Here is a 144,179-nt window from a genome sequence, read left to right as displayed (position 1 = left end):
GGACACCTCATCCCACCAGCATCTCTCAACACAATCTTTGGGTATTAAAACTCTTGCATGTCTGAAAACACCTGTCACACAGATGTCCCTGAGCTTTGTAGCGGTTGAGTTTGCCCTTCCCCAGTAATGTTCAAATTGCTGTAATCTGAGTGTCCTTCCTGCGGAATTCCAAGAATATACTTTCTCGGGCATTTCTGCAAATAGCAGCTCTCCCACTCTCCCCCAGCCCTCTCGTCACCACCTTGCTGCTCCAAGATGTCACTCTGTCCAACCGCAGGGCCCGGGTCTTCTCTAAGCCATAATGGAAGGAGATGGTCATGCTTAATGATCTTAACCAGTAACCTGGAGGAATTACAAGGTGACAAGAGGAAGAGGCATTAGATGTTAGTCCTCGAAGCTCTCAAGCACCAGTGGCCATTTCTTTGCATGGAACAACCTCCCCCCCACCCCCACACTGCCCATGGTCTCTCTTAAAACCACCAGCCTAGTGCCTTCTTCCCTGCCTCTGCCACTGCCCACTCCAGGATGCAACAGAACCCAGGTTCAGCTGCTCACCACTCATAAGCCAATAATTCAAGAGGCAAGTGTCAGTAGAAAGGAAGTGTGCTTGAATGAGAAAAGCTAGCAAGGGAGTTCCCATTGTGGTGCCGTGAAAATGAATCCAGCTAGTATCCATGTGGATGTAGGTTTAATCCCTGGCCTTGCTCAATGGGTCAGGGATCCAGCGTTGCTGTGAGCTGGGGTGTAGGTTGCAGATGTGGCTTGGATCCTCTGGCTGCTCCTCTAGCCTGGGAACTTCCGTGTGCCACAGGCGCGGATCTTCAAAAAATAAATAAAGAATGTTCATCAGACAGTGTATCGGTGATTCTTGTCGTTAATGGTTCAGTTTTGTACTCAGAGTGGTGGGGGAGGGGAGGGGACTTCAAAGTTCTCTTTGTTTGCAAGGAAAGTCCATAAGCCCTGCAGAGAAGCACCCCTCCCCAGTGAAGGCTAGACTTTGCCCTTGGTTAATAGAATACTAACCATTCTGATGTGTGAACCAATCCCATTTGGGCACCTTCTTGGGCGGGATGAAGCAAAGTGAGCAGGTGTTTCAGAGGCAACTTCCTGACCAGAGACAGTTTCATGAGCTGCACAAACCAGTTGTTACAAAGCCATTCCACTCTCCTCCGTCAATCAGGTTCCTTCAGCATCACACTGGCCACCAGAATCAAAGTTAACCCAGCCTTCAAACATGACTTTCCATTTTAATTATTTCAATGCAGTGGGGCTAGAAGCCAGGAAATTTCCAGTTTTGATCTTTGTTCCATAGAGCCACCCTAGGGGGGACACCAGTCATTAGAATAGCAGTTACTCATCACCATTCCAGGAACATCCCTACTCTGCCCCTTGCAAAGAGCCAAGTTAGAGCTAGAGGATGGCCAGTGGTGGTTTGCACACTTTTCTCCTCATCAAGACCTTTTCATCACAAGAGTCTGGTTGGGACCTCAAGCAGAGCCATGCTGGCCGATGCAGGCTGGACCCGGAGACACCGAAAGAACCAATGACCTGAAGTATGATCAGAATAATGACGGGGAGTTCCTGCTGTGGCTCAGAGGAAACGAATCCGCCTAGTATCCACAAGGATTCGGGTTCCATCCCTGACCTCACTCAGTGGGTTAAGGATCTGGTGTTGCCATGAGCTGTGGTGTAGGTCACAGATGCTGCTCAGATCCCGTGTTGCCGTGGCTGTGGTGTAGGCTGCAACTGCAGCTCCAATTGACCCCTAGCCTGGGAACTCCATATGCCTCAGGTGCAGCCCTAAAAAGCAAAAAAAAAAAAAAAAAAAAAAAAAGAATAGTGATGATTTTGGAATTCAGTATCCAGAAATCTGTTCTCCAAAGCTAGAGAGATGTGAGGCCATGTCCCCATGTGCATAAGTCAGGTCAGATTTTATTGTTACACACAAGGGAGAAGGAATGATGTGTCTGGCCCCAGAGGAGGAGCCATGCTGGCTGGTGGACAAGGGGGAGAGATCCCCACAGTTGTGCTGGGCTGTTGTAGCTCCTCTGGTTTAGCAGGCACTGGCTTGTTAGGAGGACACTGCTATGGGGAGAACCCAAAGTGTCTCCCTAGGCCAAAGCACTATTGCCATTGGGGCTAAGTGATTCTGTGTTGGGCGGGGGGCGTCCTGTGCACTGGTAGGAAGTGAGCCGCTTCCCGGACCTCCACCCACTAGGTGTCAGTAGCACCTTGCTCCTGCGTCCTGCAAGTTTTGTAATAACCAAAAATGTCTCCAGAGGTCTCTGTGCGTCTCCTGGGAGCAACATGGCCCCAGATGGAACCATCAGTGTGTACAAAGCCCACTGAGCTAAGAAGTACAAGAAGGAAAAAGCACAGAAGATGTTCTTATCCTCCAGAAACTGGACAGCCAGCTAGAAAGACAAGAAGTAATCCTGCTAAACCAGTGAAATAGATAATAATAGATCAAGATAACAAGACATGTCCCAAGATGGTATGTAATTAAAAGGATCTGAACTAGCACTTTCCTAGAGTTCCTCTTGCTGCTCAGCAGGCTAAGAACCTGACTAGTATCCGTGAGGATGTGGGTTCAGTTCCTGGCCTCACTCAGTGGGCTCTAAGATCCAGCATTGCTGTGAGCTGTGGTGTAGGTTGCAGACACGGTTCAGATCTGGCATGGCTGTTGCTGCAGAGTAGGCCAATGGCTGCGGCTCTGATTCAACCCCTAGCTTGGGAATCTCCATGTGCCTCAGCTTCAGCCTTTAAAAGAAAAAAAAAAACAAAACTTTCTAACATTTTCACAAAATCTGGAGTTCAGGGTTGCTTGAAGAGCTGTCCTTGGGCTGCCAAGTACAGCCTCAGCTAGACTCTTGTTAGGAATCCAGTTCTCAGGCCTGCTAAGTCAAAAACTCTGGGAAATCATTTTATTGAAATGATTTAATTATTGGTCTTCCTTAATGTGAAGTGGAAGTGCCACGAGCACAGACTCTCACTTGTTTTTGTTGGTCACAGACACCCTTCCCCAGTATCTGACACATAGTAGATGTGCAGTACGTGTCAGGAGCAGCTTTCCTGGGACGAGACCTGGCAGCAGTACGAAGGCATCAAAAAGGACCCTGAACACCAGGTGGCTTCAGGCAGTGATAACCAGGTGAAGTGGACCAACCCGAATGCTGGATCTTTCGTGGTCAGGGACTTTTGCAGTACTTTGCACTAATTATCTATCTATCTATCTATCTATCTATCTATCTATCTATCTATCTATCTCCTGGCTTTGAGACAGAGTGTGAGAGAGGGAGGGAGCACACGTCTGTGTGTGTATAACCTCAGCTATAGGAGAGACACTTTTAGGGAGGGAAGATTTTCACAGTCCTGAAAGAGACATTTCTCTGTCCCACGACACCGCTCCACCCCCACCCCCCACGACCTTGTCTGCCTTTGATCCCCTCAAAAAGACAAGTGGATGGCAAAACCCAGTGACAAACTCTGGGCCCTTGGTTGGAATAGAGGGGTCAACATGGGGCAGGGGCAGAAAAGGGAAAAAAAGAAAAAAAGAAAACACCAATGCAAACGCGTTAGCTGGTGCTCCTCCATGCACCACCTGTTCATCCATAAAACACTCACTGAGCATCTGTTCAGGGCTGGACAACTTTCCGAGGGTCTGGGGACCCAGAGAGCCCAGAATAGATAGAAGCCCTGCTCTTGGGTCGCCAGCAGCCTGGCTTCACACGCTGGGGTATGCATGAAATCACCGGGCAACTTAGAAACGTCAGCTGTGTTGTGGTCTGTGCACATGCGTGGCTGGGAAGAAGAATTTCCTGACTCAAATTGGGGGGAGAAGAAACAAGAATTTATTGAGCATGGAGAAAGGAGAGTTTATTGCGATAAGAGACATTGCAAGCGCAGCGGGACAACTTCCTGATGATCAGGGAGAGCCAAAAGATGACTGTGTGGTTATGTCTGTTTTTATAACCCAGGTAGAGGAGCGGTCTAGCGATACACCTGCTGACCGGCTGATTGGTTGGGGGAAAGATAGGGTCCTTTGATACACTTGCTGGTTGGTTGGGGGTGTATAAGGCCCCCATAGGAGTGGGGTGAGAGGTGGGCCACAGACCTTTCCTAGGAGGGGCAGGAAGGAGCAGGCCAGGTTGCTCAAGGCAGGGGAGGGGGCATTACAATGAGAGGAGTGGGGCGATGATAAGAGTCCTTCTTGTCTTGGCCAGAGGCTTTGACTTCTATCTCCTTGAAGGGGCCTTGAAGCCCAACAGACTGGGAACCTCTTCCCAGAATTTCTGGTTCTGCAGGTCCAGAGCAGGGCCTGAGAACCGCCTTGCTCCCAAGTGTCCGGCACTGGCGGTGCTGCGGGCCCAGGACCACCCTTCGAGCCACGCCGCTCTCAGCCTCCAGAGCAGGAGATGCTAACAGGCCACTGGGAAGCCTCTAGGGCAGTTGGTGGGCCGGAGAGAACCGCAGAGACCATCTGAAAAAAAAAACAGATGAAGGGCCCCCGTGCCTCCCTGGGGCAGGGGACAAAGATAGAGCTTCTCTGTTTACCGGCAAGGCCAGGGAGGGACCGCGGTCCCGCCCGCGCCGTGGGTGGCGGCGGTGGCTCCCGCCGGTGGCCCTTCCCGGTCTGGGCCGCGGAGGGAGGGGGCCCAGCCGCCCGCCTCGGACCAGTTTATTTACTTAAACAACACCCAGCCCGCCTTCCGCGGGGCCAGGCCCCCGGGCAGTTCCTGAATGGGACGAGACGCTGTGTCTTCACAGCAGCCCACCCACGTCGCCCGGAGGCTTTCAGCGACCAGCCCCCGGTGGAGGAAATGACAGGCGGTGTCGGGGCGTCGCAGGCGGCCCAGGAATGTGGGTGACGAGCCGCCCGAGATGGCCCCGGGCAGGCTCCCTCCTCCGCAGCCGCCTTTTTCTCGGCCGGGTTTTAAGTCTCCCTTTATTTGGCCTTCGGAGTTTTCATTCTTCTCAATGGTGATAAAGAAAAGCAGATAAAAAAAAAATTTTTTTTTTAAGAAGAAGAAAAAAATGTTAAGCTTTCTCTCTCAGAAGGGAAAGAGGGGGTTGAATAAATAGCATGTCCCTGAAAAGAAAACAAACAAGACTATTTCTGAAAGAACCAGATGGACTTGGAAATAGCTTTCGAAGGCGGCCACCAGACTGCATTGAGAGCAGCAGGAGCTGGGTCTGGGGGAGGTTGGGGCGGGGGGTGGCCGTCAGTAATTTAGATCAGGAATTTAAATCCTACAGGTCTGCTTGCAGAAAAAAGTAGGCGATTTTGGAAACCTCAGACCTCACTGAAATGAAATAAAACAAACCCTTCATTATCGTCTTTTTTTTCTAGCATATTCTATATCATTACTTTCTTTCTGACAGATCACCAGCATCTTGAATAAGAAATTGCTGACCAGGTTGGGGTTTTTTGGCTTTTTGGTTTTTGTTGTTGTTGTTGTTGTTTTCCTATTGCTAAGTTGAGGGAGGGTTGGGTGTTTGTTTTTCATTTTTCTAAAGCTTTCTCTCAGCTTAACTAAATGGACTTGTGCATAGTTAGATGGGTCAGTTTAAGTGGCCTTGTCTCCTTATCTATTTAACTTGTCTTTTATGCACTGAATCAACTATGTTTTTTAAAATGGTATTTGACTGATATCCAAATTCCTCTAACAATTAATTTCTCCACTGAGGGGTGATGTGTGCTACATAGATTAAAGGAGAAAACATTTGTTGTAAAAATCATATTTCCGTTCTCTAAGGATAAATTTAAATTTTTAAATAGATTATTTTTAGAGCAGTTTCAGGTTCATGGCGAAGTTGAACAAAAGGTACAGAGATTTCTCATACACCTCTTGTCTCCACACATGCATAGCCTCACCCTCTAACAGCACCTCACACCAGAGTGGTCCATTGGTTACAGTGATGAGCCTGCATTGACACATGACCATCACCCAAAGCCCACAGATTACACTAGGGCTCATTCTGAATCTATTACATTCTGTAGATTTTGACAAATATATAATGACATATATCCATCATTATAGTAGCAAAAAAATAGTTTCACTTCCCTAAAAATCCTCTCTGTGGTCTACTTAGATGAATTCTGTTTTTCAAAGAGAATCAGTTCCACATAGGAAGTGTCTCCTATTGGGCATTTATATGCCACTCATCTATTGGGAGAGAAATTTCTTTTTTGTCAAATCTTGAGCTTTGAAAGATTTGAAAAAGAGCAGCAATTGGAGTTCCCGTCGTGGCACAGTGGAAACGAATCCGACTAGGAACCATGAGGTTGCAGGTTCGATCTCTGGCCTCACTCATTGGGTTAAGAATCCAGTGTTGCCGTGAGCTGTGGTGTAGGTCGAAGACGCGGCTCAGATCTGGCGTTGCTGTGGCTCTGACGTAGGCCAGCAGCTACAGCTCTGATTAGACCCTTCGCCTGGGAACCTCCATATGTCGCAGGTGAGGCCCTAAAAGCACAAAAGGCAAAAGACAAAAAGAAAAAAAGAGCAATAGCTATCCCAATTGCTAGAATAAGTTCTGTTGAAATTTCCCAGAAGGCACATGCTGCCATCATCACGTTGGGGTGGACATGGACATTCACATCCCAGGCACTGGTGGAAGCTCAGGCAGGATCCACCCAATTCTACGAAGGATGGCCCGGAGCTCCCCATGCCTCACCAGACTACTGACACACGAAATTCTACCACTGGAGCTTTTCTTCTGCCCTGGATATGTCAGGGTAGAACTTCAAAGCCTCCTCTGGAAGTATATTTAGATGGTGACTCCAAAGAGATGGAAGAGGAGACAGCCCTGCAAGGGTAACCAGATAAAGGTCAGCAATAAACTTGGCCGACCTCAGAGTAGTCTTCAGATCCAGTTCTCCTTGGGTACAGATGAAAACAGGTCAAGCAAAATGGGTGACTAGGGCATACAACATGTGCTACTTAGTGGATGTGCAAGAGGTTAGGAGGCAGAAATTCTTGAAAATATATTGGCTCTAATTCCACATCACTCCACCTCTTCAAACTTTGGCCCTACCTGCAAAGGGGAAGAGTCAGAAGGCATAACTTTTAGGGTGATTTATAAAGATTCCTTCATCACAATATGTGTTTTAATGTTGATAAAGCAAACGTGTTCCTTTATTATTTCTTTGTTTCTTTCTTTCTTTTCTTCTGTTTTCTTTTTTGGCTGCACCCGCAGCATGTGGAAGTTCCCGGGCCAGGAATCGAACCCATGTCACAGAAGTGTCCTGAGCCACAGCAGTGGCAACACCAGATCTTTAACCTGCTGTGCCAGGTATGTGAGATAAATTTAGATGAGTGCCTGAGGATAGAGACGACTCATACAGTTCATCAGATTTTAAAATAAGGAAGAAATGAAGGAAAGAAGGAGGAGGCAGTGGGGGTTGGGGGTGGGGGACAAACCTAAGGCCAAACTGGCCATGCTTTGTTGAAAGCACTGACAAAAGAGTTCTTCAGCTCTATCCTCAGGTTTTGGGTGGAGGTGACACCAAGGGGTATTATTTTCTAGAACCAAAACTCTATTACAGGCTATAATTAAGAACAAGGGCAAAGAGGAAAAATCTTCATCAAGGCTCTTATACTTGTTCACAGGAAAATTACAAATTACATCATGGTTAAACAATTCCAGAATTTCCTAATATGTGGCCTAGCTTCAGAGGCCATGGTGACATTTCACCAAAACATAAATTCTTCATTTCATCAATGTGGTCTCCTTTTCATTGGTTGGCAACCTTAAAGAATTTTTTTCTAAGCAACAGTTTGTCAGGCACATTTTATGACTTTTACCACACAGGAACAAAGCCACCGAAGCCATGTCCAACAGTGTTGTTTTCTTGGCCATGTCCCATGCCCAGAACAGTCATTCTCCATCTTTATAGTTGCTTTAGAATCACCTGGTGGGCTTGTTGGGATACAGACACTGGGCCCTGTTCCCAGGGCTTCTGGTCCAGCAGGTCGTGGGTGGGCCTAAGGGTTTGGGTTTCTCACAAGTTTCTGGGTGATGCTAATTCTGCTGATCTGGAGACCACACTTGTCATCCCCTGGCACAGAATAAGTTAGGTCCTCAATAAACATGTGCTGGTTGCATAAAAAGACCGTGTCTTGGATTATATTTCAGCCAGTGAAGGGCGGAGAAGGATGAGTGCTTTAGCTTGCATTATAGGGTTTCTAGAACTTAGGAAGAATCTTAAAGGTCATTGGTCCAATCATAGCCAAGGTAGTGATTCCCTTAAGGCCAGGGTTTTTGTTTGTTTGTTTTTCTGTTTTTCTGTTTTTTGGGGGTTTTTTGGTTTTTTATTTTTTATTTTTTTTTTACAGCCACACCTGCAGCATATGGAAGTTCCTAGGCTAGGGACTGAATTGGAGCTGCAGCGGCTAGCTTACACTACAGCCACAGAATGTGGGATCCAAGCTGCATCTGCAACCTGTGCTGCAGCCTGTGGCAACACTGGATACTTAACCTACTGAGCAAGGCCAGGGATTGCAGCCACAGCCTCATGGACACTGTGGCGGGTTCTTAACCCACTGAGCCACAAAGGGAACTCCAGGACCAGGCTTCATTAATCAGATCAACTCAATGCCAAAAAGAAGAGCAAGAGCATCCAAGATACAAGATTAATATACAGAAATTGGTCGCATTTCTTTTTTTTTTGTCTTTTTGTTGTTGTTATTGTCGTTGCTATTTCTTGGGCCGCTCCCGCGGCATATGGAGGTTCCCAGGCTAGGGGTTGAATCGGAGCTGTAGCCACCAGCCTACGCCAGAGCCACAGCAACGCGGGATCCGAGCCGCGTCTGCAACCTACACCACAGCTCACCCCAACGCCGGATCGTTAACCCACTGAGCAAGGGCAGGGACCGAACCCGCAACCTCATGGTTCCTAGTCGGATTCGTTAACCACTGCGCCACGACGGGAACGCCTCGCATTTCTTTACACTAACAATGAAATATCAGAAAGAGAAAGTAAAAAACAATCTTGTTCAAAATCACCTCAAAAAATAATAAAATACCTAGGAATAAATTTATTCAAGGAGGTGGAAAACCTATACTCTGAGAACCATAAAACATTGATAAAGAAAATTGAAGATGATTCAAAGAAGTGGAAAGATATCCCAGGCTCTTGGATAGGAAGAGTTAATATTGTTCAAATGGTCATGTGACTCAAAGCAATCTAGGATTTAACATGATCCTTTTCAAATCACTTATGACATTTTCTACCGAACTAGAAAAAATAATCCAAAAATTTATATGGAACCATGAAAGGCCCAGAATTGCCAAAACCATCCTGAGGAAAAAGTACAAACCTGGAGGCATAACTTTCTCAGACTTCAGACAATACTACAAAGCTATAGTAATCAAAACTGTATTGTATCAACACCAAAACAGACACACAGATCAATGGAACAGAACAGAGAGACAAATAAACCCACACCCTGCAGTCAATTAATCTTCAACAAGGTTGGCAAGCATATACAATGGAGAAAAGACAGTCTCTTCAGCAAGAAGTAGTGGGAAACCTGGACATGTAAATCAGTGAAATTAGGAGACTCCCTTATACCATATACAAAAATAAACTCAAAGTGTCTTAAAGACTCAAATATAAAACATGACACCATAATGCTCCTAGAAGAGAACATAAGTAAAATATTCTCTGACATAAGTCATAGCAATATTTTCTTAGATCAGTCTTCCAAGGCAAAAGAAACAAGAATAAAAATAAACAAATGGGCCTAATCAAACTAATAAGCTTTTGCATAGCAAAGGAAACCATAAATAAAATGAAAAGACAACCTATGGACTGGGAGAAGATATTTGCAAGGATGCAACCAACAAGAGGTTAATATCCAAAATATACAAAATATACAAACATATAACTCAATATCAAAAAGACAAACAACCAAGGAGTCCCTTTGTAGTATGGCAGGTTAAGGATCCAGCATTGTCACTGCAGCAGCTTGGGTCACTGCTGTGGTGCAAATTCAGTCCTTGGCCCAGGAACTTCCATATGCCATGAAGCATGGCCAAAAAATCTTTCAAACAACCCAATCAAAAAATGGGCAGAAGACCTAAACAGTCATTTCTCCCAAGAAGATATACAGATGGCCAAAAGGTACATGAAAGGATGCTCAACATAGCTAATCATTACTCAAATACAAACCAAAACTATAATGAAGTATCACCTCATACCAGTGAGAATGGCTATCATCAAAAAATGTATATATAATAAATGATGGAGAGGGTGTGGAGAAAAGGGAACCCTCCTACATTGTTGGTAGGAATATAAATTGGTGCAGCTGCTATGGGAAAACAGTATAGAGGTTTCTTTAAAAAAACTAAAAACAGAGCTACCATGTAATCCAACAATCCCACTCCTGGACATATATGCAGAAGAGATGAGAACTCGCATATGAAAAGATTCATGCACCCCCTTTTATAGCATCACTGTTTACAATAGCCAAGACACGAAAGCAACCTAAATGTCCATTGATAGATGAATGGATAAAGAAGATATGGTATACACATACAATGGAATATTACTTGGCCATAAAAAAGAGTGAAATATTGCCATTTGCAGCAACATGGATGGACCTAGAGATTATCATACTAAGTGAAGAAGTTAGAGAAAAAAAAACCTATGATATCACTTATATGTGAAATATAAAAAAAAAAATACAAATGAATGTATTCATTTATGACTCACACACATAGAAAACAAACTTATGATTACCAAAGTGAAAAGTGTGGAGGGGAGAAGGGCTAAATGAGAAGTATGGAACTAACAGACACATACCACTATATGTAAAATAGATAAGCAACAAGGTCTTACAATACAGCACAGGGAACTATATTCAATATCCTGTAATTACCTGTAATGGAAAAGAATCTGAAACAATTATACAAAAACAGAGTTATCATTGTGGTTCAGTGGAAACGAATCTGATTAGTATCCGTGAGGATGTGTATTCAATTCCTGGCCTCACTAGATCGGGGATCCGGTTTTGCCATGACCTGTGGTATAAGACTCAGCTGCAGCTCAGTTCCTGCATTGCCATGGCTATGGCGTAGGTCAGCAGCTGCAGCTCTGATTCAACCCCTAGTCTGGGAACTTCCATATGCCCTGGGTGTGGCCCTAAAAAGCAAACCAAAATGAACAACAATGACAACAAATATATGTGTATATATATATATATATAACCTAATCACATTGTTGTATACCTGAAACTAACAAAATGTTATAAATCAACAATACTTTAATTTTAAAAAAGGAAGAAAAGCAAGCATCCAATAACTTTTCAATTCATCCTGCCTTCCCCTTCCCCAATGCTAGTTGACCCTGATTACTTACCCAGAATTGTCATCCTATTGTTCTATTTCTACAACCAAGAACTAGTTCTATAACAAGGCCTTAAGGGTTTTCATGGACAACCTTGCATACATTTCTGATATTAGGCAAGTTTCCTTGGCTTCTCTATCTAAGGATAAAGGGACTGTCAGCTGAGAATTTGAGAATTGTCCTAAGAACTCGGTGACTATGGTAGGATTATTTGCCTCTCCACGGCCAATAGGCCTCCCAAGAGTTGGCTGCTGCTCATGGATCACACACAAGGTTGGTTATCTGATGAATGCAAAGGCAGCCTCTTTTTCCGATGAAAACCAAAGTGCTCCATTCAGGCTTATGGGCGGCAGAGGTCAAGGCACAATATTCTTCTGGGTGATAAGACAGAGGTGCCATGTCTCCACCTCAAGAGAGCAGTATCATCTATCTCTAGAGATATATTGATATGAAGCATATTGATCCCAGTCATTGGATTGAATCACTTCCAGTGAGGAATAGTGCTCAACTCTCGATTTTCTAACCAATCCAACCTAAGCTGAATCCAGTTAATGCCTTTCAAGAAGCAAATCTTTGACTCTGAGCCTGAAAGCCTTTAACGACAAGGGAGAGAGAATAAACTCAAACTGGGTGATATCAAATAACTGGTCCTATACCAAGCCAGGAAAAAATACTTGCAAGTGCTTAGAAGGATAAGAAGGGGAAAAGCAAAAGAAAAATTATATTAGATTTAGTTGTATTAGATGACCATTTTTGTAGGTTACAAGGGATGCAACAGTGACAATTTTATGTGGTACAACCTAATAGGTAAGAGAGGCACTGACGTATCTGGCATATGCAACTTTTCAAAGACTGAGCCGTTCTGTTTCCAGCCACTTCTTTCTGGCCAGGTAACCACATTTTCAAAAACAAGAGGTGCAAAGGCCCTAGATCAGCTAACTCTCAGAGCAGAGGGAAGAAGCAGCACGTGCTAACTCCAGCACCTTTTGGTTTCCCTTTTCTTTTGCTCTCTGCAAAATCAGCTGCTGTAAACAGAATACCTCTTTCGGTTAATGCTCAAGTGGCTAATGTTGTCCGTGAAGATGAGCCAGCTAAAACCCATCCTGAGCCGAGCAGAGTATCCTTCGTGAAAGAAAACTGAAAACTTACAGATTTGGTAAACAGATTGCCTTAGTGAAGTTAATATTCCACCACTATAACTGTACTAGCATAACAAGATAAGAAGCCATAAAACATGGGATTCGAATACTGAGAACATCATTCTTCTTGTGTAGACCAAGAAGTAGGATCCTGCTCCATGACCAGCTGTGTACTCTTGGGAATCCATGTCACCTCTCAGAGCCTCCGATCCCTTAGCAGTCAAAGAAGGGGTAGGATTCAGATCATCTAAGGCTGTCTCTCCCCCACTGCAGTCAATGACTTTCTGGCGTATAAATATACCCTTAGAACAGTCTATATATATATATGTGTCTATATATATACATGTAGAGAGATGATTGATTGATAGATAGATAGATAACTGTCCTGAAGGACAATATTAAGTAATCAGAAGGTATATGAGGGGGTGGACACTAACAATATAAATGACACAACAAAACTCGCCATTTAACTTACACTGTTTCAAAACAACTAGCTCCAGCCTTGATGAAGGAAACCTCCTAAACGTTTAAGTTCAAGGTGCTTATCTAAGAGGAGCAAAGGCAAAAGCTAATGATCCTCATTGGGGTGACAGGTGTGTCTCCATCACACACATCCAGTGACTGTCTATTTTAGGGATGATCAGTCTAATATGGTGCAGCAGAAGGTAATATATAAAGGGCAGAGATTGGGGACTTCAGCTGATCAAGTGAACTGACACTGATAATGAAGATATACGTTCTGCAAAGTTTCCTTTCAAACTTTAATAACTTAGGTCTTGGCTGTGATGGCAATCACCTCTTACTGGCAATTGAAAGCCAATGCTTTACATCTCAGAGCTGTTTAAGAATGGCATTCCCATCGTGGCTCAGTGGTTAGCAAACCCAACAAGGATCCACGAGGATGCTGGTTCGATCCCTGGCCTCGCCTGGGGGTTAAGGATCTGGCATTGCCGTGAGCTGTGGTGTACAGACGCAGCTAAGATCCCACATTGCTGTGGCTGTGGCTGTGGTGTAGGCCAGCAGCTGTAGCTCCAATTGGACCCCTAGCCTGGGAACCTCCATATGCCACGGGTGAGGACCTAAAAAAGGCAAAAAAAAAAAAAAAAAGAATTGAGGTTAGAATGTGATAGGGATGGTATCCAAATTATAGGTTTAATCCCTGTGTGGCTACACACTGTTGACAGCACAGGGTAAGACTTAGCCCTGTCTATTTTGTTCACCGCTGTATGGCTAGTACCTGCCCAGAACAGACCATCAACATGTATCTGTTGAATGAATGCTTTACCTGTTTTACAAGATTGTACACAATGCGCATGACTCTTCAAAGCATTAGAAATAGGAGGCTTGAGTGGCTAGCAGAGTCAAAATCTCTCTGCACCAAGAGAAAAAATTCAACCTATGTTTAAACAACACTTATAGAGTGTTTCTATTTTCAGATTAAATTTTTACAATTTAAAAAAGTGTGCCATAGGTGTTCCCATCATGGCTCAGCAGAAACGAATCTGACGAGGATGCAGGTTCAATCCCTGACATCGCTCAGTGGGTTAAGGATCTGGCATTGCTGTGAGCTGTGGTGTAGGTTGCAGACACGACTCAGATACCACATTGCTATGGCTACGGTGTAGCCTGGGAACCCCCATATGCAGCAGGTGCAGCCCTAAAAAGATGAAAAAAAAATTGTGCAATAGCTCAAAGTAGGTCCTCTGTTTAAAAAACACTTGTAAGTAGGTTTGGAAAGAAGGACCAGCCTACACTTTCATTTTTACCATCTTGTCCCAGAGGATGCAAATAATAGTTAATCATTCATGTGAGGAGAAATCTTGTGGCTCTGTGTTTAATTATGTGTTAATTCGTTTTGTTATTTTGTTTAAATCTATTTTTAATATAGAATGCTGATAAGGTTGGAGTTTTTCTAAGTTCTTTAACAGAAAACAGAAACCAGCGAAGAGCAGAAGTCTCTATTTGTCCTGCTTAGAAAAAAAAATGCTACTGAAGGAAAGAGAGGGCACGTAGCTAGCCCTCTCCACAGAAGGAAAGGAACCCTTATAATTCTCGGAATTTAGCGATAACTACTAATTCTTTTCTAAAATTAGCAGAAAGCAGCCAGAGAAAGATTATCCAAGGACATTTGAAGATCCCAAGGGAATTTTGAGAGATGCAAAGCTGCAAGCTTTATAAACCTATTGCTTTGGAACGTGAGAGAGAAAACTAAAAAGTGTTTCTTTAAAACAACATAGGAAAGTGAGGGGACGTAGTAACAGTTGAATTTTGAGATTTGCACCAAAGTGTTTGTACGTTTGTAAATTTTGCTCTACAATACAGTATGCTTTACAATTAAAAGACATTTAAAAATTATTTTAAGTACAACTATTAGTAATCATATGTTTTGGTCTTAGTAAGTTTCATTCTGGGTAAGAAAAAAGTTGAACTCAATAGGAAAATGCTATGAATTTCTACCATCTCGGTCAACCATGACTATGGGAAGTTCCCTCTTTGCACCACACAGCTTATTGCAGAGATACCTGTTCACATGCATCAACACACACAAGACAGCAAAAGTTTCCCTTGGGTGTTTTATCTCACAAAACTAGGAATGATGAGAAATTTCCTCAGGGCCCTCAACGTGGCCTCGAGACGTCCCATCGAAACTTCTAGTCTTTCTGCCTAAGTACAAAAGTCACAATTCTAAAGGCAAGGATAAAGTGTAATTCAACTTAACATCTACTGATTTTCCAGTTGTAAATTTTATCTCAATTGGATGTCTACTATGTACAAGAGGCTGGCTGAACATTTCCAGGGAGACAAAGATGACCGTGACGTAGATCTTGATCTTCAAGGAAGTTACAAGCTACCAGAGGAGAAAAATGTGTGCATAAATAATATCAAACCCATACGTATTGTCTTCAGGGGAAAATACTTATAACACATAAGATTGCCTTAAAGAAAATATTTACAGGAGCTCCCCTTGTGGCTTAGCAGTAACAAACCTGACTAGTATCCATGAGGATGCGGGTTCAATCCCTGGCCCCACTCAAAGGGTTAAGGATCTGGCATTGCTGTGAGCTGCAGTATAGGCTGCAGATGTGGCTCACATTTGGCTTTGCTGTGGCTGTGGTGTAGGCCCGCAGCTGCAGCTCTGATTTGATCACAAGCCTGGAAACATCCATATGCTGTGGGTGCAGCCCTAAAAATACAAATAATAATAATAAAGACAAAGAAATTAAATACTTATGTATTCAGAGCCATCTTCTTAGTGTTCAGAAGATGGCTTATGGATGGAAGGCTCAGGAATGAAACGTGGAGAAGCTGTCCTTCAAGCTGGATTTTATAAAGTAGGAGGGAATTCAGTGAAAGGAACAATGACATAAAGCAGTGGAGGTTTTTGGTTAAAAGTAGAAATCACAAACTGGCAGCCCTTGGCCCAACCAGCCAACAGATGAGAGTTTTGTTTTGTTTTGTTTTTTTGCCAGAGCAATGTTTTTAAAAAAAAGTTTGGATCCGTTGCCAGCATTTTAAAATTGAGATTTCACGTAAAATTCTGGATTTTTGCAGCTGCTCTGAAAGAAAGCAGAAGACGTTAACACTAGGTCCATAGCCCACATAATAACAAGAGCTTGTCGTAGTTGGTGGCTTTAGAAAGATCACACAGCCCACCAGTGCCCTGTGACAGCCTCACCCTTTATGTGTCCCATGAGTCCCCTGTGAGAGATTACCTTGGGACTCCTGATTTAAAGTATGAACACAGGTCAGGCCAGTGGTGTGCTGGTAAATGTTTAACAACAGACTCTCTAAGAAAAAAGCCCGATTGTAATACTTGTCAATTTCTGTGGTGTAATCAGCCACCATGGTCAATTTCAAGCGACTAAATTCATGCCCCTGAAAGTGGAATTGGGAAGAGATGCACACAAAAGACTCTCCCTCGAGATTCAAATCAGTCCCAACATTCTGCTGGGTAAGACAGAGCTGGGTTCAAAGAGAAAATTTTAGGGCCACACCCACGGCATGTGGAGGTTCCCAGGCTAGGGGGTCTAATCGAAGCTACAGCTGCCAGCCTACACCACAGCCACAGCAACATGGGATCCGAGCCATGTCTGTGACCTACACCACAGCTCACAGCAACGCTGGATCCTTAACCCACTGAGCAAGGCCAGGAATCGAACCCCACCCTCATGGTTCCTAGTGGGATTCGTTAACCACTGCGCCATGACATGAACTCCCCAACGCTGATTCTTATGCATAATCCTGTTTGTCTCCTTTTTACTCCTCTCAAGTCTTCCTAATGGGGGCCAGTCTGTAAGGCATTAGCCTGCTGTGGCTTCCTTTGCCTGGCAAAGCAATAAAAATCATGTTTTTCTCCTTCACCTAAAACTCTGTCTCTGTATTTCTATTCAGGCCTGGTGGACAGAGGCAGTTTTGGCAATAATACCAAAACCCTCTTTCCACAAAAAAGAAAGAAAAAAAAAGCACTGTGATCATTCATATGTATTAGGGTGCAGATGACTGATAGCAGTTTAAAATCCCTCAGGGAGACTTAAAATTTCCCGGGACCCCAGACCATTGAGGAATGGGGCTGCTAGAGTGGGATTTCAGCCATCACAGTCCATTGAAATGCAGGTAGGAGGCTCTCTTCAACACCCAGAAGTCCCAATATAGAAAGCTCTGCTGAGACTAAGCACTGGCTAGTAAAAATATAATGACAGTCACAGATATAATTTAACATCTTCTAGCAGCCACATTTAAAGAAAGAAAGAGCTGAAATTAATTTTAATAATATATTTTATCCCACCAAATATATCCAACTATTGGAGTTCCCTGGTGGCTTAGCAGTTAAGGAATCAGTGTTGTCATTACTGTGGCTCAGATTCCATCCCTGGTCCAGGAAATTCTGCATGCTACAGGTGCAGCCCCCCCCCCCATATTACTTTGACGTATAATCAATATAAAAAGAAATAGAAATAATATTGTAGATTCCTTTTTTCATCCTAAGCCTTCAAAATACAGTGTGTGTCTTACATTTGGAACACTTGTCAATTTGCGCCGGCCACGTTTCAAATGCTCTGTGGCCACCACACTGGACAACAGAGTGTAATGAATAACTGATGTAAGATGCCATTAACTCTGACAAACCGCATAATAAGTACCTGATAAAACTGCTCGATTCCCCTTCTTTCTCTGCATTCACCCACTCTGTTGCTCTTCCTAACACCTACTACTCAGTGAGCCTGATCCTGACAAGCTAGGTTCCCATGAGGAGGAAGTGAGGAACCAGCCATCGGTTCCCTGACTGAGAAGTGGAACAACTGGATGAAGCATAAGAAATGATCCCAAAGGAAGGCATCCAAAAGGACAGAGGCAGCCGGAATTATTCAAAGACAGGAATGTCTCACAAATGCATGGGTCCCAGGTTGGCAGACAGGGACTTAGAAGTGCAGCATTCCAAAGCCTGTCTCCCACAACCCCACCCATCGGATCTCTTCTCCCAAACAAAGCCATGCAAAGTGGGACACACACACACACACACACAAACACACACACACACACACACACACCAGCGCCCCCATTACACAGCCTGTGCAAGGCTCTGAGCTTGCAGCCCCTGGTCTGTTCAGACAATAATCATAGAACACAGAGAAATATGGCACCCAAGCCTGCTTTCCAAGGGCTGTTAATCTGGTTGGGTGGGTAAGGAAAATACACCATGTAACTCAGCTTTGGCAGTCAATAACAGAGAATTCAAGGGATGAGCCTTGAAGGAGGGCAGGAAACAGCCCTAAGAGGCTGTTCCAGGCAGAAGGAACTTCAGTGAAGGCATGGAGAAGAAGGAGGCAGGTTGCTGCTGATGGAGGCTTAGTTGTGCACATCTTGCCCAGGTTTTTCTTTTCTTTTCTTTTCTTTCTTTCTTTTTTTTTTTTTTTTTTTGGTCTTTTTAGGGTGAACCCCATGGCATATGGAAGTTTCCAGTCTAGGGCTCAAAATCAGAGCCGCAGCTGCCAGCCACAGCCATAGCCACAGCAACACAGGATCCAAGCCACATTTGCAACTTACGCCACAGCTTGTGGCAACATCAGACCCTTAACCCATTGAGAGAGGTCAGGGATCAAACCCAAATCCTCACGGATACTAGTTGGGTTCTTAACCTGCTGAGCCACAATGGGAACTCCCATCTTACCCAAGTTTTAAGGGAGACAGTATTGTGGGTTTGGTGTGGCTTCTGAAGCATTTTGTGCCTAAAGGTATGAGCTAACATTGCCATGAGTGATGATTAATGGGAGCTGTTTCATTGTCACCCTCCAGTTTCCTCTTTTCCCAATTATTCAGAACATATTACTCCCCATTAAACATAAATGGTACTGGAGTTCCCGTCGTGGCTCAGTGGTTAACGAATCCGACTAGGAACCATGAGGTTGCAGGTTTGATCCTTGGCCTTGCTCAGTGGGTTAAGGATCCAGTGTTGCCGTGAGCTGTGGTGTAGGTTGCAGACGTGGCTCAGATCCTAGCGTTGCTGTGTCTGTAGCATAGACCGGTGGCTAAAGCTCCAATTGGACCCCTAGCCTGGAACATCCATATGCCACGGGAGCGGCCCAAGAAATGGCAAAAAGACAAAAAATAAATAAATAAATGTTACAAAATAGAAGCATCTATCGCAGGCATTCCATACCTGGACACCGTGGACATTTGCAGCCAGATCATTCTTTGTCATGGAGGCTCTACAGGTGTGTAGGATGTCGAATGGCATCCTTGGGCAGTTGCAATAAAAAATGTCTCCAGATGTTGCAAAATGTTCCCTAGGGGTTCCCATCAAGAAACCCTGCTCTGTGGGAGCTCCTCTCTGGAGGCATCTATTGCCACCCAGCCAGGAGCAGTAAGTTCAGGGACAAATACTGCATGGGTCAGCTGGATCCCAACTGTGTGACCTTGAGCGAGTAGGTCCACCTCCTCTCATGTGTAGCGTGAGGATATTCAGTACTTGCCATGGGCGGTGGTTGTAAAATCACAGATCATATATATGTAGCCCTCATCCAGTGTAGTACTCGGTACCATTAGTATTTTCTGGGCACTGCAATAAAAACATATATATATATATATTTTAAGATTGTGTGTCCTGGAAGAATAATTGCAGGGTCAGGGGGAGTGCTTGTTTGTTTTTTTTATTTTTCTTTTAAAAATAAAAGCCCTGCTTTAGAAGAGCAGCAAAGAAAAACTCTCTGCAGGTACCACCTCACACCAGTCAGAATGGCCATCATTAATATGTCTACCAATAACAAATGCTGGAGAGGGTGTGGAGAAAAGGGAACCCTTCTGCAATTCGATGGGAATATAAATTGGCACAATCACTGTGGAAAACATTATGGAGATTCCTCAGAAAACTAAATTTAGAACTACCATATATCTGGACAAAATTATAATTCAAAAAGATACATGCACCCCTATGTTCATTGCAGCACTATTCACAATAGCCAAGACAGGGAAACAACATAAATGTCCATCAACAGCAGAATGGATTAAGAAGATGTGGTACATGTCTACAATGGAATACTACTCAGCCATAAAAAAGAACAAAATAATGTCATTCACAGCTACATGGATGCAGATAGAGATTATCATGCTAAGTGAAGTAAGTCAGAAAGAGAAAGACAAAAGAGAAATGCGTATGATATCACTTATATGTGAAATCTAAAATATGGTAAAAATTAAGCTATCTACAAAACAGAAACATAGTCACAGACATGGAGAATAGACTTGTGGTTGCCAAGGAAGAAGGGGGAGGGAGTGGGATGGACTGGGAGTTTGGAGTCAGTACATGCAAACTGTTACATTTAAAATGGATAAACAGGAGTTCCCCTTGTGGTGCAGCGGAAAGGAATCCAATTAGGAACCATGAGGTTGTGGGTTCGATCCCTGGCCTCGCTCAGTGGGTTAAGGATCCAGCATTGCCCTGAGCTGTGGTGTAGGTTGCAGACACAGCTCGGATCCCGAGTTGCTGTGGCTGTGGTGCAGGCCAGCGGCTACAGCTCTGATTAGACCCCTAGCATGGGAACCTCCATAGGCTGTGGGTGTGGCCCTAAAATGACAAAAGACAAAAAAATATAAATAAATAAATACATGGAATAAAATGGATAAACAGCAAGGCCCCACTATATAGTATTATATAGCACAAGGAACTCTATCCAATCTCCTGGGATAGACAATGACGGAAAATAATACTAAAAAAGAATATATACCTATGTACAATACATCATATATATATGATGAAGAAAAAAATCTTTCTACAGATAATTTTTGTGGTTAGACCTCCTTGAGTTTTCCAAACCTGCAGGTGAGCTGAAGGCTTAGGAAGGCCTGAGCGTCCCTCACATGTGCCCTCAGAGCGGCCACCAAGGCTGATGCTCCCCTGGGTTCTGGGGGGTGATGCCCAGGCTGGTTGCAGGCTCTGCCAGTGTGGACCCTGCTGCAGGTTCTCAGGGCTGCCTGCAGCTTACATGGTCCTCATGCAAGCAAAGGGCCTTCAGGGTGGCAAATTTGCCTTAAATAACTAAACTTTCTTTCATACAAAGCACACTGCTCCAAAAGGTCAACCTTAGACTTGCTCTCCTAATCCCAATATATATATATATATATTAAAAAAAATTATGCTCTGTCCATCTCCACCACCCTCAGCTAAGATAGGTGAAAATACCCAGTGGCATCCATCAGGAGCACTTGGGCTTCTTAACATGACATGGAACGTGGGGAAAACCGGAAGTGGCGACTGCACTCTAATTTTATAAGCCTGACTTTATTGCCAGCACAGAGGCAATAAAGAGAAACAATAACCAAAACAACAGGCGGGCCTAGAAGAACTGCAGCCTGGCCCAGACTGCCCGAGGCGCTTAACCTCACTGTGCAGCAGCTTCCTGCATCCAGGGAAGGGAATGCCACCCTTTCCTAAATCTTCGATTCCAGGTGGCTTCATAAAAAGACACATCACATGTGTCTTTTTCTAGCAAGTACAAGGTAGTGGCATCGTGATGGAGCATCAGGAATGTAGAGGCAAATGAAAACAGGATGGATTCTCACCACTGTATCCAGGGAACCAAAATATTAGAACAGATTAAAAAAAGGAAAAAGAAAAGAAAAGAAAATATCCTGCTTTCATCTGCAGACAAAAAGCTTTGAAAGGTGTGTGTGTGTGTGTGTATAAAATATTTAGGGAATGAGACAACTTATTCAAAAAGCAAGATTTAGGCAAAATGTTAAGGATACCTTTAGCTGTAAAATATATAGAGAATTCAATTACATTGTACTTTATAATGGCCTTAACTGTTCTCTCTATTAAATAAAAACCACACTGTTCCCTGTTCCTGTACAACAAAACATTCTATACATGTCAATAAATATGTAATTTTAAAAAAAAAGAACAGATGAAAATGAAAGTCACTTACTTGGGTTGGGGTATGTGCTAACTCACAGTACAATTGTTCTTAGTAAATTGATTCTTCAAATAGTCAGCAGATTTTAATTTAAAATTTTGTGTAATTAAGGTTCTGCAGGAAAGAGGAAAGATCTGTTATCTCCCCTGATAAATCCTTTGAGAAGAACATCTGGTGAGTTGGATTCCCATCTCTAGGTTTTGGTTTCTTTCTTTTTCTTTTCTTTTCCTTTTTTTTTTTTTTTTTGGTCTTTTTAGGGCCACATCTGAGGTTCCCAGGCTAAGGGTCGAATTGGAGCTGTAGCTTCCGGCCGCAGCCACAGCAACACAGGATCCAAACTAAGTCTGTGACCTATACCACAGCACACGGCAAGGCCAGATCCTTAACCCAATGAGCAAGGCCAGGGATTGAACTCGAGTTCTCATGGATACTAGTCGGGTTCATTAACCACTGAGCCACGACAGGAACTCCCCAAGGTTTTGGTTTCTTGATTCAGGGAATTATATGACTCACAAGAAGATTGACAATTTAAGGTCTGATTGCATAAGAACAATTAGCAGTCTGCTGATATTTCTGTTTTTCAGTTTCCAGAGTTACTCCTTTATTTTAACTAAGATGTTCTGCCTACATAAAACTATTTGCACCCATATGTTGATAATCATTGTGTAATCCCATTAAGCGATATGGTAAATTTGGATCCAATAAATGGGAAACCCATATTATTAGTTTCAACTTTTTTTTTTTGTCTTTTTAGGGCTGTAGCTGCAGCATGTGGCTTTGCTCAGTGGGTCAAGGACCCAGCGTTGCCGTGAGCTGTGGTATAGGTCACAGATGCAGCTTGGATCCTGTGCTGCTGTGGCTGTGGCGTAGACCAGCAGCTGCAGCTCTGATTTGACCCCTAGCCTGGGAACTTCATGTGCTGCAGGTGCAGCACACACAGACCCCAAAAAAGTGTTATATTTACAGTCTATTTCTTGACTCAAGGACTTGGCACTTATCTGATTTAAAAAAATGAATGCTAAAAGGGTTCACATGAATTGGTGAGGCAAGGCGTTCATACCACCCAACAGTCTGAGTCTATAAAAAGAAATATTGATGGTCCCCAAGGGGAAGATACAACAGCTGGACAGCCAGCTGACAGCCCAAGAAAGAAGTGTCAACTTGGGAATGACCACAGCCATGCAGAGGCTGCTCTGCTAAGGGAGTATCCCTCCCTCAAAGACAAAGAAGCTTAATAAGTAACAGGAGTGTGGTTGGAAGGGATATTCTGAGGCAAAATGTGGCCGGTGGAACTGGGGCAACTGCATTAGCAAATAACTGGTTTTATTTGGGTTTTTTCAGAAATGCTTTTCAAGTTTTAGAACTGCTGCTAAACTCAGTGCCTCTTCTTTTGAGCATCGCTTGCCCGGAAGCACACCAAATTATTCTAAGTCATCCCTGGAAGGTCCTTGGAGGTCTCCTCTTACAGTCTGGCTCCTCTCAAAATTAATCCGTGGTCAGAATTCCACTGTGTGGGCCGTGATCACAAGCTGGGAGCCCTGTCGTGTAGACACCCCGCACATCAAATTCATCAAAACTTACTGAACACCTGTGGATAATTAGAACCGTCTTCTGTCCTAAGACTGAAGAGCCTAGACTTTCTTCTCCAGCAAAATGTAATAAGGGACACAACCTTGCCACCAGGGTGTTGTCAGAGAAGGTCAAGGGGCGAGCCCAGACTTTCAACCTACTGGGTGGTAACGAGCCTATCCCCTACACCCCCCACCGTGTCAGTGGAAGCCATGTGGGGAGCCTGGACTTCACCCCCACCCCCAGTAACACCCCTCACTGGGGTGGTATCTGGAGGCCCAATGGAGAGTCAGGGCTTTTGCCACCACTCAGCAGTAAGAAGGTCACGGCCCCCACAGTCAGTGGAGGCCACGTGGGGAGCAGTAACAAGGCAACCAGCTAAGTGGTATCAGCAGAGTCCCAGTGAGGAGCCTAAATTTTGAAATTGCAATATTATTTATTATGGGAGAGGCTTCATGGCCTCAGCTGATGAGCACAGAGGCCTGATGATGGGAGGAGGTGGGGATATCCTGACTCCTATTTTCTCAGTGTGAGCCTGTCCCACTATCTTATAAGACCGCATTCTTGTAGCTGGAACAGCCTTAAACGAGAGCCACAACTAGAAAAATGCTTCCCATTGTAACCTGGGCTTTAAGACCCATCTGCCTTGGGAAGGTCATTGTCAGCATCTCAGCCTCCTACTTCTCCAGCTGGGTCATCCATTTACCAGATCCAACATTTACCAAGTCCCAAATCAATGCCTATTGATGCCATGGAGTTGGGATGTTATTTGAGCGTGATAGAAACCCCTGGAGGGTTTTAAGTGGAGGCTGTTAAATGTGACTTATACTTTTTAAATTTCTCTCCTTTCGAGCATGGTGGACAATGGATTTGAGGAAAGGGGGAGAGATAAGCAAGAGCAGTAATCAGGTAACACACAAGGGAGGCTTGAACAGGTTGACAGAAACAGTGGGAAGAGATCAGATGTGAGGCACATTTTTATGGCAGAGCCAGAAGGACCTACTGTTGGACTGAATGAGAATGGTGAGTGAGAGTGAAGAACCCTGTGTTTCTAGTCAAAGCAGCTGGGTGGGTGGAGAAACCATTAACTAAGCTGGGAAAGGCTGAGGGAGGAGAGGGATTGGAGGGGAGGAAGGAATTGTCGTAGACATATTAGGGCTGAAATGTCTGTTGAACATGCACATGTTCACAGAAATTAAACACCAGTTGGCAGTGCTCTCACCTTCTCACTGTCTAATCTAGAATCCAGAAGCATCTGTGCACACCTCCCTGTCACTTCCCACTGCCATGGGGGAAGCTCCAGATGACAAAGGCCAATCCTTCCATTTCCATTCTTTCCTCTACCTCTTTTCACCTACTTGGAACTTGCCTTGTGAAAAAGTTCTCCTCTCTCCATCTTTGGAACACTAGGCTCTGCTGGCTTTACTCTAACCCCCGGAGCCATCTTTCTAAGTTCCTTTTGTTGGCTTCCTCTCCTGGGTCTCCAAACTTCCTTCTCTTCTCCATCCACACCCCAACCTAGCAATATCATCCCGTTTTGTAACGTCAAATGTCACTAACACCCTGATGACACTCCAATTTTTATCTCTATCCCCAGCTTTCCACCCTGAACTGCAGATCCTAATTGACATCTCACCTCCAATGGTTTGGGGAAGAAGAAGGAAGTGGAAGAGAATTTGATGCAAGAGGGGATGTATGACTCTGATGACTCTGGGAGGGACAAGTTCACCAGAGCTGGGAAGCAAGGTTAGACATAATTTCCATTTGATGTTTCAAATGAAGCCAGTCTTTCCTACTTTGCAATTTTCTCCAGATTTTCAGGGCTAGGAACGAAGAAGGCATATGATTGGGTTTAACCAAGCTTGGGGTTTTCAAGTAGAGTATTGCTGTTATGATTACTGCATGACAAATCTTCCAAAATCTAGTGGCTTAAAAGAAGAATGATTTTTGTTATGTTTCACAGTCAGGAATTCAGGCAGGGCTCAGCTGGTTGGTTCTTCTTCTCTTCGGGGCATGACAGAGGTCACTCAGTGGTACTCAGCTAGCAAAGAGGCTGGTCTGGATCATCCAAGACCACTTCTTTTATATGGCTGGCAACTTGGTGGGGCATCTGGAAGGCTGAGTCCACAGGAACTGCCTATTCAAGAGCCTACACATGATCTTTCCAGCACGGAAGTTTCAGGGTCATTGGACTCCTTATTTGGTTGGCTTTCTCAGAGTAAGGATCCCAAAAGAAGCAAGGTGCAGCTGCAAGGCCATTTCTAAGCTACTTTTAGAATCCACTCAGTACTTCTACTGCATCCTTTTAGTTACAGTCAAGCCATGAGCCCATCCAGATTCAAGGGCAGGGAATGAGATGCCAGCTCTCAGTTGGCAATGACAAGGTCACATTGAAGAAGAGCAGGTGGAAGGGTTACATGGACTAGAAAATACAGTCTGCCTCACAGAGTATTCCAAAGGGATGCTCTCACAGAGCAAGGAAGGGAATGGCTATACATAAACCACGAAATCTAAGTAGGTAATGAGTTAAATAAACCCCTGAGCAGCCTTTAGGTAGAACGTATATAGGGTGTGATGGAAGTATGTTAACAGCAAGAAGCCTGGAATGCTTGTCAGAGAATGGGATGTTTGAAAATGAGATTTAGGAGTTCCCACTGTGGCTCAGCAGAGATGAAGCCAACTAGTATTCATGAAGATGCAAGTTCAATCTCTGGCCCTGCTCAGTGGGTTAAGGATCCGGCGTTGCTGTGAGCTGTGGTATAGATTGCAGGTAGGGCTCAGATCCCGCGTTGCCGTGGCTGTGGCATAGGCTGGTAGCTGAAGTTTTGATGCAACCGCCTATATGCCATGGATGCAGCCCTAAAAAGCAAAAAAAAAAAAGCATTTAAATAAAACAATTTCTACATAGGGCAAGATCCAGGGTGTGACCTTGGAAGGGGGATAAATGGGAGGAAAAAAGAGGGAGGGCAGTTAATGGTGAAATGTCAAGGTCGAATAGGCAAGGAGTCAGATGAGTCAGACGGGTCATCCACATGGATACTGAAGTCCCTAAGGAAGGGCAAGGGTTGAGGTGGAGGGGAAGGTTATGGGCCCCCATTTGTACCCAGGAGGAACTGGAAAGTCAGTCCCAGGAATCCCAACATCACTGTAGGGTCGAGCCAGAGGGGCACGGCTGTATGGCTTGATCTTGAAAGGAGCAGGGATCTTGGCAGGAAGGGAGACAGAGACATCAAGAGGCAGAAACAGTGGATAAGGAGGCCACGGACTCCACTTCTCCCGCTGAGGGCCCCGAAGGTAGCCGCACAGCACAGCGCTTTGTGGCAAGCCAGCCGCCCCAAAGTCCAGACACCAGGACAACTTTCTTTTTTTTTTTTTTTTGTCGTTGTAGTTGTTGTTGCTGTTGCTATTTTTTGGGCCGCTCCCGTGGCATATGGAGGTTCCCAGGCTAGGGGTTGAATCGGAGCTGTAGCCACCGGCCTACACCAGAGCCACAGCATCGCGGGATCCGAGCCTCGTCTGCAACCTACACCACAGCTCACGGCAACGCCAGATCGTTAACCCACTGAGCAAGGGCAGGGACCGAACCCGCAACCTCATGGTTCCTAGTCAGATTCGTTAACCACTGTGCCACGACGGGAACTCCTTTCTTTCTTTTTTTTTTTTTTTTTTTTTTAGGACAACTTTCAAAGGGAACTGGGGATGCAGCAGAATCCACTCATCCCAGACCAAGAGCTCCCCAGAGTGTGAGGGAGAGGAGCCTGGGAGCAGTGGAGGTGGAGGATGACTGAGGAGGCCAAGGTGCTCGAGGTAAACAGAGTTCGAGGCCTGCTAGGGGTCTGGAAGGAAGATGAGCAAATCAGACACGTGACCCTGAATGCTCTCCTCTGAGGAATTGTGCTTTGGGGAGAGCTTCTGTGCAAGGTCACATAGGGGCACACATGGTACAGTGGGGGTGATGGGGTTCGGGTCACCGCCCTAGGTTTCGCTCCAAGGAGCAAGGCAAAGCTGTTCCTCCCACTGAGAAGAGTCACCCCTCCCTCCAGGCGAGGAGACCCCAACCTTGAGGCTCCTCGGAGTCAGCTCCAGGTAGGGGAGCAAACCCAGGAGAACGACTAGGCGCTTCCACTCAGCTGTAGCTGGTTTGCTCTGAAAACATCCAAAAGCCAACATGTCATGCTTCAGCAAGGATTGATTTCATTCCTAAGATGCTCCTTTTTTATATCTGTACCAGAGATTCATGCTCCATCAAAGATGATGTTGGCCATATTTCTTATAAGAATTTTTGGCCATATTTCTTATAAAAATAAGCCTGGCATCATTTTGCGAAGCAAACATCCATGCCCTTTGGCTGCCCTGTTAGATCATAAAGTGTCTTTTTTTTTTTCCCCTAATTTCTCTTTCTGCTCTTTCATTGTTAGTGTATAGAAATGCCGTCGATTTCTGTGTATTAATTTTGTATCCTGCAACTTTGCCAAATTTGTGGATGAACTCTAATGGTTTTCTGGTAGAGTCTTTAGGATTCTCTAGGTATAGTATCATGTCATCTGCAAATAGTGATAGTTTTACTTTTTCCTTTCCAGCTTGGATTCCTTTTATTTCTTTTACTTCTCTAATTGCTGTGGCTAGGACTTCCAGAACTATGTTGAAGAGTAGTGGTGAGAGCGGACATCCTTGTCTTGTTCCTGATCTCAGTGGGAATTCTTTCAGCTTTTTACCATTGAGAATGATGTTTGCTGTGGGTTTGTCATATATGGCCTTTATTATGTTAAGGTAGGTTCCTGCTGTGCCCAGTTTCTGAAGGGTTTTTATCAGGAATGGGTGTTGGATTTTGTCAAAGGCTTTTTCCGCATAAAGTGTCTTCTTATAAACTGTCTGTTCATTCCTTCAACAAATGCTTGATAATGTGTACCTACTATGTGCAGGCTCTGTCCTGAGCCTTGGGGATACTGCAGTAAACAAAATGGGAAGAAGAAAAAAAAAAACTAAAATAGACTTTTAAGTTTTGCCCCAGTAGAGTTTATATCCTAATGGGAAAAGACAAAAAGTCCTACAAAATAAAATTTAAAAATAGCAGATAACAAGTGCAAAGGAGAAAAACAATGAGTCAGGAATACTGGTGCTGGTGCAGGCTGTTTGGGGAAGGCTTTAGTGAGGAGGAGGCTGCAGAGAGAAGCCTGAAGATTTGCCCAAACCACCTCTGTAGAGCCCCTAGGTTTCTGACCCGGCTCTGCCTGAGGGGAGAAGTGTCCACCTGCCCAGCCCCCCTTGCCTTCTGGAATTTCCTGGGTGGAGTAGCAAATGCCCTCTGGGTTATGGAATTACCACCTCAGCCTTCTCTCCTGCCCCAGGGTCCTGCTTCTCCCACCTACCCCACTTTCTACGTGTCCACAGCCCTTGTGACCCCTGGGGCCACCACACAGTTCTTGTACCTGATGTTTGAGCACAGAGTCTCTGCAAGGTGAGTGAGAGAGGAAATCCTTCTTCTTCCAGGCCTAAAGGTGCGTGCGCTGCATCATCTCTGCGACAGCGCCCTCCCCCGGCCTGCGGGACCTCCCTGCAGAAGCTTCCTTCTGTGACTAGCACCCATTCTCTCATATTTTTTCAGGGTCTCTCATCTTCCCTTCTTTTCACTCCTCTGATGATGCGCCTTGCCCTTCTCTCTGTCTCTCATAGACAACTGCTTGGTTTTGGCCAAAGGGGGTGATGACGAATACTGATTCTGCTTATTGGCTACCTTCCTTTCTGACATGTTGGGTAAGTCATTTCGACCCTATTCTGTTCCACCCAGCTGGAAAGCTGAAAGGATGAGCAACACTTCCCTACAGACCAGAAATAACATCAGTTCCAAGCAGAACCCTCCTGGACCAATATAGTTTACCAAGAAGAAAGCCCTTCAGTTGCCAAAAAGAGCATCTTGTGTCAATCACTGACGTGAAAGGGCTGCCTCATGCAGACTGGACTGCATGTTTAGGGAGAAGGAAAACCACCAGAAAGAAATGAGAACATGTCCGAGGGAGCAAGAAAAGCTCTTAGGGAGCCAAGCTGAAATAGAGAGTGTGTGTGAGAGAGAAAAGAGAGAGAAGCAGTATAGTCACGGAAGCAAAAAGAAGGAAAGATGAAAAGATGAAAGACTTTTTTTTTTTTTTTTTGCTTTTTAGGACCGTACCTGCAGCGTGTGGAGGTTCCCAGGCTAGGGGTCCAATCGGAGCTACAGCTACCAGCCTACACTACAGCCACAGCAACACTGGATCTGAACCATGTCTGCCACCTACACCACAGCTCATGACAACACCAGATCCTTAACCCACGGAGCAAGGCCAGGGATCGAACCCACGACCTCATTGTTCCTAGTCAGATTCATTTCCTATGCACCACGACAGGAACTCCCAGGATGAATGACCTTGAACCAACACAAGGAAATGGAAGGTAATAACCAAAGGAAACTGAAGAAAAAACTAAAAGGAAGTTGGGAAATACGTGCATAACAGTTCTTTGCCTTCAGCAATTGAACCACATAACATGTAGAGCAAATCTTACTAGTTGCTACTAACAACAGTTCACGAAGAGAGTTTCCTATTTGGGTTTATTTGTTTAATAGCTCAGTTTCAATCCCAAAGAAATATGTTTAGGTAAAGCATGAAAAGTGCCAAATAGTGGCTATAGCATGTGACCGGCTATGTTCTTTAGCCCATATATAGACATATGTATTTACACACACATGTGTGCACATGTGTCTGTGTGGGGATCCTCTCTGGGAAGAGAGAAAGGCAACTGATAACAGAGGTTGGTTAGGGACAAGATCAGGAGGGTAACTTACAATTCATTGTTTATCCTTATAAAGAGTGCATATGTGTCTTTTTGATATTATACATATTACCTATTAAATCAGCTATACTTAAAAAAAATAGAGACGCACAAAAAATAGAGATAAAATATTTTAAGCCCCTAAGCCCCTGAAAGAACTCATGGATAGTTTCTTTTTTTCTTTCTTTCTTTGTCTTTTTCCTTTCTTTCCATTTTTTTTTTTTTTTTTTTTTTTTTTTTTTTTTTTTTTTGCAGCCATACCTGTGACATATGGAAGTTCCCAGGCTAGGGGTGGAATCGGAGTTGCAGCTGCCGGCCTACACCACAGCCACACTGCTGTTGGCCACATCTGCCATGTACGCCACAGCTTGCAGCAATGCTGGATCCTTAACCCACTGAGCAAGGCCAGGGATCGAGGCCTGCATCCTCTCAGGGACTATGTTGGGTTCTTAACCTACTGAGCCACCATGGGAATTCTAATATTTTCTGAGCTTCTTACAAAGATAAAAATATGTGTGGATTGAGGGGGGTGTAATCGACAAAGTAAATCTCCTTCAAACCCCTACATCTCCCACCTTACCTCCAAATCTCCCAGAATGAGCCACGTGATGAGAGAGTAGGAGACCACAAGTGGATCAACCCCAGCCTTCCTCCTTTGCCCCCTCGGGGACAAACCTTGGCTTATAGATGTATTATATAAAATAAAGTGATCTGCTCAAATGTGAATTTACTCAGGGTTTGGGCATGTCCTCTGAAAGAAGAAAGCATTCACCATCTACAAAAAGCATCTGCACAAAGTACAATTGCACCTATTTTTTTTTTTTTTTTTTTTATGGCCATACCCACGGCGTCTGGAAGTTCCCAGGCTGGGGGTCTAATCGGATCTGCAACTGCCAGCCTACACCACAGCTCACGGCAACACGGGATCCTTAACCCACTGAGCAAGGCCAGGGATCGAACCCACAACCTCATGGTTCCTAGTCAGATTCATTTCCGCTGTACTACGACAGGAACTCCCTGTGCCTATTTTTTCCAATGTATCTAATTATGGTTTCTTCATGTCTCATCTCAAACATGATGAAAATTAAAATGCCCTAAACCCTATGATCCAGACAGCTACCAGGGACTCTTTGTCCATCCCTATCTTTATTTCTTGCTAGAGGCCACAGATCTAGTCCTCAAAATTGGCATTTTCTTTCTTCTCCACTAAACATGGCTCTGCACACACAAGAACGAGTGAAGAATTATAAGGTAGATTTCTCCCTAGCAGATTGATTCAAGCTAAGGGAGAAAATGAATAAGACCTTTGCTTCTGCACTAACCTGAATGTAACTTGTCACTCATCCTGGTCCCCTGGCTTGGACCACATCTGTCCTCTCACAGGCCCCACTAATACCTTACAAGATTGTGTTAGCCAGGCCACCCCCAAGAGGCAGCCTTTCTGCAAATCCCTGCCCAGCACTTAGCATCCAATCACCTCTTCCAAACTTGTCTCAACATCTCCCTTCCATAGTTTGCTGCTTGTAGACAAACCAAAGACACAAAAGGCTGAGTTGAGACAAGCAAATAACAAGGATGAAAATCACTAAATGTAAAATCGGTAACAATCAACAATGTGGCAACAAACTTTAAATACATGGTGTGCAGTAGCACACGGAGGGCTGATCCTTGTTTTGGGTTTTCTTACCACCGTTATTATTTTTGGTAAGCCTTGACTCCCATCATTTCTGGAAGGTTTTCTCTTGGCTGCACTGTCAGACAGATGGTCCCAGGATGTTCCCGCCAAGGGTGCCCCCGGGGGGACAGGCTCCCTGAACTGCCCAGTATTTCCACAGTGGGTGCCCTAAACAAGATTTATGGGAGGAGTTCCCACTGTGGCTCAGCAGGTTAAGAACCTGACTAGTATCCATGAGGATGTGGATTCGATCCCTGACCTTGCTCAGTGGGTTAAGGAGCCTGAGTCGCCGAGGCTGTGGCATAGGCCAGCAGCTGCAGCTCCTGTTCGATCCCTAGCCTGGGAACTCCAAAGGCTGCAGGTGCAGCCAAAAAAGAAAAAATACATATTTGTGGGAATCTTGAAGCTATACCTCTGAAGGAACTTGGCTACTTTCCACCCTTGAAGATTCCTTTTCTTCATGCCCATGTGCAAGACACCAGAGTGGCTTAACCAAAGCAATGGTAATTTAGCCCAAATCCCAGGCAAGGCAAGCTGGGCAGCCAACAGGAACCGTAAAATGATCCCTTAAAATTATCTAAATTGTGAATGGCAGCCGCTCCCCCACCCCCACCTGGGTGTCCTTGAGGGCTTCTGCAAAGAAAAGCCATTAGTACAAGAGTTTTCCTCCACCTCAGACCCAGGTTCCCAGATAACTTTGTGGCATCAATCACAGATGGACCAATATCCACCACCTACCTGCTACCTGCTATTAGTCCCCTGTTATACTATTGACGTTAGACCACCTCCCCAGTCAGGCCATTTTTAAACTTTCACCTGGATTATTACAACACATTTCTAATTGGTCCACTGGCCTGGGCCATGTCTGCACTCCAAGAGACTCCACTAATACCTTATAGGCCTGATTTAGCCAGGCCACCCCCAATAGGTAGCCTTTCTGTAAATCCCTGCCTGGTACTTACCCTCAAATCACTCCTTCCAGAGTCATCTCCCTCAAGCCACAGACTTTTTTTTTTTTTGAAACACCTTCTCTCCTCTTTGACCCCTGACTATTTATTTTATGTGCCATTTACCTGGTAACTAATCCAATATTACCTTGTGACAGCTTTTGGGTTATTTGTTTTGTTTTGTTTTGTTTTGTTTGTCTTTCTAAGGCTGCACCCGCAGCATATGGAGGTTCCCAGGCTAGGGGTCCAATCAGAGCTGTAGCCGCCAGCCTACACCACAGCCATAGCAACTCGGGATCCGAGCCGCATCTGTGACCTACACCACAGCTCATGGCAACGATGGATCCTTAACCCACTGAGCGAGGCCAGAGACTGAACTTGCATCCTCATGGATGCCAGTCGGGTTCGTTAACCACTAAGCCATGATTGGAACTTCTATTAACCATTTTTTTAAATTGAGGTATAGTTAACTTACAATGTGTTAGGTCCAGATATACAGCAAAGTAATTAGATAGATAGATAGATAGATATACATATATATACACACATACATATATATGTGTGTGTGTTTTATATATATATTCTTTTTCAGATTATTTTCTGAATAAAATATAGGTTATTACAAAATATTGAATATAGTTCCCAGTGGTATACAGTAGGTCCTTATTGTTTATCTATTTTATATACAGTCATATGTGTATATTAATCCCCAACTCCTAATTTATGTTCTCTTGCCCCACTGCTCTCCTCTTTGGTAACCACAACTTTTTTTTCCAGGTCTGTGAGTCTATTTTTTTTAACTTGTGTAAATAAAGTCATCTGTATCTTTTTCTAGATTCCATGTACCAAGTGCTATCACATGGTATTTGTCTTTCTGCATCTGACTCACTTCATTTAGTATGAAATTCTCTAATTCCATCCATGTTGCTGCAAATGGTATTACTTCATTCTATTTTATGGCTGAGTAATATTCCATTGTATATAAATACCACGTTTTTCTTCATTCATTGTTGATGGACATTTTGATTGCTTCCAGATCTTGGCTATTGGAAGTAGTCCTGCAATGAATATTGGAAGATTATACCTTCCTAAGAACTTGTCCATTTCTTCCAGGTTGCCTGTTTTATTGGAATATATTTACTTTTAGTAGTCACTTATGATCCTTTGTATTTCTGTGGCATCAGTTGTAACCTCCTGAGATTTGGGCCCTCTCCCTTTTTTTATGATGAGTCTGGCTAAAGGTTTATCAACTTTGTTTATCTTTTCAAAGAACCAGCTTTAGTTTCATTGACCTTTTCTATTGATATTTTTAGTCCATATCTCATTTGTTTATGCTCTGATCTTTATGATTTATTTCTTTCTACAAATTTTGGATTTTGTTTGATCTTCTTTCTCTAGTTGCTTTAGGCATAAGGCTAGGTTGTCTATTTGAAATCTTTCTTGTTGCCTGAGGTAAACTTGTATCGCTATAAACTCCTGTCTTAGAACAGCTTGTGCCGAGTCCCATAGGTTTTGGATCACAGTGTTTTTGTTTTCATTTGTCTCTAGGTATTTTTTTTTATTTCCTCTTTGATTTCTGCATTGGTTGTTTAGTAGTATATTGTTTAGCCTCCACATGTTTTCGGTTTTTTGTTATTTTTTCCTTATAGTTGGTTTCTAGCCTCATAACATTGTGTTAAGAGAAGATGTTTGATATGATTTCAGTGTTCTTAAACTTATCAAGGCTTGCTTTGTAGCCCAGCATATAGTCTATCCTAGAGACAGTTTCATGTGCATTTAAAGTGAATATATATTCTGCTTCTTTCTGATGCAATGTTCAATAATATTAATTAAGTCCATCTGGTCTGATGTGTCACCCAAGGGCCAGGGGCAGCTGGTCCCAGGGTAGTATCTGGCCTGCATTTGGTCTGCACTTGGTCTGCAGGCTGTGGGACTGTAGTTTTCCGGCTTCTGGGGCCTACCCCATGGTGGGTGAAGCTGGGTCTTGGCCCTCTGGTGGGCAGAGCCATGTCTAAAGGTAGATGTGGGCTCAGGAAGTCTTTAGGCAGCCTGTCTGCTGATGGGTGGGACTATGTCCCCACCCAGTTTGTTGTCTGACCTGAGGCGTCCAATCACTGGAGCTGACAGGCTGTTGGGTGGGGCCCAGTCTTGGTGTCAAGGCATCAGCCTCCAGGAGAGCACAAACTGATGAATGCTTCCTGAGTTCTTCTGCCACTAGGGTCTATGTCCCCAGGGTGATTCACAGCCACCCCCGTCTCCCAAGGAGACCCCTGAAAACCAGCAGGTAGGTGTGGCTCAGGTTCCTATCAAATTACTGTTTTGCCATTGGTCCTGGTGTGCATGAGATTTCATGTGCACCCTTTAAGAGTGAAGTCTGTACTCCCCCCAGTCCTGTGAAGCTCCTGCAGTCAAGGTCCATTGTCCTTCAAAGCCAAATTCCCTAGTGGGTCTCCTTCCCAGCTTCAGACCCCCAGGCCATAGGGCCTGACATGGGGTGCAGAACTCTCACTCCTGTGGTAGAAGCTCTGTAGTATAATTATTTCCCAGTTTGTGAGTTGCCTAACCAGGAGGTGTGGGATTTGATTATATCACAAGTCTGCCCCTCCTACCAGTCTTGTGGTTTCTTTTTTGTGTCTTTGGTTGTAGAAGATCCTTTCTTATAGGTTTCAGTCTTTTTCAACAATGGCTATTCTGCAGATCACTGTGATCTTGGTGTGCTCATGAGAGGAGGTTAGCTTAGGGTCCTTCTACCCTGCCCTCTTGGCCGCCTCTTCCAAGCTACAAACTTTTGAGCTGAGACCTAAAAGGTCAAAAAGAGTCAATTAAGCAGAGAGCTAGCAAGGGCATTCCAGGCACTAGAGAAAGTATGTGCAAAGTCCCTGGGGCTAGACAGTTTGGGCAAGATCAACAAACTGCTAGAAGCCAGTATGGTTGGAAGATAGTTTTTAAAAAGGGGTGGGGGTGTAGCAGTTCAGTGTGGGATGGAGATGAGAGCCAGAGTTACCTCTTTGTCACTGAAGGGCTCCTAGCCCAAGGCTGAAATAGACTAGGTCATGTTGGAAGATCCCAATGACCACTGCCTGGGGATCAGATCTGGACAGGGTAGGGATGGAACAAGAGTAGAATTAAGAGCTACTGTAACAGTCTGAGGTGAAGGAATGGAGGCTCAATGAGCCTGGTGACCATGAAGGCAAAGAGAAGTGAACAGACTCAAGATATACATTTGGAGGAAGATTGGAAAGGATTTGCTGGTGGAACAGATGCTTGAAGGGTAAATTAGGTTGAGGAAAGAGAAGGAGGAAAGGAAGATTGATGTCCAGGTTTCTGCCTTGAGCAGGAAGAGGGTGGCAAGTTTTACTGAAATTGTGAAAACTGGTGGAGAACTGAGTCGTAGAATAAAAATCGTCATTTTTGTTTTGAATTGGACATTTGAGATGCTCAGGAAATATCTAAATGGAGACATCCTGGAGGCAGTTGGTTGAGTGCGACTGGAGCTGGAGTTCTGTGGAAATGTCTGGCCTGGAGATAGATACCTGGAAGCTGTCAGCGCAGATGGTCTTTCTGGCCATGGGAGCGAGTGCGAGCAACTTGTGGGCTTGAACAGCAGAACCTTATGCAGATGCCCTGCTCACAACTGAAGTTGCTGCTCTACTGCCCTGCTGAAAAGGCTCATCGAAATCCCCCTTTCTCTTACCTAATCACTGAGAAATTTTACAAGCTGTCATCTCCAACATGCTCCAAGCTTCCTAAACGGATGTGAACAAAGATTGATTCTGAAATCCAAAGTACAAGAAAAGCCTGGTGATAATGGGAAGGGTCCTAGCTTACAAACCCAAAATGGTTCCCAGTTGTTGGCATGATTTCCAGCCCCTTCTGCCCACACAGGAGCTGCTACAGTGGCCAATCAAAGAGGACCGGCCAGATCCGGCCAGGGGAAAATCGGATTAACTGTCTAATAGCATCTGATAGCAGCAACCGAACTTCCTACCCCTCCTCCAAAAAAATCTCTCCACACCCCCAACCCTCAGAAGAGACACTGCCTTACAATCGCCAGCAAGCTAGGAAGAGGCCTTGGCTGAAAGGACGTGCTGAAAGCCAGCCGAGAGAGATTGATGTGGGGAGCTGGGCTGCCTGAGGCATGTGTTCACCATCTGTCAGGCGGAGGAGCCCTGCCAGCCCTACATGGTAATTCAGTCTAAAAAGAATATTCTGGAGTTTGACACCCTGGGCAGCCTCGGCCAAGACGGTTGGGCTCTGGGGTCCAGATGGGATGGAGGGGCCCCCTCTCCTGAGGGAGATGCCTCGGGAGGGCTGGGCCACCCAGGGTATGCAGGGGGGGGCTCTCCAGGGCTGGGAGGAGAGTGTGGCTCAGTCCAGGCTGGGTGGGCCTAGGCCTGAGCTGGGACATTCATGTGTGGCTCGGCTTCAAAGACAAGGGTGGAACCAAAAAATATGTTCTTCACACATTATCCCTGCCCCTTATGATCCGTCAGGGAACAGCGATGCCAGACTCGCAGGGGGCCTCCTTCAACACAATATTCAACTTTGGACTTTTCCTGAAAACTTGCATTGATAGATAAATCCAATCCAGTGATTTCAGGCCTGAGACCAAGAATGGACAGAAAACCCCTTTTCAGTGACGGCACCTGCCGGCTCCATGGAGTATTCTGGTTTCTCTCCCTACAGTGACCCTCCCCTAGGAAGAGTTAGGTATGTTCTTCCCAGAGAATGCAGGAATGGCCAAGTGCTCAATGAAAGGCTGGCAGAAATGAAAGGTGCCAGCTCCAAGAGTTCCCGTTGTGGTTCAGTGGGTTAAGAACCCAACTAGAGGAGTTCCCAATGGTGGTGCAGTGGTAAACAACACAACTGGTATCCATGAGGACACAGGTTCCGTCCTTGGCCTCACTCAGTGGGTTAAGGATCTGGCATTGCCATGAGCTGTGGTGTAGGTCACAGACACGGCTCGGATCCCACATTGCTGTGGCTGTGGCATAGGCCGGCGGCTGCAGCTCTGATTCAGCCCCTAGCCTGGGAGCCTCCATATGCTGTGGGTGCAGCCCTAAAAAAGGCCAAAAAAAAAAAAAAGAACCTACTCGCCATGAGGATGAAGGTTCGATCCCTATGCCCACCCAGTGGGTTAAGGATCTGGCGATGTCCTGCCAGCAGGGTAAGTCCAGAATGCAGCTCAGATCCCGCGTGGCTGTGGCTGTGGTGTAAGCCTGCAGCTGCAGCTCCAATTGGACCCCCAGCCTGAGAGCTACTATATGCCATGAGTGTAGCCCTAAAAAAAAAAAAAAAAAAAAAGAAAAAAGAAAGAAATGAGCCAGCTCCAGGCAGCAGCATCCAAAGCCATATGTGGCTGACTGGGTCTCTCCTCCCTCTGTCAAACCAGCAAGTTCCAGACAGAGGTGGTCCTTAAGCCTGACGCCCAGAGCCCCGCTAACATGGAGCAGCGCGGCAGCCAGCCTGCAATAACGCTATGATGTGGGTGAGGAATCAGCCTTTTTTTAAACCACTGAGAGTTGGGGTTTGATTGTGCAGCAAAACCCCATGAATCCTGATCCATACGCGCTCTAGCCCACACCACCACCACGCCCTTCACACACTGCGGAGGGCTCAGAAGTTTCATGGCAGTGGGAAAAATTCCTTTGCAGTAGTAAATTTTGGAGCAAGAATTGGAGGAGATTTAATTAAAGCCTATCACACAGTAGGTTTTCACAGCTTAGAACAGCAGCGGGCCTGGAACCATAAGAAGGTTGCTTAAGACGCATTATATTTGTGAGAGAAAAAGCTGGCGACCCAGCCAAAAAAGTCTCCTATCTCCCCACAAATGCTACCATGGTGTAAGGGTGTAAGAAACGGCATTTTAGGACAAGGAGAGGGTGTTGAGTAAAATGTACCTGTGGGTTATTTAAGCATCTCTTTTATTTGTTTATTTATTTACTGATTGATTGATTTTGCTTTTTAGAGCTGCACCTGCGGCATATGGAGGTTCCCAGGCTAGGAGTTAAATTGGAGCTATAGCCACCGGCCTACACCACAGCCCCAGCAACTCAGGATCCGAGCCATGTCTGCGACTGGATGCCACAGCTCACAACAATGCTGGACCCCCGACCCACTGAGCAAGGCCAAGCAAGGATTGAACCTGCATCCTCATGGATACTAGTCAGATTCGTTTCCACTGCGCCGCAACAGGAACTCCCTAATCATCTCGTCCTTACACACATGTGGGCACTTTTTTGGCATCTGACCACATCTCTAATACTTTTATCATGGTGTGTGATTTAATCTTTGTGGCCATGGATTGGCAAAAATCAGACTTTCACAGTAGCCGCCTATTTTGTTTCATGAAGAAAAAAGAACCCTGCTCCCTTGGATCAACTCCAAGCTTCTTCGGGAGGCTTTTGGGTCTAAGAATTACCCGCACAACTCAGAGCCCCAGCTGAGACCCTTTAGACTTGCCTGCAGGAGTTCCCGTTGTGGCTCAGTGGTAACAAACCCAAGTAATATCCATGAGGATGTGGGTTCGATCCCTGGCCTCATTCAGTGGGTTAAGGATCCAGCATTGCCATGAGCTATGGTGTAGGTTGCAGATGTGGCTTGGATCCTGCTTTGCTGTGGCTGTGGTGTAGGCCGGCAGCTGCAGCTCCAATTCAACTCCTAGCCTGGGAACTTCCATATGCCACAAACTCAGCCCTAAAAAGTAAAAAAAAAAAAAAAGACTTGCCTGCAGCCAGACACGTCCCACTTGGTTACCAGGACATTTCTCATGCCGCTGCAAAAAGCCAAACATCTTTCTCATGAGCTGTTCCCCTGAGATGCCTGAGCTGGCACTCAGAACTGAACTTCACATTTTCTACTGTGTTGTCACCAAAAAAGTGGGCTCACCCCCTTTGAAGAGAGGCTCTGAACAACCTGCATCTGATTTAGTGTTCAGCCAACAACTCCACCCTCCGAACAGGTTGAAGTCATATGAATTGGGGGCACTCGTGCTGTTTATGCAAACACACGTGGCTGCATCCGTCAAATGGCCACACACCCTCTGCCACAAGGACAGGGATCTTCTGATGTGTTTCAGATGCCAGTCCAGGATACCTGGGGGGCTCCATCCCAGTGACAGCATTCTGTATCAGCGGCGAGGATAGCCTGGCCACAAAACTCTCATCGGGCAGTGCAAAGTTTTTATTTTTGCTTTCTTTTTTCTCCTTTTTTATTCCTTTCCTTCCTTCCCAGTATCTGCGTCTGAGGCCATCGTGTACCCTCCCGCTCACATCCTTGCCCAGACACAACCCCGCCGCCTCCTGCCTCTTGGAACTGCTCCCTGGTCTTGTTATTTTTCCCATGAATAAGCCTGAATTTCCCAGTAGAAAAAAATATGCACTGATATCAAAAGATAACGCTGTCTGGAGTCCCCGTTGCGCTGCAGCGGAAACGAATCCAACTAGCATCCATGAGGTTGCGGGTTCAATCCCTGGCCTCGCTCAGTGGGTCGGGGATCTGGCATTGCCATGAGCTGTGGTGTAGGTTGCGGAGTCTGTTCGGATCTCAAGTTGCTGTGGCTGTGATGTAGGCTGGCAGCTGCAGCTCCGATTCAACCCCTAGCCTGGGAACCTCCATATGCCAAGGATAGGGCCCTAAAAAGCAAAATAATAATAATAATAATAATAATAATAATGATGATGCTGTCTTTGAGTTAATATGCATATAAAAAGGAGTATATTATAAAGAAAAAGAGTGCCCTGTCACCACACTTAGAGTCACACTTCAGTCACACTTAGACTGAAGCACAAGTAAATGAAGAGAGAGAGAGGGAAGGAACTTCTGAAATACTCAGGGCACTGCCAGAACAGATGCAGACAGGTTTTTGAACGGTGGAAGCCTCCCCGAAAGGCTTGCTACAGCTCACACTAAGATGCTACAGCTGAGGCCTCCCTTGCTTATGTTATTGAAAATGACCTCAGGCCTCTGTTCTTCCCTCTGCACATTTGGTAGTGAAAGCTGTGAGGCTTTGTGAGTTTCAAGCCCGAGGCATCGTTTCACCCCCTCCCTCGGGTCCTCAGCTGCTTTGCTGAGGGACAGAACCATGAGTAGGGGCCAGCAGAAGGCACCTGTATGATGGGGCCTTGTTTGGGGCATCACCTGGATTAATTAGGTACAATCTGTAGTCTGAGTCTAGGGAAACCGTTCCTTAAATCATTTAGACCAGCAAGTCTGACATTTTATCATGGGGAAAGGTCCTTCCTTCGGGGTTCTGGTTTTTTAGGGGTTTTTTAAGGGCTGCGCCCCCGACACATGGAGGTTTCCAGGCTAGGGGTCCAATCAGAGCTATAGCCACCAGCCTACGCCACAGCCACAGCAATGCAGGATCCGAGTCAAGTCTGTGAGCTGCACCACAGCTCCTGGCAACACTGGAATCTTAACCCACTGAGTGAGGCCAGGGATGGAACCTGCGTCCTCATCACGTATGGAGGTTCCCAGGCTAGGAGTCTAATCAGAGCTGTAGCTGCCAGCCTGTGCCAGAGCCACAGCAATGCCAGATCCGAGCCTCGTCTGCCACCTACACCTCGTCTGCTCATGGCAACGCCAGATCCTTAACCCACTGAGTAAGGCCAGGGATCAAATCCGCAACCTAATGGTTCCTAGTCAGGTTCGTTTCTGCTGCACCACAACAGGAACTCCTGGTTTCCTTCTCTTTTAAGGAAAGTGAGCACAGAAGAACCAACTTCTTGGGCTTGGAACGACAGAGAAACAACACAAGGCACGTCACATGTTCATCCACAGTGCCTGGCCTCTAGAGAGGGTTGCCTGAGCTCTGAGCATCTTCTTAGATGTGAAGCCTTTAAGGAGAGGAGATAACAAAGCCAGGGAAGGGAGCGCCCACACTTCCCTCTCCCGTGGCCCGTGTGGTCAGATGGGGTAGGTGAGCCAGCAGCAGCTTCGCCCTCAGACGGCCTCATGTATCATCTCTATCTTTGCAGTTAGGGGAAATGTCACAATAATATGTCATGGAGTATTATCTCATTGTGCTGGGTGCCTAGTGGCTGCTTTCAGTGTAGAGCCGCACTGTCCAAGAGAACTTGCCGCAGAGATGGAAGCATTCTCAACCTATGCTGTCCAGTCGGGTAGCTGCCAGCCACACGTGGCCACTGAGCCCTTGAAATGTTGCTGGTGTGATAGAGGAACTGAAACCTTCATTTCATTTCAGTTGAGTTTAATTTCATTCGCCTTGATGGCCAACAACTACCTGATTGGACAGTGCAGCTCTAGAGACTCATCCCTAAATTCTGATAAAATATATTTTTATTTCTCCTTTTTTGGGTCTGTTTTTGGCTTCTTCATGTTTTAATATCCTTGATGGACCCTTGTAATTTTCTTATATTTTATGTTCTTTTTCCTCCACCTCTGCTTTTTTTGTTTTTCTGAGGGGGGAGGGCATTTCTTTGTTTTTTTTTTTTTCTTTTTTTATTTCCCCGATACATTATTTTTTTTTCCTACTGTACAGCATGGTGACCCAGTTACACATACATGTATACATTCTTTTTTCTCACACTATCATGCTCCATCATAAGTGACTAGACAGAGTTCCCAGTGCTACCCAGCAGGATCTCATTGCCAATCCAATCCAAAGGCAGGAGTCTGCATCTATTACCCCAAGCTCCCAGTCCATCCCCCTCCCCCCTCCCCTCTCCCCCTCAGCAACCACAAGTCTACTCTCCAAGTCCATGATTTTCTTTTCTGCAGAAACGTTCATTTGTGCCCTATATTAGATTCCAGATATAAGTGATATCATTTGGTATTTGTCTTTCTCTTTCTGACTTACTTCACTCAGGATGAGAGTCTCTAGTTCCATCCATGTTGCTGCAAATGGCATTATTTTGTTCTTTTTCATGGCTGAGTAGTATTCCATTGTGTATATATACCACATCTTCCTAATCCAATCATCTATTTAAACTTTTCCATTAAAATTTTTGCTTTTTTGTTAAGTTTTAGAAGCTATTATTGTCTGATTCATTTTTTTATTATTTCTTTTTAAAGGGTCCTACTTGATATATAGATACATTGTATTACTTTTTTTGTAGATTTTGTCTTGTTTTGATTTTTAAGTTGTCTTGTGTTCTGTGCATTTTCTTGCTTTCCTAGGTTCTTTTATTCTGCCTGTTAGGTTAGTGATATTCCTTAAATGTCTGATGATCCAAAGCTATTTGCTTATGTCTTAAACTTAGGTCTTAAAGATCTGACTGAAAGTTTTGTGTGGGGCCAGAGCATCTCAGCTGGTGGAACTCCCTCTGGGTAATTGGGTGACAAACACACTTTTTATTTATTTATTTATTTATTTATTTGCTTTTTAGGGCTGCAGCTGTGGCATATGGAGGTTCCCAGGCTAGAGGTCGAATCAGAGCTACAGCTGCTTGCCTACACCACAGCCATAGCAACATGGGATCCAAGTCCTGTCTGTGACCTACACCACAGTTCACAGCAACACTGGATCCTTAACCCATTGAGCAAGGCCAGGGATCAAACCCAAGACCTCATGGATACTAGATGGGTTCATTACCGCTGAGCCACAACTGGAACTCCATTTTGGTGAGTTTTTTGGTGGCCAAATCCACCATGTTTAATAAGACACCTTTGCTTTTTTAAATGAAATTCAAGTTCTCTGCCCACAGCTTTTATCCATCAACTAGTCCCACTTATCCACCCACACTTGTTTCCCATTATTTATTCATACAGATTTTCAACTCTAAGCAAAGGCCCAGCTTCATTCTTGGTTCACATTGCTTTCTTTACTTGGTACAACTTCTGTATTTATCAAATTCATCTGAGCTCAAATATCACTGTCCTCATGAAGCATGCAGTGATTGGTTTAGCTCATAATAACATTTGTTCTCAGATTCTTCTAACATCTACAGCTTGTACCATATATTCTAACCATTTATTTTTTATTCAGGCAGTCATTCCTCAACTTGTTTCTAAAAATTTTTTAGATGGTTTATGAGGGGGAATGAAATATAATTAACTCTTATGATGAACATTATAACTAACACGCATTAAAAAGTATAGGAAAGAAAAGGGAAGAGCCAGAGATGAGATGTAAAGTGGAATCAAGATAAGAGCACATACTATCATGTATCAAGTTCTATACTCCTGATGGGTAGACCCTAAAACGGGCTTGAGTTTTCTATTAGTCAATGTAAACAAAGAAACTAGACCACTTATTCAAATACCAGCACTCATGATGACAGAATCCACCTTGAGAAAATTAGATTATCCAGCCTCTGCCTATTTGTCAGGAGATGAATGACTGCTCATGCATTGAGCTTTCATGAAGGAAACCCCAGTCATGTAACAAACAGCATCTTCAACTATACCATCTCAGAAGACCTGAAGACAGACTCCATGAGACCATGGTGAAAGGGACATGAAGCTTCTGTGGCTAACATGACAGAAGAAAATTATCACATTCTTTCATCAAACAATACTTGATACTCTTTTTTTATCTTTTTTTTTTTTTTTTGTCTTTTTAGGACTGCACCAGAGGCACATGGAAGTGCCCAGATTAGGAGTCAAATTGGAGCTGCAGCTGCCAGCTTACACCACAGCCACCGCAATGCAGGATCTGAGCCACGTCTGCGACCTACACAGTGCAGCTCAGGGCAATGCCAGATCCTTAGCCCACTGAGTGAGGTCAAGGATTGAACCAACACTTCATGGATGCTAGTCGTGTTGTTAGTGCTAAGCAGTAACATGAACAAGACACTGGCTCACCAGGCTAACCCAGGATAGCATGATCACTGGAGCACCAGCAGCCTCTCATGGGCAGTACTTAAAACTTGGGTTACAGGCCTGGAGGATCACTTTTCATATGAATTTCTCTGAATTTCAGTTTCCTTCCTTGAAAAACAGAGATATACTTCCTTGTCCACCACTCAGGGCTAACATGAAAATCAACTAACATCCAATAGTATTAAAATTTTTAAATATCGGAGTTCCCGTTGTGGTGCAGTGGAAACAAATCTGACTAGGAACCATGAGGTTGAAAGTTCAATCCCTAGTCTCGCTCAGTGGGTTAAGGATCCCATGTTTCCATGAGCTGTGGTGTAGGTTGCAGACGCGGCTCAGATCTGGCCACAGGTGTGGCCCTAAAAAATAAATAAATAAACCAAAAAAATTTAAAAAATAAAAATTTTAAATATTAAACATTGCAATCTTCTTTTCATCTTTTTCTTATTATTATTCTTAGTCTTAGTCTTCTTCTTCTTCCTCTTCCTCTTCTTCTACCTCTTTTGATTTTTAGGTCCTCACTTGTAGCATTTGGAAGTTCCCAGGCTAGCCGTCAAATCAGAGCTATATCTGCCGGCCTACACCACAGCCACAGCAACTTGGGATCCCAGGCACGTCTGCAACCCACACCACAGCTCACAGCAATGCTGGATCTTTAACCCACTGAGCAAGGCCGGGGATCGAACCCAAATCCTCATGGACATTAGTTGGGTTCGCTACCGCTGATCCACAATGGGAACTCATATAAACAATGCAACCTTCTTATTGTCTGTGATTTTTCCGAAGTCTAAAACACCATTGTGAGAAGCTGTACTGTCAAACCTCATGTGGTTTGCACATGCATGACACATTACAAAGACTTAGAGTACATTAGGCTAACCTGCATCCTGAGATACAAAACCATCTCCCATTCAGATTGGAATGCCCTGGACCTGCAACAGAGAACCTAACACAGAGGATGCTCGGTACAGGCAGAAACACGGTCAAAATGGCAACAGTGGAGAGGAAGGTGTCAGATTCCTTCCACATGCTCTATCTCATTCTGCCTACAACCATCCAGAGAGGTGTGTGTGATTCCTCTCAAGTTACAGAGACATTAAATGAATCGGTCCAAACTCACTAAGCAGTAGGACACTTCTGAGTCCTAAATTTTGTTGGGCATCCAACCACAGTCTAAAGAATTGGTTTAAGCAAGGAAAAATCAGATAGACAGAGGAATTCTAAGTCTTCCATTATCTATAAGAGACACACTCGTGCATGCGCGTGTGCACACACACACACACATTAGCCATAAGGAACCCAAACTCATCCGGTGGCCCCAGGAATAATTGTGACAGGCACAAAACAGTAATAATAAAATGAAATCCTTCTTTCTGAGGATGAGCTGAGCAAGTTCTTCTTTGAAGCTGGTTTAAAGTGAGATGGAGGGAAAGATGCTTAATGGAATCTTTGTTGAAAACCCTAGAGTATAAAGTCCTTTGTTGACAGTCAGCCTCAGGCTCCAGGAAAAGAATATTGTCTTTCTTGAGCTTTGTGCACAAGCCCAAGAGTGGAAGCCCCTTGGCTCTCAAACAAGCCACTTACAACATCTCAGGGTTGGGGGTCAAAGGGAAAGAAAGCCGTGTCCCAGAACTACCAACCTCCATATCGTGGTCGCCCCAAACTGCTGAGTCCTTGGAAATCACTCAGTTCACAAGTCACCATGAAAGGCAGTAACAGATGGAAGGTAGGAGGCAACATCCATTTGGGGCAACATAATTTTGCTTCAGAACCAGTGCCTGGATGACTGATAGGGTGCAGGCCCTGGGGTAAAAAGTGAGCGGCAGGCAAGTCTCAAGAAGTTGCTAAGACCTCTGCTTCTATGGCCAGCTAGTATTTCAACCAACCCCCATCCCCACAACCCACACACACTGAAAACATCCCAAAACACTGATGTTTTTTTTTTTCACCTTTTAAAAGCATCAAAGCATTGATCATTATCAGGCCAAATCAAAATGAACCAGAAACCCAAAGAGATAGCTGCGATTTGAAGCTCTTTGCCTTGGGGGCTTTAGCTGAACCTGGCACCTTTGAGTTCCAATTGCACAGCCTCAGGAAGGGGGAGGGGGAGAAGATGACACCCAGGGACCACGCAAGGTGGGAGGTCTAGGATAAGAGAGTGACCCATGAGGCTGCCCCATCCCTCCCCCAGGGAACTGCAAAGAAAAATTGCCTCTGTGCTGAGCAGAGCAGGGGAGGGAAAACCATCTCGGAGAAGTTGCACCAACAAGCCTGCCCTCAGCCGTGTTTGCCGCCAAACAGACAAGACCTCCAGCTGTGAATTTAATTCAAAGTGCTCCAGATGGACAGTGGCCTCGGGTGGCAGAAAAAAGTGCAGATGCTCTCTGAAGACACTCCCTCGTTCCAAGCCTCAAAGAATTCCCACAGATAATTTTCTAAGGACAAGAATTAATGCAGTGAAAAAGAACCAAGCACATCAGGATAAAGCATCATGAGCAAGAAGCAGCAGAAACAAAGTCAAGTTTCCAGGCTTTCTGGAGTTCCCTTTGCACAGCGGGAATGAATCTCACTAGTATCCACGAGGTTGTAGGTTTGATTCCTGGCCTCGCTCAGTGGGTTGGAGATCTGGTGTTGCCGTGAGCTGTGGTGTAAGATGCTGACATGGCTCAGATCCCATGTGGCTGTGGCTGTGGCTGTGGCCGGCAGCTGCGGCTCCAACCAGACCCCTGGCCTGGGAACTTCCCCAGGCCAAGGGTGTGGCCCTAAAAAGACCAAACAAAAAAAGTTCCAGGCTTTCATGCAGAGCCTACGACATCAATGAAGAGCCACAGTGGACCACATCCGACCACACCAAGACCTGAGATCACTTTAGCCAAAAAAAAAAAAAAAAGAACAGGAAATAGTCTCCAACACACAGGTTCACACTGGTCAGCTGGTAGCTTGTTTTGTGTGGCTCCTCCGCCCCTTTTCTTTGTCCCCCTGTCATTTTCCTTCCCACCTAAATCACAAGAGAAGCTGTTACATTCCTTATATTTCCAACTGCCAGGGACATCTGCTGCTCCCTGCTCTGGATCCCCTTCCTTTCTTTTTTCTTTTTCTTTTTTTTTTTTTTAGTTAAGTTCTCTTTTTATGTATTTTATTTTAAGGTCAATGAATTTATTACATTCATAGTGGTACAACCATCATCGCAACCTAATTTTAGAACATTCCTATCCCAAACCCCCAGTCCATCCCTCCCCCTCCAACCTGTCTCCTTTGGTAACCATAAGTTTTTCAAAGTCTTTGAGTCTGTTTTCTGTTCTGCAAATAAGCTCGTTGTATCTCTTTTTTAGATCCCACATATAAGTCATAGCATATGATGTTGGTGCCTCACTGTCTAACTTCCCTTAGCATGACAATTTCTAGGTCCGTCCATGTTGCTGCAAATGCCATTATTTCATTCCTTTTTATGGCTGAGTAATATTCCATAGTGTATATGTACCACATCTCTATCCACTCCTCTGTCAATGGACATTCAGGTTGTTTCCATGTCTTGGCTATTGTAACTAGTGCTGCTGTGAACATTGGGGTAACTGTATCTTTTCCAGTCATGGTTTTCCCCAGCTAGATGCCCAATAGTGGGATTGCTGGATCATACAGTAAATCTATATTTAGTTTTTTGAGGAATCTCCATCCTGTTTGCCATAGTGGTTGCTCTACCTCCTTTCTCTAAGCAATCTTCTGGAGTCTGCTCTGAATGCTCCAAGACCTGGCAGGCTCTCCTCACTCATGATACCCTCCAAATCCATCTGCCAAATTCAGTCCATGGAAAAGAGCACGTTTTCTGCTCACCTGACCAGCTTGGCTAATGGTCATCAAAAATCATTCTTAGCTACCTCAAGATCCTGACCTTCTTGTCCAAACAACCATTTTCTCTTCAGTGACGGAGTCCACGACCCCATGAGGTCTGGCTCACAGTCCCTTTATTTTCTTGACTCTGACAACTTTCAGGAACACTCAGGTCAACAACCACAGCAGTGCCAGCCCTCAACCTCTCAGAACTAAGCAGGACTCCCTGATGTCTGCCAGCTATCCCCCTGCAGCCCAAGACCCTTCCACCTTCTCCAGCTCTGTGCTCCACAATACTGCCCCTCCTTTGTGTTTTCTTTTTTGGCCACCCTGCTGCATATGGAGTTCCCAGGCCCAGAGATCAAATCCGAGCCACTCTTGAGACCTACACCGAAGCCACGGCAACGCCAGATCCTTAACTCACTGTGCCAGGCTGGGGATCGAATCTGTGTCCCAGCACTTCCGAGACATGCCGATCCCATCGCGCCACATCAGGAACTCTGCTTCACCTCTCTTTATATTGATTTCTTTACGCAGTGGAATCCCTGACCTGTCACGGTCACATGGCGCCCACTTGGGGCACCTGTGTTGGGTCTGCTAACCTCTCTGCTGAGACCCGAATGCAAAACTCTAAAGCAGGAGCACTCCAGGCAGCAACTGTCAGCAAGTACAAAGGCCCTGTGGTAGGGGACAAGCTGGTCCAAGAAACATAAAAGGAGGCCAGTGTCCTGGGTGGGGACAAATGAGGGAGGTGTGGCAGGGGAACAAGATGCGATACTAAATTGATGTATACGTGTGAAAACAGAGCCTAGGGATTGGCCAAGAGCACATGCTCAGTAAACTTGTATTTCCTTTCCTTCTCTGTTCAGTGGTATCCAAACAGTCCCAAGCTTATTGCACTGAAAATATAGGCAAATGTCACATATTATGCAGGGACAGAAGCCTGGGACAAAGCGTGGGACGTCACTCTGATCCCACGGAAAGCTGACAGAGCAAGGCAACAGCCAGTCTGAATCATATTTTTAAAAAATCATTTTGGCTACTGTGTGGCGAATGATCCATGGGAGTGAAGGACCATGGTCTTTGTTTTTTTGGTGGTGGTGGTTTTGTTTTTTTTTTTTTTAAGTTTTATTGAAGTATAATTTACCAGGCTGTGATAATTTCTGCTGTTTAACCAAGTGATTCATTCATCCAAGTACATGCATCCATTCTTTTTCAGATTCTTTTCCCACATAGACCATCACAGAATGTTGGGTTGAAGTCCCTGTGCTAGACAGCAGGTCCCCATTGGCCAAGACTTTTAATAGAGGCCCGGGCTAAGCAAGTGGTCCTTAAAGAAGCTGAACTAGAGAGAACTGAGTGGACAGGGATATACTTTGGATATAGAGCTCACTGCATTTGCTGATAAATGCTGAGGTCTCACTGTCCCAGTCATGGTTCCTAGACTCTCTAGCTTCCTGCTGCCAGAATCTGATCTCTGGTTTTTCTGCCAGAACCTCAGAAGTCACTCTGCCATGTGCTTGCAGCAGGCGGGAAAACCTGGGAAATTAACACAGCCCTGCCACTTCCACTCATGACCCGGAGTCGGGTACTCTTACTTTTGTTTTTGTTGGCTTTGTTAGGGTCGCACCCGCAGCATATGGAAGTTCCCAGGCTAGGGGTTGAATAGGAGCTGTAGCTGCCAGCCTACACCACAGCCACACCAGCAACGCCAGATCTGAGCCATACCTACAATCTACACCACAGCTCATGGCAATGCTGAATCCCCAACCCTCTGAGCGAGGCCAAGGATCGAACCCACATCCTCATGGATACTAGTCAGGTTCTTAACCTGCAGAGCCACAGGAACTCTGGGTACTCTTACGTTTGATGTAGCAAGCCCCTGATTCCATTGCACCCTGGGCTCATACTGAGATGTGAATTTCCCAAATTTTGCCTCGGGACTGTGCTCCAGTCTTGCACTGTGCCAGTTGGCTTAGTATTCACTGGCTATGATCACCTTCCCCTTCCTCCTCTGGGGTCCAGGGTGGGGGTGGGGTGGGAAGGAGGTACTGAGTTCCCTGGTGGTACCCCTGTGTGCACAAGGCCCACCCCAGACCCTTCTGTCATCCTCAAGGGACGAGGTCGCCTGAGTGACTGCCTTAATGCGCCTCTTTTCCACCTGGATGGATGGCCCAGGGCACTGAGTTCTGGAGGAAGGAAAAGCTTCACCAATTAACACACCTCCCCTCTCCCAGTACCAGACCTAAAACTTCAATAGAATCACGCCTCTGTCTCAGGCAGTCTCCAAATGCCCCTGGAGGAAAGGGAAGGGGTGCAGGGCTGGGGCACAGGGGCACATCAGCCGCAGGAATACACCACTTCTGGCTGGATTGGAGGATTGGCAGCGAAAGAGAACAGGGACACCAGTGAAAAAGCAGGAAGAGTAAACACCCAACATGAAAACTGGTGATTTCTGGGTGGGGGGCCGTGAGTGATATTTTTTTTTTCCCTTCTCCTTGACTATATTTTCAAATTATCTAAAATGTACAAGGTATATGAAAACAGGATATTCCCAGAGTTCCCACTGTGGCTCAGCAGGTTAAGAACCGGACTAGTATCCATGAGGATGTGGGTTCGATCCCTGGCCTTGCTCAGTGGGTTAAGGATCTGGCATTGTGGCAAGCTGCGGTGTAGGTCACAGATGAGGCTCTGATCTAGCATGGCTGTGGTGTCAGCTAGCAGCAGCAGCAGCTCTGATTCGACCCCTAGCCTGGGAACTCCCATATGGCATATGTGTGGCCATAAAAACATAAGAAAACAAAAAAAAACAACAACAAAAAAATACAAGACATTCCCAAGGTACTTATTCATCATGAAGGGGAAAATTATACCTTGACAGTGGAGAAACCTGGCAGATACCCCTTCTTCACGTGATAAAGAAACTGCTCTAGGAATGGTACCAGGAACTTTATCTGCCTTCTGGTGGGATCTGCTGGGGAGAGCCCTGTGGGCTCCCACCCTATCTAATCATGAGAAGACCTCAGGGAGCCCCAATTCAGGGACTTCCGACACGATAACTGACTTACACCTTCAAAAACGTCTAGGTCATGAAAGACAAAGTCAGGTGGAGGAACTAGCCCAGATTCGAGGAGACTAGAGACCCAACAAGTCACCCAAGGTGTGATCCAGAGCAGGACATCCGTGGGGCAAAGGGGGAAATGTGAATAAGACCTGTAGGTGAAACAATAGGACCGTAGCAGCGTTCACTCCTCGACTCCTCGATTGGGTCTTCAGACTGGTCATGTTTTTAGGTCAAACGGACTGAAGCACTAAGAGATAAGAGGCATTGTGTCTGCAGTTATTATGAGGGGCTCTGGTTGAAGGGCAGATGGGAGCTCAACCTATAATCCCCCCCCCCATTATATAAGCCCACACATGTCAAAATCAGGTGACAAAAGAAAATATGCATTAACTTTACATGTTTTTTTAAAGAGAATTTTTCAGAACGAAAAACGTGTCCATATTCGAAGGCTGTGCTGTGAACCCAGGGGATGGATTTTTGCTGTCAGCAGAGTTCCCAACAGCCAGGGAAGAACAAGGAACACAAGCCCCGCCCTGCCCTCCCGAGCTGTCAGAGTGCCAGACACACACAAGGCGAGCTCCGAGGGGCTTTACTGAGAGATAAGTGCTGATAAGGCCTGCAGGTCATCTTTGTCACCAGCTGACCCCCCAGCTTGCTGAGAGGATGCCGGCCCTTCCAGAGCTCCGGCCAACAAAAGCCAGAGCAGCGCAAGTTTCTTTCAAGTCCAAAGCTGCAGCTGGTGCTGCCTCCTGGGCATAAGCAGCCCCTGAGCAGGGTGCCCACCAGAGTGGGGGGTCGGGGACACTGCTGGTGCCCCTTCCCAGAGAGGCCAGGAGGTCACAGCCAGAGTCTCCTCCTGCTTCAAGGGCTGGCATTCTATTTGGATCAGTTCAAGAAACTGAACCAAATCCCCATATCACTCCTAGTAAAAAGATAAGCTAGGAGCTCCCACTGTGGCTCAGTAGTAACGAACGAACCTGACTAATATACATGAGGATGCGTGTTCTATCCCTGGCCCGGCTCAGTGGGTTAAGGATCCGGCATTGCCATGAGCTGTGGTGTAGGCCAACGGCTATAGCTCTGATTCGACCCCTAGCCTGGGTACTTCTATATACCTCAGGTGTGGCCCTAAAAAGAAAAAAAAGATAAGCTACAAAAACTAACCAGTGGCCTAAACCTGCATCTCTCCCAGTCAAGCCTTGTGCAGAGTGGGCCTAAGACAAGGTGTCTTTTGCTAGCTTTTGGGTCATGCCCATCAAGCCTGGATGGACACGGCAGCCTGCCCAGTGGCTGCTGACCTCTGACTCTGCTTATGGTAGGACAAAGGACCAATTGCCTGGGGACCAAATTCTCCTGGAGGTTGTCCAGGCCAGGATGACCACACTGTAGCTGTCCTGGGGAAGTATTACACTGAAACACTGTGAAGTCAGGTCTGTGCCTGGTCCCCCCACTATTTTTTTTTTTTGGTTGGTTTTTGCTTTTGTTTTTGTTTTTTAGTCCCGAAATCATGGCATATGGAAGTTCCCAGGCTAGGGGGTCCAATCGAAGCTGCAGCTGCCTGCCTACACCACAGCCACAGCAACACAGGGTCCTTAACCCACTGAGCAAGATCAGGGATCTAATCCTCATGGATACTAGCCGGGTGTGTTAACAGCTGAGCCGTGGTGGGAACTCCCTGGACACCCTTTAAGCAGAGGCTGTAGCGGGGAGTCTTGAGTGGGACCCTGGGCAGCCGGATCCCAGCTGGATCAATGCGAGCAAACAGCGGCGATGAACCGAACAGCTGCCAGACCCTGCTCGCCCCCACTTCAATAGGGAAGCCCTCGGTGTCCAGCCCGCAGGTGTTTTTTTAACTTCTGGAAGATGTAGGGATGAATCAAACCCATTCCTACACCTTGCAATCATCCAGAGAAGAAGTGAATGAACCCTGTGGCTGAAGATGTCTCTATTACTAAGGGGCCGGCCCTGCCCGGAGCTCCTCTGGGCGCTGGCACGGAGGCGCAGTGCCCCCATGCGGCAGCTCTGAACACAACACCCGGGGTCGACATTCCCTCCTGGCCCACTCACTGGTCACCTTGCCTCCCAAAGGTGTGGAAGTTAGACTCTAATCATAGCTTGCCTGTATCACAGCTAAGACTGGTGTGTGGGCATTTGGTCGACTTGAAGCGGGGAAGATGATTCCCAATGGGGAGTTAAAACCGTAAGTTTAGGATCCGGCTTCAAGGAGTTCCTGCTGCCGTGCCACAGGATCAGGGGCGACGCTCTAGCACTGGGATGAAGGTTCCATCCATGCCCGGCACAGTGGGTTAAGGATCCGGCATTGCCAGGAACTCTATGTGCCACAGGGCGGCAAAAAAAAAAAAAAATCTGGCTTTAGAACTCTGGGCAAGGTGGTGATGAAATTCTCTGTTCTCTTGCAAAAGGAGGATAACAATTTTTTTTTGGGGGGGGTCTTTTTTTTTTTTTTTGCCATTTCTTGGGCCGCTCCCGCAGCATATGGAGGTTCCCAGGCCAGGGGTTGAATCGGAGCTGTAGCCGCCTTCCTACGCCAGAGCCACAGCAACGCAGGATCCGAGCCACGTCTGCAACCTACACCACAGCTCAAGGCAACGCGGGATCCTTAACCCACTGAGCAAGGCCAGGGATCGAACCCGCAACCTCATGGTTCCTAGTCGGATTCGTTAACCACTGAGCCACGACGGGAACTCCAATGTGGAAAATAATGTTAAGCTGTGTTGTTTGTATCACAGGGCTGTTGTAAAGATTACACAAGGTAATGTGTGCAACATAAGCGTCACCACTATACACTCTATACACACAAATTCACAGCAAGGTAGTAATTATCTGGTTTCAAAGGGATTTTCAACAACAAACTGCCCTCTGAACATTCTCCAACATAGCCCAGTGCAGTTTTCCCATTCACCTGGGACCTTCTGGTTGTCAGGAACAGAACTCTCCCCAAGTTACCTCCATGAGGCTGGAGGATGGGGTGGGGTGCATACCGCAGTGGGGGCTGCTATAATCCTAGGACAGAACCTACAACTGCAGTGCAGGCCTAGCCTGTGTGGGGTGTCCACTTCCCTGGGGCCTGTGCCACATGATGGCCTCTGCCAAATGGCCTTCCTTCCTCCAAATGGCCGACTCACTGCTTTGTTGTGTGGCTTCTGGCTTAGAGAAGCTGTGCCCCCGTTCAAAGTATCTCCTCTCTTCACATTCACACATCACAGGACACTGCCACTAACCTCCATCCTCCATGCTCCCCAAAGAAAAATGTGTTTAGGCTCACTCATCTTCCAAAGCCAGGGCACTGGCGTCACTGACCAGCCTACAGATGGACCACATCTAGGACCAGGGGCATAGTGTGACGTTTCATAAAATATGCCTGTGCTTTTCTGCAGGGCCATGAGCAAAGCCGTGGGGTGATCGGGTCCAAAGAGGCTGGCCCAAATGAACCTATCGACAGAAAAGAAACAAACGCACAGACATGGAGGACAGACTTGTGGTTGCTGAGGGGGAGGGAGGGGCATGGACTGGGAGTTTGGGGTTACTAACTTTTGCATTTGGAGCAGATAAAGAATGAGATCCTGCTCTACAGCACAGGGAACTGTATCTAGTCCCTTGTGATGGAACATGATGGAGGATAATGTGAGAAAAAGAATGTATATAAATGTATAACTGAGTCACCTTGCTGTACAGCGGAACTTGACAGAGCACCGTACATCAACTATGATTTTAACATGTAAGTAAAAAAAGACACTCAAGGAGAAATTACAAATCGCTAATTGCAAGGTTAGTTCTAGAGGTGGGAAATTGTTAACAATAGAAATGTTCATAAATGGAAGAATGGATAAATAAAATATTTGTATTCAATAATACAAAATAGAAGCAAACAAACTGCCGCAAAAGGTGGGGAGGGTGTTGGCTGCAACCTTTTCCTGAATGCTAATAACGCTGTAAGATTTTTTTCTTTGATTTTCATTGCTTTCCAGGAGCTATAACAGCAGAGAGCAAAGCTTCAGAACTGTGAAACAGGGAGCTGCGCTGCACCTTGCGAAAGTTCTGGGAGCATCTGGAAGAGAGAGAGACACCTTCCTGGGAGCAGATGGCAGATGAGCTTTGACAGCCTGAGCGGGGAGCAGGAAGCCGGGGAGCCGGGAGCGGGCGGGCCTGCCTTCTGGCGCCCCCTAGCGGAGCAGACCTTGGAAATAGCCCCACCGTTCGCGAAGCCGCGGGGACTTGAGAGGATAGACAGGTGCTTAGTCCCTAGAGCCAGACCTTGAACCCTCAGGTCCTTGCAGTTTGTAGGTGTTCACCCTGATAAAAGATCCCGATGCATCCAGAACTACTTTTTTTCTAAATCCTGTTTTTTCCATAACGTCTTTGCTCACCAAAAAAAAAAAAAAAAAAATCAGCAAGCTTTCCTGTGCCGTAATGCTGGCTGACCTTCCTTTCTTTGCAACAAGATGAAAAAAAAAAAGCAACTGGAGCGGAGGCCAGAGGCCATGAATAGAGAGTGGAGACACCTTACACTGTGCACCCTAGGGGAGCGCTGTAGTCCCAGCCCTGCTTCTCAACCTCCTTGACTTGCAAAAACCTCCAGAATTTCACAGAATTTCGTGGGGCCCCGCGTCTCCATAGCGCTTGTCATAGCTGTAATTCTACCTTCACTGCTATGGTGACTTGCTTGCCTGCTCTTGGACCATCAGCTCCAAGACAGCTTACAGAGCATCTCCAGTGCCTTGCTTTCTGTCAGGTGTATATTAGACACAAGATCCATACCCATTGGTTGATACCTTAGAAATCTATACATAGAACTACCATATGACCCAGCAATCCCACTCTTGGGCATATATCTAGACAAGACTTTTCTCAAAAAAGACACATGCACCTGCATGTTCACTGCAGCACTATTCACAATAGGCAAGACGTGGAAACAACCCAAATGTCAATCCACAGATGATTGGATTAGGAAGATGTGGTACATACACACAATGGAATACTACTCAGCCATAAAAAAGAATGAAATAATGCCATTTGCAGCAACATGGATGGAACTAGAGACTCTCATCCTGAGTGAAGTAAGTCAGAAGAGAAAGACAAACACCATATGATATCACTTATATCTGGAATCTAATTTAGGGCACAAATGAACCTTTCCACAGAAAAGAAAATCACAGACCTGGAGAATAGACTTGTGGTTGCCAGGGGGGAGGGGGAGGGAATGGGGTGGATTGGGGTGCTTGGGGTTAATAGATGCAAACTATTGGCTTTGGAATAGAGTAGCAATGAGATCCTGCTGTGTAGCACTGGGAACTCTGTCTAGTCACTTATGATGGAGCATGATAGTGTGAGAAAAAAGAATGTATACATGTATGTGTAACTGGACCACCATGCTGTACAATAGAAAAAAAATTGTATTGGGGAAATAACAATTAAAAAAATAAAAATACTTGTTGGTTGAATGAAAATAAGAAAAAAAAAAAAAGATGAGAAAAAGTCAACAAGATCACCAAGCCTCTGGAGTAGGTTCAGAGTCACCACACTGGGAATCTCAGGGGGGCAGAGCCCATGTGGGATGTTACCCAAAAGGTCCTAGCCAGAGACAGCAAGAGTGGGCAGTTTTCCTCAGATATATCCCTCCACTCAGCACACGTTGATTGAGCACATGCTGTGGGAACACAACGTCTTGTGTATATAACAAAGTAGAGTGGGCTCAGTTTCTGCCCTTGAGGGGAAAAAAATCTAAGTGCATAAATGTCCAACTACAAAGCAGAATGTTAAGGGGAAAGAGAAGGCTTTGGTGAAAGCCTGTGATGAACCAGGTAGGAGGTTTCATCGGCTGCATTATTTCACACTAACCCCAACTACTGCACACTTGTACCTTCGTTTTGCAGATAAGAAACTAAATATAGGGAGTTTCCATTGTGGCTCAGTGGGTTAAGAACCAGACTGGTATCCATGAGGATACAGGTTCAGTCCCTGGCCTCTCTCAGTGGGTAAAGGATCCAGCATTGCCGTGAATTGTGGTGTAGGTCGCAGACGCATCTTGGATCAGCAGTGGCTGTGGCATAACCCAGCAGCTGCAGCTCCATTTCAACCCCTAGCCTGGGAACTTCCATATTCCTCGGGTGGAGCCCTAGAAAGAAAGAAAAGAAGAAAGAAGGAAGGAAGGGAAGGGGAGAGAAGAAAGAAAGAAAGAGAGAGAAAGAAAGAAAGAAAGAGAGAAAGAAAGAGAGAAAGAAAGAAAGAAAGAAAGAAAGAAAGAAAGAAAGAAAGAAAGAAAGAAAGAAAGAAAGAAAGAAAAGAAAGAAAGAGGAAGAAAGAAAGAAAGGAAGGAGGGGGGAGGGAGGGAAGGAAGGAAGAAAGAAAATTAAATAATATTTATAGTTCATTGTGTTGATGGTTGTACAGCTTTGAATATAATAATATTCATGGAATTAAAAACATTTTAAATAAATAAATAAAAATAAAATAAAATTCCCATGTACCTTACTCTAAAGCTTATATTCTTTTCGTGGCGTCACATAGAAGATGTGTCAAGTGATCAAAAAGTTCTGAGAGAAGAGAGTGAGAATTTGAGATAAGCCTTGATGTCAGGATTTCAACTGACATGGATGTTAGGGACATCCTAGAAGAAAACCACAGGATCTTGGAGTAGCTCACAGCTTGTGTATATGTGATGTTTCATCGTGTCTCAACCAGAGGCACTTGAATCCCTGCCCAAACCCTCCCCACCTCCACACAGCTGATGGGGTCCCTGGAAGCATTGCCTGGATCTGAGGTGGTCAAAGAACAGTGTCAGACTGGTACAGGGCCTGATGCTTCACGATCATTGGATTCGGGCGGGGGGCGGGGGTAGAAACTCAGATTCTGCAAGAATGCAGTGCAGGTAGGCTCTGTTGATGGGAACATAAAAACAGTGTAACCACTTTAGAAAATGGTTTGGCCAGACAAAGATACCACCAAAAAGGAAAACTATCGGCCAATATCATTGATGAATATAGATGCAAAAATTCTCAACAAAATCTTAGCCAATCAAATCCAACAACATATCAAAAAGATCATACACCATGACCAGGTAGGGTTCATCCCAGGTTCACAAGGATGGTTCAACATACGCAAATCAACCAACGTCATACATCATATTAACAAAAGGAAAGTCAAAAATCATATGATCATCTCAATAGATGCAGAAAAAGCATTTGACAAAGTCCAACATCCATTCATGATCAAGACCCTCGCCAAAGTGGGTATAGAGGGAACATTCCTGAACATAATCAAAGCCATTTATGAGAAACCCACAGCAAATATAATACTCAATGGAGAAAAACTGAAAGCCTTCTCACTCAAATCTGGAACAAGACAGGGATGCCCACTCTCACCACTGCTCTTCAACATAGTTTTGGAAGTCCTAGCCACAGCAATTAGACAAACAAAAGAAATAAAAGGCATCCATATAGGAAGAGAAGAGATAAAACTGTCACTGTATGCAGATGACATGATACTACACATAGAAAATCCTTGAACTGATTAATCCAGCAAAGTAGCAGGATATAAGATTAACATTCAGAAGTCAGTTGCATTTCTGTATACCAGCAATGAAATATTAGAAAAGGAATACAAAAATACAATACCTTTTAAAATTGCACCTCACAAAATCAAATACCTCGGAATACACCTGACCAAGGAGGTAAAGGACTTATATGCTGAGAACTATAAAACTATAATCAAAGAAATCAAAGAAGATGTAAAGAAATGGAAAGATATTCCATGCTCATGGATTGGAAAAATCAATATTGTAAAAATGGCCATACTACCCAAAGCAATCTACAGATTCAATGCAATCCCTATCAAATTACCCAGGACATTTTTCACAGAACTGGAACAAACAATCCAAACATTTATATGGAACCACAAAAGACCCAGAATCGCCAAAGCAATCCTGAGAAACAAAAACCAAGCAGGAGGCATTAACTCTCCCAGAATTCAAGAAATACTACAAAGCCACAGTCACCAAAACAGTGTGGTACTGGTATCAAAACAGACAGACAGACCAATGGAACAGAATAGAGAATCTGAAAATAAACCCTGACACCTATGGTCAATTAATCTTTGACAAGGGAGGCAAGAACATAAAATAGGAAAAAGAAAGTCTATTCAGCAAGCATTGCTGGGAAACCTGGACAGCTGCATGCAAAGCAATGAAACTAGAACACACCCTCACACCATGCACAAAAAGAAACTCAAAATGGCTGAAAGACTTAAATATAAGACAGGACTCCATCAAACTCCTAGAAGAAAACATAAGCAAAACATTCCTGACATCAACATCATGAATATTTTCTCAGGTCAGTCTCCCAAAGCAATAGAAATTAGAGCAAAAATAAACCCATGGGACCTAATCAAACTGAAAAGCTTTTGCACAGCAAAGGAAACCCAAAAGAAAACAAAAAGACAACTGAAAGAATGGGAGAAAATTGTTTCAAATGATGCAACAGACAAGGTCGTAACCTCTAGAATATATAAGCAACTTATACAACTCAACAGCAAAAAAGCCAATCAACCAATGGAAAAATGGGCAAAAGACCTGAATAGACATTTCTCCAAGGAAGATATACAGATGGCCAGCAAACACATGAAAAAATGCTCAACATCACTGATTATAAGAGAAATGCAAATCAAAACAACCATGAGATGCCACCTCACACCAGTCAGAATGGCCATCATTAATAAGTCCACAGATAACAAATGTTGGAGGGGTTGTGGAGAAAAGGGAACCCTCCTGCACTGTTGGTGGGAATGGAAACTGGTACAGCCACTATGGAGAACAGTTTGGAGATACCTTAGAAATCTATACATAGAACTTCCATATGACCCCGCAATCCCACTCTTGGGCATATATTTGGACAAAACTCTACTTAAAAGAGACACATGCACCCGCATGTTCATTCACAATAGCAGGACATGGAAACAACCCAAATGTCCATCGATAGATGATTGGATGAGGAAGAGGTGGTATATATACACAATGGAATACTACTCAGCCATAAAAAAGAATGACATAATGCCATTTGCAGCAACATGGATGGAACTAGAGAATCTCATCCTGAGTGAAATGAGCCAGAAAGACAAAGACAAATACCATATGATATCACTTATAACTGGAATCTAATATCCAGCACAGATGAACATCTCCACAGAAAAGAAAATCATGGACTTGGAAAATAGACTTGTGGCTGCCTGATGGAAGAGGGAGGGAGTGGGAGGGATCGGGAGCTTGGGCTTATCAGACACAACTTAGAATAGATTTACAAGGAGATCCTGCTGAGTAGCATTGAGAACTATGTCTAGATACTCATATTGCAACAGAATAAAGGGTGGGGGGAAAATGTATATATGTAAGGATAACTTGATCCCCTTGCTGTACAGTGGGAAAAAAATAAATTAAAAATAAATAAATAAATAAAAGAAAATGGTTTGGCAGTTTCTTAAAAAAAAATTAAACATACACCTAACACATTGTAGTCCTAGGCTCTTTACCCAAGAGAAATGAAAATACATGACCATACAGAGACTCAAACATCAATGTTCATAACAGCTACATTTGAAATAGCCTCAAAAGGGAAACAGCCCATCAGAGTTCCCGTCGTGGCGCAGTGGAAACAAATCCGACTAGGAACCATGAGGTTGTGGGTTCGATCCCTGGCCTCGCTCAGTAGGTTAAGGGTCCAAGTTTCCATGACCTGTGGTGTAAGTCACAGACGTAGCTCAGATCCTGCATTGCCATGGTTGTGGCGTAGGCTGGCAGCTGTAGCTCCAATTAGACCCCTAGCCTGGGAACCTCCATATGCCACAGGTGCAGCCCTAAAAAGACTAAATAAATAAATAAAACAGCCCAGATGCCCATCAACAGATGAATGAATATATAAATTGTTGCACAGCCAATCTGTGGAATACTATGCAGCAGTAGAAAGGAATGATGCAAACGCACAGGAAGCATTTCCAAATAGTGATGTCGTGTGGAAGAAGCTAGACCAAGAAAGCGTACACACTGTTTGATTCCATCTGTATAAATTTCTAGGAAATGCAAATTAGTCTATAGCGACAGAAGGCAGGTCAGTGGTTCCCTAGGGGTGGATGAGGCAGGAGGGACAGGTTACAAAGTGCACAAGGAAGTTTGGCAGGCCTGGTTTGCTAGAGCAGCCGTAACAAAATATCATAGACTAGGTGGCCTCAACGACAGTGTAACAGGTAGTGACAGTGTAACAGGTAGCCTGTTTATCGTATGTCAGTTTTTACTCAATAAAGCTATTTTGAAAAACAATAAAGGAGTTCCCTGGTGGTCTAGCGATTAAGGATTCTGAGCTGTCACAGCTGAGGTTCAGGTCACTGCTGTGGTGCAGGTTTAGTCCCTGGTCCAGGAACTTTTTCGTGCTGTTGGCACAGCCAAAACAACGACATCAACAACAAATACTATAATCCCTGTGGTGTACCCCTTCCAGACAGGTTAATTCAGGTGGCCAGATGCAGAGCCTGCAAATCCCTTTTCCAAATGGTCCTAACAACTAGCACCCAAATCAGATTTGTTAACAAGTAATTTAAGGGGATCAGGAGTTCCTGTTGCAGCTCAGCGGTTAACAAATCTGACTAGTATCCACGAGGACTCAGGTTCAATCCCTGGCCTTGCTCAGTGGGTTAAGGATCTGGCATTGCCAAGAGCTGTGGTGTAGGTCGCAGACATGGCTTAGATCCTGAGTTGCTGTGGCTGTGGTGTAGGTTGGCAGCTACAGATCTGATTCGACCCCTAGCCTGGGAACTTCCATATGTGGCAGGTGCAGCCCTAAAAAGTCGAAAGAAAACAAAAAGTGAAATTCAATAATTTAACTGGACCAAAGAGGAGAGGGTGGCAGCCCAAAGTCAACACCCAGCACTGTCCTCCACACCCAGGAATTCTCAGAAATATTTGGGGACACTCAACAGTCACACACCCTGACAAGCAACACTGAACAGAGGAAACACTAGAAAGCAGTTTGGGAAAGTGAGCCTTTTGAAACACCATCTCCCCACATCCCGAATCACCTCAGGGGATGCACAATCTGACTAGACTCCTTCATCAAGCCCCCATCCATAGGCCTGTCCCTACAACTCTCTTAAATAGAAATTCTCAACCACAAAGTTTTTCTTCTCTTTAGGAATCAACTCACGCATTGGCCACTAACTGACACTCCTACCGATACTCACTACACAGTGGTTCAGGACCATAAGCCTTCTGGGAAATGAAACATCCTTCCTTGACCGGCTCATGTTGGGTACCACACTCTTTATCTTCATCTTGCTGAATGTGCACTGATTGGCCACCAGGGGGAGTATCATCTGGATCTTTGCAGATCCCTCCCAGCTACAGGAAGTTTCCCAGCATCTGTGTGGGATCTTACTAGGGGTGCTTAGTAAAGCGCCTTCATATTCAAACCATGTTGTAATGGTTCTGGTCTTTGTTCCAACACTTAGGGTAGGATATTCGCAGTCTGCTTAATTTGTGCTTCAGTTTTCTTATCTATAAATGTTACATAATGAGAACTTTGGGGCTGCTTCCCTAATGTGCTGATGTTATCAGTGCAGCGGCTGCCTCTCCCTCTGCCACTCCTGCTACCTTCACAATGTTGACATCGTCTGTTGACATCTGTTGATGTGCAGGAGTGGTTTTGCTTCATTACTGTGGGTGTAGGCAGAAGTTTAGGTTCAGGCCATGTAAACGTGGCCCATTCCAGATACTACCTACCTATCAGGCACTAGGCTTAGAATAAATTCCACACAGCATCTCTCATGGTATACGGTATAAAGCCATCACCCATGGCTTTACTGGTGACTTGGTCCCTAACAAAATACCACAGACTGGACAACGAAAACAATAGAAATTCATCTCTCATAGCGCTGGAGGCCAGAAGTCCAAGATCAAGGTGTTGGCAGGTTTGATTTCTTTGAGGCCTGCCTCTCTCTTTGGCTTGAAGATGACCGCCTTCTTCCAATGCCCACATGGTCTTGCCCTCTTTCTGGGCACCTCTGGGGTCTCCATGTGGCCAAATTTCCTCTTCTTAAAGGACAGTAATCAGAGTGGATTAAGACCTACCATAATGGCCTCATTAGGGTAGTACTTCTTATTAATTATTACTTATTACTTATTTACTTGCTTATTACATTACATCGCTCCTTACATTAGGGGAGTTATTTCTTATTACTTGCTTCTCATTAGTTACTTCTTCCAAGATTTTCTGTGCAAACACCATCACGTTCGGAGTCCCTAAGGATTGAGACATCCACCTATGAAATGTGGGACACGGTTCAGCCCATACCCCTGGAGAGACTCAATAGGAAAGAGGAATATTATTCTCCCCAGGTGACTTCCAGGGCCAGGGCTCTCGGTGTGGGTTTTCATTCTGGGGGAGGCTCCCCAGCCCCCACTGTTATAGGGAAAGCACGAGAGGAATCAGATCAGCACAGAGGTGTGCAAACCATTTGGGCACCAGTCCAGATTTGGGTACCAGCAGTTCAAAAGCATTACCTGTGGAAGCGGATTGCTCAACACCTAGGAATTTTGGGAAGTTGTAGCCCTTCCAACCAGTAGGGGGAAGAGGCTAAGGACCCTGTGGGAGACTGAAGCCAATGCAGCACCTCCTGCATGCAGAGAAGAGATCCCAGAGAGGTCAATGTCCAGGCCAGGCAGAGCAGAGCCCCAAGGTCACCTTGATCAATTCTGCCAAGTGGAAGAGGAGATTGGATGAGTATGGTGATGCTTCACCTGTCTCTTATTTCCCTTAATCCTTCAGTCTGTGTGGGACAAATTCACTGCTTAACATTGCAAATGTCTTCATCCTCCTTATAGACTAATAGCCTCACCACCTATCTGAAATAAAATAAATTATATTTAAAAGAGTATGGCCCATTCAATGTAAAATTAAATAATAGATAAAACCTAATCTCGTGGTCCATGCTTTAAGTCACTATCCAGTAAGAAGGGAAGAATGGAGCCAAAGAAAAAGAGAAAAATGTTGATGAGACGAAAGCTATAAAATGAACTGAGCATATTAGCTAAGAATCTTCTCTTAAAAAATATGTATATATATATATATATGCCTAGACATTTTCAGTGGTAAGTTCTTTCAAACCTTCAAGGAACTGAAAATATCTTTGCTATTTAAACCATTCTGCAGGATAGAAACACACAAAAAATTTCCAAGTTAATTTTATTCAACTAACACAAGCGTAATGCTATGACTGGTAGGAGAAATGAAAAGCAGGCATGTTCTGGAGCTGCCAGTGAGGTAGAAGAAAACCAGGGTGTGGTGTCACAAAGTCATGTGAAGAAGGTGTTCCAAGAAGACTCAATGGGTAAGAGTCACAATAAAACCAGAAGTGACCACTGGATTAGCAATATAAGGATCAATACTGACCTTGACCACCATAGGCTCAGTGGAGAAGTGTGAACAGAGGCTGGTTGAAATGGGTCAAAGGGGAAAGGGGAGATGAGGAAGTAGAGAGAGTGACAAAGGAAAACCCTTTTGAGAAGCTCCATGAAAGGGAACAGAGAGAAGGCCGAAGCTGGAGGATGACATAGGGACAAGGAAGAAATATTGTTTAATGGTTTATACTAGAGCTTGTTTGTACACGGATGAGAATGAGCCAGGAGTGGGAGACAAGCTGATGGTAAAGAAGTGAGAGGAAATAATTACAGGCAAGACAGGATGGAAACCGGAGGACCGGTGGCCTTGGATAAGAGCAGGGACCTTTCATCCACAGTAAAAGGAGGAAAATAGAAATCTAAAATATGGCACAAATGAACCTATCTACAAAACAGAAACAGACTCATAGAGAACAGACTTGTGGTTGCCAAGGAATGGGGGCGGGGGAATGAGATGGACTGAGAGTTTGGGGTTAGTAGATGTAAACCCTTCCATTTAGAATGGATAAGCAGTGAGGGCCTACTGTATAGCACAGGGAACTATATCCAATCTCTTGGGATAGACATAATGGAAGATAATATAAGAAAATGTGTATATATATATATATATATATATATCAGAAACTAATACAACATTGTAAATCAACTATACTTTAATTAAAAAATTAATAATAAAACAATTTTAAGGAGGACAATAGAGTGTGTGGACATTTAGGGGTGTGTAACTATGAAATGCAGAGAGCTTTTGCTCTGAGAACATTTATTGAAACATTGTTTATAATAGCAAAAAATAAGAAACAAGCTAAATGCCCAACAGAAGCATTGGCTAAATATACCAGAATATTGTGCAGCCATTAAAAGTGAGGTTATGTGCCCACAGCTAGCATTTAACTTAATGGTAAAGACTGAATTCTTCTACCCAAGCTCAGGAACAAAGCAAAGATGTCTGGTCTCATGACTCTTTTTCTATGTAGTATTGGAAATCCTAGCTAGCACAATAATGCAAGACAAAGAAATAAAATCATGCAGATTGAAACAGAAGAAATAAAACTGTTCATTGCAGATGACATGCTGTCTATGGAGAAAAATCCCAAGGCACCTACAGAAACATTCTTGGTACTAATAAGTGGCTTTAGCAAAGCCATAGAATGCAAGATCAGCACACAAAAATTAATTGTACTTCTAACTACTACAAATGGATGAGAACTGAAATGAAAACACAATACCATTTGTAACTGGTGGGGGGAAAGAGAAAGAAAGAGAGGAAAAGTTAGCTGTAAATCCAACATAACAGGTATAGGATCTGTGTGCTGAAAACTACAAAACTCTAATGAAAAAAAAAATCAAAGAAAACCTACATAAATGGAAAGACTGAACATGTTCATGGATTATTAAGACTCATCATGGTAAAGATGTCAATTCTTCTCAAACTGAGGTACCAATTTAACACAATTCCTATTTTAAAATCTTAAAAGTTTCTTCGTAGATATGGACAAGCTGAATCTACAATTTATATGAAAAAGCAAAGTAATTAAATCACTAAAGTGATTTTTAAAGTGTTACCTTATTTTAAGACTTACTATAACTACAGTAACAAAGATAAGGTGGTATTGGCAGAGACACAGACACATAAATCAATGAAACAGAATAGAAGGTTCAGAAATAGACCCACCCAAGGATGGCAAACTGATTTGCATTTGACAATGAGGCCATAGCAACTTAATGGAAAAAGATCTTCAAAAAAGGTATTTGAACAATTGGACATTCGTAGGCAAAAACACCAACTTCAACCTGAACTTCACACACTATACAAAAACTAAATAAAATAGATCATAAGTTAAAATGCAAAACTATAAAGCTTTTAGAGGAAAACAGGATAAAATGTTTGCAACATACAACTCAGCATAAGATTTTTAGATATGACACCAAAGACACAATCCATAAAAGAAAGTTTGATCAATTGGACTTCACCAAAATTAAATTCTTGCTCTGCAAAAGACTCTGCCAAGAGGATAAAAAGACAAGCCACAGACTTGGAGAAGGAGATTGCAGGTCACCTCCGAAAAAAATCACACTAGTATGCAGAATATATAGAAAACTCTTTAGACTCTATAAGAAGTCAACAACAACAACAAAAATCTAACTAGAAAATAGGAAAAGATTGGAACAGACACTTCACCAAAGAAGTATGGATGACAAAAAAGAAAAGAGTCCATAAAAGGATATTCAATATCATCTATTTGTAATGAACAGAAGTAACTCTATACTAAGTCAAAAAATGCATTTTCTGCAAATCCACTGGGACACTCTCTGTTGAAACCCTAAGTTGCCAGAGCTAGAAGCTCCTGCCACATGGAGGGCTGCAACTGATAGCCCAGGGGAGGTCCCAGCCAATAGCTTACATCAAATGTCAGACATTGTCACGTCCATCCATCAAACCTTCCAGCTGAGGCTTCACACATCTTGAAGCAGATACAAGTCTTAGGAGTTCCCACTGTGGCTCAGTAGGTTATGAACCTGGCTAGTATCCATGAGGACATGGGTTCGATTCCTGGCCTGGCTCTGTGGGTTAAGGATCTGGTGTTGCCAAAAGCTGTGGCTAGGTCACAGATGCAGCTCAGATACAGCCTTGCTGTGGCTGTGGTATAGGCTGGCAGCTGCAGCTCCGATTCAACCCCTAGCCTGGGAACTTCCATATGCTGCAGGTGCGGCCCTAGAAAAAGAAAAAGAAAAAAAAAAGAAAAAGAGAGACAAGTTTTTCCAATATATCCTGTCTGAATTCATAACCTGCAAAATCCATGGGCATGATGGAGTAACTAACGGAGTAGCTACTTTAAGCTACTAAGTTTTTCATTATACAGCAATAGTAACCAGAGCACACAGGTCCTCTTAATTCTTGCTGAAAAATATACCAACTGCAAATCAGTGAGTATACTTACTAAACATTTACCAAGTGTAAAGCTCCGTTCTGTTACTTACCCTTTCATTTTTTCCTACAGGCTGAGTTCAGTGCTTAAGAAGAGGCATTGCATTGTTCGTAAACCTGTTTGTGTTGGTTGTGTTTATTATAATTATGCAATTGAATTAAAAATTATATAAACCAATAAAATCTTGGTATGAAAAAGAAAGAGAATTATTATGATGATAAAAACTAACTTTAAATCTTTGGAAAGACTCAATAAGGGGAAATCAGTAAAAAAAATTATTACAGTAGAATTGCATGTGGATGAGATAACAATAAAATATTTTTGAGGGGGTTTTAAAAATCCAATAGGATTCCGCATTAAGATTGCTTTTAAATGTCTTTATGTTCTCATTCCCCTCTAAAGAAATAAAAACGATATGTTATAATTGATGCATTATATAGGTGTGATTTATGTAAGAAAGACAAGTTGCAATTTCAATCAGTGGACCCATACTTAAAAGGAAGGACTTGGCCCTACATCAAAAGATTGGCAAAGAGATACACTTTTATATGTTTTAAGTTAAAATAAAATGTTTAATACACCAACCCTTTGACCCAATAAATTCACTCCTGGATATAAACCTGAGAGAAATGAAAACACATGTTCACAAAAATAGGCAAGATGGCCATAGCAGCATTTGTTATGAGCACCCAAACTGGAAAACCAAGAGAAGAATGAATATAAACAAATTGTGATACGTTCCTATGTGAAATAATACTCAAAAGTAAAAAGGATGAATGAAATAATATGGGTGAATCTCACAGACATGATACTGAGTTAAAGAAGCTAGCCACGAAAGAACCCAGACTGTATGATTTCATTTCTATAAAATTCTAGCACAGGCAAAACTCATCTACACTGTGAGAATTCAGGAAATATTCTAGGGTAATGAAAATGTCTGACACCTTGATAGGATTGCATATCATGCACCTGTCACTTATCAAAATTGTACAGTTAAAGATTTGTGTATTTTAATGGATGCACATTTTACCTAAAGAAAATGGAATTTTAAGACTCGAGTGGGGGGTGGGAAGAAGCTGAGGTTAAAGATGAAGCAAGAATTGGTGCAAGGTTGATAACTGCTGAAGAGTATGAGGGTGCCTCATACAACTGTGATTGCTTTGTGTGGGTTTGGAATTTTCCATAATAATTTTTAAAGTTAAAATGTTTAAGGTATGTTTGATCCCCCATGATTCCCAGGTTTAACTGAGCTTTTTGATGAGCTGCCCAACTCATTGCCCCAGACAGGGGCCTCTGCCATGCTGATTCCTGCCAGCCTGCTCCAGAGGGCTGGGTCCCAGCTCTGGCATAAGGTTGGCTTTTAAAATCACAGCCCCAGAGCTGGGGGCCTGCTGCTCTCTGGCACATATTCTAACACTTTAAAAACATCTACCTTGGGAGTTCCTGTTGTGGCTCAGTGGTAATAAACCTAACTAGCATCCATGAGGATGAGGGTTCAATCCCTGGCCTTGCTCAGTGGGTTAAGGATCTGGCATTGCCATGAGCTGTGGTGTAGGTCAAACTCCTGTTTGACCCCTAGCCATGGAACTTCCACGTGCCCTGGGCGTGGCTTTAAAAAGGAAAAAAAAAATTAAATAAAAAATAAAGCATCTGCCTTGTTTTATAATTGATTCACATCTTGGTAGCTCATTAAAACTTCAAGTGAAAAGTGATGAGATAGAACAGGGGGAAAAAACATGAATTTTGTTATCAGACAGACCTAGGGTCAAATCTCAGCCCTAGCATTTTTAATCTATATAACATAACAATTGAATGTCCCTGAGCGTCCATGTCCTTATTTGCAAAAGGAGGACAAAAACTGTACAAACTGCTGTTGTATCTCCATATCTGTTATCCCTTTTTTTCACAGTAATAGAAGTCTTGAGATTTGCATGTGGTGTCATAGAATGCCAGCTTTCCTTGAAGCTCAATGTGGCTTTAAAACTAAATTCTGGAGTTCCCATTGTGGCTCAGCAGTAACAAATTCAACTAGTATCCATGAGGACATGGGTTCGATCCCTGGCCCCACTCAGTAGGTTAAGGATCTGGCGCTGCTGTGAGCTGCAGGGTAGGTCACAGGCAAGGCTTTGATCTGATGTCATTGTGACTGTGGCATAGGCTAGTGGCTACAGCTCCAATTCAACCCCTAGCCTGGGAACTTCCATATGCGTGGGTATGGCCCTAAAAATCAAAAAATAAAAATAATTTTTTTTAATTTTTAACTTAAAAATTTATTTAAAAAATTATTTTAAAAAAATTTTAAAGTTCTGCCATGAGAAAGAAAAGAATATATCATGGGACCGCTTCTAGGAATCTTCCTTAAAACAAAACTGGCATACGTTCTTTGCTCCTTTTTATCAACATTTTCTTCCATTTTGCTATCTAAATGCAGGTGTAATGGCTGGAGATTCAGACACCATAGTAGACACCTTAGGAATCAAGTAGTGGTGATCTGGCAGGAACCTGGGTCCAGTATTTCAAAACTTCATGCCACAGAGCTGTCATTCCTGCCCTCCGCCATCTCTCTACAGGTTTATGTGAAAAAGAAATAAATGTCTTCCTTTTTTAGGTCACGCTTAGAGACTCTTACACATCACAATTCACAAGTGAACTGAAATCTAGCTAATATGAGACCCACTTTTTTTTTTCTTTTTTTAGTGCCGCACCTGCGGCATATGGAGGTTCCCAGGCTTGGGGTCCAATCGGAGCTAAAGCTGCCAGCAGACACCACAGCCACAGCAATGCCAGATCTGAGCCACCTCTGCGAGCTACACCACAGCTCACAGCAATGCCGTATCCTTAACCCACTGAGGGAGGCCAGGGATCGAACCCATAACCTCATGGTTCCTAGTCAGATTCTTTTCCACCCCAATGGGAACTCCCAATACCTACTTTCATAGTGTGCTGTGATGAGTGAAAATGTACATAACCAGTATTAAGTATTAAAACTGTAGTAAATAGAAGTTCCCGTCATGCCTCAGTGGTTAACGAATCTGACTAGCATCCATGAGGATTCGGGTTCGATCCCTGGCCTTGCTCAGTGGTTTAAGGATCTGGCATTGCCGTGAGCTGTGGTGTACGTTGCAGATACAGCTCAGATCCCGAATTCTGTGGCTGTGTCATAGGCCAGAGGCTACAGCTCTGATTCAACCCCTCGCCTGGAAACCTCCATATTCTGTGGGTGCAGCCCTAAAAAGACAAAAAAAAAAAAGTGGTAAATATACTGTCATAACCTATATAGGAAAAGAATCTAAATAGGGAATGGATATATGTGTGTGTATAACTGATTTACTTTGGTGTATACCTGAAATTGACACAACTTCGTAAATCAACTCTACTTCAACAAAATTTTTTTTTTTTTATAAAGTAGTAAATAGGAGTTCCTGCTGTGGCTCAGCCAGTTAAGACTCTGACTAGTATCCATGAGGATGCCGGTTCCATCCCTGGTCTCACTCAGTGGGTTAAGGCTCTGGTGTTGCCTTGTGCTGTAGTGTAGGTCTCAGATATGCTTGGATTCCACGTTGCTGTGGCTGTGGTGTAGGCCGGCAGCTGCAGCTCTGATTCGACCCCTAGCCTGGGAACTCCCATATGCCTCAGATGTGGCCCTAAAAAGAAAAAAAAAGTAGTAACTAATTATCATTATATCCTTTGCGTTAATGTCTTATTGTTTTCTGTTTCTCTTTCTGTTGTTGCTTGCTAGCCATAAGTAATACATCGTAGGCCACCACTCAAGGGAGTGAATTGAACATACCATACTCCAGTTTTTAGTGAAGGAAGACATACTGATCCAAAGTGGGATAACTGAAAAAATCTAATGGTTAATCATTTGACCAGGCAGGTTCTGATCTTAAAACCAAGAACTGATGGATTAAAACAGTGGGATATTGAGATAGACACCCTCATAAACCCAAAATCAGTTTCTCGCCATGAGCGCTACTGACATTTTGGGCCAGATAATTCTGTCTTCGACGGAGGAATTGGGGCTATGCTGTGAATTGTAGGATGCTTAGAAGCATTCCTGGCTTCTACTCATGAGAGATACCAGTAGTATCCATCCACCTTCCGTGTGATCAGGCAACCAAAACTGTCTCCAGACATTGCAAAATCTCACCCACAGTTGAGAATTACTGCTAAAGATGGAGGGATGATATATACAAGATTCCTAGAAAGAACTTGGTAAAAAGTATTAGGAGGTTTTTAAATGTTTAGACCTTTACCTCTGGAAATCCTATTTCAAGAAGATAATCAGTTATATAATGTTATACACACATAAATTAAAAAGATAAACCCCATTTTAAAATGGGCAAAAAATCTGAGTATACATTTTTCCAAAGACGATAAAGATGTGGTCAATAAGGGTATTAAAAGATGCTCAACATCATCAGTTAACCAGGGAAATGAAGATCAAAACCACAGTGAGCTGTCACTTCATATCCACTGGGATGGCTGTAATCAAAAAGACAGACAGGAGTTCCCTTCGTGGCTCAGCAGTTAATGAACCCGACTAGAATCCATGAGGATGCGGGTTCAATTCCTAGCCTCACTCAGTGGGTTAAGGATCCGGCCTTGCCCAGAGCTGTGGTGTAGGTCACAGATATGACTCGGATCTGGCATTGTTGTGGATGTGCTCTAGGCTGGCAGCTGTAGTTCTGACCCCTAGCCTGGGAACTTCCATGTGCCTCGGGTGAAGCCCTAAAAAATCGGAAAAATAAGATAGATAATAACAAGTGCTGATGAGATGTGGAAGAATTGAACCCCCATACACTGCCAGAGGTTATATAAAAACGGTATCACCACTTTGGAAAACAGTCCAGCAGTTCTTCAAAAGGTCAAACACAGAATCACCATATCATGCAGCAGTTCTGCTCCTAGGCACATACCCAAGAGAAATGAAAATATGGCCACATAGCGGGGTGGGGGAAGGATAAATTAGGAGGGTGAGACTAATGTATGCACACTACCATATATAAAATAAGTCGTTAATAAGGACCTACTATATAGCATAGGAAACTATAGCCAATATTTTATAATAACCTATAGGAGAAAAGATTCTGAAGAAAATATACATATACACATACATATATAAACTGAATCGCTGGGCTGTACACCTGAAACTAACACAATACTGTAAATTCCTATCCCTCAATTTAAATTTTTTTAATTCATTAAAAAAAGAAAACAGGAGCTCCCATTGTGGCTCAGCAGGTTACAAAACCAACTAGTATCCATGAGGATGTGGGTTCAATCCCTGGCCTCGCTCAGTGGATTAAGGATCCGGTGTTGCCATGAGCTGTGGTGTAGGTTGCAGACAAGGCTCAGATCTGGTGGTGTAGAGGCTGTGGTGCAGGCCAGCAGCTGCAGCTCCAGTTAGACCCCTACCCTAGGAATTTCCATATGCCACAGGTGTGGCCATAAAAAAATATACGTAGATAAATAGATAGATAGATTGATAGATAGATAGATAGATAATGTCCACACAAAAAGCTGTACACAAATATTCATAAGTGCATTATTCATAATATCTAAAAAGTAGAAGCATCCTAAATGTCCAACTGATGAACTAATAAATAAAATGTGATATTAATCATACAATAGAATATTGTTCAGCAATAAAAGGGAACGAAGTACAGATAGCTGCTACGATGTGGATGAACCTTGAAAACATTGCACTCAGTGAAAGAAGCCAATTAAAAAAACCACATATTATATGACTCCAGTTATATTTAAAGTCCAAAATAGGCAAATTCATAGAAACAGAAAGCAGACTAGTGGTTGCCCAGGACTGGGCAAGGGGGCACGCAGAATGGGCAGAGACTGTTAACAGATAACTGGGCCAATAGCTGTACCACCTTTTGAATATACTTAACACAATCAAAGTGCACACTTTAAATAGGTAAATTATAGAGAATGTGAATTGATAAAGCCATTATAAAAATACTCAAAATGTCAACTAAAAAAGATGAATATACGAGGATATATATTCTTATGTTATTTGTAAGATTTTAAAAATCAGTAAATACCTAAATGCAAAGCAAAAAAAATAGCAAAATAAATTATGTTCAGTCATAAATCATCTTTTGAATAGTGATTAACACAAGAAAATTTCAGGTTATAATTTTAAGGGGAGTGAGTGGTGCAATATAAAATCTGCACTTAGGCGCTCATGTGCCCACCCACGTGTGCGCGCGCGCACACACACACACACAGAAAACTTATCAAAGAAAATCCATAATCAGAGTTCCTGTTGTGGTGCAGTGGAAATGAATCCGACTAGTATCCATGAGGATGCAGGTTCGATTCCTGGCTTAGCTCAGTAGGTCAGGGGTCCAGCATTGCCATGAGCTGTGGTGTAGGTCACAGATGCAGTTCTGGAACTGCTGTAGCTGTGGTGTAGGCTAGCAGCTGCAGTTCCAATTCAACCCCTAGCCTAGGAATTTCCATACGCCACTAATGCAGCCCTAAAAAGCAAAAAGGAAAAAAAAAAAAAAAGGAAAGAAGAGAAAATATATAATCAATGAAACACGGCTAATAATGGGTGGTGAGATAAATGATGATTTTTAATTTTCTTCTCTTTATTCTACATCTATAGAATATAGAATATTCTATATTTCCTACACTGCATATATATTTATAATCAGGAAACTTATTTTTTAAAGATTGAGAAAGTTTATTTGCAGAACTTACTTGAGAGGTATCATCTATAAGAGCTGAATAGAAAATTACAGATCTTGTGCTCAAACCTAATTTTACTGATCAGGGAACCAGAGCCTAGAGGCTAAATGCCCTGACTCATTGTTGGCTATCCTGTCAGAGTGTGTGAAAATGAAACAATTCCATTCCTCTTCTCTCTTCCTCTCTCTTTTTCTTTTCTTCTTTTTTGGCTGCACCCAAAGCATGCAGAAGTTCTGGGACCAGGAATCAAGCCTGCACGACAGTGGTGATCCCAGCCACAGCATTGACACTGCCAGGTCCTTAGCCCACTGAGCCACGAGGGAACTCCCTCTTTCTCTCTTGATGACCCCTCTACACACACGCACATACACACAGACATGCACACACACACCCCACAAACACACACACACAAAAAATACCTCAAAAAACTTTTGAAGGTTGGACCGTGAGGGCATTATGCTAAGACAAGTAAGACAAAGACAAATATAGCATGATCACACTTATAAGTGAAGCTTTTTTTTTTTTTTTTTGGTCTTTTTGCCTTTTCTAGGGCCGCTTCCTGCGGCATGTGGAGGTTCCCAGGCTAGGGGTCTAATCCGAGCTGTAGCCACCGGCCTACACCACAGCCACAGCAACACGGGATCCAAACCACGTCTGCAAACTACACCACAGCTCACAGCAACACCGGATCCTTAACCCATTGAGCAAGGCCAGGGATTGAACCCACAACCTCATGGTTCCTAGTCGGACTCATTAACCACTGCTCCACGACAGGAACTCCTATGTGGAATCCTTTTTAAAGCTCCAAACTTGGAGTTCCCGTCGTGGCGCAGTGGTTAACGAATCCGACTAGGAACCATGAAGTTTGAGGGTTCGGTCCCTGCCCTTGCTCAGTGGGTTAACGATCCGGCGTTGCCTTGAGCTGTGGTGTAGGTCAAAGACGCGGCTCGGATCCTGCGCTGCTGTGGCTCTGGCGTAGGCCGGTGGCTACAGCTCCGATTCAACCCCTAGCCTGGGAACCTCCATATGCCGCAGGGGCGGCCCAAAGAAATAGCAAAAAGCCAAAAAAAAAAAAAAAGCTCCAAACTTATAGATAGAGAGAGCAGGTTTAAGTTTCCGCACCGGTGGGGTGGGGTGGGGTGCGATGAGGGGGGAGAGGAGGGGAGGCGAGGGGGTGAGGACGGTCCGAAGGTACAAACACCCAGTTATAAAATAATCGAGCCCTGGGAATGTGATGTACAGCGTGGTGACTCTATTGTTAACTAGAGTTAGCAATGCTGTGCTGTATTTGAAAGGAGTTAAGAGATCTTAAATGTTGCCATCACAAGAAAAAAAAAATTGTAACCATGTGTGATGATGGATGGTAACTAGACTTATTGTGGAGATCAATGTGCACTATATACAGGATTCAAATTATGTTGCACACTTGAAACTAATGTAATGTTCTACCTCAATTATATCTAAGTGAGGGAGGAGCCTGAAAATAATTTGAGGGTTTTCTCTCCCTAAATTGCATTCTGTTCTAAAATTACAAAATCGTTCCCGTCGTGGCGCAGTGGTTAACGAATCTGACTAGGAACCCATGAGGTTGCAGGTTCGATCCCCGGCCTCACGCAGTGGGTTAAGGATCCAGCGTTGCTGTGAGCTGTGGTGTAGGTCACAGACATGGCTCAGATCCCACGATCCCACGTTGCTGTGGCTCTAGCATAGGCCGGGTGGCAACAGCTCCGATTAGACCCCTAGCCTGGGAACCTCCATATGCCGGGGGTGTGGCCATAAAAAAAAAAAAAGACAAAATAAAATAAAATAAGATTGTAAAGACCCAGCAGTCTCTGTCATAGACCATTAGAGGGCAGTAGCAAGTTAAGCCAGGCAGAGTCCTCAACACAGTGGATAAACTACAAAAAAAAAAAAAAAATCACTCTTTTTTGGCGTCAGAGGCAGACAAACATGATTAAAATCACGCTGACCTTGGGATGACCGTCTTCTGCTTTCTCTGGCAAGCGGTGGCTAAAAAATTCTTTTGGAAAGTGGGGCATCCTGGTTCCCATCCCACAGGAACAAGAAATGGATGAGGCCTCAGGGAACTGCCCCTACAACACCTCCTAGCTGCTCAGAGTGGCAGCCAATAATCACCTCATTTTCCTGCTCTGAAGTCTTGTCCGAGGGATGCTTCAGACTTTGGCATCCAGGGAGCTAGTACAGATAGAAGGCTGGACGAATGATCAGCTGCCGATGCTTTTCCTCAGGGCCCCAAACCCTCCAAATAAGAAGAAGAGACTCGGAGTTCCTGTTGTGGCGCAGTGGTTAACGAATCCGACTAGGAACCATGAGGTTGCGGGTTCGGTCCCTGCCCTTGCTCAGTGGGTTAACGATCTGGCGTTGCCGTGAGCTGTGGTGTAGGTCGAAGACGCGGCTCGGATCCTGCGTTGCTGTGGCTCTGGCGTAGGCCAAGAAGCAAGAGCTCCGCATGCCTCAGTGGAAACAAAAGTTCAGCGAAATTTGGCACCCGTCCCTGTTCCTAAATGATTCCCAGACAGTGGTACATTTGGAAAATGGTCAGCGTTGAAATCGAGACACGTGCGCCTGGTTGCAAAGCCGAATTCCTCCTCCCTTCTCCCCAACCATGTGAATGTGAAACATACAGAGTTGGAGGGACTCTCATTCACCCCTTGCTGTTGACACCACTTAAGAACCTTATCCAGACAGACAGGGCTATTCTGTCGTGCTTTAGCCTACAGACACTGTAGATGATCCACATTCAAATCCCAGTTCTGTGTGCCTCAGTTTCCTTTTTTGTAAAATGAAGGTAAAAATATTTCCTACTTCCTAAATTCGTGCAAGGATATACATAGTCCCTGACACATTATTAGCGCTCAACAAATGTGAGTTATTATCTCATGCGAGGGATGAGGGAATAAAGATCTTAAAATACAGAATCTATCTACCCTTAGTTCATCCAGTCCAACATCTTCGGGTCTTTACTATGAGGAAATTCTCTTAATTTAAAAACCCTTAAAAAGCTTGTTAGATAATCAATCACTCAGATCAACCCAGAATTAATACATTGGGAAAAAAAAAAAAAACTCTAATCACACAATGAAAAAAATATCTCTAAAAAAAAAGAAAAAAATGAAAAAAGTATCTCAAAAAAAAGAAAAAGAAAAAATTATCTCTAAAATCCATCAGAAAGAGCTAGCTCAGGTCTGGCATTTTTAATCTATGTAATATGTAACAATTTTCTGTCCCTGAGTTTACATCTCCTTATCAGCAAAAGGTTTTATTAGCTGAAGTGCATGGCTTTTCTCACCTAAGCTGCTCGTTGTAGAAGTTCTCCTTCCAAGGTTAAATTAACAGGGTAAAGGTTTAGAACAATGTCTACACTTTTATAAGTTGCTCCACAAATAGTTGAAATGCCAAGTAATTCCCAGTAACTGATAGAGGCTAGGGCAAACAAAAAGATTATTTAGTGTGGTTCATTGTATTTTCCAAAGATGGTCACAATGATATTTTCTACAACCTGTGATAATTCTCTCATCAAGAGGTGGGGTTGTGTTCCCTCTCATGGAATCTGGGAGGCCTATCAAATGATACTATGTGATCAGGGCTAAGTCATACAAGACAGTATGGCTTCTTAGTTTTCTTTGGGATGCTCATTCTTGGAAGCCAGCCACCATGCTGTGAGAAAGACTAAGCAGATTTTAGAGAGACCATGTATAGGTTTCCATCTAGGAACCCCATCCGGGGTCTCAGGCAACAACTATCATCAATTGCCAGACATGTAACTAAGCAACCCCTTCAGATGATTCCAGCTCCAGAGGCTGAATCATTTCCAGCCAATGAACCCAAGACATCATGGAGCAAAAAAACCCATCCCACAGGTTTCTGATCTGCAGAATCTGTAAGCCCTAGAAAATAGTTGTCATTGTATGCCATGAAGTTGGGCCATCACTTGTTACAAAGCAGCAATAACTGGTACAGCTAGCAAGCATGATTGTCTCACATTTAAGTAGATTAGAATTTAATGTCTATAAAATATCTCCTACTTTGCTAGAATCATAAATTCCAAGATGAAATACTAATTCTTTTGGCTTAAAGTTTTACCCCTTTTGAAATATGCCGTGGAGTATAAGAAAGAAACCCAATGTCCCAGTCTAGAAACTACCAACAATCAAAGGTCCAACTTTAGGTAAATCACTTAAAATGTGGGTCTTATGTATACCACTCCCAACTTGGTATCTCAGGAGATTGACCTCATGAATGACATCAATGAGCTTCCAGTTGGATATGACCAATGGGAGGTACCAGCAGGAGACCCAGAACACTGCAGAATGAAGTTTGGATATTCATTCCAGTAAAAGAAAAACACCCCTGTTCTTCCTCTCAGCCCTCTCTCTACTCTTCAATAATTCTGAGCAACAAACGTGTGGGGAGATTTTCCCACACCAAGCAATCCATGGACACCAGCTGGGTGTCCCTACAATTTAACTCAATTCTGACACTATCTACCTGAAGATAGCATCAGATCCTACAGGTTAAGGGCTCAGTCTCTCAGGGCTGCTCCGCTTCATATGTCAGTTGCAAGTCCAGATGTTATCTAGGCTTCTGATCAACTGGTTGTAAATCAGAGCTTCCCACAACCCCCTCCTCAGACTCAATCATTTGCTAGAATGGCTCACAGGATTGGGGAAAGCACTTTACTAGATTACCGGTTTATAGTAAAGGAACACAACTCAGGAACAGCCAGATGAAAGAGTTGCTTCCCTACCTTCTGTGGGCATGCCACCCTCCTGCACCTCCACATGTTCACCAACCCAGAAGTTCTCCAAACTCCATAGTTGATAGTTTATGGAGGCTTTGTTACATAAGGCATGGTTGATTAAATCATTGGTCATGGGTTATTGAACTCTATCTCCACCCTCTCTTCCTCTCCCAAAAGCTGAAAGTTCCAATTTTAATCACATGGTTGGTTCACCTGGCAAACAACTCTTATTTTAGGCACTTTATAAAAGCCACCTCATTGACTCAAACACAAGTGTGATTCAAAGGGACTTGCTATGAAAAACAAATGACACATTTACAGCTCTTATCACTTAGGAAATTCCAAAGAATTGGAATGAAAATGAAAGATATATTTATTCTTATAAATCACAACATCACAATCTCCCCTCTCCTTCTCTATTGGCCACAGCCTGGAAGCATCTCTCAGCCAAAGGTTGCAGCTGCTCTGAGGCAGTGCTTCACTGGAAAAAAGATATTCTACCCATCCAGCCTGGTTCCTAGATCAAGCAAGATAAGCAATGTGACAGAGTATCAGTCAGGTCTAGTCACAGAAAAAGAAAAAAAAAAAAAACACGACAACAAGAAAAAAGCACACTGAGTATTTCAACCAGAGGGAATTTAATAGAGGGAATTGATAACACCAAAGTTAAAAGGCTGAAAGAGCAAAAAGAGGATACTAATTCAGATTTCAGTTAACTGCAGGGTTTGTGGAACCAAAAAAAAAGATGTGATGTTTCTGGGAACTGGATGCTAAGAAGGGGGCCCCTGCCTTGATGATGCCCAGATCCCTAAAGAGGGCTTTGTGGGGCTGCAGCTCTCAAATTCTTATAGGCTGCCCCTTGGTTGGTGTTGAGTCTGGCTAAACTGTTTTCTCTGCAGAGTGATGGTAACAAAAGTGCAAAAACAGGAAGGAGTTTCCCTAGCCCCTTCTAGTTCCTTTTACTCTCCCAAATTTGCCTTCCCTTTGGCAGAATCTAACACAGTGTCAGCTTGCACGATTGTCTTGGAATCCAAGTATGAAAACTTCCCAGATCATCATCATAGATCAGAATATAAAAGCTGGAGCTTAGGACTGAAAGACACCAGGTAAATAATTAGTACCTATAGGTATCATAACAACATTATGTATTATAGTTATTATTTTTACCCATAACAAAATATATAAATAGATATCTATACCTTAGAATGAACAAACATTCCCAGTCTTTTCCTCAAGCAGGTTTAATGAGTTATGTTATTATAGTCCAATTTATAAGTTTACCAAGGTTTTCAATGATCCATTATTTGCTTCCCTCCAAAATATCAAAATGTCCCATAAATTCTAACCAAATCTCCCCAAATCCTTTTATAACTGAAGCAGCAACACATAACCTTTGGTTATACCATCAATACCAATTGCGGTCTCAAAAAAGATAAGTGCCACCAAGCGCTGGCAGTGCCTGGAGCATGATGATAGCTTGGGGACGAGCACTTGACCAATGCCAGACAAAGCAGGGTCACCGACTGGCATGCTCCTCCTCCAGCTCCCTCAAGAGTTGAAGGGTGGTACTTCCTCAATACACCTCTCCCTATACATAGATGATTAAAGCCCTCAGCCTGGCACCCCAAGAACTGAAGACCTGCAAAAACCTCATTTTTACACCTATCAACTCCTGAATTAGAGCAATGGTTTTTTAAACTATTTTTGAGCAATATATCTTTTCCTGTTTTTATTTCTATAAACTTAGTATTACATAGAACCCCAAATAAATTTAAAATAGATTGAAGTTCCTTTTGTGGCTCAGTAGGTTAAGAACCCAACTAGTATCCATGAGGGTGTGGGTTTGATCCTGGGCCTTGCTCAGTGGGTTAAGGATCCAGCATTGTTGCAGTGATCTGGGGTGTAGGTTGCAGATGTGGATTAGATCCTGCATTGCTGTGGCTGTGCTGTAGGCCAGCAGCTACAGCTCTGATTCGACCCCTAGCCTGAGAACTTCCATGTGCCACAGGTACATCCCTTAAAAAAAAATAAAATAAAATAGATAAATCTAGTGCTGCATTAGTTGGAATACAAGGTAGCCCCAAACTGTCCCAATATAGCTGCTGCCCTTGTATCTGCCCCTGGACATTTTCCTGGGTCTCTGGGGAAGCAAGCTTGAGAACCAGCAAGTGTTCTAGAACAACAGCAGTCTCAATAAAGTTTAGGGATGTCAAACATTCTTTAATATAGCTCTAAAAGTAGATTACCAGGAGCAATTGTTCTTTTTGTTTGTTTGTTTCTGCTTTTTAGGGCCACACCCATGGCTATGGAAGTTCCCAAGCTAAGAGTCGAATCAGAGCTACAACTTCCGGCCCACACCACAGCCGCAACTCAGGATCTGAGCCGTGTCCTCGACCTACACCACAGCTCAGAGCAACACCAGATCCTTAACCCCCTGAGCAAGGCCAGGGATTGAACCCAAAGCCTCACAGATACTAATCGGGTTCATTTCCACGGAGCCACAACGGGAACTCCAAAGTAACTGTACTTAATATTCAAAGAATCGGAGGTTTTCTTCTCACTGCATTTATATCAAAATCTCACATAGAAATTTTTCCAATATTATGTGTAGACACCCTCACCTTCTTACACACTAACCGTTAAAACCCCACGGCCAACACAAACATGTTTTTACAGCACGGATCTCCCAAAGACCTCCACACTTGAGTAAAACTGCAAACAAACAAACAAACAAACAAAAAACCAAGTTTAATGCTAGGTATTGCATCGGTGACAGGGGCTCCTCCAGCTTCAGGAAGGTGATGGTACTGGTCTGTTCCTTGGTCCTTGGCAACCAGTGGTGCTTGGGGAAGAAAGCAATGCTGGAAGGCACATCAGCGCCCCCAGGCTATCTGAGGTTGAAGTTCTGCTTGAGATATTTCACATAGTGCGTTAGGACCATCTTCTGAAACATGCTGCTGTAGAAGACCCGTGATGGGATGAGGCTCAGAATGATCGCCTATTGAATACAGAAAATCATTAAGTGTCTGGGAGAAAAAAGAAGAGCAAGAATGTTGCACTAAATCATTTCAGTGTACATACATACACCATACATCTGGAAAAATGTATTTCCTTTTTGGTTTTGGTTTTGATTTTGGTTTTTAGGGCCACACCCGAGGCACATGGATGTTCCCAGGCTAGGGGTCAAAGTGGAGCTGCAGCTGCTGGCCTATGCCACAGCCACAGCAATGCCAGATCCGAGCCTTGTCTGCAACCTATACCACAGCTCACAGCAACACTGGATCCCTAACCCACTGAGCGAGGCCAGGGCTCGAACCCACATCTTCGTGGATGCTAGTTGGATTCATTTCCGCTGATCCACAATGGGAACTCCTGAAAAATGTATTTCTGACTACCGAAGTCCTAAATCTTTTCAACGGTTGCTAAAGTTTAAAGGTCTTATGACACTTCCTCAGCAAACAAGGATTTCTCAGGAACCAAAGCAGTCACGATTCTGCTGTAAGGATCAGCTGTAAAGAAATTTTAAATTAAGAAAACTCTGTCCATGGTAACACCCTCCCATTCTTCTTTCTCTTAGCACCTTCTCTTCCTGGTGCTCCATCTCCCTGTGTGTTTATGTTCTTTCTACCAAGGTTCTATTAAAATAAGATTCCAGGAAAGAATCCAAAATGCTTTTTTTTTTTTTTTTTAAGGCCACACCTGCAGCATGTGGAAGTTCCCAGGCTAGGGGTCAGATCAGAGCTGTAGCTGCCAGCCTACACCACAGCCACAGCAACACCAGATCCAAGCCTCGTCTGCAACCTACACCACAGCTCTTGGCAATGCCAGATTCTTAACCCACTGAGCAAGGCCAGGGATCAAACCCTTGTCCTCACAGATACTAGTCGGGTCTGTTACCACTGAGCCACCACGGGACCTGCCCGAATTCCCATCACCTGGCACAATGCCTGAAGCATACTAGATGCTAAGCAAGTGCCTGAATGCATGAAGGAGATAATGAACAAGGGAGTGTGCAAGACGGGGGGGGGGGGGGGTAGGAAGATGCGGAGCTCCCCTCCTCTCAGGGGTATGCCATAATGACAACTATTAGAGAACACCCGCTGATGAGAAAGACCAGAAGTCTAGTAGAAAAAAGCTTCTACAACTAAAGGTACAAAGAAGGAATCACAAAGAGATGAGCAGGAGGGGTAGAGATGTGATACAGTCAAGACCCACACTCCTGGGGAGGAGACCCACAGATGGGACAAGAGTGGTAATGGCAGAGAGTTTCCCCAAAGAACAAGGGGTCTGAGCCCCACCTCAGACTCCCCAGCACGGAAGTCCAGTTTCAGGAAGATGAGCCCCCAGAATGTTTGGCTTTGAAGGCCAACAAAGCTTGCTTTCAGGAGAGCCAGAGGGCTGTGGGAAATAGACTCCACTTTTAAAGGGCACACACAAAGATCTCACCCTTGGGAACCAAGGCAGAAGCAGTAATTTGAGAGAAGCTTGGGTCAGACCCACCTGTTGATCCTGGAGAGCCTTCCAGAGAAGTCAGGAGACATCTGGAGCTCACTGTGGGGACACAGATGCTAGCAACAGCCATTTGGGGGAGCTCACGTGACCACATGGACTTTGGTGCTGGCAAGGGACCTTTTGGAATCCTCCCTGAATAGTGTCAGGACTGGGAGCTGCCCATTAGCCTGTCAGCACCAGTACTGGGACACCTCAGGCCAAACAGCTAGTCTGGTAGGGACACAGCTCCACCCACCAGCAGGCTGGCTGCCTTAGGATGACTTCTGGAAGCCCTAGCTGTCCTAGAACCTGGCCCCAAACACCAGTGCATCCCATGGCCCTACAGCCAGCTGTCAAGCCCAAACTTGCCCACCAGCAGACCAGCATCAACTCCAGGACCCCTCAGGTCCTGTGGCCAGAGACCCTAAGATTTGGCACTGCCCACCTCTGTGCTGGCGCTCGTCCTAGAACCCATCAGTCAAAAGTGGACTTAAACCCTTGCTGCACCACTACCAGCCAGGTGGCTTTGGGTCATCTGATTCATCTGTGCTGCATCTGATCGGATCCAGCTCTGAGCTTCAGTTTCCTCACTTGTAAAAGAGGAGCCAGAATCCTAGCTCACAAAATGATTCATAGAATTAAGCGAGCTGACTCTGAAGCCCCCTAGTTCCACATGGACTCTTAGGTAGAGGTCCCAGTCCCCCTGAGTTCCTGCCCCCAAACTCCTTGGAGGCAGAGAGCACGCTGACTTTCCTCATCTCTTTGTAAGGCTTCCTTGTTTACTGGTTGATTATACTTGATTACATGTAATTTTATTTTATTTTACTTTATTTTGTCTTTTTAGGGCCGCACTTGTAGCATATGGAGGTTCCCAGGCTAGGGGTCGAATCGGAGCTGCAGCTGCTGTCCTGCAACACAGCCACAGCAACATCAGATCTGAGACTCATCTGCAACCTACACCACAGTAGATAGCAGCCAGATCCTTAACCCACTGAGCAAGGCCAGGGATCAAACCCGCATCCTCTTGGATCCTAGTCGGGTTCGTTTACTGATGAGCCATGAAGGGAACTCCAGGATTTGCCAGTTTTGGAGTTATCTCTAGGCTGAACACTCAGGCCTCCAGCTTCTTCTTCCCCTTGCTAAATACACCTTTTTACTAGCTGTATCACCTTTAACAGCATACCTCTAGCATCACTCTCTCGTGTGTGTGTGTGTGTGTCTGTGTGTCTGTGTGTGTGTGTGTGTGTGTGTGTCTTTTTAGGGCTTACCATCGGCATATGGAAGTTCCCAGGCTAGGGGTCAAAACAGAGCTGCAGCTGCTGGTCTACACCACAGCCACAGCAATACCAGACTGAGCCACACCTGTGACCTATTCCATCGCTCACAGCAACACCGGATCCTTAACCCACTGAGTGAGGCCAGGGATCCAACCCACATCCTCCTTGATACTAGTAGGGTTGTTAACCTGTCAAGCCACAACGGGAACTCTTGGCATCACTATCTTTGCATGACTAAGAAGGACTGAATACTCCAACAGCCAGGAAGAACTAGCAAAGCCCTGCCAGGGCCACCTGCAGGTCTGTCCTCGCCTGTTTTGGAGAAAGGAGATGTTAACAATTCCCAAGATTTCTTTTTTTTTTTTTTGCCTTTTCTAGGGCTGCACTTGCGGCATATGGAGGTTCCCAGGCTAGGGGGTCTAATCGGAGCTGTAGCCACCGGCCTACACCAGAGCCACAGCCACAGCAACACAGGATCCGAGCCGTGTCTGCAACCTACACCACAGCTCACGGCAACGCTGGATCCTTAACCCACTGATCGAGGCCAGGGATTGAACCTGTAACCTCATGGTTCCCAGTTGGATTTGTTAACCACTGTGCCATGACGGGAACTCCCAACACTTACCAAGATTTCATGGGCGAGGCAGCCACAGGTTTCATCTCCAATCGTGACATACTTCAATGATTCTTTAACAAACTCATCAGCAGTCTTGGTTATCATGTTGGTGTTTAGATAGTTGGTCATTTGGGTTGAAACAGCATATGGGGTCAGCACCTGCAATGGAAGATAAAGACTTTAACACAGGAGCAATCTGCCCAGCCTTGAGAAATTCGCACCCATCTTACCATCCCTTCATATGCCAGCCCTGTTCTCTCTTTAAAAGTCTCAGGATCCTAACTGATAATAGCACTGCGAAAGGTGCAGAATTAGCACAGACCTGGGAATAAGAAAGGCTGGTTTCTGGCTTAACTTTGCAACTAACTCAAGATGAGGCCTTAGCCACACAACACCAGGTGGTTCAAAGGCACACAGGGTGGCTGAGGGCATGAGCTGTGTCTTAGAACACAGGTCCTGGACTTCAAAAATGAAAATGGGAGTTCCCATCATGGCTCAGCAGTCAATGAACCCAACTGGTATCCATGAGGACGAGGGTTCGATCCCTGGCCTCGCTCAGTGGGTTAAAGATCTGGCATTGCCGTGAGCTATGGTGTAGGTTGCAGATGTGGCTGGGATCCCGAGTTGCTGTGACTGCGATGTAGGCCAGCGGTTATAGCTCTGATTAGACCCCTAGCCTGGGAACCTCCAGATGCCACGGGTGCAGCCCTAAAAAGACCAAAAAAAAAAAAGACCAAAAAAAGAAAGAAAGAAAATGAAAATGCAGGACGTTGAGTTATATTTGAAGTACAGAAAAACAATGGGAAAATGATCTGTTTTATTATGTTCCAAGTATCGCACAGGCCACACTAATTCTCGGAAGATTGTTATCTGAAATTCACATTGAACTGGATGTCCTGTATTTTATCTAGCAGCCCTATATCAGAAGTTTATTTCTAACGCATATGACCAAAACTGGAGCAACTTCAGGTACTTCGGATTCCCACTTTCACGCTTCAGCTGGGAGCCAGGACTGTCACATACCTCATAATCTTTGATTACATCATAAAGAAAATAAACAACCACACATCATACTATGAAAATGGAACACCATGTCTCTACCCGTGGTCTCCCCACCTCGGGGCCTGATATGAGGTTTCATAATGGGGTTTCCGACTTTATTTCCAGACACAGACACCTTGACCTCTTTAGAAGAAAAATCCATGCTTGCTTGCTTTATTTCATCGCATTTGAAATTTTCATCACACCACTGTTTTCGCACCACACTTGAAATTACATTGTTTGGTGATGAAATCCAAAGTATGAGTCCATCAATTCAATTGAATTGGTGCTCATGGAAATTAATGCTGTCATTAATTTGCATAACTCTTTTCTTCCAAAAATCTCAAAGTGTACACTTAAAGAAGTATAAAGAGCATGCATTCTTAAACCCAGTTTTCAGATAAGGACATAATAAAAAGTATTTTTATTCTCACAATGCGTTTTGGTGGACAAAACACCTTTATGTGCAAAATAAAGGCGCAATAAATATTAGCTATATTTGCACACTTATTTATTCCTTAGATCTTCACAGTAACCCAGAGAAGTAAACAGGTACTACTAACCCCTTTTTACAGATGGGAAAACTGATGCTCACAGAGCTTAAGCTGGCTGTCCAGGCTCACACAGATGATAAATGGCAGAACTTGCATTTAAAAATCAAACCCAAGTTTATAGCATATACTTCCTCGTGAATTTTAACGTATTTATTGACTATCAATTACACATGGGTTTGGAGAGACCCGCTGGTTTTCAAAAGGTCATAGCATCTTTTCCAGGACCTGGAGCAGCTCTCAGTCTTCTCTCCTCCCCTCCCCAGCCCCCTCCCACATCTATTGCCCCACAGAACACACAAAGCTGGCAGTGACCGCGTGTCTGGCCCATAGTGATCAAGATGGAGATGATGCTAAGACTGTCACACAGCTAGGAAGCAAGTGTCTGTAGGAATCGTTAGTGTGGCTCATCGAATATTTCTAGTTCTTCTTTCTTCCAGGTACATGATAGAACTGCATCTCCTGGATCTTGGGTGGGGCCATGTGACCAAATTTGGCCAATGAGTAGGAACAAAAGTGACATGTGACTTTTCTGAGCCAGAGCCCTTAAATTGTCAAAGTAAGTTCTCTTGCACTCCTACCCCTTCTTCTTTGACAGGTCAACTGTCAATATCCAAGACGTTGGCCACTCCATCCAGCCTTGATCCCTGTGTCACTACAATGAGCGACTCCCCTCTGACAGTTCATGGTGAACATGCAGCATGAATGAGAACTAAATCTTTGTGGTTCTTCTTTTTTTTTTTTATAATTTTTTTTATTTTCCCACTGTACAGCAAGGGGGTCAGATTATCCTTACATGTATACATTACAATTACATTTTTTCCCCTACCCTTTCTTCTGTTGCAACATGAGTATCTAGACAAAGTTCTCAATGATATTCAGCAGAATCTCCTTGTAAATCTATTCTGTGTCTGATAACCCCAAGCTCCCAATCCCTCCCACTCCCTCCCACTCCCATCAGGCAGCCACAAGTCTCTTCTCCAAGTCCATGATTTTCTTTTCGGAGGAGATGTTCATTTGTGCTGGATATTAGATTCCAGTTATAAGTGATATCGTATGGTATTTGTCTTTGTCTTTCTGGCTCATTTCACTCAGTATGAGATTCTCTAGTTCCATCCATGTTGCTGCAAATGGCATTATGTCATTCTTTTTTATGGCTGAGTAGTATTCCATTGTGTATATATACCACATCTTCCGAATCCTCTTCTTCTTTTTTTTTTTCCTCTTTTTTTATGGCTGCACCCCCGCTGGCCTACAGAAGTTCCCAAGGCAGGGACTGAATCTGAGCAGCAGCTTCGACCCATAACACAGCGGTGGCAATACCTGATCCTTTAACCCCCTGGGGATTGAACCCAAGGCTCCACAGCAACTTGAGCCACTGCAGTTGGATTCCTAATCCACTGTGCACTCTGAGAACTCCTAAATCTTTGTGGTTCTAGGCCAGTGAGATTTTAGGGATATTTTTTACTGCAGCAAACTTATCCTATATAGGGTGGCACTGCTGCAAAAGGAATCCATTCTCAGCTGGGAGTTGGAGAATGAATAGAAGGGGAAAATCTCTGAGAGGTGAGGCTTCAGTTCAACTGGGCAGAGAGTGGGTCTGTAGTGTAATGACAGGTCTGTTACAATCACTCACTGTGAGTGGGAAGATGATGTTATCTGCGAAGCTCCCACTGTTAACTCATAACTGCCTATAGAATAAGCTTCATGCAATAGCTGGTTGATTTATAGGAACAGCCAGTATTTTAATTGCATACTCTCACCTCAGTATTTTAATTGAAAGTCAGTATGTACAGCAACCATTTAAAAAATATATGGGGAAAAAATGTAATTGTAATTTATACATGTAAGGATAACTTGATCCCCTTGCTGTACAGTGGGAAAATAAAAAAAAAAAAAAGATGAATACAGGATATGGATATACAGAAGCAAAGAAATAATTAGCTATATTAAAGAAAGGAAAATATCTAGCTTTATTCCTTAATAAATATTTTTATCCATTTATTTTGAGAAAAAAAATAAAAAATATAACTATGAGGGGAGTTCCCATTGTGACTCAGCAGGTTATGAACCTGACTAGTATCCATGAGGATGCGGGCTCTATCCTTGGCCTCTCTCAGTGGGTCAAGGGTCCAGTGTTGCCAGGAGCTGTGGTGTAGGTTGCAGACGTGGCTTGGATCTGGTGTTGCTGTGGCTGTGGTATAGGCTGGCAGCTGCAGCTCTAATCCTGCCCCTAGCCTGGGAACTCCGAATGCCACAGGTGCAGCCCTAAAAAGCAATATATGTGTATATAAAACTGTGAGGAGTTCCTGTCCAGATGTAGTGGGTTAAGACTCAAGAATCTGACTGCGGCAGTTCCAGTTGCTCTGACAGTATGGGTTTGATCCCCAGCCTGATGCAGTGGGTTAGGTTAAAGGATCCAGCACTGTTGCAGTTGTGACATAGGTCACAGCTGTGGCTTGGAGTCGATCCCTGATCCAGGAGCTCCCATATGCTACAGGCAAAGCCATAAAAAGTTTTTAAATATATAGGGGTCCAATCAGAGCTACAGCTGCTGTCCTACACCACAGCCACAGAAATGCCAGATCCAAGCTGTGTCTGCGACCTACACCATAGCTCACGGCAACGCTGGATCCTTAACCCACTGAGCAAGGCCAGGGATGGAACCTGCATCCTCATGGTTCCTAGTCGGATTCGTTTCCACTGCACCACAACGGGAACTCTGCCTTTTTTATTTCTTATGTCATCAAACTTCTTCCCAAACAATAGCAAAAAGACTCTGAAAACTGTTTTTTTTTCAGGTTCCAGAAACCCCTTAACTCTAATCATTGCAGAAAGAAGTACACCTATATCGCTGACCTCTTGAGATGTCATGTGCCTTAGTCTATAGGCAGCAGTGTGACGAGCCAGCTCTGCTTACCATTAGGACAAGGTCATCTCTGTGAACGCTCTGCCACCGTAGCAGAAAGGGAACCAGAGCACCTGTCCCCAAAGGCTCAAGAACCAGAGCGTGGGGGTCTCTGTGGCCCATCACAGAAGAACAGCCCCCAAGCAAAGCACCCTCTCCCCTTTCCAACATAGACCGTTTTTTGTTTCTTCTCCACATTTCCTCGCACATGAGCCTGCCTCCTATTGTCTAGGTCAAGAGGAAAGGCTGCTTAGCTCATACTCTAAATTCTGTCCTGATGCAGCATCAGGTAACAAGTATCCCTGAGCCCTCACTCATCCTGTTGCATTTCCTCCTCCAGGGCCGAGGGTACCGGTGAGGGCAGCAGCCCGCAGAACCACAGTGGTCCCACCGCCATGGCGAAGGTCACAGGAACTCACACAGTGTCATCCAGACGCCCCCTCCTGCTCACACACGTGCAGCCTGTCCTGCAGGAAGCGGTGGCCCCCGCTCCATGAACTGGGAGCCAGAGTTCCTCTTCCCAAGAACTGTTGACCTCACCTGGATAATGATTCCTTTCGCTTCATATTCTGCTTGCAGTGCCTTGGAGAATGTGCACACAAAAGCCTGGAGCGAGAGAAAGAAACACCTAAGGACTTAGAACTTGATTCTCCATTGGAGCCAACTTACTCAGATTTCAAAGGACGCCCCAGAGAGATTATTGGCTTTATCTTAAAATACAGCAGTTTGTCTTGATAGGAGTCAGAACTTCATTTCTCGGTTTGGGAAGAGCTCCCTCAATGGGCAGGAACATACAGTTTGCAATAACCTAGGGCCACTGTGTACGGATCCCCCACCCAGGGCCAGCGCTTCCTTTTCTAGAGCACTGGCTCTTCCAAAGGTTTGTTTTTATGGCCAAGGCGAAGGGTCATCTATCTGCCTAGGCTTCAGGGATAGAAAGAAGCTACAATGCCACCTGCTGGCAGGAAGAGCAGAGGGCTTCCAGGCAAGAAAGTGAGTGGGAGTGAGTTGGAGTCCCATGGCAGCTCTGCTTGCTTTCCAGGCTATTCTGCTGCAAGGCTTCATCAGTCCAGCAGGAGCTTCTTTCTCTAATTTGCACCCAGGCACCAGCTAACTAGCTCTGCCTCATACCTAGAAGAGCGCCACCAGGCAAATCTGTCCTTCAGCTTGCAAGCAGATCCAAGGGAAAATGCAAACTGGGGCGGGGTGGGGTGGGGGGCAGAACGACAAGAGGAAAGGAGTTCCCATGGTGGCTCAGTTGTAAGGAACCCAACTAGTATCCATGGAATTGCGGTTCGATCCCTGGCTTCACTCAGTGGGTTAAGGATCCTGCGCTGCTGTGGCAGGCTGGCAGCTGCAGCTTGGATTTGATCCCTAGCCTGGGAGCCTCCATATGCTGCCAGTGCAGCCCTGAAAAGACAGGAAAGAAAAAAAAGAGGAAAGAGGAGACTTGGACTGCATGCTATCACTCACCTTGGAAGACGAATACACGGAGTACAGAGGCCAGGGAAAGAGGGCCACCCCAGAAGATATGTTCAAGATGAGACCTTTCTGCCTAGAAGGCAAAGAAACAAAGTTACAATTAATTGCTTTGCAGCCTGATTACCCCTTGAGAAGAAAGAAGACATCCTGGCTCCTTGCATGCTGGGAATATTCCATCCTCTCTAGGCTTCCCTATGCACTAAGCGCTCTGCTTCCAAGAACTGTGAGTGGAACTTCGCCTCCAGCTGGGATGACAACACCACACAGCGATGTCACTTGGTGGTCTGTTGACCTCAAAGGCTTGGGACTTGAAACGGGGGCTCTGCTATAACAGAGATCTTCCACCGAAAATGCAGGGAACCAACTCAGCTCAGACAAGACTCAAGGGGGAAGGGATCCTTCTCTCTCACAGGTGACCACATGAGCTCAAGGTCCCATCGTAAAGATGACCCACAAGAGCACAGATGGCGTATACAGAATCCATCATCTGATCACACAGGTACCCCCATGCAAGCTTTGGGGTCCTTACTTTCCCTTTTTAAATTCAATCCCACCTGAGAAAAACCAGCTCCCAAATGGGCATTGTAATTGGGTGATTTAAAACATGGAATAGAGATACTGATGGGGTGGTGATTTTTTTATCCCTAAATTGGAGTATTCATTCTGACAAGAGCTGAAATGTGTAATAACCAAGAGATGGTCTTGGCCTCAGGCCAACTTCTGAAGCTTCTTTTATGCTCTCACTGTGAGTTAATTTTTTTTTTAATACAGTCTCTGCTGAAACTGCCGTTCACGTCCTCCCGGCAATATACAGTATATTTGACTTTCAAATATGCTTATCTGTTTGCAAAGCTGGCCTGGTCCAGAATATTAGGCTTTCTCCCATCATCTCCATGTCCTTTCGTCGTAGTTTTAACCTTTGTTAAAGCAGCAGGGGATAAACACTATCCCCCCACCCCGTCCCCAAATCCACTGACTGCTAAGTCAGGGAAACTACACGGCTCCATGCCACGCTTTTTCAAGGCAACACCTTACCTTGATTCCATGTGTTTCAGAATCAGCTGTGTCATCTACAAGAGAAGCCAAAGTTAAGTCCTGTCCAGGGAACTAAGTGGCAATGGGCAGACTTGGGAAGTGGGTGCTGGACGAAACTGGAGAAAGAGTTCCGTCTTTGACAACCCTGAAAATCTGCTGATGCTCATTGGAGGTAATTCTGGCACCACTAGAACCCACAAGAGGCAATCTAGACAAATGGCAAACAGTTCACAGGCTTCTGGTTTCTTCTTCGTAAAACTAAACTCTTCTTGGGCAATGAAGGCAATGAAAACTAGGGAAATTGGCTGGTGGCCGTGGGACCAACACATAGGCTTCCAGACACCCTTCATTCTGGGAGACAGGCAAAAGCGGGTTGGCCATTAAGAAACTCACCAATGAGTTAGAAATAGGGGACTGTTGGAGTTCCTGTCATGGCACAGTGGTTAACAAATCCGACTAGGAACCATGAGGTTGCAGGTTCGATCCCTGGCCTTGCTCCGTGGGTTAAGGATCCGGCTTGCCGTGAGCTGTGGTATAGGTCGCAGACGCGGCTCAGATTCCGTGTTGCCGTGGCTGTGGTGTAGGCCAGTGGCTATAGCTCCAATTGGACCCCTAGCCCAGGAACCTCCATATGCCATGGGAGCGGCCCTAGAAAAGACAAAAAAAAAAAAGGGACTGTCAGGAAACCTAACAAGTGTCCATGAGCATCTCACATACAAGGTATGAGATGGAGAAAGACATGTCTTCAGCTCAGCAGCCTCATTAGCAGCCTGCAGATGGTCTGTGAAATAGCTCCCTAGACACAAATGTCTGTCCATTGGAATTAACAACAGCATGGAGAAATCCCTTCACCATCCTAACCCACTGCCCCAAGAAGAGGTCTTTCCTGCCAGTTCTGGAGCTTCGATATTTCATTAAAAGAGCTTTTCAGGAGTTCCCATTGTGGCTTAGTGGGAACAAACCCAACTAGTATCCATTACGACGTGGGTTCCATCCCAGGCCTCACTCAGTGGGTTAAGGACCCAGTATTGCCATGAGCTGTGGTAGAGGTTGCAGATATGGCTCAGATTTGCTGTGGCTGTGGCTGTGGTGTAGGCCAGCAGCTGCAGCTCCGATTCAGCCCCTAGCCTGGGAACTTCCATATGCTGCAGGTGCAGCCAAAAAAAAAGAGAGATTTTCAATGTCAAAATTAAGAGGCACTCACTTTAAGAATTAAGAAAGGCAAACCCATGGACTGAAATGTTCTTGAAAGTACAATTAAGTGGAAGCAGGTCCAGTCTTGGGAGCAGGTTTGAGACAGAGATGATCCAAATGGATGGGGAGGGGCAGAGAGAGGGGACTGGGGACCAGAGACAAGTTTTGGCTATTTCTCTGTTTGTTTGTTTGTTTGTTTGTTTGTTTGTTTAGGGCTGCACCCGAGGCATATGGAAGTTCCCAGCCTAGGGGTTGAATCAGAGCTATAGCTGCTGGCCTACACCACAGCCACAGCAACATCAGATCCGAGCTGCGTCTGTGACCTACACCACAGCTCATGGCAACGCCGGATCCTTAACCCACTGAGCAAGGACAAGGATTGAACCTGCATCCTCATGCATACCACTCAGGTTCGTTATGGCTGAGCCACAATGGGAACTCCAGTTTTGCCTGTTTCTTCATGCTCTCTGGGGACCTGTAGTAGCTTCTCAGATGTTTGTCCCTGCACCACCCACACTTCCTAGGCAGGACCCTAAGCCCATCCCTGGGACACTCCAGATGGTGTTTTCACTGCTCTGTAGCAGCAGGAGGGTCGGGAGTGGTGGAGGCATCCTAGAACCCACTGGACCACCTCCTGAAACCCTGGATTTCTTTTTTCTTTATTTTTAAGATTTTATTTATTTTTATTTTTTTATTTCTCCGATACATTATTTTTTTTCCTACTGTACAGCAAGATGAGCCAGTTACACATACATGTATACCTTCTTTTTTTTCACATTATCATGCTCCATCACAAGTGACTAGACAGAGTTCCCACTGCTACACAGCAGGATCTCATTGCTAATCCATTCCATAGGCAATAGTCTGCATCTATTAACCCCAAGCTCCCCATCCATCCCACTTCCTCCCCCTCCCCCTAAACCCTGGATTTCAAGGGAAGAGAAAGAAGGATGAGGGCCAAATTATGTCAACACCCTTTCCTTGATTCTCCCAACATCATTAAGGGTATAATTGGAGCATTGTTGATAGCATTGCTCAAAGTCTCCTAAAAGCCCCACGGGGTGAATGATCCCAGTTAGAGAGACAACACTGGACTCTGTGGGTCCTTGTCTCAAAAGTTCCAATATTTTTGTCTCTTATTCCACCTTCCCTTTGCCCTCAAACTCATTCTCCCATCTCTGCCCTTTGGAGAAGTCTAGTCATGCTTCCAACCATCAAGGCTAGCTTGGGCATGGCACACTTAGAAGCTAACTTTCAGTTTGTTTCTTCGTTACTGAAGGAACAAAGGTTATTTAGTGTCTACCCATCTATAATTAAAAAAAAAATCATGGAGTTCCAGTCATGTCTCAGTGGTTAACGAATCCGACTAAGAAGCATGAGGTTGCGGGTTCGATCCCTGATCTTTCTCAGTGGGTTAAGGATCCGGCGTTGCCGTGAGCTGTGGTGTGGGTCACAGAGAGGCTCGGGTTCCGAGTTGCTGTGGCCCTGACATAAGCCGATGGCTACAGCTCCAATTAGACCCCTACCCTGGGAACCTCCGTATGCCACGGGAGCAGCTCAAGAAAACGTGGAAAGACCAAAAAAAAAAAAAAAAAGTAAGCATTTCTCTGCTAAAGGAGTCAGAGGTTGTCAAATAAGTTTGAGAAAACCCTGTGATCAAGTGGACCAAGACTGAAAGATCAATGTATATACATTCACATGAAAGATTTTAGTGGTAAGGCTACAGCCGACAATGGGACATATAAAACTCACAATTACATCATCTGGGGATTTTAAAAAGCCATTGGTTGTGCAACATAAGAAGAATGTGTGTACCAATAAAAATTGAGCAGGAAACTATAACATACCAGTATATTTACCCCCCAAAAACATGGTGAAAATAATTTTTGTCAGCTCAACTTTAGCCACCTGAAAATAATTTTTGTGGTCTGCTCAGCATTCATCCCCCCTTTTTATTTTATTTTTCTTTTTTCTTTTTTAGGGCCTCACCCACAGCATATGGAGGTTCCCAGGCTAGGTGTCCAATTGGAGCTGTAGCTGCTGGCCTACACCACAGCCACAGCAACCCTGGTTCCGAGCTGCATCTGCTACCTACACTGCAGCCCAGGGCAACGCCAGATCCTTAACCCACTAAGCAAGGCCAGGTATCGAACCTGCATCCTCTTGGATGCTAGTCAGATTCACTTCTGCTGAGCCACAACAGGAACTCCCAGCCGCCCCTTTTTATGTCAGTAGCAACCTACATTCCTCTGGGAAGCACTCTTCCACTGCCAGCCCATGTTGTGAATGCAAGACTGAGCTCCCTACTGCTCCCCAAGGAGGGTCCCATTCCATGAAATCAGAGAGCATTAATTCATTGCTGAAGTTCCCCTGGACCATCCAGAGTGGTCGTGATGGATGCCAGGCCCCAGTTGTGAATTTTGTGTACTCAAGGTGCCCAGTGATGGGGTGCCCAGTGCCGGGGGTGAGTGTGAGCTGAAACCCAAGGTTCACGCACAAGCCATTCAGAGGGGAAAAAAAAGTGCTCACTCAACTCTATCTGCCAAGCATGGGCCTTGGGGGCCTTGGGGTCCACTCTTTCCAAACTGTCTGCCCAGAGGGAAGCACCTTCTTCTCTTTTTCGGGGGCGGGGGAGGGGGGTGAGGGGGCACACCCATGGCATATGGAAGTTCCCAGGCTAGGGGTCAAATTGGAGCTGCAGCTGCTGGCCGACACCACAGCCACAGCAACGCAGGATTGGAGCCACATCTGCAACCTACACTATAGCTCATGGCAATGTCAGATCCTTAAACCACAGAGCAGGGCCAGGGATCGAGCCTACATCCTCATGGATACTAGTCAGGTTTGTAACCCACTGAGCTGAAACCAAGAACTCCTGCCTTCTTCTCATTAACGCAGAGGCACAGCATAGGATAGCTTTGTAGCAGTCATGCCTATAAATACTTATGCAATTGGTTCTGATCAAAGGACCCAACTGCTCAATGACACCTGACACTTAGTTCAACACTTTTTTAATAGTAAATGAAGAATTTGAAGTTCAAGGGAGTTAAATAGCATGCCCAATGCTGTCCAATTAACTAGTAGCTGAGCTGGGGTCCGAATACATGTGAACTTGAACTTCAATGCAATAAATATTTTTTGAACAACAAAAGTCTACAAAATCCAAACCATGCCCTCTGTCATTTTTCCAAACAGAGCGAGCATTCCTCTGTTTACAAAGACTAAAATCAGAGGGAGGCACTAAATTTTTAAAAATTTAGTTCCTTTGGCATCCTGAATAAATTTCAACATCATCAGACCTAATATGTTCTGACATATGACAAAACTGAATGCAGAAATCAGATTCAGATGCTAAGGAGAATGAATCTGTCACTGCATTTTTTTTTTCTTTTTAGGGCTGCACCTGCAGCATATGGAAGTTCCCAGGCTAGGGGCTGAATCAGAGCTACAGCTGCCCACTATACCGCAGTCACAGCAACACCAGATCCAAGCCATGTCTGCGACCTACACCACAGCTCACGGCAACACTGGATCTTTAAACCCCTGAGTGAAGCTAGGGATTGAACCTGCATCCTCATGGACACTAGTCGGGTTCATTTCCACTGAGCCCAAAGAGGAATTCCCTGTCACTGTATTTTTTTTTTCTTGATGGAAAGAGAATAAAACCATTAAAAGGCTACTACATGGTCTCTCAATCAAGTGCAGTCAGTTTTAAAGAATTCTGCATCTACGGGGAAGGGACCAATTCTCCTGAGTTGCCAAATTCCAACAGTTGCTACATTTTAATGCATTGAACACGTATATTGATCACATACCTTCACAACTGAGGTGATGTTACAGTGTATGACACTCTGTAATAAATAATCACAATCACAAAGCAGTCGGATCATACGAGAAATTCTCTTGAGAAGTCATCGGTGGTAAAGACCTACAAAGCGGGCAAAAGTGTGTGTCTGAGCAGTTCCCTCACTTTCAACCTGCAAATTAGGCTCCTAATTAATACTCAGCAAGGGTGCACTAGAATGGGCAAACATCTGACATCCATACTGTGATTCTATAAGCATGTGATCTTAAATAGACATCAATTGAGAGTTTCCTTGAAACTTTAGGGAGGAAATACAGACACAGGTTTTCAAATGGAGATGGTTAATTTCCAGCTGAAGGAAGACAGTTTAGTGTGTGGGGAAGAGCATAGGGATTAGAAAGGTGAGTGGTTGTAGAATACAGAGTAGAGGCTCTGGACTACAGAGGCCAGATAAAGAAAGTACTAGAATCACCGAAGACAGAAGGAAAGAGGGATAGACACATAAACAAGTACAAATGCTGCATAAATCAAGAAAGAGAAGCAAGAATGGAAACTGCTTAATGGAAAGACATAGAGTTGTGCCAGAAACGGGGTTAGGCATGTGGCCAGGAGGAGGTTTGTGAGATATTCAGCAGTGTTGGAGCAATCTGGTATCATACATCCACGCAGCAGACTCAGGGCTTACATAGGGCCATAGGGATATTCGCAGAATGGTACAGGGGAGGGGGGTAGAAGCGATACAGCCTACTCAGAATTGGTATAGCCCCATGACTTTGAAGGTCAGAGCTGAGGAAGAGTCAAAATACAGTGCCTTCCAAGATATTTCCTCATGACCGACAATGGCAGCCATGGCTCTGAGTCAAGTTCGCTGGACTCACAACACCCCCAACCACGGAGTTTGTATTTTGGATTTTTCTCACACTGAAAGCTGAACAAATCTTATTACTGGGAAGACAAAAGAAGCTAAAGAGCTGGCCTTCTACCACTTAAGCCAGAGCTATGAATTTGTTAGGCAGCATTACCCCCTTAGGAAGCCAGGAGACTGGGACACAAGACAGGTAAATTTTGATGTGTGGAGAAGAGGGAAGATGGCCTTATCCTAGAGAGTCATGAGTAGAGGTACCCTTGACCATGCATCAAGGACTAACGTGAAAAGAAAGGGAGGACTCCAGACAACCACCCACCTGGAATACAGAATTTTGGCCACACTCCCCTTACCCATTCCTCGCCCTGGTGATCATCCAGCTAGAGGGCTTAGGTTCTGGGTGAGAGGAAACCATCCACAGAAAAGCACAGGCTTACCTGGATGTTATCCGGTGTGTTAAGGAAATGGCTTGGGAGAAGGTTTGGAAGCATCCCAACGTTGTTGACTGACCAAAAGAGACAAAACAAAAAGATGTCAGACGAGCCCAACAGCAAATGTTTATTGAAAGACTTAAAAAATGTCATGTTCAATCCAGGAAATCTTCTCTTGGGAAGTCTTCCAAGGAAACATACGCAAAAAGATTTATATACAAGGTCATTCATTGCAACATGATTTGATAACAGTGAGGAAATTGGACCAGAAAAGGTTCACAGTTCACTAATACAAAGCACATAGAATGAATCATGGTATAATCACATGATGAAATGCAATGCTGTCATTCAAAACTATGGCTGCTCAGAGTTTCAAAAATATGGAAAAACATTTGCGATGCATTTTTTTCTTTTAACGATGCAAAACAGAATGTACGTTGAATCCTGATTTTGAAACTATGTGTGTGGGTCTGGAAGGATAAGTACTAAAGTGCTCTCTTGGGCTGTCTAGATTTTAAGAAATTTGTGATTCTTTTTTTTGTATTTTTGTCTTTTTAGGGCCACACTCATAGCACGGACTTTCCCAGGCTAGGGGTCGAATCAGAGATGCAGCTGCCAGCCTACACCACAGCCACAGCAACACGGGATCCAAGCTAGAGTCTCGGCAATGCCAGATCCTTAACCCACTGAGCGAGGCCAGGGATGGAACCCACGTCCACATGGATCCTAGTCAGGTTCATTACCACTGAACTATGATGGGCACTCCAAGAAATTCATTCAAAGCTCCTCTGTTCTTTCCAGTTTTCCTACAATATGTTTTACACTCTTATTAGTAAAAAATGTAATTAATGTTTAAACGCGACAGAAAGTTTAGAAATCAAATCTTCCATAAACAGTATCAACATTGTACTGTATGTGTGGTTATAAAAGAAATTATAGATAAATTATCACAGAAAAAAAAATTGTATCTTGGTTCCTGAATGAGAAAGGCAATCCTCAAATAGCCCCACTAACTCACTATTTCATGGATCAATCGCAGAGATGTTTGTGTACTAAACTAATTCTTCAAGGTCAATATTTCCTTCTTCCTTCCCAATGTCAATATCAGTTCAGTGAAAGGAAAATATTCTCATACTAGGAAATATGGTTGAGAAGGTGGAAATATGTAGAATTGCTACATTGCAAAGCCATATATGTATCTGTGAATCCAGTGACGCCTCTTGAAGACTTGAACTTTAATATTTGGTTTAGCGGTACAGCTAATAGTCACGGGTTAAGTTTAAGCTACTGCTGAAAAATCAAACATCCCTAAGATCATTGTTTCATGGACATATAACCACAAGCTTTGCATTTTGTAATTTACTTACCTAAAATTCCAATTTCTAAGCCTTTAAGTTTTTCTTTAATATCTTCGTAGATGTCATCTTTGGTAAAATCTGCTTGTATAATCTTCACGCTAGTCCCTATCGTCCACTCTGCATTAGAGACAAAGATTCTTTTTTTAATGAACAGGAGTCCAAACCCCCTCCTGCCCACATCCCCCTGAAGCTCTTGTACCACCTGGGCAGACCCGTAAGCGCACAAGCCCCCCCTCTTAATGAGAAACGAGAAATGACCTCAGAGAAATGCTGGGATGTGCTAAAAGATTTGTGAATGATGCTCTCTGTGAAAGATGCTCTCTGTGCGAACTCCCTGTGATTCGAAGAGTTACTACAGTGACAAGTAAAGCCCTTCTAGCAGATTGAATGCAGTCGTTGTCACAGTGGGAACTAACATCCGCATCACTGGGAACGTGTTAGAAACACAAAATCTCAGGCTCCATCCCAGAGCTACTGAATCAGGAATCCATGCAAGTGGGTCCTGTGATCTGTTTTCACACGTGTTCCTGGTGACTCTGGTGATACTCAAGTTTCAAACCCCTGGACTAAGGGCCATAAATGAAAATGCGATGTCTCTGCTCAGTGAGAGTCAAGTCCCTTTTGCATAGACATGGAAGCCTTTTGTATGTGTCCAACATTCTAGCATTCATAAAGCATTTATGTGCATAATATCTTTTTTCTTTTCTTTTTTTTTTTTTTTAGAGCCACACCCATAGCATATGGACGTTCCCAGGCCAGGGGTCAAATTGGAGCTACAGCTGCCGGGCACAGCCACAGCCACAACCACAGCAGATCTGAGCCTCGTCTGTGAACTACACCACAGCTTGTGCAACGGCAGATCCTTAACCCACTGAGTGAGGCCAGGGATCGAACCCACATCCTCATGGGTACTAGTCAGGTTTGTAACCTGATGAGCCACAACGGGAATTCCCACAATATCTTTTTTAATCCTCTCTACAGCCTTGTATAGTAGGTACCATTGCAGTTTTTCAGAGGACAAAATTGAGGCTCAGAGAAGCTTCCTGGCTTAACCAAGGGCACACTCTGCTCACTCCAAGTTCAATGCTCTTTCCACTACTCTATGTGAACTTGCCTTGTACAGGAGCTTTTGGATACATCTCAAAGCATCAGCAAGATTTCACCAGGTGCTCCCTGCTCAGCTTTGGAGTTAGACCCAATATTTCCGGGCCAAATGATCTTAAGGCATAGTTTGGGGGCGGGGTTTGTTTTTTAAAGACACTGCTTGCTTTTTAAAAGGAAGATTAAAAAGTACACTTTAGCACTGTGGGGAGAACACTGAAGAATTCCTAGTCCTCATCATGTTTTTTTTTTTTTATCAATTTTTTTCTTTTTTTCTTTTTTCTTTTTTTTTTTTTTTTTTTTGCTTTTTAGGGCCACACCCAAGGCATATGGAGGGTCCCAGGCTAGGGGTCGAATCGGAACTGTGGCTCTCGGCCTAGCCCACGGCCGCAGCAACGTGGGATCTGAGCTGCATCTGTGACCTACACCACAGCTCACGGCAACGCCAGATCCTTAACCCACTGAGCAGGGCCAGGGATCGAACCTGTATCCTCATGGATACTAGTCGGATTCGTTTCTCCTGAGCTGCAACAGGAACTCCCCTGGTCAAAGTTATTTCTAGTATCCAGACCCAGAACACAAGTAGAATTCACTAGTTCAAGGGCACTGAGCTGCCCGAGTGTGACTGCTCAGCCCCACACCTCTCATTTCCTTCTCTTATCCCAAATCTCCCCCAGGGATATAAAGCTGTCCCCAGACAACCTGCCATAGTCTGCCTTCATAGCCAAAGACTCATTCCTTTGAGTTAAGTTTATTAATTACTAAATTAATAACGATTAAAATTCAAATACCCAGAAAGGCATATGGTGATCATTATTAACTAAGAACACTTCAGAGTGGGCCATATAATAAAACATTGTAATATAAATGCTGTCTGATAGGAATGTATAGTGTACAACCTTCACAGCTGTACATGGAATCAAATTTTCTTTGCTTACTTTCAAGCCCCAGTAAGCATTTTCCCTATTCCAAGGAGCACAGACAGAAGGACGTGAAGTCCCAAAACATAGATCCTGCTTTTGAAAGGAGTAGCAGAGGGGAGTTTCATTTGTGGCTCAGCAAGTTAGGAACCCGACTAATATCCTTGAGGCTGTGGGTTCGATCCCTGGCCTTGTCAATGGGTTAAGGATCTGGCATTGCCTCAAGCTGCGGTGCAGGTCCTCCAGTAGGTCAAAAATGTGACTCAGATCCGGTATTGCTGTGGCTGTGGTGTGGTCCGGCAGCTGCAGCTCCAATTCAACCCCCAGCCTGGGAACTTCCACACGCTGCAGGTGTGGACCTAAAAGAAAAGAAAAAAGAAAGGAGTAGCAGAGGCAATCAAGCAGAGGAGGCCTCTGGATGAGGGGTCTGATTCTAAAGATAGAGACACTGGACCAAAGAAGACAATAGACCTACTTGTGGGGTGAGTCTGTTCCTGCTTCACGCAGCCCAAAGAATCACAGGTGAAGTAAACAAAAGTGAACTAAAGCCACTTAGTCCTGCACTTAACCCTGGCTCCCTGCAGGAGGGCTGGGGCCCCAGGCGCCAAAGAGCAGCCATGGGGATGCTGACTGATGCCTCTACAGGGAGGACAGGACCAGACGTGGCTGGCGGGCTCTAACAAACATCTCCCTTAGAAGAAATAATGGGATCACTCACCAATCTCCGCAGCAATGGTCTGTAGTTTTTCCAGTGTCCGGCTGATAAGCACAACGTTGAGTCCCTGTCTTGCTAACTGGGGGTGGGGATGGGAAAACCAAAAAAGACAGAGATGACAAGCAGACAGGGAAGGCTTGTTTAAAAGGGGAATTGGGCCATCACCCCCTTGACCATAGGGTGATGTGCTTGCCTCTCCTTAGTTTAAATGTGCAGAAAGTAACAATGTTTTCTGGGTTATGAGTAAAACAGCCACACAGGGCCAGGCTAACTGTGACATGGTAACGGTGGTCTGTGTGTGTTTGCTATGTGCCAAGAACTATTATTCTAAGTGCTTTTTGGGGCAGAGTCACGATGTGAATGCCCTCCCCTCTGAAGCACCTGGGTCAGAAATGTGATAGAATTCAAAATTTGGAGGGGTTTATTTTATTTTATTTTATATTTTTTGTCTTTTTAGGGCCTCACCCACTGCATATGGAGGTTCCCAGGCTAGGGGTGGAATCAGAGCTGTAGCTGTCGGCTTACACCACAGCCACAGCCATTCTGGATCCGAGACTCGTCTGTGACCGACACTACAGCTCATGGTCACGCTGAATCCTTAATCCACTGAGCAAGGCCAGGGATCGAACCCGGGTCCTCATGGAACTCCTCGGTAGGAACTCCTGTAGCTTAGTTTTTCAGTTGTTTATTTTTGAGAATAAGGTGAGGTTGAAATCATCCAGCACTGTTTTTTTCAAATGGGTGGCAAATTGTCTTGGCAACATTTTCCTATTTGTTCTGATTTGAAATGCTTAGTCATACGCCAAATCCTCCTACGTATGTGGGTCTGTCTCTGATTTATCTGTGCTGTTCTACTGCCTATTTGTTAATTTCTACACCAGTGCCACTTCTGATAATCTTATAATAGGCTTTAATATCTGGTGTCTGAGAGTGGAAGTTCCTACAATTTACTACTTTCTTTCAAAATGTTTTTGTGTTATCTTCTTCGTTTAATTTTCCAACTAAAGGACAAAATTGTATTTTTTAAACAGCTATATTGAAATTAGAGATATTTAAGGGGAAAGTTACATCTTTTCAGTAATCAGTTATCTCATCCATAACATGTGATTTATTTGTTCAGATACAATGCATTCTTCTAAAAACTTTAAAAGTTTCTTTATATAAATTTAGGACATTTCTTGTTAATTTGCATTAGCAAGGATAATATAACCTGCTATAACAAATAAGTCCAAAATGTCAATAGCTTCACATAATGAAATTTGGCTTTTGTCTTATATAACAGACTCTATTCCACATGGTCCTTCAGGACCTACAGCTGAGAAAGGCATTGCCACCTTCAACACCAGGTTTCTAAGACTGCCCTAGCTATAACATCCAGTGACTGCAAGGATCAAAATAGGGTGGAAAAGATGTATCCCCTCCTTAACCACCCACCTTAACCAAGAAATGACACACATCATTTCTGCTTGATTTCATTGGCAAAATTAGTTCCATGGCCCCAGCTAGATGTAAGGGTGTCTGGGAAATTACTTGGCTGGACAGTCGCTTACCAGCTACAACTCCATACAATGGAATAATTAGAATGTTTGGCTGTTCCTGCCAGCAGTATGGCAGCTATCTATATTCATTTGTTGCCATTGTGAATTAAATTATTGTGGATAACTAAATTGGGTCAACTTATGTAATGGAATACTATACAATGCCGAAAAGAATGGACCATGTTCTATGTACATCAGCATGGATGAATTTCAAAATCACAGTATTGATCAGTAGGAAGCAGATTATAGAAAATACCTGAATCGATTTATATTAAATTCAAAACTAACAATGCAACCAAATGCTGATGAGGGGTGCACGCATATGCAATAGAACTTTTTAAAGTAAGGAAACCATTAACTCAATGTTCATAATAGTACTTACATCTACTACTGGGAGTGAGGGAGAGGAAACACAAAGGCATGATGTAGATGCCTGTATTGTACGCTTCAAGGTACAATATAGGCATCTATTTCTTAAGCTGGGTGATAAGGGACTCATTTTAAATTTTTTATGAGCACACTTTATATACTCTTGTTTGATGCATCTGTCTCTCTCTTACACACACACACACAAACACACACACACATGCACACGCAAACACACACAGCCATGACATACTACAATGAATCTAGGATATTCAAAGCCTGGACCAGAAATTATAGGGTTGAAGTCAAGCCACACAGGAACAAAGCAATGAATCCAGGGAAACATAAAATAGTTAAAAGCTGCTGTCTTCATTTAAAGCAAGATGAAAGAGAATAAGCCGAGAGAGCAGCTGGAGTAATTTAGACCAGAGTAATTTAGACATTAGGAAGAAGAGTTTCTTTGCTAAAACAACATAAGACACCATCATATATTGCCATGTAATATATATATTGTGAGTAAATATTCAAGAATGGAGCATTTTTTGTGGGTTGGTCTGAGCCAAGAGATTTTAATCCAAGGGGCAACCATGTGCCATTACCTGGAGCTACCAGGAGCACTGTCTTGAGAAGAATTCTAACTGCCTTTGTCTTCCACACCAGAGCATGGAACAGTGCCTGCATCTGTACCATCCCAGACATTGAAGGGGCAGGTGTGTGTGGCACTAGAACTGCTCAGACGTGGAGAAATTAAACCAAACAATCTTTAATCATGGATTTTGCTTCTAGCATTCTGTAGGCATTAACAGCCAAGAATGTGTGTTTACATACATCAGAATGACAAACAGGAGTTCCCGTCGTGACGCAGTGGTTAACGAATCCGACTAGGAATCATGAGGTTGCGGGTTCGGTCCCTGCCCTTGCTCAGTGGGTTAATGATCCGGAGTTGCCATGAGCTGTGGTGTAGGTTGCAGACGCGGCTCGGATCCCGCGTTGCTGTGGCTCTGGCGCAGGCCAGTGGCTACAGCTCCGATTCGACCCCTAGCCTGGGAACCTCCATATGCCGCAGAAGCGGCCCAAGAAATAGCAACAACAACAACAACAACAAAAAGACAAAAAGACAAAAAAAAAAAGAATGACAAACAGTAAATTTTATAATATTTAAATACATATTAAATATATTATAATATGTATTATCTAAATATTAAAATTTCTAGTAATACGAGGCAGGTTAAAATTGGTTTAGTCATGCAGAGGACTATCTGGCAATGGTATCCAATATTCAAGTGCACATCTTCACTGAGCCAGCAGTCTTACTGATAGGAATGTATACTCGGGTAGGTGCGAGTTTATGTTCTAGGTTGTGTCTTAAAACATTGTTTGTAAAGACAAAAGCAAGAAGCAACCTTAGTGGTCATCCCTAAGAGACTGATAGAAGAGGCTGATATATCCGTGCAATAGGATAACCCTGAAACCACTCAAAAGAATGAAGACTGTCTGCACTGGGCTTCAAGGCCCCTTCAAGGACAGAGAACTCAAAGCCTCCGACCAAGACAGGAATTACCAGACCCATGTCATCCCCCACCTGTGTCATTGAGCAACCTGGCCTACTCCTTCCTGACCCTACTAGGAAAGGTATGAGCCCCACTCCTCACCCAACCTCTATAGGGCCTTATACACCCCCAACCAACAAGCAAGTGTATCCTAAGACCCCTCTTTCTCCAACCAACCAGCAGGTCAGCAGGTGTATCACAGGACCGCTCCTCTCCCTGGGCTATAAAAACAGACATGATCGCATGCTCATTGCTGGCTCTCCCTGATCGTCAGGAAGTCATCCTGCTGTGCTTGCAGCATCTCTCATCTCAGTAAACTCTACCTTCTCTCCACCACACCATGCTCAATAAATTGGTCTTTTCTTCACCTTTCCTTGAATCGGGAAATTCTTCTTCCAACCCTTGGGCAGAGACCAAGACAATCTGTATGCCTTTGCTGTGGCAAGATCTCCATAATACATTATTAAATGAACAAAGCAAAATCCAGAAGAGGGTTTATGGGTGTGTGAAGCAGGATCCCATTTGTGCTTACATGGGCAAAAACCATACATACAGGTGTAAATGCCAATGGAGACTGCTAGTGGCCCATTAAAATGAGTGCCCTGCTTCTTCCTAGGCATGAGACCAGATGACAGTCCTGGTATTTCCTGTCCTCAGTCTGGCCACAAGACTGAGTTCTGTCAGTGCAGCAAGACACAGACATGTTTATGACCCAGCTCCAACCTTGAAGATTAACCTTGAAGATGAGAAGCAAGACAGAGGGAACTAGACAGAGCCACCCACCAATCAGGAAAGTCTCTGGATTGTTACTCTGAAATTCCTAGGTAAGGTATGTGCCCTACTCCTCACCTCACCTCTATAGAGCCTTATACACCCCCAACCAACAAGCAAGTGTATCCTAAGACCCCTCTTTCCCCAACCAACCAGCAGGTCAGCAGGTGTATCACTAGACTGCTCCTCTCCCTGGGCTATAAAAGCAGACATGATCGCATGCTCATTGCTGGCTCTCCCTGATCGTCAGGAAGTCATCCTGCTGTGCTTGCAGCATCTCTCATCTCAGTAAACTCTACCTGTTACTTCATCTGACTATCAGTATCCACATCAAGATGTGGTATATGAATATAACCATGGTTTTCCTTTACCTTTTATGAAAGTAAACTCAAGACATTGTGAACTCTGGTGACCTTTGCAGAGAAGGGTCTGGCAAGGGCAGTAGTGAGGAGAAGCCTTTATTTCTCTTTGTGTGCCTTTCTGTGCTGTTTGAGTTTTCTAATTTTATGCCTGCATTATTTTAACAGAGATTTTCTGGGCAAAGAAATAATGGCCTTTTTGGTGTTACATTTCTTTTAATTAAAAAAAAATAGATATAAACAGCTTTAGCCATCAGGGAAATGCAAATTAAAACCACAATAAGAATGTATATATGTATGTGTGACTGGGTCACTTTGCCGTACAGTAGAAAATTGAGAGAACACTGTACGCCAGCTATGATGGAAAAAATAAAAATCATTTTAAAAAGTAAATAAAAATAAAACCACAAGGAGATGTGACTGCACAGCTCTCAGAGTGGCCACAATTTAAAAATAGCAACACCAAATGCTGGTGAGGATGTGGACGAAAATGCACCACGCGCATACAGTGCTGGTGAGAAGGTACCACCAATCTGGAAAGCAGTTTAGCAGTTTCTTAAAATACTAAACATGAAACTACCACACTAGCTAGCAATTGCACTCCTCTGCATTTATCCCAGAAAAAATAGTCTTGCATTCACACAAAACTTATATGCAAATGTTTATAGCAGCTTTATTTGCACTGCCAAAAACTAGAAACAATCTCAATGTCCTTCAATAGATGGGTGGTTAAAACGTCCTTGGAACCTCTATACCATGGAATTCTACTCAGCATGAAAAACACCCTGAATGAATCTCCAGAGAATTATGCTAAGAAAAAAAAATTTCAAAAAGGTTGCAAAGTATCTAGTTCCATTTATGTCACTTCTTTAGACTGACCATGTTCTAGAAACGGGGACCAAATCTATGGTTTCCAAGGGTTAAGATAGAAGTGAGCGTAGGATGGATGGGGGGTTTGTTTTTAAATGGCAACACAAGGGATCTTCGTGGTGATGGAAATGTTCTAGTATCTTGGGAGCTCCTGTTGTGGCTCAGGGGTTTTAAGAACCCAACATCGTCTCTTGGAGGATCAGGTTCGATTCCTGGCTTCACTCAGTGGGTTAAGGATCCTACATTGCTGGGAGCTGTGATGTAGGTCACAGATGCGGCTCAGATCCCTCATTGCTGTGACCTAAGCCTATTCATAATTACTGGGTTTTCTCGTAGCCTCCAGTGATCAGAGGTAGTTTGGGCTACAGATCTCCTCCCCAACAACCAGCCAGCAGATGGTGTGTTACAAAAGGCAAGCCAGCCTCAGACCAAATCCTACTACACAGAAACAATTATTAGTAAGCTGGCATCAAAACAGAAATGAGGAGTTCCTGTCGTGGCGCAGTGGTTAACGAATCCGACTGGGAACCATGAGGTTGCGGGTTCGATCCCTGGCCTTGCTCAGTGGGTTAAGGATCCGGCATTGCTGTGAGCTGTGGTGTAGGTCGCAGACACGGCTCAGATTCTGCGTTGCTGTGGCTCTGGCGTAGGCTGGCAGCTACAGCTCCGATTTGACCCCTAGCCTGGGAACCTCCATATGCCACGGAAGCGGCCCAAGAAATGGCAAAAAGACAAAAAAGAAAGAAAGAAAGAAAGAAAGAAAGAAAGAAAACCAGAAATGAACCTGGGTAACTGAGCAGGACGCTATGGGGTCTTCCAGGGACATGCCCCTCCCCCACATCCTCTGCCATAACTCCTCTCTGAAGGACCCAGATGATGGTATTTAATGCATATTTCCTGAGTCTTCCAGATGCTAAAAGACACCATCAAATGGAAGAAATTAGCTACTTGATGATCATGAGCATGTAGCCCCCAGACTTTCTGGTACCAAAGGGTTGATAAAGTTAACCCCTGTGACCTCACTATCAACCAATCAGAGAATTGTGTGCAAGCTAATCATACACTGCGACGTTCCTCCCTCACCTGGCCTTTCAAAATGCTTTGCTGAAACACTCTGGAGAGAACAGGATTTCGGGGGCATGAGCCACCCATCTCCTTACATGGCCCTGCAGTCACCTTTTTTCTGCTCCAAACTGACATTTTGGGTTGTTTGGCCTCACTGTGCATCAGGCATGCAAACTTGCACTCAGTAACACCAGTTCTTCTTCTTCTTTTTTTTTTTTTTGGTCTTTTTTTGCCTTTTCTAGGGCCTCTCCCGCGGCACATGGAGGTTCCCAGGCCAGGGGTCAAATTGGAGCTGTAGCTGCCAACCTACGCCAGAGCCACAGCAATGTGGGATCTGAGCTGCATTTGCAACCTACACCACAGCTCATGGCAACGCTGGATCCTTAACCCACTGAGCAAGACCAGGGATCGAACCTGCAACCTCATGGTTCCTAGTCGGATTCATTAACCACTGTGCCACGACGGGAACTCCAACACCAGTTCTTATAACTCAGTGGAGTCCCAGCTCTCTGTCCCACCCAGGCTCACCCCAGGTAGATACAATAATGTTCTGGGGGCAGATACAGTCAAACTTGCAGCTGGATCAGGTGACAGAACCCTCCACTAGTGGCCCGGCACCAGGCCAAATCAGTTCAAGGCCAAGAACACGCCTCTGCTGTGCTCTCAGATATGACATCCTTGTTCATAGGAGGGCAGATCTGTCTGTACAATATTTCTACCTAATCCACATATCTTGGAAGGCGTTTCCTCAGAAATATTACTGACAACACCTCTTAGGCCAAGGGGCAAGCCCACTAATGAAAGTCAACTTAGAGGAAGAAGAGGAAAGCAGGGGGACAGAAAACAAAACCCACAAGGTTGGTTTTTTTTTTTTTCCTTTTGCATTTAATTTTTTAAAAAATTAGGTTTTTTTGGCACACCCAAGGGGTCCTGTCCAGAGCAGACATGGATTAAGAATGGATGGGCAATGTGGTCCTGCTGTATCACACAGGGAACTATGTCCAATCACTTGTGATGGAACATGATTGGAAGATAATAATGAGAAAAAGAATGTACACATATGTATAACTGGGTCATTTTTCTATACAGCAGAAATTGACAGAATATTGTAAATCACCTATAATAAAAAAATTTTTTAAGTCAAATTAGGAGTTCCCACTGTGGCTCAGCATTTTATGAACCTGACTAGTATCCATGAGGATGTGGGTTCCATCCCTGGCCTTGCTCAATGGGTTAAGGATCTGGCATTGCCATGAGCTATAGTGTAGATTGCAGGTGCAGCTCAGATCTGGTGTTGCCAATGGTTGTGGTGAGGGCTAGAAGCTGCAACTGTGATTCAAACCCTAGCCTGGGCACTTCCATATGCTGCAAGTGTGGCCCTAAAAAGCAAAAAAAAAAAAAAAAAAGTCAAATTTGCTGACACCTCAATGTTGATAAACTCTGAACAAGGCCTTGGCAAAAACAGAACACACTCAAACTGAGTGACTTGAAGAGAATTTAATAAAAGGATGATTGACAATGTGTAAGCAGTGTGTAGAGAACCCATGGGCTCTGGAGCTAGGAGTGAGGCAGGAGGTAGAAGGGCTCCAGGATAGACAATTCCAACTAGCCTCTTATTTACACTTCCTGAGACAGGAGATAGGTGGGCTCCTGGATGAGCATTTATAACCAGCCACCTCGCTATACTTCCAGATAGAAATAACAACAGGCACCCAGCCAATAACTGGTACTTGTCTTCTGTGAACTTGTTAAAAAATAATAATGACAGGATCAAAAGAGGGGCTAAGCCCTGCTGGGACAAAAGACAAAGAGCTTATATCCTCAGATTCAGGAAGACCCCAACTATGCATGGGCAGAGAGACCCCTCTGGGTCAGAAAGGGATGGGGATGCCAGGCCATAATAAGTCTGGACAAGCTTCCCACCATGCTTTGCTTCAGATTCCATCTTGGCCAAAAGATGCACACACACAGATCAGGGCGCCAGCGGGGGGGGGGGGGGGGGGAGGTGTTCTGCTCAGGTGTGAAAGATAAAACAAGATAATTGGCCAAAGAAAGACAATGACCTGGAAGAACTGTCCCATAGAAGAAGTTTAAATCACCTCTGTCCTCATTCAGGGGGACACCCGCACCCTCACTACTCCTTTGGGTGTGTATTACTGCTTTGCTCCTGCCTTAGATAAATAAACTATTCTTCCTGTGCTCTCCCACATGTTGTACTGTGTCTCTAATAATAAACCTGGTATCTGTTTTTATAGTCTTTGCCTCCTTGAAACATTCTTGCTTTCAAGAAGGGCAAGAATCAGAACAATTTTACTTCTAGTCTCTATCTGGTCTCATAGCCAGGATTCCTGGTTCCCACCCAAGCTGCCCAGGTTCAATTCCTGAACAGAAAATTAAGGTCTGACCTCTGCAAGCCATCACTCACTGCTTGATCTCCAAGCTCAGTATTGGCAGAGCTGTTGTCATCTGTGGGCCTGAAAGGGTTGGGAATGAACAGTTACCAGAACCCAAGTGTGGAGAGGGCTGCTGGACAGAGCTGTGGTCTTCAGCAGAGGGACACAGCCAGCCCTTCCTGGCCCACAGGGAGAGCAGGAAAGAACCCAGCCTCACACTCCTCTCTTCCCCTTACCTGTCATCAGAGTCCCTCAAGCCCCACATTAAACCCAGCTGAAACCAAGGACCCACCAAGCCTCTTGGTGCAGGTCAGCCTCCTGGGGCACAGAGCCAGCTGAAGAAGGGCTGAGAGGGAACCCAGTGGGGGAACAGAAGAAACCCAACACACACCACCTCTGGGTGTTAAGCTCAACTGCTAACCAACTTCTGTAGAAAAGCAGCCTGAGACTCACAAGCCTTAAGCATAAATTTATCAGATGACCCAGTGATTCCATTCCTGGATAATCTACCCACAAGAAATGGAAACATATGTCCCTGCAAAAAAAAAAAAAAAAGCATGTAAGACTGTTCACAGCAGCATATTATCTAGCCAAATGTGGGAACAACTCAAACATTTATCAACTGGTAAATGAATAAACAAATTGTGATGTATCCACATGATGGAATATTATTCTGCAATAAAATGAACGAACCACTGACCCATGCTACAACAGGGATGAACCTGTGAACAAGTGCCAAACTCTTGCCATCACTTGCCATCTGCCTCTACATGGATTAAATCAAGAGCCACTGCAGCTGCAGTCGCTGCACTGCAGTGGAGCTCAGGATGGAGACCAGGAGTGAGCACCCTGTGCTCCGGGGATCCTGGAAGAACAGGTCTTCAGAGAGTTAGATATTTTTTAGAGAAGATTTTATGAGCCCCATTCTTACATCTCTTCATATCTAAAAAAAAACTAAAATTCTTCAATGAGTACAGCTGTCTATGACTGGTAGAAACCTTCATGGGGCCAACAGCAAACGTCTATGAAAGATGTGCATGAAATATGTTCATGGCTGCATGCATCTCCCCATTCACCCTTATCAAATATCCTGATAGTCCCCCTTTCCTCTTTGGGACTGTATTTCAGAGCTGTCTTAACAACAGCCTCGGCTATAGTTAGGTCAACAAAACAAAGGATGTCATAGTCATTTTTAAATGCAGCCACCAACCCCCGAGAGCTGTGAAAACTCAGGAGACTGGCCCTGATAGCTGAGGTGCATAGCAAAGGAATGATTTCAATGAGCCCAGACCTCTTTTGTTCCTGCCACCTGCCTCTGGTTGCAAAAACTCCTGTATATCCTAGCTCCCCCCTTGCCTCCTGGGAGCCTTTTTCTAAGGGCTCCCTGAGCTGCTCTCTCCTGGGCTTAAGTCCTAATTTCGCCCCAAAGAAAACTTAACTCTCAACTTTCAGGTTGTGGGAAAAATTTTTTAATGTTGACAAACCTCAAAAGGCCTGTGCTAAGTGAAAGAAACCAGGCACAGGGACCACATCTTGTGTGGTGGCCTGTGTGTGAAACGTTCAGAAGAGATTAGTGGCAGCCTTGGACCAGGGATGGGACTGAGAATTAGCTGTGACCAGCTGTGAGGGATCTCCTTAGGATCTTCTCAGGCTGATGGAAATGTGCTAAAACTGGTTGGTGATAATGGTGAATGATTCAGCTTATTTACTAAAAATCAATTGCACTGAATTTTATAGTATGTAGTAGGAGAAAAAGTCCCTATAAAAAGGTAGAGAGACCCCAGCCATGATGACTAAGCAAAGTCCAGCCAACTGCCCCAACCACCCCTCCCTGACACATCTGCTTCTGTAAGCTTGCTTCGGCATCTACTACCTTGCCTGATCTCACTCTGATCCGACCAGCCAAGCATGGATCCAGAAGAGGTAGCTCATAAAAGCCTGTGAAACTCTTCTTGGGGCTCAGACTCTGGAGAGTGATCTCCTCCAAGCCCTCCGGTATAATAAACCTGAGTTCTCCAACTCTCCGAGTGCTCACTTGGTTTCTTGCCGGGTAAAAGAGCTGATACACTGCAGCCACAGAGCTGCTGGAGCTGGTACCTGACAGCCACAGGGCTGTCCCTAGAGCTGATACGCTGCAGAGCAGGGCTACTGGGCAGCTGCCTTAACAACATGACTTGTATCTCAAGAAGCTGTTTAAAGCAAAACACTGACTCACACGGGTGGAGCAGAATAATAATTCAGGTAGTGTAGGAGCGTGGGCTTTGATGCATTCTTTGATATGGCTATTGTTTAGCATTTGTGGTTTAAGGGCTCCAGGGAGTAACATCCCTGCAGGCATTCTTTATGATGGGTTTGTGTTCCTATGCCCAGATGGACATTAATCTCTAACCCACTGTGACTCAGTCTACAGGAAAAGAAAGGCAAAGAAACCATAAAATTTATGGGACATTTCCACCCCTAAGACCCTTATAGGACAAGGACTGATATAGGTAACTGGGCAAGGCCAATGGGAGAAAAACACATCTTTCTGGACCCCACATTGGTAATCCCCATATTTAATGAATAAAAACTCCTACAGAACAATAGAGAGGGAAACTCTTCTTCCCCATTCCAGCTGTCCTGGGAGAGCCTTCCAGTAATAAAGATGTTGCCTGCTTGCTGCCTGTGTGTTTGCAAAGTTAATTCATTGGCTCCATGAACAAGAACCCAGATTCCGGTAACATCTTTGCGGCATCAGTTTCACTTTGTAAAAAGACAATCAATCAATATCTAGGCATATATACAATATACTTAGGGTGATATTCTGCATCTGCTGTCCCCTTAAACAGCTGATTTCCTAGTGTATTTTTAAATGAGACACAAAGGAGTTTATTCCCTGATGGTTTGGCTGGAACACAGCTATGATTTGAAAGAAAGATAAGCCACAGAAAATCTCTCAAAGACTTTTGTGTCAATTTTGACTGATCCTGATCTCAGAGAGACAGCAGTGTGTTGTGGCTTGAAGCAAGACCCTAATTCTCTGCTCAGCAATTGAACCTGGGCAGCTTGGGTGAAAATCAGGAATCCCAGCCACTAGACCAGCTACCCCCTGTGGAAAGCAAGAATGTTTCAAGGAGGCAAAGACTATAAAAACAGGTACAAGGTTTATTGTTAGAAATACAATACAAAATGTGGGAGAGCGGAAAATAGTTTATTTATCTATGGCAGAAGCAAAGCAGTAATACACACCCAAAGGAGGAGTGAGGGTGTGGGCCTCCCCCTGAAAGGGAAACTTGCCAGAGAGGTGATTTAAACCTCTTATATAGGACAGTTCTTCCAGGTCTTTGTCTTCCTTTGGCCAATTACCTTGTTTTATCTTTCACACCTGAGCACACACACACACACACACACACACACACACACACACACACACACACACCTGACCCAATCTGTGTGTGTGCATCTTTTGGCCAACATGGATTCCCAAGCAAAGTATGGTGGGAAGGTTATCCCAGGCTTATTATGGCCTGGCACCCCCTCCCTTTCTAACCCAGAGGGGTCTCTCTGTGCATGTGTAGTTGGGGTCTTCCTAAATCTGAGGTTGGGAAATATGTGGCCTCTTGGTTTTTTTGCCCAGGCAGGGATTAGCCCCTCTTTTGATCCTGTCATTATCATTGTTTAACAAGTTCACAGACGACAAGCACCAGCTATTTGCTTTGTGCGTATTATTATTTCTATCTGGGAGTATAGATAGGTGGCTGGTTGCAAATGTATATCCAGCAGCCCACCCATCTCCAGCCTCAGGAAATGTAAATCAGAGGCTAGTTGTAAATGTCTATCCTGGAGCCTATCTACCTCCTGCCTCAAGCCTAGAAGAAGAAAGCTTCCTTCTGGTCAGACTGAGCAAAGGAGAGAAAGATGGGGAGAAATTTCCCTAAGAGAAACACATCTTCAGCTGTGCCTGTATCACGCTGTCCTCTGAAAAGCAACCACCACGGAAAAACTAAGCCAAGAAGGGTGAATAGCAAGGAAAACCATGGAGTCTGGGTGATAAAGACATGCCTACACTGGTTCATTGCCTGTAACAGACTGATAGGGATGGAGTAGGCACAGGTAGTTGTGAGTCCCAATAACAGACCATAGATAGAGAGGGAAAACTAGGGGACTTTGGGAGATCACTGTAAGTGATTGCTCAAGAAAACCCTCAGAACAAGGCGGGCTGGCTTGACAAGGAGATGGGAGAATTGCCTCAGGTCATTGGGTGGGGGATGGGATGAGGCCTGCATTAAGATTCAGACCAAGGGCCAGAGTTTGAGGACCGCCCTTCTGCTGACTTGAATACACACCTTACCAGATACCAAGGAGGAGCTACTACTCCCAGAAAGGAAGAGGTGGTCTTTTCCAACCCCCACTCCCCTCGGATGATAAAACTGTAGCCCACCAGATCCTTGGGGCAGAGCTCCCATGCCTGCCCCCTTGCATCTCACACAAGCATCCTATCTTCATAAATATATTTCTTGCCTGTCATTTTTGTCTCTTGCTGAATTCCTTCTGCACAGAGGCATAAAGAACCTCAGTGAGTCCAGACATTGGGTGAGTGATTCTAATTTAAAACTGTGGGTTTAAGTCCCAATCTGGGTTTAGGCTGGGTTCAAGTCCCGGCACATGGGTTCAAGTCCCAATCCGGGTTCTGGCTGAGTTCAGGCCGTTAGTGCTGTCAGTTTCAAAATGTCTTGCTCAGGCGTATGTTGGGGGGGGCGGGATGGGGGGGTATAGGGGAACTTGCTGGACCTTCCACAAGATTTTGCGGTCAATCTAAAGCTTCTCTAAAAAAAAAAATAATAGTAAGTCTATTTGAAAAGTTGAAAATAAACAGAAAATTAAAAGATAAAAAATAAAAGCTGCTCCATTTTAAGGTTGATCCTGCCAATAATATCATGGAGTGTTCTCTCTCATTCTCTCCAGGAAAATTCCCCATCCCACCTCCAGTGGCCTTTGGGATCTGCTAAAGGATGGCTAAAGAATTAAGTACCTTTGCTTCACAATGTACTTCATCAGCCTCCTGCAGGGAAGATGGTCCATTAAATTGAAAACAATTTGCATTTCCAGCACAAAGGTTGCTCTTTGCCCTGTGGGCTTCTAGCCTCTCCTGAATTGTGCAGTTTCTCTCAAGAGCCATTAACTTTTTAAAGGTTCCCTGCAAAGTGGTCTGGGTCAGGAGGGGGCGCAGACACCACTTGGTCAAATGGGACAGCATTGTTCCCTTCATCCATTATAGCCAGGCTCAGTCTTATTTGCAGAATGTCCAGGCTGACAGGGTCCATACACAGGTTTTACACCCACCCCACCCCCCCTTTCAGGGAGTTAAGCCCCAGAAGCACTCTGTTTCTCAGAATGCACTGCCAGGCACTGCGCTAAAGAAGAATGGCTGCTGCTGTTGAAGGATGAACAATCCTTGGATAAAGGAGAAAGGAGAGCCAGGGTTGAGCCATCCCGGCCATAATGACTAAGCAGACTCCAGCTAACTAACCCCCACCCCCACATACCCATTTCTGCAAAGTTGCTTCCCCAGTTGCAACCCTGCCTGTTCTCACTGTGATCTGTGCCGCCAAGTATAGACCTAGAAGAGCTAGCCCATTAAAGCCTTGGAAAACCCTTCTTCAGGGCTCAGACTTCAGAGACTGATCTCTTCTGAGCCGGCCAGCAAAATAAACCTGAGTTCTCCAACTCTCTGAGTGCCGCTTCATTTCTCACTGGGTAAAAAGCTGACACACAGCAGCCACAGGACTGCTACACCATGGCCATAACACTGGGGTGAATAGACCCTGTTTTCCTTCTGCTGAGAGTTAGAGCCTGGGTCAAGGAGGGTGCCGGTCACTGCTAATCTGCAGCAGGTGGCGGGGACACCAGGGAAGATAGAGCTTCTTCTAAATGGCAGGAGAAAAAACAAAAAACAAAACCTTGGGGGTTCCCATTGTGGCCCAGAGGGTTACAAACTGAACTAGTATCCATGAGGAGGTGGGTTCAATCCCTGGCCTCATTCAGTGGGTTAAGGATCTGGCATTGCTGTGAGCTGTGGTGTAGATCACAGATGTAGCTCGGATCTAGCACTGCCAATGGCTGTGGCGTAGGCCAACAGCTACAGCTCCAATTCTACCCCTAGCCTGGGAACCTCCATATGCTGAGGGTACAGCCCTAAAAAGACAAAAAAAAAAGTCCCAACAAAAGTCTGCTCTCTCTAACCAAAGGCCAGAAAAGGGGCTGCCTAGAAAGGAGAAAACTTTAGACAATAACTGTTTTACTCCAGGCAAACAACTTAAAAAAAAAAAATCTATGCTCCTACCCCTACTCTCTCCTACAAAGGGTAAGTAGGGAGCTGACACTTCCACTCTGGTGAGGCTCCTCTAACAGGGACTCCAACCCCTGCCATGTGGGCATCAGAGAAGTATGAATAGGGAACTGGGACTTTCATGCCAGCACCACCCCTGTCAGCAGAGACCTGAACTTCCACTTGCACCTGGCAGAGCCAAAGCAGCCCTTCCCCACCCTCCCCTTGTCCTTACCCCAGGATGATGACAGAGGAAGCCTCATGGAAAGTCAGGGCTTATACCATCACTTTAATGGTAGTGAGACCTTCTCCAAGTACCACAGGAAGCCTTGTGGGGAGCAGTAATGATGCACTTTGCTTGGAACATCCAGAGTGGCCTGCAAAAGCCAGAATATCTACCCCTGCCCAACCAGCAGTAACAAGGAGGAAGGAAACCCCCCGTGGAGACCAAGCAGAAAACCTGGGCTTCTATATCACCTGGTAGGAACAAGTTGGTACCACCCCCCCACCCCTGCTCTGCTGAAGCAATATCAGTATAGACTTAAAACAGGAAATTTAAATACAACCCAGAGCCTTATAATATGAAAACAAAACAGTAAAAAAAATCACTCATCACACCAAGAACTAGGAAGATCTCAATTTGAATAAGGTAAAAATAATTGACAGATGCCAAGATCAAGATGACACAGATGATAGAATTACCTGACTAGGATTTTAAAGCAGCTGTCATAAAAATGCTTCATAGATCAATCACATACACAATTAAAACAGATAAAAAACAGGGAGTTCCCATTGTGGCGCAGCAGAAATAAATCCGACTAGGAACCATGAGGTTTCAGGTTCAATCCCTGGCCTCACTCAGTGGGTTAAGGATCTGGCATTGCCATGAGCTATTGTGTAGGTCACCACCTGGTAAGAATAAGTTGCTGTGACTGTGGTGTGGGCCAGCAGCTGTAGCTCTGATTAGATCCCTAGCCTGGGAACTTCCATATGCTGCAGGCGCAGCACTATAAAAAGCAAAAAAAAAAAAAAAAAAAAAAAGATAAAAAACAATACATTGGCAAAGAAATAAAAGATATAAAGAAAAAAACAAATGGAAATTTTAGAACTGAAAAATACAGTAACTTAATTAAAAACTCCAGGGATGGGCTCAATAGCAGAATGGAAACAATCAGTGAACTTAAAGATAAGACAATAGAGGAGTTCCTGTCATGGCGCAGTGGAAATGAATCCAACTAGGAACCATGAGTTTACGGGTTTGATCCCTGGCCTTGCTTGGTGGGTTAAGGATCCGGCATTGCCATGAGCTGTGGTGTAGATCACAGATGCAGCTCAGATCTGGCATTGCTGTGGCTGTGGTGTAGGTAGGCGGCTACAATTCCAATTGGACCCCTAGCCTGGGAACCTCCATATGCCACAGGTGTGGCCCTAAAAAGACAAAAAAAAAAAAAAGAAATTACCCAATCTAAATAGAGGGAAAAAAAGAAAAAAACACTGAAAAAAATGAATAGTGTCTCAGTGACCCACCCGACAACAAGAAAGTTCTCAAGTTCATGTTGTTGGAGTCCCAGAAGAGGGCTAAGCAGAAAGAGTATTTGAAGAAATAACGAAAAAAAATTTTCCAAAGTTTCCAGATTCAAAAGGCTGAGTGAAATTTGAAGATCAAGGTAAAGAAACTCACACAAAGAAACACAACTAAATTCCCAAAAACTGAACACAAAGAACAAAATCTTGAAAGCAATGAAAGGGAAACAATACCTTACCTACAAGGGAAAAAATATTTGAATGACATCAGACTCATCAGAAATCATAGAGGCCCGAAGGAAGTGGCACAATATTTTTCAAGTGTTGAAAGAAAAAGTGTGTCAACTATAAACCTCTATCAAGCAAAAGTGTCCCTCAGGCATGAAGGGGAAATGGGGACATTCTCCGATAAAGGAAAACAAAGACCATTTGTCACCAGCAGAGCTACTGTAAAACAATAGCTAAAGGAACTTCTCTAAACTGAAAGAAAATAACAAAAGAAAAAACCTTGAAATACCAGGGAGAAAAAAAGAACAATAGAAAGAGTAAAAATATGGGTGAGTACAACATATTTTTTCTCTTTCTAAAAAAAAAAAGACCAATATATGGGAACAGAAACACAATTTAAACATCCAATAATAATAGCGGCTAAACTTAGAGAACTTACTCTATGCAAAGCATTTTGCTCACCTTATCCAATTTAACTGCTACAAAAGCCCAGGTGGAATTATTATCACCTCCAGTTTATTGATGGGGACCTTCTGCAGTGAGCAGTAGGGCAAAGTAGGAACAGACCTCTGATCAACTCCCAACCCAAACTCAACCATTACAGTCCAGAGCTTTCCAGACTCTGAGCTGCCTCCCTTGAGGCAGCAGTAAGCAGGGAGACAAAACCAGGCTCTCTGGAAGAGAGAAACTCCTGCATGAAAGAAAGATAGAGATCCCAGAAAATTGTTTAACAGCGCCTAGAAAAGAACAAAAGGAAACAAAGAAGAAGAGTCTACGAGGAAAAGAGGAGCAAAGTAAGAATTAGTTCAGAACAGAAACTAGAATTCAGAACGTGAAGGTTCTTGGAAGGTACCTTTTGTGCCACGAAAGACCTGGAAGACCAGAAAGGATATGTGGGTTGTCCATAATCTGTAGACAGTGTCTGGATGAGGACTGGAAAATGACCTCCAGGCCATTGCTTTTTTTTAAAGATTTTTTTCCCCTGTGATAGTTGATTTACACTGTTTTGTCAATTTCTGCTATACAGCAAAGTGATCCATTTATTCATTCATATACAATCTTTTTTTCCTCAGGTTATCCTCCATCATGTTCCATCACAAGTGATTGGATAGAGTTCCCTGGGCTGTACAGCAGGGTCTCATTGCTTATCCACCCCAAATGCAATAGTTTGCATCTACTAACTCCAGATTCCCAGTCCATCCCACTCCCTCCCCAGGCCATTGCTTTTGGATAGCGGGAAATAAATTGCTAAGGAAAGTCCCACTGTGGATTTCCTCCAAGAAGAAAGAAAAGTGTCTGAGTCTTAAGATATCAAGGGGACCACAGGTATGTCAGGTCAGCATGAATTTGAGGAAAGAATCTGGAATGTCGTAAAGAAAGAACCTGAACTTCTCAGGAACCCAGAGGACTGAGAGATAAGACCTTAGATCCTGTGGATAAAGAATTAGGCCCTTCCCAGAAACCTGGTCTAAGGTAAAAATAGTTATATACAGGGTGATACAGTTTTAACACAAATAGCTAGAAAAGCTTTCCTTCTGGTTTGTTGAATATGGAAGATACCAGGCTTTGGAAAGGGGTTGGTGTGTGGTCTCTCCAACATCAACATTCAACATAACCACCCATCTACTGAGCGCTGGGTCCTGCTGATCATCAGAAGGTTGCTATACATGAATTAGCTCAGAGCAAAGAACTCTTTAGCTGGGAAAAAACAAAACAAAACAAAACAAGGTTGAAGCAGAATGTCAGTACCAAAGAAATTATCTTCAGGGTCTGGAGGATGAGGGGCAGACCCAAAAGACCAGCACTAGGAGAGTTTCAGAGGCAGGGTTTACTAAAAAGTAAACCAAGTTGCTATCAAGTGCCTTGCAATGACCATTTCACAGAAGATGTTTTGACCTCTGTCATGACACAGGTCTTTAGGGACAAGAAAACATGTGGGTACCATTGCTATTGTTGAATTAGTTTTCATAATTGAAATGCTTTTCGTTATGTTCATTATGTTTTTAAGGGTTTTTTTGTTTGTTTGTTTGTTGTTTTAATGGTCGCACCCACAGCACATGGACATTCCTGGGGCCAGGAATTGAATCCCAGCCACAACTTCAAACTTTGCTGCAGCCATCGTAACCGCTACACCAGTCCAGGGGGTCAAATGCATGCCTCCACAGTGACTGGAGCTACTACAGTCGATTCTTAACCCACAGCACTACAGTGGGAGCTTCTAATGTATTAATTTTTAACATCCCTTCTCTTATAACTTCTAGGATTCTTTCTATTTCTTTTGCTGTATTTTACATGGTTCTAGAGGACAATATAAGGAACACAAGGAAGAAAAGAGATAGGAATGCCAGGAAACAATGCCTCATTCATGAAAAAATGACAGTTGTAATAATAATAATAATAATAGCATACAAAACTGCATATGCTATACACGCATTTTTAGAAAAGCAAAACTACCTATTATCTAACTATCTACTGTCATCTATCTATCTATGTTTCTGTCTACAGAGAAACAAAAAACCTGGAAGAAAACACTCAAAGACACGAATCATTCTCCAGTGACCCCCCAGCCCTATCAGATCATCTTTATATTTTTAATGCCCATTAATCTTCTTGAAAGGAAAGTTTTATATATATACATGTAAATCCTGCCTACACAGTGATCTTTAAATCAACAATGACCTAGCTATAATGTAAAGAATACATAAAAGGAAAGTAGTTGAAAATATTTTTTTATCGTTTTAAATACATAAATTGCTTATTGTACTACTACCTTAGAAAATAACAAACGTCCCTATAAATTCCTAAAACAACTTCTAAGGGGATATACTGCCACCTTTGAATATCATTGTATTCTTTTTAAAAAGTAAATCTTTTTTTTTTTTTTTACCCCAGGGGGTGAGATTATGATTTTTAAATTTCTTTTTTTTTTTTATAGAAAATAGTTTCCTTCATAAAGAAGTGTCTATTGCTTTTATAATCAGAAAACTCGTGTTTGGGATGGCGTCATGTGAGTATAACGTGAAATTCTCCAAGGACATAACTTACCTCGAATGAATAAGCTTTCCCAATCCCATCTCCGGCTCCAGTGATCACTGCAAAAAAGCAGAAATGATTTTTAAAGCATAGGATTCATCTTCAAGTTCCCCTTTCTTGCAGGTCTACTCTCTAGGACACAAGATTCCAAAGCAGCGCCCTTCTGCTCTCCAGCCCCACTCTGCTCAACTGTGAAGTTTCCAGCCTTGACTTCCCCCCACATCCCAGGGCTGCACCTGCTGCATATGGAAGTTCCCAGGCTAAGGGTCAAATTGGAGCTACAGCGCCAGCCTACATCACAGCCACAGCAACACCGGATCCGAGCCGCATCTGTGACCTACACTGCAGTCTAGATAACGTCGATAAGTGGCTGGTATCTACTGAGAGCTTATTTTCTGCCATGCACTTTTGAGGGAGGGGTGTGCTTTTTAGTTGCTTCGACCTGATTATTTACAAGTTAAATTACAGAGCCGCTTTGCCCAGCATGAAATGGAAAACAGAGAGTGAGGAGAGGAGAGGAAGCTAGGTCCTGGGCTTTTCCGTTTTGCCCCCCCACCCCCCCCATCCCCCTCCCCCCTCTCCCTCTTTCCCTCTTGCTCTTGCACAGCAAAGCCTTCCCTGTTGCCTCTGCTCAGTTCTGGGGTTAGGCTTCGGAACTCAGGTGTAAGTCAGGCTCTGGCTAAGACAGCCCCAGAGCCTCCAGGACTGCCACCAGCAGCTTCTTAGGGCACTGGGGGGTGAGTGTGAAGGCATTAGTTTGTGTAGGTGACAAATGAGGCCATTGGAACTCAGGTAGAAGGTGGAACAGGTATCTTAAGTCCAGCAAAGCGCTTCCTTGTCAGGCTTCCAGAAACACAGACAGAGCATGGGGATGGGCAGACCTACCAGCTGCCATCAGATTTAATATTCAAAAAAAAGGCTATAATGCAGGCACCCTTGTTTTCCCTAGTTCAGAGATGAGGGGCTAAAAGAGAGAAAGTTCTTAACCCTGGAGTTCCCTGGCGGTTCAGCAGGTTATGGATCCAGCATGGTCACTGCTGTGGCATGGGTTCGATCCCAGGCTTGGGAACTTCCACATGCAAAAGATAAAAACTTAACCCAATCTCTGTAAGTAATAAATCTTTTTTTTTTTAAGTTTCCTAATTGCTAAACGGCATCTTGCAGTCATAGTTAGAACCACAAGAGCCAGCCCAACCCCATCATTAGTTATTGATATCTCAGCACATAACACCAACTTGGAAATGCGCTTCATCCAAGGAGATGCTGAAACCATAGCCACGCATCCTTCACCTTAAACCCAGTCTTGGGACTGAAATTCTGCATGGAGGTTCCAAGTGATAAATCCTATTGGGAGGCAGCAATTAATCAATCTACTTGGGACACAAACCAGACCCAGATTCCATATCTAACCATCTTAAAAGCATGACTCCATAGATAGCTTCATGGCCTTGATTTTATATTACCCTCACTTCATGAGAGGGCTCGGAGACATTTTTTTTTTAAATAAAGTAAATGTAAATTATTTGGATTTCAGAATTTTGAAACACCCTTGAACAAAATGAAAGCACCCGGGCTTTTGAAAAGTTGGAGAGGAGGATGCCAAATTTTCTGCAGCCTCTATTATTTGTATCATCAGAAACTCCAAAAAGAAGAAGAAAATCCAGCTAGTGAGGATGAGAAGAAAGCTCAGAGGCAAGAACCGAGTCACATTCTTCCCTCATTCTCCTGGTGCCCCACATCTTCTTTTTCAGAGAATTCTAACTTCAGTCATGCTTGCCAGCCCCTCAAATTAAAACTGCCCAAAGGAATTTCATCTTTGCTCTCAATGGGAAAAGATGCAATCTATCTTTTGCGACCTAAATAAGAATAAGCAAGAACAACAGAAAAACAAGAGCTGGAAAGCTTTCTTTACCTGCCCACTGTCCCATTGACGTCAAGAAAGACCTTGGCGAAACTCTCCAGAAGTTCAGGAAAATACATTTGCAGAATCGCATACACTTCACCAGGTAAACCAGGCACACCAGCAGCCCTACAAAAATGAAGAACTGTCCCAAAATGTCCCCCATGATGGCACTATGGCAGATGCTGTTTCAGACCTGGTCCGGGTCTTCACAGCCTTCAAGGGCAAGTGTGGCTTGTCTGGATGAGTGTCAGACCCCTTCTGGAGACACTGGGTACATGCCAGTGTGACACTGTGTCTAGGCATTTAGATTAGAGTAACTTCTTTACACAATCCTCTGATTCACAGGCTTTGGAATAAAACATTCTAATATCTTTATAGTACTATTGGGCTTTGTGACTGCAGGGGAGTTGGAGGAGCAGTACAAGGAGGACATGAAGAAAGATAAAGCCTGGAGATCCTGGAATCTTTGCACGCCTGCTCTGTCGCCTCTTTCTCAGCCTAGCCCAACCTCACCATGGTGGATGCCTTTGTGGCCTCCTGGAAGCTAATGGACAGCAAAAATTTTGATGACTACATGAAGTCAATTGGTGTGGGTTTTGCCACCAGGCAGGTGGCCAACACGACCAAGCCTTCCACAATCATCAAAGTGAACGGGGACACAATCACCATACAAACACAAAACACCTTCAAGAGCACCCAGATCAGCTTCAAGCTGGGAGTGGAGTTTGATGAGACCACAGCGGATGACAGGAAGGTCAAGTCCATTGTGACACTGGATGGAGACAAACTTGTCCCTGTGCAGAAGTGGAATGGACAAGAGACAATGCTTGTTTGGGAACTAGGTGATGGGACACTCATTCCTGACACTCACCCATGGCGGTGCAGTTTGCACTGGCACTTACGAGAAAGAAGGATGACCTGCCCATCTCTTCATCAACTGCTTCTGCCAAATGGCTACTCCTGGAACTCAGCACCAGATTACCTCATTTTTACCTCTGGCATTTGTAAAAATCCACTTTGGCGATATTCTCCTGGGGTCAGGTGGCACCAGCCTGCATATGGTTCCAGTTCTTGGTGTGTATGTTTGGTTTTTTTTAACTGCGTCCAAAGGGTGCTCTGAGGTCAATAAAATAGCCAAGGCCAAAAAAAAAAAAAGAAAAAAAAAAGACAGAAAGAAAGCTAAAGCCTGGGTAAAGAAAAAATGACAGCACAGTATCCCCTCCCTGAATTTGGGAGCTAAAAAGGATAACAAAAAGTAGGTAAAATCCTGTAAGGTCAGCAAATGCTGATTGACTACCCACTGTTGGACTTCAAGGCTCCTTCAAGGAGATAGAACTCAAAGCCTCAGGCCAAGACAAGAAGGACCAGGCCCTCATCATCGCCCCACCTGTCTCATTGTAATGCCCCTACCCCCTCTTTGTGCAGCCTGGCCTACTCCTTCCTGCCTGTGCTAGGAAAGGTCTAGCGGCCCACTCCTATAGAGTCTTATACGCCCCCAATCAACCAACTCGTCAGCAGATGTATCTCCAGACCTCTCTTCTCCCTGAGCTATAAAAACAGACACAACCAGGCACTCCTTGCTGCTCTCCCTGATAGTCAGACAGTCATCCCGCTGTGCTTGCAGCCACTCTTATCTCAAAAATGATACTTTCTTTCCATCTCACCATGCTTAATAAACTCTTCTTTCTTTTCACCCCATATGAATCCAGAAATTCTTCTTCTGACCTGCGTACACAGACCATGACACCTACCAGGTGGCATCACTGTTTGAGTCATGGGTGATAAGTTATAGGAAACAAGGCCAGTCACAGCCATGGGGGAGATGAGATTCACAGATTGCCAACAAAGGAGATAATGTCAAAAATCAGTGCCATGAAATAGTGCTATTGAGTGACTTGTCAGAGTGACTAGTAGGGGAACAAATACTTTAGAGAGGCAGAAAGAAGTTCTGTGACAAGGTTTTATATATATATATATATATATATATATATATATATATATTTGTTTTGTCTTTTTAGGGCCGCACCCATGGCATATGAAAGTTCCCAGGCTAGGCGTCGAGTCAGAGCTACAGCTGCCAGCCTCCACCACAGCCACAGCAATGTGGGATCCGAGCCGCGTCTGTGACCTACACCAACACTCATGGAAACACTGGATCCTTAAGCCACTGAGCGAGGCCAGGGATCGAACCCACAACCTCATGGTTCCTAGTCAGATTTGTTTCCACTGTACCATGGCGGGAATTCCAACGAAGTAATTTTTTGAGCTGCACATTGAAAGGAAAGGAGACAGCCCTGCCGAGATAAGGTCCCCCCTCCAGGCTGAGGGAACAGCTGGTACAAGTCCCCTGAAATGAGAAAGATGCCTGTAGTGGAGGAATAAACAACACCATATAGAGCGACTGGTCTGTAGTGAACAAAGGACGGAAAGAATGAAGTTAAGGTGGAGGCCGGAAGCAGAGTCAGACAATCCTGGGGAGTCTGTACTCTAGTCTATGAGCAACAGTAAGCCACTGAGGCAACTCAGACAGTGGCCTTATGTAATCTGAGTTACTCTGGATGCCAAGAGAAGAGAACCTTTTGGAGATAAGGATGGGGAACCATAATGACACTGAAGATGGGGAGTGCAAAAACCATGACAGTCATCCAACAAGGGTCCTGTGGTCAACCCTTGGCCCTCTTCTCTTTTCTGTCCCCACTCACTCATTTGGTGACGCCACCCAATCTCTTGACTTTAAGGATGCTGTGTGCCAAGAACCACACCCCCCCGCCATGTAGAGCATCGGGCTGCCCATCCATGCATGTCCCACCACCTACTCGACACCTCCATTGGAATGACTAATAGGAATCTCCAACCTAATATGTCTAGCACTGGTTTCTGGTATTATCTTCAGATGGCAAAGCTTGCATCGCTTACAGACCTCCTAATCCCAGCACAGGACAATGCTTATGTTTCTCCTTGGCCATAGCCTTGACTCCTCGCTTTCTCTCACATCCCCCAGCCCATCTGTCTTCTGTTGATAGACAACTGGATTTGTTTTCAGTTTCAGATTATGCCAAACCACATTGCTATGCATATGCTTGTATCTGTACTTTCCGACATGTACAAATTGTATGTATGCATATTCCTCTCTCTCTCTTACACACTCACACACACACACACATACAACACACACACATGACTGCTGGGTCACACATGTTATACATGTAAAACATCAATTTTACTGCTGTGTCAGTCCCACTCAGGAGATAAACTACACAGCAACTTGAATGGGCACTATTCAATATTTCAAAAATTAGTAAAGAGTTAGCTGCTAAAAGGGTGTAAAAGAAAACTCAAGGAGTACATGTCATGGCTCAGCAGACATGAATCTGGCTAGTATCCATGAGGTTGCAGGTTCGATCCCTGGCCTCGCTCAGTGGGTTAAGGATCCCACGTTGCCATGCACTGTGGTATAAGTCACAGACATGGCTCAGATCCTGCATTGCTGTGGCTGTGGTGCAGGCCAGCAGCTATAGCTCCGATTTGACCCCTAGCTTGGGAACCTCCATATGCCGTGGGTGCGGCCCCAAAAAGACAAAATAAAGAAATGAAAAGAAAAGTCAAAAGAATACCCGAGGGCTAAAGGAGAGTATCTACGAAACAAATGAGTTTGGAAAGGAAGCCCTGGAGCCAAGGCTGGGATTTGGATTTCAGTGGAGAGAGGATGGTTAGAGCAAGCTGGTTGGTGAAAATGTTCTCAGGGTTTCTTTGATCCAAGACAGAAGCCTCCACAATCGCTGACTAGCTGGAAAGATGCGGGGCTTGGGTATTAGGGAGTGTTGCTGTTGAATTCCCTGCTAGGGTTTAAGTGGGGAAAATTCACATTTGTTTTGCAATTTAAGTCTTTCAACCTATAAACATGGTCTATCTCTTCTTTTAGGTCTTCTTAATATCTCAATAAATTTTGTAATTGCTTTGAAAATTCTTGCACTTGAAAAAAATTTATATTAAGAAAAAACTCAAAACCGTACCAAAGTAGGGAGACTAATTTAGTGAACCCTCATTTTTCCATAGGTTATAGTTAATTATAATGACAGTTAATGAAATTAGGAGTTCCCTTTGTGGCTCAGCAGAAACGAACCTGACTAGTATCCATGAAGATGTGGATTCGATCCCTGGCCTCGCTCAGTGGGTTAAGGATCCGGCATTGCTGTGAGCTGTGGTGGAAGTTGCAGACGCGGCTGGGATATGGTGTTGCTGTGGTTGTGGCGTAGGCCATCAGCTGCAGCTCTGATTCGATCCCCAGCCTGGGAACTTCCATATGCTGCACCTGTGGCGCTTAAAAAATAATAATAATTATCATTTCATGTCCGTTTTTACTTTGCATATACCTACTTTCCTTGCTCCCAAACCCCCATAATGGGAAGGACTCTAAAAGAATAACATAAAAGCAATGCTGTTATTACCACTTAACAATTAGCAGTAATTCTTTAGTGCCGTCAAATATTCAGGCATTACTTAAATTTCCCTGATTGTTACATAAATACTTCTAAGTTGACTTGTGAATCATTTTGATTTTTCTTAAAAGACTACACATTTCATTAGATTGGTATATCTCATAAATCGTATAGGTTTTCTCTCCTACCTTTTTAAAAAATGTTTACTATTAATTGTTTAAGAGATGAAGTTGTTTATCTTATAGAATTTTCCACATTTTGAATTTTGCTGATCACATCTGCATGACTAACATCTGTTGATTAACATGTTCCTCTGCCCCCTATATTTCCTCTAATCTGTTAGATCTAGGAGTTCCCTGGTGGCTCAGCAGGTTAAGGATCTGGCCATTGTCAGTGCTATGGCTTGGGTCAATGCTTTGGCATAGGTTTAATCCTTGGCTGTAGAACTTCCAGATGCTGCAGGAGCAGCCAAATAAATAAACAAACTATTAAAGTTTCTCTCTCTCTCTCTCTTTTTTTTTTTTTAGGGATGCACCTGTGGCATATGGAATTTCTCAGGCTAGGGGATGAATCAGAGCTACAGCTGCTGGCCTATGACATAGCCACAGCAACTCGGAATCCAAACTGCATCCACGACCTATACCACAGCTTACCACAAGGCCAGATCCTTAACCCACTGAGCAGGGCCAGGGATCAAACCCGTGTCCTCATGGACATGTCAGGTTTGTTACCACTGAGCCATAATGGGAATTCCTCTTTTTAAATTTTTTTTTTTAATTTTTAGCCTTGCCCATGACATGTAAATCCACACCAGAGCAGTGATCCAAGCTACTGTAGTGACAACACCAGATCCTTAACCTGCTGTGCCACAGGGGAACTCCCAGCAAAATTTCTCTTTAAGGGGCCCAAGAATAGGGATTTTATTTTGGGTTTAGTGGTCTCTGTTGCAAAAAAGACCCTGACCATCGTAGTGCCAAAGCAGTCATAAGTACTTTAATGCTAACTGTGAGGATAAGGTGGACCTCAAGAGTATTGTGCTAAGTGAAGTAAGCCAGACAAGAAAGACAAATACTGTATGATCTCTTTACACTTGGCATCTTTTAAAAATATATATATATGATAGTTATATGTAAATATGTTCACAGATACAGAAAAGAGATTGGTGGTTGTGGGGCGGGGGCAGGAGGGAATGAATTAGTGAACTGTTTTTGTCTTTTGTTTTTTCAGGTTTTTGTTTGTTTGTTTTTGTCCATTGGGGGCAATGCCTGCAGCATGTGGAATTTCTCAAGCTAGGGGTCAAATCAGAGTTGTAGCCTCTGGCCACAGCCACAGCCACAGCCACAGCCACAGCAACACCAGATCCGCACCACAACTGTGACCTGCACCACAGTTCACGGCAATGCCGGATCCTTAACCCACTGAACGAGGCCAGGGATCGAACCTGCATCATCATGGATGCTAGTGAGATTTGTTTCCACTGCACCACGAAGGGAACTCCTGTTTTTAGTTTGAAAAGACTGAATTTTTTTTAAAGGGAAGGGGTTAGGGAGAAAATTGTACAGGAGTACTGGAAACCATGGATAATTAAGATGTTTCCATCTTCCGCAGTCTTCAGAGGTTATCAATGCCATAAGGACAATAGTCTAAGTCTCTATTTCACTGCCATCTGAGTCTCTATTTCAATACTAAAGAGTTCAGTATTTTTTTTTTGAGGTCAGTGTTTTTTTTTTAATTTTTTTCTTATGGTTGATATACAAAGTTCTGTCAATTTCTGCTATAGAGCAAGGTGGCCCATTTATACATATACATATAAATATACATTCTTTTTCTCACATTATCATCTATCATGCTCCATCACAAGCGATTGGATAGAGTTCCCTGTGCTATACAGCAGGATCTCATTGCTTACCCACTCCAAAGGCAATAGTTTGCATCAACTAACCCCAAACTCCTAGTCCATCCCAATCCCTCCTCCCCCTCCCCTTTGGCAACCACAAGTTTGTTCTCCAAGTCCATGAGTTTGTTTATTTTATGTAGATAGGTTCATTTGTGTCATATTTTAGATTCCACATATAAGTGAAATTGTATGGTATTTGTCTTTCTCCTTCTGACTTACCCCACTTGATATGAGAGTCTCTAGTTCCATCCATGTTGCTGCAAATGGCATTATTTTGTTCTTTTTTATGGTTAAGTACTATTCCATTGTGTATATATGTATGTACCACATCTTCTTAATCCATTCATCTGTTGATGGACATTTAGGTTGTTTCCATGTCTTAGCTACTGTGAATTGTGTTGCTATGAACATAGGGGTGGATGTATCTTTTTGAGTTAAAGCTTTGCCTGGATATATGCCCAGGAGTGGGATTGCTGGTTCATAGGATAGTTCTATATTTAGTTTCCTGAGAAATCTCCATACTGTTTTCCATGGTGGGAATGTACCAACTTACATTCCCACCAACATTGTAGGAGGGTTCCCTTTGCTCCACACCCTCTCTGGCATTTGTTGTTTATAGACTTATTAATGATGGCCTTTCTGATAGGTGTGAGGTAGTATAAGAGTTCAGTGTTTTACTAGGTTTTCCTTTTCATGTAATTTTGGGGAGCCCTTAAGGAAACTATTACCCAAATCCTCCTGTTCTATCCAAGCAAATCTAGTCTCTGGGTCTGGTCACTTCTTGCCATCTGTGGGATGTCAAGACTTCTCCAAGGAGATAAAACTCAAAAAGCCTCCAGCTGAGATAAGAACTGCCAGACCCTTATCAGCCCACCTGTCTCACTGTAATTGTTAAAATGTTCCCAAGGACCTCCCCACCCCATCAACTTGGCCTACTCCTTCCTTCCCCCTCCTAGAAAAGGTATGTAGCCCACTCCGCACCCTGCCCCTATAAAGGCAACGTATGCCCAACCAACCAGCAAGTGTATCCAAAGACCTCATCCTTCCCCAACCAACCAGCAAGTGTATCCAAAGACTTCATCCTTCCCCAACCAACCAGCAAGTGTATCAGATGACTCCAACCAATCAGCAGGTTAACAGGTGTATGGCAAGACCACTCCTCCCACTCCTTTGTCTTTGGTTTATAAAAACACACTTCACCAGGGTCAGCTCTCCCTGATTGTCAGGTAGTCAGCCCACTGTGTTAACAGTGTCTCTTGCTTCAATAAATTTGTCTTTTCTATACCTCGGCCTAAATCCAGAAAATTTGGGAGTTCCCATCATGGCTCAGCGGAAATGAATCTGACTAGTATCCATGAGGATGCAGATTCAATCCTTGGCCTTACTCAGTGGGTTAAGGATCCAGCATTGCTATGAGCTGTGGTGTAGGTCACAGACATGGCTCAGATCTGGCATTGCTGTGGCTGTGGTGGAGGCCAGCAGCTATAGCTCTGATTCAACCCCTAGGCTGGGAACATTCTATATGCTGTGCAAGGGGCCCTAAAAAAAGACAAAAAAAACATGAAATAAATCAGGAAAATTCTTTTTCCACCTGTGTGCAGAGACCACAACACTATGCTGTTGCTTCTCTAGGCTGTTGTCTTTCTGCTTCTTCCCAGGAGGATGGGGAAATTTAGTTATAACTTAGATTTAGGGGGAAATAATCTAATGTGGCCTGTCAATAATTCTGCTAGTTATACTCAATTTATATGCCCAAACAGGATATGTAAATCTCAGCTTGAAGCACCTTCACATAAAATGTGGAGGGGGGAATGGTAGGTGCATCTGCATTACTAAAAGGGTCATCAAAAAATCTGCTCCCTAAAATACAGAGCTCGTTGCAATCCTATGGGGAAGTGACCTGCGCCACAGCTGCAATGACACCCAAACCTTAACCCACTGAACCACAGCGTAACTTCCAAAAGACAGTTTTTCAACTTGAAAAAAGTTAAGATCTTGCTTCCACCAGCTATAGAGAGGTGATGTAAGTATTGTGGGTCAAAGAGAATTTTTGCAACAAGGGATATGATCCCTGGGTTTTGTTCACCTATATAGAAACAGCAATGATCAACTTAGCCAAGCTGGGGCCAAATACATACTGAAAGAGCAACCTAAGAGATCTTTGGTAGAGAAACTGTCAAGTTATCTGATGATCAAAACTTTCTAATTTGAAGAGATGAGATTATAGACAATTTCATATATATGTGTATGTGTATGTGGAGATATATACACATATACATACACATAAAGTACATATGTATGATATATGTATTCATATTATATTATATGTATACATATAATATTGGGAGGTAGGATCTAAAAGATCAAAACCCAGATAATGTGACCATCTTAGCCTGAGTTCTTTCTGATATGAGGACCTTGTGAAGATAGTTATTTTGAGAAGCAATTCCAATGGATAGGAGCTGGGTTGGGACCAGGAGATTGAACAGGGGACAGACAGAATGACATGAATGTGCCATTGAGCTGGTCACTGCTCTGAGCGACTGAGGCTCTGTCCTTCTGGGAAAGCCTCTGAGAAACTGTAGAAGGCACCTCAGACTCTTCTGCCCTAAGCATGAAAGTTGAGTAACTCCCAGGCTCAGTGGCTATGGTTGCTCCAGGGGGTATTACCCTTCCTCACTTCCAGGTTTGCTCAGATGTTAGATGATGAACGGGTTCCTGTGGGTGATGAAGAGCCCCAGGGAGGAAAGTGAGAGACACCAGCTACGGGTGTCAAGTTCAGCCAGCAATCGTCTCTAAAGGATGCCTTTTATCTACCCTGTCACTTTCAGCTTTGGTCTTATCCTAAGCAGCTTCCCAGTTCAAGGGCCAATTGCTCATAAAGCTATGGGGTGTCTGAAGACAGCACAAGCAATGCGGAGATTAAAATTAGGGCAAAGGAGAAGGTTTTGCCAGGGGCAGCTCCCCTCTCCTTCCCATTTTTTCTGATGGCTCCTTATTTAGTATGTTCTATGTACAAGATGCTGCATTAAGCACTTTACCTGTCTTGTCTAAGGATTACCTGTCTTGTTTAATTAGTACTCTTTCCATCTCAGAGTTGGTTGGCAGAAGCAGACATTGTAGATCAGCCACCTCAGTGCTTCCACATCTGTTGCCAATAGAATGAGAGAGCTGTTGGACAAATATTAAAACAATAATTACTGTTTTCACTAAGGCCTGGAAAAGGCCTGCCAACTCCCACCACACTGTCCTATTGATGCCAGAAAGATGTTATCAGAATCTCGATTCTTGTTCACGGAGCCAAAGACTGACTTTGGGAACACACAGGCAGCGAGCAAGCAAAGTCTTCATTACAGGAAAACAAACAGCTCCCAGGACAGGCTGGGAGGGGGAAGAAGAGTCCCCTTCCCTATTGTTCTATAGGGGTTTTATCCCTTAAAGATAGGGGGTCCCTTTGTGGGATCCAGAAAAATGTGGTTTTCTCCCATTGGCATTGCCCAAGTTACCTATTCCAGTCCTTGTCCAAGGGATGGAAATATCTTGGGGATGGAAATGTCCCGTAAGTTTTAAGGTTTCTTTGCCCTTCTCTTCCCTTAGATGGAGTCACCATTCCTCTCATTCCTTTTCTATTAGTTGAGGAGTGGGTTAGAAATTAATGTCCATCTTGGCATAGATACACTCCCTATAGCAAACAAGGCCTGTGGGGATGTTACTCCCTGGAGCCCTTAAGCCACAAATGTTAATCCATAACCATATCAAAGAATGCATCAAAGCCCATGCTCCTACACTATCTGAGTTATGATTCTGCCTCAGTATGTCTCTGCTTTATTTTTCTCCTGCACATATTATTTATTGGCTTATCTTATACATTGCTTATTGCTGGGTATCCCACCACTGCAATGGACACTCTTTTGGGATGGGACTTTGTTAGAACAAAAGTAAGTAGTCAATAAAGAGTCCTCCAGTAAATACTAAATGGAAAAAGGGCAAGGGAGCCTTTAGCGGTGTGTGATGAAGTTTGTCCTGTTTAAGAACTTTTTGATAAAGAGGTGATAGATACTGGCAAATTGCCTCTCAGTAAATCTCAACTGGAAGCCCTTAGAATATGGAGTCAGTGACTAGAAAAGGCAAAAAAAAAAGAATGAAAAAGGCAAAGATGGAAAGATTGGATTCCTTCACAGTCGCCCCCATTTATGAAATATTTGGTGTTTTATCTGTACGCAATAGAGGACACAGCAGGTGGACACAAGGTGGTAAGATGCCGAGGAGGGAGCAAAAAGGGTGGGAAACTGGAGAAATTCACAGGAAGACTCTAATATACAGCACAAATGAACCTATCTACAGAAAAGTAACAAACTCATGGACATGGTGTACAGACTTGTGGTTGCCAAGGGGGAGGGGGAGGGAGTGGGATGGATTGGGAGTTTGGGGTTAGCAGATGCAAACTCTTGCATTTGGAGTGGATAAGCAATGAGATCCTGCTGTATAGCACTGGGGACTATATATCTAGTCACTTATGAGGGGACATGATGGAGGATAATGTGAGGAAAAGAAGGTATATATACATATATGTATGACTGGGTCACTTTGCTGTACAGCAAAAATTGACAGAATGTTATAAATCAACTGTGATTTTAAAAATTTTAATAAAAAATAAAGAGTAGATGGAGTTCCCATCATGGCTCAGTGGTTAACGCATCCAACTAGGAGCCACGAGGTTGCAGGTTCAATCCCTGGCCTCGCTCAGTGGGCTAAGGATCTGGCCTTCCCATGAGCTGTGGTGTGGGTCACAGACTTGTCTTGGATCTGGTGTGGCTGTGGTTGTGGTGTAGGCCAGCAGCTGTAGCTCCGATTAGACCCCTACCCTGGGAAAATCCATATGCCATGGGTGCGGCCCTAAAAAAGACAAAAGATGAAAAAATAGGGACTTCCCATCTTGGCTCAGTGGTTAACGAATCCGACTAGGAACCATGAGGTTGCGGTTTCGATCCCTGGCCTTGCTCAGTGGGTTAAGGATCGCGTGTTGCCGTGAACTCTAGCAAAGGTTGCAGATGCAGCTCAGATCCCGAGTTGCTGTGGCTCTGGAGTAGGCCAGCAGCTACAGCTCCGATTAGACCCCTAGCCTGGGAACCTCCATATGCCGCAGGAGCGGCTCAAGAAATGGCAAAAAGACAAAAAAAAAAAAAAAAAAAGACAAAAAAAAATAAATAAAAATTTTTTAAAAAAGAAAACCTGAGAGGAAAAAAGAAATTCATTGTCTTGGGCTTGGAGGATACTGATGGTGGAGCTGGATGCCATGAATTCAGCCAGGAGATGGACCAGAACCCTTTGTCCAGTGAATCAGTTCATCAAAGGTGAATTTGTCAGAACTCCAAAGAGTTTGAGGATCCCAAGAGTCCCAGGCAACATATGCCTACACTTCCTTCTTTGTCTAAAAGTCCTTCTCCCCCTGTCTGTGGCTGTATTTCCCTGTCTGGAGGACAGGGTGCAGCTTAGGAGGCTCAGGCAGCTGAGGGCTCGATCCAGAAGAGCCATTCCTGATCCACTTACACCCCATGCTCCTTCCCCTTCATTCGGTGTCAAAACTCTAGGCTAGCATTTCTACCCTTGCCTGAAACTCTCTGTGCTATGCTAATAAATAATAATCACAGTTACGTAAACGACATAAGTCAAGCCAGGAACATGCAACCCAGAGACGATATCTATATCTCTATATATCTATAGCTATATAATTTTTTTGTCTTTTGTCTTTTTAGGGCCGCACCAGAGGCATATGGAAGTTGCAAGGCTAAGGGTTGAATAGGAGCTGCAGCTACCAGCCTACACCACAGCCACAGCAATGCAGGATCTGAGCCAAGTCTTCCATCTACACCACAGCTCAGGGCAACACCAAGTCCTCCACCCACTGAGCGGGGCCAGGGATCAAACCCACATCCTCATGGATACTAGCCAGATTCGTTTCTGCTGTGCCAGGACAGGAACTCCCCAAGGGACCACTTTTTGCCTAACCGAAGTTATGTGTATTATTGAACACATTATGAAATTGGTATCATTTGTGGCATCATCCTTCTCCCCCTCCTCCTCAGCTTAGAAAAATGAGAGTCTTTTAAAAATATCTCCCTTTTCTTTATGCCCTAGGATAGAAGCAACCACCCAATCCGTCATTACAAACACCCCCTCTGAATGACTTTTCCTTTTCATGCCCTGCCATCTCCACGAACCACCCACGAGGCAGCTGGGAAGAGGGTGAGCATGTGCTCTGGAGAGAGACATTCTGGATGTGCGTGTTGGCTTTGGTGTGACTTGGACAAGACACATTTTCTGACTCTCAAGTTATTTTTATAAAATGGGATTGAGGAGTTCCTGTCGTGACTCAGCAGGTTAAGAACAAAACATAGTCTCCGTGAGGATGCAGATTCAATCCCTAGCCTTGCTCAGTGGGTTAAGGATCCGGCATTGCTGCAAGCTATGAGCCTAGGTCACAGAGGCAGCTTAGATCCAGTGTGGCTGTGGCTGAGGCATAGGCTGGCAGGTGCAGCTCAGAATCGGCCCCTAGCCTAGGAACTTCCAGGCTGCAGGTGTGGTTGTAAAAAGAAAAACAGAAAAAAAAATGGGATTTATTATCTTTCTTTATAGGGCTATTGTGAAGAGTAAATGAAATAACATTTATTAAGATGCAGGTGACTAAATAGCACAGTCCCAATGGTTTTTCCATATGTGATGATTAGTAGAAAAAAGTTGATAGGAGTCCGATTAGCAACCATGAGCTGGCGGATTCCATCCCTGGCTTCACTCAGTGGGTTAAGGATCCAGTGTTGCCGTGAGCTGTGGTGTAGGTTGTAGATGCGGCTCAGATCCCGCATTGTGGTGGCTGTGGTGTAGGCCAGTGGCTACAGCTCCGATTTGACCCCTAGCCTGGGAACCTCCGTATGCCATGGTGTGGCCCTAGAAAAGACAAAAAAAAAATTTTTTTTAAAGTTGATAAAGATGTGCACCAAAATGTTATTTTTTTAAAGGGTTAGCTATAAACAAAATTTCATTTGTTGGAAATCATGTTTTCTTTTAGTCTGATTAATGTTCCAAGAAATAATACTCAAATATACATTTAATAGTAATTTTAAACAGATACTTTCTTAGGTTGTTAATGCTATTTTTATACTGAAGGGGTGGAATTTATAACCTTTTTTTTTTAAACTTGCATGTTTGCCCTTTTCTATGCTTTTAAAATTTCCATAATGAGTATATGTTTCTTTTGCAATGAAAAAAATCATAAATATGAATTAAAATTTCAGCCAACCTGAGATGATACTTCTTCTATGAAAACTTTCCAGACCTTCAAAGATGCATTTCAAGCTCACACACATGTTCGTTGCTAGGATGTAGTGCCCACCCCACCCCACAAAGCTGTTCCTTGACACATGAGCCTCATCATTTGTCTTCACTGAGAAAGCTGTTCACAAAATGGGTGCGTGTTTCATCAGAGCAAGCCCGTGAGAAGAGTCAGACATAAAGTCAGAAGCCACGCTCTTTCATCACTTATCTTGGAAGGAACCTCTCAATACTTTTGCTGTATTCTATACATGAGAAGCCAGCCTGCATTCTAGGTCCAGCCCACGTGCAAAAGGAAGCAATTACACGGGAAGTGAATGTAAGGAGGCAGGCATTGAGATCCATTTCAGAAAGTACCTGCCACCCTGCTACATGTACATAATATACGATGCCTTTTTTTTTTTTGGTCCTTTTATGGCTGCACCCATGACATATGGAAGTTCCCAGGCTAGGGTTTAAATTGGAGCTGCAGCTGCCAGCCACATCCACAGCCACACGGGATCCAAGCCATGTCTGTGACGTACACCACAGCTCACAGCTGCACTGGATCTCCAGTCCACTAAGAAAGGCCAGGAATTGAACCTGCATCCTCATGGATACTAGTCGGATTTGTTTCTGCTTTGCCACAATAGGAACTCCTATATGATGCCATTTAGAAGCAAATCCAATCTTCAGTGAAATAAATCAGATTGCTGGTTTCTGGGTAGCAGTGTGGGGCCTGACTGGTTGGGATCATAAAGAATTTTCCATCTAGGAGTTCCCGTCTTGGCGCAGTGGTTAACGAATCCGACTAGGAACCATGAGGTTTCGGGTTCGGTCCCTGCCCTTGCTCAGTGGGTTAACGATCCGGCGTTGGGGTGAGCTGTGGTGTAGGTTGCAGACGCGGCTCGGATCTTGCGTTGCTGTGGCTCTGGCGTAGGCCAGGGGCTACAGCTCCGATTTGACCCTTAGCCTGGGAACCTCCATATGCCGCTGGAGCGGCCCAAGAAATGGCAAAAAGACAAAAAAAAAAAAAGAAGAATTTTCCATCTAATGGAGTTCCCGTCGTGGCACAGTGGTTAACGAATCTGACTAGGAACCATGAGGTTGCAGGTTCGATCTCTGGCCTTGCTCAGTGGGTCGACAATCCGGCATTGCCATGAACTGTGGTGTAGTTGCAGACGGGGCTCAGATCTGGCGTTGCTGTGGCTATGGCATAGGCCGTTGGCTACAGCTCCGATTAGATCCCTAGCCTGGGAACCTCCATATGCCACGGGAGTGGCCCTAGAAAAGACCAAAAAAAAAAAAAAAGAATTTTCCATGGTGATGAGGAGGATGCATACTTTAATAAGCATCTGTGTAAATGGGAGTGTGCCTTTATCAGAACTCCCTGTGCGGTACACTTAAGCTCTGTGTAATTGACTGAAGGTAAAAACATACCTCAAGTTGAAACAAATTTTATCCTGCAGTTATTTTTCAGATTGTGGATAACTGAGCTTTCATCTGGCTAGTTGCGGTGTCTCAGTGTGATTGGATTCACAGCATCTGTGCCTTTGCTCACAGGTCAAAATGCAGATCTTTGTGAAGACCTTGACCGGCAAGACCATCACCCTGGAGGTGGAGCCCAGTGACACCATCGAGATCCAGGATAAGGAAGGCATTGCCCCCCGACCGGCAGAGGCTCATCTTTGCAGGCAAGCCGCTGGAGGATGGCCACACTCTTTCTGATTACGACATCCAGAAAGAGTCCACCCTCCATCTGGTCCTCCGTCTGAGGGGTGGCTGCTAATCCTTCAGTCTTGCATTCATAATGCCTGATGATGGCATTACTCTGCACTCTAGCCATTTGCCCCAATTTAAGTTTAGAAATTTCCAGTTTCAGTAATAGCTGAACCTGTCCAAAACATAAATAAAGGTTTTGTTGCATGGTAAAAAAAAAGAAAAAGAAAAGAAAAAAGAAACAAACAAAAAACACTCACTAGTATGCTTCGTTTTAAATCAAATTTCCCACTTTTTCTTTTCAATAGTTAAAAAAAATGTAGTCACCTCTGTTGAATAGATTAAGGAATTACATGACAATATCTGACTGTGAATTCAGAACAGATTTAAAGAAATTTGTGTTTTATGACTCATAAGAATACCTCCGTGCCTTGGAAAATTAAATTCTTCCATGTGAAGACATGTTATTTTTTCCAGTTTCCACATTAGCTGTTGTTTTCTTTCCCATTAGAGAAATGCAAGAGACATTCACTCCACTGTGAAACTTTTGAATACATTATTTTTTAGTCTTTAAACAAAGTTATTATATATTTTTTTATTTTAAAAATAACTCTATAAACTGGAAAGCCATCATAAGTATACTTATGGCAGCAAATTTTTCCAACAATTGATTTTTTGTTGAGGTATAATTGACATATAACATTATATTAGTTTCAGGTATACAACATAATGAGATTCAACATGTGTAGACATTGTGAAACAATCTCCATAATGTCTAGTTAATGTCTGTCACCATATATACTTACAAAGTTTAAAAAAAATTTCCTATGCTGAGATCTACTCCCTTAGCAACTTTCGAATAGGAAATACAGTAGTATTATTTTTTTTCTTTTTATCTTTTTAGGGCCACACCTGCAGCATATGGAAGTTCCCAGGCTAGGGGTCGAATTGGAGCTGCAGCTGCTGGCCTACACCACAGCCACAGCAATGTCAGATCTGAGCCGCATCTGTGACCTACACCACAGTTCATGGCAACACTGGATCCTTAATCCACTGAGTGATGCCAGGGATTGAACCCACCTCCTCATGGATACTCGTTGGGTTTGTAACTGCTGAGCCCCAGCGGGAGCCCCAAAAATATTATTAACTAGACTCATCAAAGCTGCACAATACATGCCCATGACTTGTTCTATAACTGGATGTTTTAACCTTTTGACCCCCTTCACTCATCTCACCTGCCCCTGCCCCACCCCTTTGGCAACCACCCATATATTGTCTGTAAATATATTATTTTTACAGCTCAATAAATAATAAAAAAAAATTTTCTTTGCCATACATATCTAGCACCGCCACACAGTAAGAAGATAAGATAGTTTGAGAACTGGGCCTCTAGAAGCGGGACCAAAAACTCAAATGGGAGTTCCTGTCATGGCTCGGTGGAAACGAATCTAGCTGATCAGGATCACTTAGGTCAGGTTTTTTCCCTCGGGATTGGGTGGCTTGTCAATTCCGGGGTGTGTGTGTGTGTGTGTGTGTGTGAGTGACTGGAAAGAATGAGAGCCTGTGCTTTACCATCTTCAGACTGCGGAACCAGAGTGAGTCCGAACCTGCAGTTCTGTGGTGACCCTCCTATGGCTTGTGGTGGCCCTCTTCAGAGGGATCCTGACATTGGGGTTTATAAAGTCCCACCTGAAATATCTCTTCCGGGGGAGCCGTCAGGTGGATGAAGCGACTGTTCCCTGAGGCCTTGTCCTCGCTGTTGGTCCTGTGTCACCGTCACAGGGTGGGACTTCACGCAATGGGTAAATTGGCTTCCAAGCCCACTGTCTTAGAATGTATGGCTAAGAATATTAAGAAAGAATTTTCTGGAAATTATGGTGTTGAACGGAGTCCTGGAAAACTGTGTACTCTCTGTATTCTAGAGTGGCCCTCCTTTGGTGTCAGATGGCCTCCGGGAGGGACCGTAGATGTGCCCACAGTTCAAGCAGTATATAATATTATAACAGGAGACCCTGGACACGCAAACCAATTCCCATACATTGATCAATGGTTAGAAGTTGCCCAGTTGAGGCCCCCATGGGTTCGGTTCTGCGTCACAGGCCAGGGGCAGTGTAAGGTGCTAGTAGCCCAGTCCAAAAAGAAAATCTTGCCTTGAGAAAAGGAGCCACCTATTTTTCAAGGGGAGGCCAAGGACTCGCCCCTTGAGCCACCTCTCTATGTGCTGCCAGCCCCTCCTTTGGGGGCCGAAGGTCCCCAGTGGCCAGATAGCACCACCTTCTGTTTCTCCTCCTCCTCCACCTCCTGAAGTCCCCAAGGCCATATGACTCCCACAGCCAGATTCACCGGAACCAGTGAGCAGGTGTCTCTGGTCAGCCCAAGGAGCAGCTCCAGAACTGCAAATGCCCTATGGGAAACACAGGGACCGCAGCAAATCACCCCCAATGGAACCATACAAGAGGGGGGCAGGGACCAGTCTTTTACTACCAGCGCTTTTCCATGACAGACCTCCTCAACTGAAAACACCAAACTCCCTCATCTTCTGAAAAGCCTCAGGTGCTGATCGACCTCTTAGAATCCATTTTCCAGACACATCATCCCACCTGGCTAGACTGTCGGAAGCTCCTACTCGCTTTGTTTAAGACCAAAGAGCTGCGAGAAAGTGTAACAGAAGCCCAGAAATGCCTTCAGGCCAATGTCCCAGGGGATCTACCAGATGTGGAAAACTGGGCAAGGGAAGCCTTCCCAGAGGAAGAACCCCCCTGAGACCACACACAACACTGAAGGGGAAAGATATAATTTAGAAAGGTACTGGCAGGCCCTCCTACAAGGGGTAAAAAAAAAAGCCTACTAGCATGGCTAAGACCACTGAGATATTACAAAAGCCCGATGAAAGCCCAGCCAACTTCTATGAGAGACTATGTGAGGCTTATCGAGTCTATATCCCCTTTAGATTCCAAGGCCCCTGAGAACCAGCAGGTGATAAATGCTGCCTTTGTGGGATAAGCCCAATCAGGTAGCCATAAAAAGCTACAGAAATTAGAAGGATTTGCAGGGAAAAAAATGCCACTGAATTGTTAGAAATAGGTTTTTGTTAACTGAGATCAGGTGGCCTGCTGCAGTGCAGAAAAGAGAATGAAACAAAAAGTGACACATCTGGGGCTGCTCGCTCATAACTGGTACCCCCAGTGGGACCACGCCATAAGGCACGGGACCCAAGGCCAGGGAAAAGGAGCCCCCAGCACATGATCAGTGTGCTTACTGCACAAATGAATGCCCCAACCTCCCTGAGACAAGGACCAAAGCAGCACCCCTACCTAGTCGGTACCAATCTGAGCCATCTAGCACAAATCTGATCCACCTAGCCAAGTCTAATTAGGGGGGACAGGGCTCTCTCCAACTGGGGACCTGAGAACCCATGGTCAGAATTCAAATAGGGGGCCACCCTGTAGACTTTACAGTAGACACAGGTGCCGAGCATTCAGTGGTCACACAACCTGTAGCTCCCCTCTCGGGGACAGAACCACGATCATTGGGGCCACAGGTGACTAAACCAGCAGGCCCTTCTGTGGTCCCCAGTGGTGCCAGTTAGGAGGCCATGAAGTAATACACAAATTTCTTTACCTCCCTGACTGCCCAGTCCCCTTGATGGAAAGAGACCTGCTGGCTAAAATGGGGGCACAAATTTCCTTTTCCGCT

The 144,179-nt window shown here is 44.3% G+C and overlaps 1 protein-coding gene and 2 pseudogenes across 1 annotated transcript; 2 read left to right on the top strand and 1 right to left on the bottom strand.

The window, feature by feature from the left end:
* Positions 1-82,156: 82,156 nt before the first annotated feature.
* On the bottom strand, positions 82,157-125,499 carry HSD17B3 (hydroxysteroid 17-beta dehydrogenase 3). The gene is made up of 11 exons (XM_047755018.1): positions 125,130-125,499; positions 123,230-123,276; positions 103,217-103,292; positions 100,487-100,594; positions 99,126-99,193; positions 97,834-97,869; positions 92,825-92,859; positions 91,781-91,862; positions 90,848-90,913; positions 85,817-85,966; positions 82,157-82,421 (listed from the first exon to the last, which is right to left on the bottom strand). The coding sequence occupies exons 1-11, from the start codon at positions 125,281-125,283 to the stop codon at positions 82,311-82,313; spliced, it is 933 nt and encodes a 310-aa protein (XP_047610974.1). The 5' UTR covers positions 125,284-125,499; the 3' UTR covers positions 82,157-82,310.
* A 135-nt stretch (positions 125,500-125,634) lies between these two features.
* LOC125112459 (fatty acid-binding protein, heart-like) lies at positions 125,635-126,037 on the top strand (annotated as a pseudogene).
* Positions 126,038-140,289: 14,252 nt separating this feature from the next.
* Positions 140,290-140,553, top strand: LOC125112912 (polyubiquitin-like; annotated as a pseudogene).
* The last annotated feature ends 3,626 nt before the right edge of the window (positions 140,554-144,179 follow it).

This window comes from Phacochoerus africanus, chromosome 12 (assembly GCF_016906955.1).
Source record: "Phacochoerus africanus isolate WHEZ1 chromosome 12, ROS_Pafr_v1, whole genome shotgun sequence".
In the NCBI taxonomy this organism is placed as follows: Eukaryota; Metazoa; Chordata; class Mammalia; order Artiodactyla; family Suidae; genus Phacochoerus; species Phacochoerus africanus.
The sequence above is the reverse complement of the archived record's forward strand: the minus strand, read 5'-3'. Positions and strand labels throughout refer to the sequence as shown.

What these genes read in the sequence shown, in the direction of transcription:
- HSD17B3 (XM_047755018.1), bottom strand. Translation starts at nt 125,283, where the DNA reads ATGGGGGACATTTTGGGACAGTTCTTCATTTTTGTAGGGCTGCTGGTG. An exon ending in GACCATTGCTGCGGAGATTG is followed by an intron (nt 100,595 to 103,216) that starts GTGAGTGATCCC and finishes TCTCTAATGCAG; the next exon opens with AGTGGACGATAGGGACTAGC. An exon ending in CCGTGTATTCGTCTTCCAAG is followed by an intron (nt 90,914 to 91,780) that starts GTGAGTGATAGC and finishes CTCTCGCTCCAG; the next exon opens with GCTTTTGTGTGCACATTCTC.